We start from the raw sequence: 144,179 nt of genomic DNA, 5'->3' as shown, positions 1-144,179 counted from the left end.
AATCTATAACCTACTAACCCCTCTTTTTATCCTTTGACTGCAGAGTTAATAGGCCATAGTGAGGTGGCGTGGCCTCCCTCTGAGACTGACAGGAGGGACTACACACCGCTCCCCCTGGTAGGTTGAGCCGAACCAATCATGCCCCCTCCCCACACCGGAAGCAGATGGGTGGGACAGGAAACTTAAAAGACAGGCTCAGTTTTGTGAGAGCTGTGGAAGGAAGCAGATGTCTCTCACCTGCGGCTGAGTCCTGTACCCGAGACTGAGCACTACAGTGCCAAAGACCCAGCAGAGTTGCCGGGAATGCCGACCGATGAGGACTCAGAGGAGTTGCTGGGACTACTGCTGGCCATGTACCCCGGAGACCAAGGAACCTCAGGGGCCGGAGGTACACCTAGAAAGGGTAGTAGGAAGTGGCCCAGGGAAACCAGGCAGTAGTCTGGTTGAGTTGTCAAAGTCTTCGTCAGTCTCAGTTTCGGTGGGACCCCCGGTGACCCAGTGGCAGAACCAGGGTTTAAATTCAACTGGAGCTGTCCAGAGTGAAGCTCTGGTAAATATTTTCAAATCCAGGGAGTTTTCATAGCATGTTGGGGGTGGGGACATACAGGGCTATGGGAAATACTCTATGAGAATTTAAGCCCTGGGCAGAACCCTCTGCCACTTTTAGGGCCCTGGACTGGGACCGAGTGAGTAGGGCGGGCCCAGGTCCCTCTATCCCCATGACCAACCCCACCCCTGGAGTGTCTGCCTACCTACCTTAGGCCAAGAGGCCTGTGTTTGCCTGATGTCTGCCTGAGTTAGGAGACTAGGCGAAGAACTATTGATTGCTCTGCCCCACCCACAGTGTCAGAGCCCTTAGACTGTCAATTGCTGTCTGCCCAAGCTGGGAGGCCTTGGATTAAAGCCTGCTCATTGCTCTAGCTCACCCGGAGCTAGACTGTGGATTGTTGCCTTCCTCAGCTAGGAGGCCAGGCCATAGACTGTGTGTGGCTCTGTTGACGGTGAATGGAGTGACCAGAGTCATGACAGTGGGGCCAGCCCTAGGCTAGCCTATCCTGTCATTCTGGGATGAGACCAGCAGGGATTTGCCAGGGTCCTGTGTGCCGTGACCCTTTGGGCTCTCCCTGTGAGAATTTCACAACTACATCTATAAAGACATAAGTGTTTCCCAGCTGTGTCTATTGATAAGTGAGTTCCTACTGAACAGAAAACTATCAAAATAAACTTCCTTTTACATCCTCTAGGCTCTTCCCTTCCTCTGGAGGTGATAGATCAGATCACCTTTCTAACAGCTCCAGATTGCCTTATTTCAATGTGACTAGTTTGGAATGTGAGGATGTGACCGTTCGCTTCCCAGCTTATGGCTGCCTCTGCTGCTTGGCCAGAGATCTTAGCCTAAGAACAAGGCCTCAGACTGTCACAGTAAGAGAAGACCCTTACACTGGCAGACAGTGATTTTGATTCTTTCTTTTATACCTCTATAACTAGCTAAGTGATAAAGAATACACCTAAATTCTTAGAGTATAGGCCTTTACAGACAGGCCTGAATATCTATATCCTAACAGAACTCCACCGGAGGGATCAGCTAATTCCAATGCTGTTGCTAGCCATCCGGGAACTTCCACAGTCTTCAACCAAATAGTTATTATATGTTCACCAGCCTTGGGAATTGCTAGACCTTATGCGAGAGACCTGGCAGCAAACACCATCTCCGTCCCAGGGCCTCTTGCAGTATCGCTTACCTATGCTGGTGACTTGGCAAAAGAAAACCTTCAAGCCACTCAGGGAATTCAGGGGTACACCTACAACAAAGGGGCACCTATTGAAGTCCCAGGGGTTGAGCGGGCACAAGACCACCTACATCTGAAGGCCCCTATGCCAGCCTAAGAGGAGGAGCTACTAAACCCAGGCCTCAAGCAAGTTTGCGGGGCAACAAAGGATAAAACAGAGACAGGAGTGAGGCTCACAGGGTCATAAGCAGGGAGCCAGAGGGGGACACCGAGCACAGAACCCTGGACAACATGCACTGCTCCTCAAAGGTACCTAGGGAGCTAGCAGATGTGGCCCAGAGGAACTCTGCCTGGATGCGTGATCGAAGGGAGTATCAGAAATAGGCCCCACAGTCGCAGAGCACCTTCTCATCCAACACCCTTCTCCTAGTATGATAGATGGCCACCTTGGCCAGCGCCAGAAGGAGGTTGCTGAGGAGATCTCGCCATTTCAAGGAGCCATGGATGGGATGTGCATAAAGTGTAGCCAAAACCTAAGGAGAAGGTTCCGGAGGAGCCAGAAAAGGAGCTGCAACCTCGTGCACTCAAGATATATGTGTGCCAGGATCTTCCTCTGGGCGGGGCAGAGCAATCTCTAGCCCAGCCTCCTGGCTAGGACAGACAGCAGATAGTCTATAAAGGCCTCTGACCCTCTAGGTGGCACTTAGCAATCAGTAGTCCTTCACCTGGTCTCCTCGCTCAGGAAGACAGCAGGCAAACACAGGCCTCTTGGTCTAAGACAGGTAGGTGGCCACCCCAGAGTGGGGTTGGTTGCAGGGAGAAGGGAGACCCGGGCCCATCCTACTCCACCGGGTCCCAGCCCAGAGTCCTAACAGTAACAGAGGGTTCCACCACTGGGTCAGCAGGGGTCCCACTGAAACATGCTGACCTAGACTCTGATACCCAACTGGACTACTATCTGGTTTCCATGGGCTACTTCCTACTACCCCTTCTAACTCTGACCAGTCTTTAGCACTCAGCCCCTTATACAGCCCAGGTGCCCTCCTTTTAATCAATCAGTTAATAAATCTAGATGTACTGGCCCAAGTTCCCTTTTGAGGGGCCAGTCACCCTATGACAACCCTATATAAAACTCTTTCCACAGTAACTTGGATCCCAAAACCTAATTGCAGTTATATGAAACAACTGACAAGAATGGCCACAAATTTCTCCAAAAGCTCAAATTCAAATGGCAGAGAACTTGTAGCTCTGAAATTAGGCAAGCTCCAAATATCCAAAGATAGTTTCATAAACAAAGAGATGACTGCAGCCATTTTTAGCTCTTGTATAAAAGCTGTCTAGTCTGAAGCCAAAAACAGGATATATGAAAGAAAAAGATTCTAGCTTAAATTTTGTAGAAATGCCAAAAATGAGCACTAGGAATTGATGTGGAAATAACATCCTGTACATCTGAAACAAACATTTCAAAAAAGATTTTAACTAGCAAATTGACCAGTTAAACAAAACAATTTGAAAACATTTGGAAAATCTCTGTCTCTCAAGCAGTCATGTATGGTACTAAAAATAAAAAGAGAGAATTGTAAGAGGAAGAAAAGGTGTACCACAGGACTAGAGGGCCATAGGATTCTGTTCATGAACATTCCTATGAAATGATGCTTTTCTATTCTCCATACATAGGGCTGGTCCTGGATAGCAAGAGAGCCTCAGGTTACCTCTACCCAGCAATGCAGGGGGTGGGAGTAACTTAAATGGGCAGACCTCCCAAAGCCGTTCAATCACAGGTACCAAGTGGGCACACACACAAAAAAAGGCGCCCTTTTGAAAAATTGGGCCTTACTCTCAAACTCGTATACATGTGACACATACATGAATTAGAGATGACCTCTATTACATTACTTCTTTCAGTTAGGGCAACTGCCGTTCACTGTACCCACATATCATACACGTACCCGGATTGACAACCCAGTTTGGCACACTCACATTGCCAGCCCAACACTATTCAATTCACTGAGAAACATATGATGTTTCTTCCCAACATCAGTCTAAAATAAAAGGGTTTTCGGTCTTCCTTTGACTGACTTCCTCTGGACATTTCTCACCCCTCACAAAATAAGCCATCAGTGGCAGCTACGTGGACAGTGGAGACTTTTTTGCTCTATCAAAAGGACTTGTATAAAAATATAGGTGTGTACGATTATAAATATGTTCTATATGGTGGGAATGATGTAAATGCATTTAAAGGTTGTAAATGCCGTGGTCTCTTCGACTGGATAACAAATCAAGGTGTATAAAAGATCCTGCATGATGAAGTCACAATACCACTGTGTAAGTTACTTCTTTGCTAGCTGAATTCTTCCTCCTTCTTTCTACTACATTCCAGCCAGTCTTCAGCCAGATGCATCTGTCTCCTCTTGGCATGTTGTACAGGATACAGATACACAGGAAAACATTGTGCACTTTCCGTGGCTCCATCAGAACAGTTCCACAACTAGTGCCCAGTCACCACGTCCTGCCTATCTGTCTGTCGGTCCATCTGTTAATCTGTTTCTGTAGACACTTGTATCTAGCACATTACAGCATTATCTGAGCATCCTACAGAAATATATGGGTCCATGTTATACTTTGGGTGGAATTTTCAAAAGTGCCTATTGGCCAGATTTTCAAAGGCATTTAGGTGCCTAAAGTTGCAGATAGCTTCCTAGTGGGAGTAAGGCATCTAACCTGCTTAGGTGATCTTGAAAATCCCTCGATGTGCCTACGAATGCAGGAAGGCACATATCTGAATCTTAAGGCACCTAAATACCTTGGAAAATCTGGCCCAAAGTGACCTAGAAGCACAAATCCTATTTAAAATCAATGGGACGTGTGCTCCTAAATTACTTAGCTGCTTTTGAAAATTCCCACTCTTTCTCTAATCAATGACAATTGCTTGATTTTCCTGGCTCATCCTAGGTCACCTCTATAAAAATCCCAAGTATCTGCTCTGTTATTACTCATAGTTTTGTGAAGGCCTCCTTATAAATCATTTCGAGGAAACACATATGGTATGCAGTATGGGGGTAATCACTTATAACAGTTATCTAGGCATTAAATACCCAACACATCTGATAAGAAATGAGACTCCCATTGACTTATGTGGACTTTGGAGCAAGTCTAAGAATTAAATAATGCCTTTATCTAATAAGATAATATAGAACACTACATTGTAAAGAAACTGAAGCTACATCCAAGATAGGTACCCTATATTTTAGAAAAAATTTACCACTTCAGGATCTTCAGTGCCACATGCAGAACCAGCATACACTGCATTGCCCAAGTCCATGCATTCCCCTATGTACTATCCTTTCCAGATTTCTGCATCTGCTCATTCAGCTCCACTTTTCTTCCAGAGGGGTTTGGTGTTTTAAGCTCAGGCAACAGCCGAATTCCAAGATGAGCCAATAGCTCTGTAAATGATATGCATCAGGACCCAAAAGGAAATGTAGAATGGTAAGTAGCATTCGTGCTTATAACAGATACACTTTAGTTTAGGAGGAGCTAACACATTAGACCAAACACATTATAAACGCCATTATAAATTATAAACATTAGACCAAACACATTATAAATGCCAGCCTTTCCCGTGTTTCCATTTTGTAAACTCTCAATGCTGATGAAACATGCATCAGTTCCCAGCAGCTTAGGACCACCTGGAGCAAATTAGCATCAGAGTGATTTAACAATTAGATCAGAATTTTTTCAAATAACTAGTGAGATTTGAAACAGAAGATAATCTTGCCAAACCTTTTTAAGTACATGAGTTTCTGAAGAGACACCGTTTTCTGCACTCCAGCATTTCTAGATTTATGAGTACATTGGGTGCAATATATCTCATTCGTTTTGACCAGCAGCTCTGAAAAGTGTCACTAATCATAATGCTATTGTAAGAAGAGCACCTGTTTGTTGCCAAATTGTGTCTGAACTGAATCAAAGGAAGGGGCATACCATTTGCAGGAGGCCATCGGAGTATCCCATCCTAGGGAATTTAGGGCCTGATCCAAACCTTGTGAAACCTTAATTCAACCTCCTTGTGAGTATGCCTTATGATACAATCTTTAATTACATGATTAACAAGCTATGGTCACCTTGATGCAGAAATTATCAGCGAGGTTCTTTGGACTATGTTATGCCGGAGGTCAGACTAGATCATCATAATGGTCACTTCTGTCCTTAAAATCTATTTATCTGTGATCACATATTTTTTTTCCATAGGACCATCACTCTTACCCCCTCTCTCTCCTCCTGGCTCTAGCTCATAGTCCCCTCTACCCCAGTCTATGGCCCCTGTGCTACCACCTTGCAGCTAGCTCTTCCCCACTCACATTTGTTACTGTTCTGCAGTGGTTCATAAAGTATGCCTCATGCCCCCCTAAGGGTCGCAGACAAACATTCAGAGGGGCATGTGGCAGGGCTGGGGCCAGCCCCCATGGGTAGGGAGCGCCATGCTTCCAACCCTGCTCCGCCCCCATGCCTGCTTCGCTTCCAACCCCATGCAGCCCCCAGTCCTGCTCCACCACCATGCCCAGCTCCACCCTCACTCCCTCTCCACCCCCAAACCAGCTCCAAGCCCAGTTGCAGCTTCGCTCCATCCCCAGACCAGCTCTTCCCTCTCTCCCTCTCTGTCCCCACCCAAAGCTCCACTTCGCCCCTTGCCCGACTCTGTCCTCATTCCCTTTCTGCCCCAGACTAGCTCTGCCTCTAGCTCCAGCTCCTCCCCCATCCCCTGTTCTGCCTCCAGCTCCACTTTCAGCCCAAGCTCCTCTGCTGAGGAAGCTTTGGTTGTGCAGTAATGGACGGGGAGCATGGACAGATTCCGTTACTGGTAAGAGAGGGCGTGACTGGAAAAGTTTGAGCACCACTGCCCTTGTGCATTACAGTAAAGCAGCTTCCTCCTTCACCTCCAGGCTGCTTGGGCAGCAGGTCGGAGAACATTAAGTCTACAGGAGAGAGAGTGTCCTAGTTCTCAGTTCCTGTGCTTGGTGCCACAGTGGCCTCTGGCACATGGGAGAAGCAACTGCAGAGAAAAACCCTTTCAGCCCCTGCAGCCCTGGGACAGAGACTGCTCAGTTGGGCTGGAGGATGGCACATGCACAAGCCAGTTGGCACACAGGTGTTGTGAGGCGATGGAGCATGCTCAGTGCAGACAGAACCTCTGGATAATTTAGCTGCCAATGTCATGCTATCTGGAATGGCCCACAACTGTCAACCTCATGGCAGACTGTCAAAAAGCAGCGCAGACATCCCAATCTGGTGGCATGCTCTATAATTAGATTTCACCAACCCAGGAACAAGGGTGAACTCCTGAAGCACTATACCAGCCTTACTATGGACTCACAGACAGTCCCCTTGGGCACTCCAATATAGCTTACCACACAGGCAAAATGGACTACATGATAGTCGATCGCCATATACAAAAGATACAAAGATAACAAAAGAATCAAGTTGCTTCCAGTCCCAAGAGATCAGCCCACTTACCCCAGGTTAATTTGTACATCAAATCTCACATGATAACTAACGCTTGTAGGCAATCCTATAATTAACTAACTAAGGATTTATTAACTAGAAAAAAGAAATGAATGAAATGAGGCATTTTAAAATGTTGCAACCAGTCCAAACACCTTATATCTGTACTTTAATCCGTATCTCAAAGATTTGAATCAAACTTTTAGTTCCTAAAAGCATTACTTTTTTTGTGTAGACAGACTGGCAAAATCTGCAAACTTGGCTCTCAACCCAGACTAAAGGCATATTTTTCTTTTCTTTTTTAGTTGAAAGGAAATATTATTTAATTTAACTAACAATTTTTTCTCCCAGAAAGAAAGTAGATAGGTCACACCAAGGGATGACACTTAATGGTATGATTTGTAATAATTGTTTCTGGAGATTTTGTTTGCTTGCAGTATCTGGACCCCAGGAATGAAGGAGGATTCCTTTGGAACCATAAAATAAAAATCTCACATTTCTGAGATTAGCAAATAGATAATATATATTTCCCCTCATCCTTTAATTACATTTCTGAGCTCTTATTTCTTTCCCTCATGTTTTTTTCTGTTAGACATCATTTCTGATGTCTTAAGCCATTTATGTGCCTGCAACAGTCTACAATTCTTGTTATAAGCACCAACATCCTACGGCTATATTAAAATTTGATGAGGCCTTATCTCATATGGGTTAAAAGATTCAGCATTTCACCTAAAAAAACCCCAACCCTCTATTTAAATTAGTTTAGATCAGTCAGCCGTACAGTTCAGACAGTCTCCCCACAAGCTGTACTTTAGCTTTGAATTTGTTTGCTACTGAAAACCAGATTCCTACTCTGAAAAATGACTATGTAAAAATGAGAGACAAGATGGGCAGAGCGCTATCTTTTATTGCTTCTTGGTGAAAGAGACCAGCTTTCAAACTTACACAGAGCTCTTCTTCAGGTCTGGGAAAGGTACTCGGATTGTCACAGCTAAATATAAGGTAGAACAGATTGTTAAACATAAGGAGATAACATACGTTGCAAAAGACCAGTCAGAGTGAAGTGGGCAGTTAACACTAACCTCTGCAATCCAGGGACAAAGGAGGGTTAGTAGGTTATAGATTGTTGTAATGAGCTGTAACTCCAATGTAAAAATGACATCTTCTTACTTAGGAGAGCAGTTCCTGCTGTGTATTCAGAGTCAGAGCGGTATGTGTTCACTTAGGCCCAGTTTGTGCTTCGCCAGGGCCAAGTGGAATAGAGGGTGTAAGAAGCCTTCCCCTGCCCTGGCACATCCTCCATAAGGGCCAAGTAAAATTACAGTCACTGTGCGCTGGGAAGCACAAGAACTGCTCCATCCCTACTCCAGCGCAGTGAATGGTGTTCCAAAGGCATAGGAAGCAGCTACCCCTTTGCCCCACTCTCCACACTGTCCACACAGGGGGAAGACAATTGTGTTCCACATACAGAGACTGCACACCTAGGAGCTCTGGGAGCCATTCTGCCTTCTTGAGGGATTATGCCTCCTGCTACTCCCTCTGGGGCACTATAGCTCTGCATCCCTTTTTACTATGGGTTCTGTGCAAATGCAAATAAGACTTTACTACTTTTTACTCCTGTTAGCCATGCAGAGCCCATACACCTACAAAAGACTGAGCTGGATTCAGTTTCTTCTTGTGCATCATCAACAGAATTGTTCACTGAATTCTAATTAAATTTAGGGACAGAGGAAGGTAGGGGAAGCCTGAGAGAGAGAGATGGAGAGAAACAGAGTCTGTGAGTAAACCAAGAGAAGCAGGGTGAGGGGAGAGGGCAGCCAGAGGAATGGAGGAAAACCAGGACTGTGTAAAACCAAGAATAAGTTAGAGACTGAGGCTGAACAGGACAGACAGACATGCAGAACACGGTCTCTTTAGTTTAGAGCTGAGTGGTCACGTCAGTCCATCTTTGAGGGCATGTTCCGGAGCATCAATTCCTGCTTGTTCCTGATCATCGGTTCTGGTGGTCTCCTACGACTGATATATGTGGTCCCAGAGATCCGGAACAGTAGAACCAAAGGTCATTCATATCCAGTGAGTCTGGTCTACTGTGCCCCGTTTCAAGCAAGCATCACTAGAGTCGAGTCCATCTCTTCAGGAAATCATAAGAAGCACTTGTGACTCAAAAGACTGACTTGGGCATTTGACAGTACCCAGTGAGATATTTGGGGAAAGAGGAACCTTGAACTAAAATAATAATAATAATAATAACAACAACCTATAAGATAATAGCCTGTGCTTACAGAGATAGATATCTATATTTCTTTATGTAGAGGGTTACCTACTGGGTAAATTATACCACCGATGTGATGGACCATTACTAAGATTCTGTCTACACTACGAACCTTAAAGTGGCACAATGGCTCTTCCAGGGGCATAATTAAACCACACCCAACAAGCGCAGGTAGCTATGTCAGCAGGAGAGCATCTCCCACTGACATAAAAGCACCAGTGTGGACAGCATTGTCAGCAAAACTTATGTTGGTCAGGGGGTGTTTTTTTTCAACACTCCTGACCGACAAAAGTTTTGCCAACAAAAGTACTAGTGTAGACAAAGCCTTAATCTTGGCTGGTAGTTTTGGGACAGGATGACCCTCAGATGTATTTCAAATTATAACACAATAACCTTATTCTGGAGAGGTCTGTTTACAACTACCCCGAGAAGATAAACCAGCTGAAGACTGGAACATAAGCCTGTGGTCATGTTATCCAGAATTTCATTGGTTAAAATTATTACAATTCAAGATGGGTTGGACCATTTGGGTGGGCCCCAAAGTTCTCTGTAACAATTACACTTTCCTGTAAGACTATTGTGAAGCTGAACCATCCATTACATAAGTACCATAGATACTGCAAGTGAAAAAGAATGATAAACAAACAGCAGCAGCTCTTGGGAAATGACGCCAGCTAAATGGATTTTCCCATGGCTCAGAATAAAAGCATAACTAAGGGATTGTTTGGATTAGACAGCCTGCTTGACATTAATGGTTCTTATCACATTTTCAGTCACTCTTTCAGAAAGGCATGGTAGCATCTCACTGAAACGTACAAGATGGTTTTATGTTTATATTTTAAAGTATATGCCTCACAGAACCTTACAGTGCCCCATGCAGACCAACTTAAATGGATATACAAAGCTAAAGTACAATATTTTCTCTCAGAAGAATATCTACTGCAGTACATGATTGTTTCTGTAATTCCTGTTTCCAAAAAAAACTTGCAAATAATTTGTATTGGTTTCAATATGCAGTAAATTATCATAAAAACAAGATGTTTGACAAGTAAAAATCCATTACTTCTGTTACTATACATTTTAAATAGATTTTGAATATTTGAAGGAATTTTTAAACTGCAGTAAATGTTACTCAACATATCTTTTCAGGATTTAATTTTTCTCTTATGACGAATTCACAGAAGTTGTTACTGAGCAATAATTCCTGGGTTTGTATCTCAGTGTATACATTCTAAGCATGCAATAACTGAAGGACATCAATGCTAAAATATGATATTGTTTTGGTCTGTAATTTTGTTGATGTGTTATACAGTGCTACCAAGGGTCTAAGGATCATACCATATGAAATTAAATGCTACTTTAACCTTCATTTGTAATTCTGAAAGTCTAAACTCATTCTTCTTCTTGACTTTTAGAAACACTGGACTGTGATCTCATAATTTACCATAGGCTAAGCACATTGGGTCTGATCAGTAAAAGGCCATGAGGCCTCTATGAAAAACAATGGCACAGCAGGAAATGGAACTGGTGATTCAGTAGATGACATTCTCCCTCTGAGTCAGTGTTGAACCAATGTCCCATCATGGCATTATCTGGCTCAGTGCACCTGGAGACATCAGTGCACGGTGAGATGGGCAGTGATATAGAGGCAGATGAGATGCTCCAGTTCCCCTCCCAGCCTTGGAACAGAGCAAGTTAGAGCACCCTCAAGACTGTTCTAGCTTGCACCTGGCTTCAGTGGCCTCCAAGGAGCTTTTCTGGCAGTCAGGAATCACTGGAGCACAATGAGACGCTGGCCACACCTCCCTCGTTCAGCTGGCGTCTGCAAGTACAATAGAACCATCTATGCCAGCCCTACAATATCTGGGCATTCCCCTAGATCAGTGTTTCTCAAACTATCTGATGTGGCGAACCGGCAATTTTTTTTCCAGTGTGCTAGGGACCGGTACCATATTTGCCAGGGACTGGTACCATATTTGTGCCATATTATTATCATATTCGCATAGGCAGCAGCACATCAGATCAGAAAATCTAACATTCTTCACTGTATTAATTGGAATGGGAGTGTGGCGTACTCCCAGAGATTTTCCCATTTAAATACATTGAAGATGGACTGAAAGGCTGCGCATCTGTGCAGATAAAATGACTATTATTCGTTTACGATCCAAGAAAATGTTATTTGAACATTCGTAGTAATATTAATTTATATCGGAAACAATATAATGAATATAATAAAAGTTGGCAGACATTTTTTAGGGGGCTTATCTGCTCCCACCCGACAACCTGCTGCAGTGTCTTTTTTCTCCACCAGCTCCGCTGATCAGTGCAGATGCCGTCAAATTTCACGGAGCAACACCACCAACAATAATAATTAATCTGCCTCTCCCCAAACCTGCGCTAAACTGTCTTCCAACATCACGGGGCTCCTTTTTTTTTTGGAGTGGGGTGGAGGGGTGAGGAAAGGAGAGGGGGTGGCAGCCAAGCCCAAGAAATTGCCAGAGATTAATGAGTCTTCTCCTTATGAGTGTGTCCATGGGCTCTGTCTGCTCGGGGCTGGGTGGGGGGCAGCGTGAATGGATGGCATAATGTTCAGGAAACACACACATACATTACACATGCTGCAGCTCGGGCAGCGCCTCTCCCGCTCCGAGGCGTAAGGGTGGGGGTCGGGGGGGGCAACCCGGCCAAAGGCAGCGGCCGCGGCAGAGTCACTGGCAGCTGCTGCTGCGGTGGCTGGGGTCGAGCCAGCATGAGCCGGGTCAGCGCGCGTGGCCCACCATTTTGAGTAGCACGGCCCTAAAGTAGGCGAGATTAGGGATCACGGTTAAAACATAACATGCAGTACACAGAAGATTTTATTAAAGCATTAGTAAACCACATGGGGAAATGGCTCCCATTTAATTAGTTTCAGAGATGCACAGATTGGTGTAGAACTTGCTCACAGGGTTTTTGTGGATATATTATGTCTATTCATTGTCTGAATTACATTCTGCAGTGTCAGTCTGGGTCAAATTTATCATTGCTCTTCATGCAATATATCTTGCAGAGCTTGATACACATATATCTGTAGATACTAACTGAAAATTGAATTTAAGAGGATAATTCGGAATTGTTTGGTATTTTACTCAACTACCCTAAGTTATTATTGAGATATTTATTATTTATTGTTCTTTGCAAACATTTATAAGGCTGCCAAACCAGGGTATTTGGACACATTTTAAATGGGAGCCGTTCTCGTTATATTTGGGTAAAGTTTAAATACATCACTACCCACACCCCACTCTCGTCCCCTGCTCCAGCAGGACAATGTATCAAAAGCAATGATTCAAACAAACCTAGGAGGTTTAAGTTTACACTGGACATGCTCAGAAACTTAATATAGTCACTCCCTCATTAACATTACATCATTTCTTTAAGTGTATTCACTCCCACACTAGTAACATAATACCGTTTCTTACATCTTTCAGAGTGCAAAGCATAGCCCTGCTCTTTTCTCAAATATTTCCCTGCAGCGTATGAGGAAGCATGGTTACAGAAAGAATCATGTATCTGTAGAGACAGAAGGGATGATTAGCTTTTTTGGTTCACTTTTCAAACATATGGAGTAATACATAATTGTGTGTTTATTTAATTTTCTACATACTCAGCACAGCTAATATTAACAGCAAGGGGTAGGAATGCAAGCCAAAATAGGGAAAGAACAGCTTAAAGAATATTTAAATAAGTTAGATGTACTCAAGTTGGCAGGACTTGATGAAATTCATCCTAGGGTACAAAAGGATCTAGCTGAAGCAATCTCAGAACCATTTGCAATTATCTTTAAGAACTACTGGAGGAAGAGTAAAGTCCCAGAGGACTGGAGAAGAGCAAACATAGTACCTACCTTTAAAGGGGGGAACAAAGAGGACACCAGGAATTATAGACCAGTCAGCCTAACTCTGATACCTGGAAAGATAACGGAACAAATTATTAATCAATCAGTTTGTAAGCATCTAGAGGATAACAGGGCTACAAGGAATAGACAGCATGTGTAACGCCGACAGACCCTGGTCATTGGCGGGATCGAACCGGACACCTCTGGAGCTTCGCGCATGAGCCTCTACAGCATGAACTAAAAGCTAACTAGCTGTTAGCTAGGGCTGTAGAGCAGACTTACTTAACTCTCTCTAAGGGTATGTCTACACTACCTGCAGGATCAGTGGGCAGCAATCGATCCAGTGGGGATCGATTTATTGCGTCTAGTCTAGACGCGATAAATCGACCCCCGAGATCTCTTCCGTCGACTCCTGTACTCCAGCTCAGCGAGAGGCGCAGGCAGAGTCAACGGGGGAGCGGCAGCGGTCGACTCACCATAGTGAAGACACCGTGGTAAGTCGATCTAAGTACGTCGACTTCAGCTACATCATTCACGTAGTTGAAGTTCTGTAACTTAGATCCAACCCCCCACCCTCCCACCGCAATGTAGACTAGGCATGAGTGGTCTCGGTGCCACTAGATGGGGCAAAACACCACACACACTGGGTTACACATGGATGTGTCAAGAACAAATCATGCCAAACCAACCTAATTTCCTTCTTTGACCGAGTTACTGGCCTAGTGGATGAGGGAAATCTGTAGACATGATATATCTTGATTTTAGTATGGCTTTTTACACAGTCTCTTGTGACAGTCTCATAAGCAAATGTGGGAAATGCAGTCAAGAAGAAATTTCTGTAAGGTGGGTGCACAACTGGTTGAAAATGTAATTATCAGTGGTTCACTGTCAAACTGGGGGGATGTAACTAGTGGCATCCCACAGGGGTCAGTTCTGGGCCTGGCACTATTAGATATTTTCACTAATGACTTGGATGAAGTGGCAAGTATGCTTATAAAATTTGTGGATAACACCAACCTAGGAGAACAGCACTTTGGAGGACAGGATTAAAATTCAGAATAATCTTGACAAGTTGTAGAATCAGTCTGAATGCAACATGATGCAATTCAATAAAAGATAAGTTCAAAGTATTTCACTTAGGAAGGAAAAAACAAATGTACAACTACAGGATGGGGAATAACTAGCTAAGTGGTTTTACTTCTGAAAAGCATCTGTGGTTATAGTGGATCACAAATTGAATGAGAGTCAACAATGTCAGGCAGTTGTGAAAAAGGCTAATATCACTCTGGGGTGTATTAGCAGGAATTTTTCCATGTAAGATATGGGAACTAACTGTCCCATGCTACTTGGCACTAGTAAGGCCTCAGCTGGAGTACTGGGTCCAGTTTTGGGTTCCACCCTTTAGCAAAGATGTGGACAAATTGGAAAGAGTCTAGAAGCGAGCAACAGAATTAAAAAAAAAGTTTAGAAAAACCTGATCTATGAGGAAATGTTTAAAAAAAACCCTGGATATATTTAGTCTTGAGAAAAAAAAGACTGAGGTAGGACCTGATGCCAGGCTTCAAATAGAGCTGTTAGAAAGAAGAGGGTGATCAATTGTTCTTGAGGTCCACTGAAGGTAGAACAAGAAGTAATGGGTTTAATCACAGCAAGGGAGATTTAGGTAAGATATTAGGCAAAACTTTCTAACTATAAGGATAGTTAAGCATTGGACTAGATTTCCAAGGGAGGTTGTGGAATCCCCATCACTGGAGACTGGGTTGGACAAACATCTGACAGGGATGGTTCAGGTTTACGTGCTCCTGCCTCAGTAGAGGGGGCTAGACTTGATTACTTCTTAAGGTCCCCTCGTGATGTCCTGTACCTTTAAATGTTTGAGCACTCTTCCCCTCCCCAGTGAAATGCATCAGTTTCCTGCTGGCTTCAATTGTGAACAATTAACATTTCCACAGCAGGTAGCTGTGCTTAAATGAGCTCCTCTGTGTCTGAATCACCTTCTCTACTGGGTCCAGAGAGAACACCTTCCATCCCTACCTTTCTATGCTTGTATGATTTACACGGAGCTTCACGGAAGTGACTCATGATATAGTGGAATAATGTTCTTATGGTGGAGCACTCAGTTTGGACTTAGGAGAGGTGCGTTCAAAGCCTGACTCCACTATGGAGTTCCTGTGTGAACTTGGGCAAGTCATTTAATCCCTTGGTGACTAATTTCCCCTGTATATCATGGAGATATTAACATATCCCCATCCTCTGTCTTGTATATTCAGACTGTAACTTCTTTGGGAGAGGGATTGTCCTCCTAGGCGTATGTACAGTACCTGGTATACTAGGGATCCAATCTTGACCTCTACGCACTACAATAATAATTATTCTTATATATCTTATAAATAAAACATATAGATGTAGTGACTGATACACATGATGAACAGAGGGGTAAATATTGATTGCACCCACAGGAAATCGCACAGCTAAATCGGACATTAAGAATCTCCTACAGTCATGAAAAGCTAAATTTTCAGCAGGGTTTCACTAAAGTCACCATTGGCAGCCTCCATTTCAAGAAAACGTTTCGCAACCCCCTAATTTTGTTGCTACGTGTGTGTGTGTGCGCGCACGCATGCAAGTGAATCCGAAGCACAAACCCTAAGCATTAAATAGAGAAGTACACTACGTATTTAGCTAATACTTGTGTTTGTAAATTTTGTGGGTGGCAAAAAGTACGGGTTGAAATTGTGGTTACAAAAGAAAGGCCATTAAAACTAGTAGAAAAATTCTAAATTTAAAAATTCTTTAACAAATAAAAGGACTTATCTTTGGGCAAAATTTCACAACTAGCTCTGGAAGCTAATCTTTTGAAAACATAGGCTGAGATATCATATTAGGGTGAAAGTGAGCAAAAAATTACAATAACCCTCTGTGCACAATGCATGAGGGCTTACTGTGGTCATCTAGACTCTATAAATAACTAAATATAAGGAAAGCAAAGGAAACTCTGAGCCCAACTGCGAAGATTATTCATGATGATTTATTCATTTCAGATGTAGCTTCCACATGCACCTACATCAGTCTAACCTGCAAACCTGATGCTTTGTTATCTGTATCAGTTCTGCTCATTAAAACAAGGCTAGTGTGAAAGATGCTTTGAAGATCACAAGGAACAAAAGTCTGCTTATCATGGTGGACTCAGGTGGGCTGCAGAAATGAAAATCTATAGAACTCGTCCAGGTTTCAGTCACTTTGAGGAAAACTAGGACAAAAGTATAACGGCAAAATGGGACTAAGTGCAAATTAATAAAATACAATACTTTCTTTGTCGTTGAAATACCTTAGACTAACAATAAATTCTACACAGCCTAAATAAATTAGAAATTTTGCTCGTTAGATACTCCCATAGACATAGTACCAAACAGAAGTTAAACAAGGCCTCCTAAAAGAGCAATAGCACACAAAAGAAAGTTCATAGGCCTTTGTTAATCTTGCTGACATGCTCTAGGGAAAATGTGAGGTACTGCACTGGTAACCTGTGCTGTTAATTGAAACATTCTAAGCCCTGAAAGCAGGGAAGTTGATATCTGCTATGGACATTGCTCCATTGCGTTGAGTACTGTTACTGCTTTCTGACCGTTTGAAGCATTAGTACAGAAGACTCATATCTTCGGAGGGGAGGGATAGCTCAGTGGTTTGAGCATTGGCCTGCTAAACCCAGGATTGTGAGTTCAATCCTTGAGGGGGCCATTTAGGGATCTGGGGCAAAAATTGGGGATTGGTCCTGCTTTGAGCAGGGGGTTGGACTAGATGACCTCCTGAGGTCCCTTCCAACTCTGATAGTCTATGATTCTGTTTGCAATTATTCCATACAAGATAAATAATGGATATATAATAAAAAATATTCAGTAAGAACCTAGGCTCAATTGCATGTCTATCAACCACATGACTCCTTTGGGAGAGGGAAAAACTGTGTGTAAAATGACAGTTAAGAAAAGAAAAGTATGTTTATCTTCTCTGGACAGAAATTTGATAAAGCAGCCAAAGTGGTTTCATTACACTTAGCTTCAAAGACACACAGTAGCTGGCTGCTTTCAGATTGTTATACTGTTGTACCCCTACTGTGTGAAAAAGTCTAATTTTAAAAGGACATGGTGAAGTATTTGAAGCCCAGCTTGAATATATTTTTCAAGTTGCATAGTTTAAAGGGTTTTTCTGTTCGTCATATTACACTGCAATATTGTTGGTTTTAAGTCCATTGATCCAGCAGGAAACAAGCTGGTCATTTGCAGCAGTAAAATTTCTCCCGACATTACCCCGTACCACAGGCCTTACAAAGCTAGGCTAGGCTCTCTGAAAGCAGACTTTGCTTTTCTCTGAGGCATCTGACTTTGTACTTGTACAGCCCCCTATTAGAGCAGAATCTCAACACCTGAAAAATGGTCATGAATTCTGCCTCACAACACCCCATGTGTGGGAGGAAACTTTTATTGTCTCTGCAGATGGGGAACCAGGGCACAGAGAGAATTCCTGGCATGCCCAAGATCACACAGGAAGTGTGTGGCAGAAGCAGGAATTGAACCTCCCTCTCCTGAGTCCTAATGTAGTGTGTCAGCTGCAAGACCCTCCTTCCCCTGCGTTAGTTACTGGCTACTGCCTACACAGTTGATTCGCTGGAGCAAATCTCTGATCCAACAAGGCACTTAATAAAAATTAAGAAAATTTAAACAAAAACATGTGCATATAGCACCACATGTTCAATAGAGCTCAGGGCCACATTTTCAAGCACTCGGCATTCACCACTGGGGACACCGTCAGCTTCACTATTATATATTATAAAATAGTTTAAATTAAAAATCATCAGTTAAAGCGACATAGCTTTAGATCGAAGCTAATTTACCTTGGACTATAGCAGGTCTTGTGGGGATACCATATAAACGCCCCTGGTTGGCACACTTACAGTTTCAACCATTCTAATCTCATTCTAGTCTCATTTCTTAATTCCCTGAAGCCAAGTGAGGACAAGCAGCAGCCCATATTGTTCGAATGAAGAGTTCTTCAGTTCTCTTTACAACACAGCCAAACTATTCCGGCGTGCTGGTGGAATCCCACTGGAACAAAGTGGCCTCTGCTGCATACTAGAGCTGTATCTGGCCCTTTCATGGGTCTGGATCTTAAATCTTCTACTCCTTCAAGTTCCTGAACCTCACTACTAAAACCGTAAACTTCCTGCCTCCTACAGCTCCTGTCTCCTAAAAGTTTTATCACACCCAAATTCTTAATGCTCAGAATCTTCTGGATGCAGAAGCTTCTGATTTTGATTGATTGCTGAGTTGTTCTCTTTCAAACACCCTTCTTAGTTCATGTTGTGTTTCTTTCAGCCCCCACCTCAGCTTACATAAAAATGCTCCCTTACAGGTATGTTAATTTCTGCTTAAGTAATATAGACTTCTATACTCATAAGAATAAAGACCTTTTAAAAACATTTCAGATGAATGCAAGCACATGAAAACATTCTATCGCAAATACAATAATCATAAATCATCACAAAAGTTATATTGTCCTTAAACCAAAGTTAAACTGCTCAGGACTGCCATCTAGTGACACTAAGGGGTACATTTAACATACAATCAAACTTCCAGAGCTGCCATAATAAGAGTTATAATTATCCTTGTAGACAGCATGGCTACTTAGCTTTGTGTTTGGAATAAAAGCTTGGGGAACGATCCTGTTCTGTGATACACAGCGCTAACCAAATCTTTCATGGTACATGCCTATGCAAGGATGGGGACCTTAAGTGTCTTTTGGGGAATTATTTAAGTTGGTTTTTAAAGTGTATTTACTTCTGCGGCATGGTAAAACTGAAACCTGCAAAAGATAAACAATCATTTCTTATTTTAATGTACAAATGTAAAGCCAAAATATGTTTGGGGCCTTAATACCAGACACATTTGGTATATGACTTTGCTGGAAAATAAAAATTTTAAATACCTTTAAATAATTCTGTAAAGTCATAAGCTGATGGCTTTATATAAACACCAATGTGTTACAGAATAAATGCATCTGTGAAGTAGATATATATAACAGATGTGTCTGTAGGGATGATGAGTATGTCTTTTTTCTGTTATACAACGCTGTGGGATATATAAATAATGCATCTGAATAATAAACTGACAGAAGTAAGGCTGTCAGATTTAGGTTTGCCTCCAATATTGCCTGGCATCATAGGAAAATGAAGTTGTCACTTAGTGCCATCTAAATACTGTAATTTATTGGGTACAGATTTGGGGCCAGATTCTTCAGTGCACTGGATTGGAGTTATTTTTAATTTATACTGGTGTAGCTGAATGGCCAGAATGTGGCTGTTGCTCTGTATATCAATTTGCCTTTCAAGTGATCGACGAGTGTGTGTGTTATGTATGAGAGAAACAGGGGAAAAATCATAGCTAATGTAAATATCTATGTTTGGATACAGTCAATACTAGGTCAAGTCTCTCAGGCCTTACACTAAAAACCCAGAGACTAATGCTGTTCAAGTTCTTTTGTTTTTGTCTTTTCCACAACTCTCCCAAGGAACTTTTTATGCTGGTGAAATTGAATCTTCAAGTCGAGGAAAGGAAAGTAATAAATGTAACTGAAGTTGCCCCTCATGCTTTCCTTTGGGGCTTTCAGACAAAACCAAAAGAATGTGAATTCACAACACTCTCATCTCATTTTTGTGGCCCAGGTTGTCTTCCAACATTACCCTCATGGAGAATCCCCCTCCCCACCGCTATCCAACGATCCCATTTTTCCACACAGAATATATTTGGTGGGGAAGAGAGTCCCCTATAGCACCATTCCCTTTCCCAGGATGTCACAGAGCTAACAGTGTGACGGAGGAATGGGTGGGGCATAAAGTGGAAGGCTGGGGTGGGCAACTGGACTTCAGAAAAGCAGACTTTGACTCCCTCAGGGAACTGATGGGCAGGATCCCCTGGGAGAATAACATAAGGGGGAAAGGAGTCCAGCAGAGCTGGCTGTATTTTAAAGAATCCTTATTGAGGTTACAGGGACAAACCATCCCGATGTGTAGAAAGAATAGTAAATATGGCAGGCGACCAGCTTGGCTTAACAGTGAAATCCTAGCGGATCTTAAACACAAAAAAGAAGCTTACAAGAAGTGGAAGATTGGACAAATGACCAGGGATGAGTATAAAAATATTGCTCGGGCATGCAGGAGTGAAATCAGGAAGGCCAAATCACACCTGGAGTTGCAGCTAGCAAGAGATGTTAAGAGTAACAAGAAGGGTTTCTTCAGGTATGTTAGCAACAAGAAGAAAGTCAAGGAAAGTGTGGGCCCCTTACTGAATGAGGGAGGCAACCTAGTGACAGAGGATGTGGAAAAAGCTAATGTACTCAATGCTTTTTTTGCCTCTGTCTTCATGAACAAGGTCAGCTCCCAGACTACTGCACTGGGCAGCACAGCATGGGGAGGAGGTGACCAGCCCTCTGTGGAGAAAGAAGTGGTTCGGGACTATTTAGAAATGCTGGACGAGCACAAGTCCATGGGGCCAGATGCGCTGCATCCGAGAGTGCTAAAGGAGTTGGCGGATGTGATTGCAGAGCCATTGTCCATTATCTTTGAAAACTCATGGCGATCGGGGGAAGTCCCGGATGACTGGAAAAAGGCTAATGTAGTGCCCATCTTTAAAAAAGGGAAGGAGGAGGATCCTGGGAACTACAGGCCAGTCAGCCTCACCTCAGTCCCTGGAAAAATCATGGAGCAGGTACTCAAGGAATCAATTCTGAAGCACTTAGAGGAGAGGAAAGTGATCAGGAACAGTCAGCATGGATTCACCAAGGGCAAGTCATGCCTGACTAATCTAATTGCCTGCTATGATGAGATAACTGGTTCTGTGGATGAGGGGAAAGCGGTGGACGTGTTGTTCCTGACTTTAGCAAAGCTTTTGACACTGTCTCCCACAGTATTCTTGCCAGCAAGTTAAAGAAGAATGGGCTGGATGAATGGACTATAAGGTGGGTAGAAAGTTGGCTAGATTGTCGGGCTCAACGGGTAGTGATCAATGGCTCCATGTCTAGTTGACAGCCGGTATCAAATGGAGTGCCCCAAGGGTCGGTCCTCGGGCTGGTTTTGTTCAATATCTTCATTAATGATCTGGAGGATGGTGTGGATTGCACCCTCAGCAAGTTTGCAGATGACACTAAACTGGGAGGAGAGGTAGATACGCTGGAGGGTAGGGATAGGATACAGAGGGCCCTAGACAAATTAGAAGATTGGGCCAAAAGAAATCTGATGAGGTTCAACAAGGACAAGTGCAGAGTCCTGCACTTAGGATGGAAGAATCCCATGCACTGCTACAGACTAGGGACCGAATGGCTAGGCAGCAGTTCTGCAGAAAAGGACCTAGGGGTTACAGTGGACAAGAAGCTGGATATGAGTCAACAGTGTGCCGTTGTTGCCAAGAAGGCCAATGGCATTTTGGGATGTATAAGTAGGGGCATTGCCAGCAGATCGAGGAACGTGATCGTTCCCCTCTATTCGACATTGGTGAGGCCTCATCTGGAGTACTGTGTCCAGTTTGGGGCCCCACAGTACAAGAAGGATGTGGAAAAATTGGAAAGAGTCCAGCGGAGGGCAACAGAAATGATTAGGGGACTGGAACACATGACTTATGAGGAGAGGCTGAGGGAACTGGGATTGTTTAGTCTGTGGAAGAGAAGAATGAGGGGGGATTTGATAGCTGCTTTCAACTACCTGAAAGGGGGTTCCAAAGAGGATGGATCTAGACTGTTCTCAGTGGTAGCTGATGACACAACAAAGAGTAATGGTCTCAAGTTGCAGTGGGGGAGGTTTAGGTTGGATATTAGGAAAAACTTTTTCACTAGGAGGGTGTTGAAACACTGGAATGCGTTACCTAGGGAGGTGGTGGAATCTCCTTCCTAGACATTTTTAAGGTCAGGCTTGACAAAGCTCTGGCTGGGATGATTTAGTTGGGGATTGGTCCTGCTTTGAGCAGGGGGTTGGACTGGATGACCTCCTGAGGTCCCTTCCAATCCTGATAGTCTATGATTCTATGATAATAGAACATGCATTCCCAAGGCCCTCAGAAAAGTCAGCAGAGATTCAATGCTGCTTGGGGGTTCATTAACAGATCCACCACAGCCCTCTGCACTGGGGAAACCTTTACAGAGGTGTGTGTGTCCTGCATGGTGGCAGCTGGGGTAAGGACTAGAAGTTCAGTGCCACTGGAACTATGCTCTTAGGGTGCCAAGGAGAGCCACATGGGGTCTTGGAGACAGTGGGGAAAGCCCCTGTAATGTGCAACAGAACCACTGCTCATTTTTTAGAAGGGAGGAGCAGAACCCATCCTCAACCCTCTCCAGAAGAAATGACTCAAGGCAAATTCCATGATGGAATCTTCCCAGAGATTTCTTCTCCCATGCATACTTCCATGTCAGGTTATGACCAGTTCAGTTTGATTAGCCATGAACTCATAGTAAAGTAACTTTCCAAATGCCATTCCTTTCCCTCACATTCCTTCCATCAGAAAGGGACCCAATGAAATCCACCAGCAGCAGCATCACTCTGGTATTAGCCTGTGCTGAACTTTCTCTAGTTCTTCCATTAATGAGTCATTTCTGATACTGCTAAATTTCCAGGTGTATCCTGCCCTTTTGTGGTACTTTGTTTTGTTAATCCTACACAAGTCCTCAATGATACTGTAAAGGTACCAGAAGTTTTAAAACTCTAAGCTATATTTGTGTGCATAGGGGAGATGGATCATTGACCATCCTTGCTGTCATTTGAGAACATTGCTTTGAAAGGCCCTGTAAGATGCAGCAGGCTGTTAGAAATTACATTTTTGTAATTTCCGCCTCCAGACCCAGCATCCCATCATTTCCATCAACAGCTTCAAATTGGGAAATCCAAAATTGTGAGGATAGCCTTTAAAATAAAAATTAAAACCTTCTTTTTGGCATCTGAAAATCCACAGTGTTCCAACTTCCCCCAATCAGAACCTGCTTCTCTTGAACAGCTACATCACTGAAATGTCTCTATCTACGAGTCAGGACAGAGAGTCACCTGAAAAAACTACCAGCATGGACCACAAAACAATGCCAATCTGAGTAAGGTCATACAATCTAGCCCTTCCATGTGGAGTAGGGTGGTACCAACCCTACAACAGTCACAGGACAAAACCATCCTTCTGGTGCTGAGCAGAATGGCTCAAGATGGACAGCAGCAGCACTCGCTGCTGGTAGAGCTGGGAGAGAAATAGTTTTCCCATCCCACAAAACTTTTCAAGATTTCAACAATTTTCCCATTGCACATCAAGACAAAGCCAACACCTTCCAAAGTTCTCCACCAACACACGCGTGCACACACACACACACACACACCCAGAATAGCCAACAACCCATTGGTCATGCACGCCATTAAATATTCATTGGGCCAAAGAGCTAGGATGACTGACTCTATAGCCCAGTGGGTAGCTCACTCATTTAGGATGTAGGAGACCTAGGGTCAAGTTCCTGCTCCAATGAACATTTATTTATACAAAGTGGAATAGCTCCACCAGGGAAGACTGAGAAAGCACCCACTCCATAATAGCCAATAGTCTGGTGGTTAGGGAACTGTGACCCAAAGACCTCTTGGCACCAAAGGGCAAAGCAGGGCAGTGAAAGGGTGACAGGGATCCCCTGGGTCTTGCATCTACATACTAGTTCACCAAAGGATGTCATATAAGGTCTGTACTGGAAGCCTGTGTCACACTGGTCCTCATAATCATTGTGAAATGTACATATAAACATGAGCGAGCAGTTATGAATATATACGACAAATTATGTTCTCTATGTCTGAGAGCTAAGGCAAGTCACCAAAAGGTGATCCACATACTCCTGTCAGGCAGGGGGGATGCTTCTCTCTCTCTGGCTGTTCGTGGACAAATAAAGTACAGTAGAATCTCAGAGTTACAAACACTTCGGGAATGGAGGTTGTTCATTATTCTGAAATGTTCATAACTCTGAACAAAACGTTATGGTTGTTCTTTCAAAAGTTTACAACTGAACATTGACTTACTACAGCTTTGAAACTTTACTATGCAAAAGAAAAATGCTGCTTTTAAGAATCTTCATTTAAATGAAACACTCACAGAAGCAGTTTCCTTACCTTGTCAAATCTTTTTTATAAACTTTCCCTTTTTTTAGTAGTTTACATTTAACACAGTACTGTACTATATTTGCTTTTGTGTGTGTGTGTCCCTGCTGCTTCCTGATTGCATACTTCTGGTTCCAAATGAGGTATGTGGTTGACCAGTCAGTTTGTAATTCTGGTGTTCATAACTCTCTGAGGTTCACAGTAGATGCTTATTTACCAGCAGGCTACTGGCTATTCTGGTCTCTCTCTGTTTTTGACCAGACATTCTATCCTGTGCCTGAGAACTCTTTCCTGACAAAGTTTCGTAAAAACTGGCACATTCCCGCAAAAAGTTTTGATTTTGATAAATCGGCATTTTCCAATGAAAAAATGGTTTGTCAAGAAACTCGCTACCAGCTGTAACTACTGGTCTTCTGTAACAGTGCGCCCTGTGCTCCAACTAGCTTGATGGAAGCTTGCTTACAAACCGGTTGGCTAACTGGCTATGCTCCCTGAGCTGGACAACTGCACTCCTATAATGGCTTCTGACTTCTCAAGGAGTCCAGCTACATGGCAACATTTCACACCTGGTTTTCCAGTAGCCGTGCAGCTGCAGGGTGCTAAGAACAGCACGAGTACTAGTGCAGAGAGGGACCAGGTGTTTTTATCATCATGTCATGGAATTCTGTGCCCTGTCTCCTCTGGCAGGAACACTGTGGCTAGCACTTTCAACCACCATAAGATCTGCCACATTATGCGCCTTCATGGGGATCTTTCATGTAATCTCAATGAACTGTCCACCATCACCACCAATGCCAAACACTGTCATTCAGTAAATATCTCCTCCAATGTTGTTGCAGCTGTGTTGGCCCCAGGATACAAGCATCCTGAAATAAATCTTTCCCAACTCCCCTCTTCTGGCCTTCAAACAAACCCTGAATCTCACTAAGCCCATCATCCAAAGCAAGTTCCCCACAGACCAGGACACTCCAACTCAAAGCAGCACCAGACCCCACCAGAAAAGCAGATGCAAAACCTGTAGACAATCTCCACTGCTACAATGATCAACACCCCCCACGACACACCTTTCAAGATTCATGGTTCTTACACATACCTATCAGACCATGTAGCATACCTCATGCAGCGCATCAAATGCCCCAATAACAACTGTGTGGGTGAAACCAAACAATCACTATATCCTTGAATGAACTCACTCAGAAAAATTATAAAAGACACCATATCATTTGTGGGTAAACATTTTTCACAAAGTGATCACTTCGTATTTGATTGTTCAATACTCGTCCTCAAAGGAAACCAGCACAACACCTTCAAAATACAAGCCAGGAACTTAAATTCATAACTCTTCTAGACACCAAAAACCATGGACTTAACAGGAACACTGGTTTCATTTCTCATTATAACAATTTGTAACTCACCCCACTGCTTGACTCTTAATTGCTTACTTCATTTTAAATGGTTTCCTACAATGTTTCAACTCCTTATGCATAATCATCTAAATTATAATCCTCAGTTGCCCACTTCAGCAAAGTGATTTATGCTTAACAATTTGTTCCAACTTGTATTTAGCTCAGACACGCTGATTTCCTTCCCCAGACCTGTAGAAGAGCTCTGTGCAGCCCAAAGTCTTGTCCCTTCCATCAAAAGAAGTTGGTCCAATAAAAGATATTACCTGACCCACCTTGTCTCTTCATCATAAATGGTAATACAGAAATACGAGAGAGAGGCCATGGCCTATTCTTTGAGTTAATAGCTTTACCCCTGCAATATTTGTTACCCAAATATTTGTCAGGCTCTTTACAATGATTTATAATAGTGACGTGTCTAGCTGACACTGTCCTTGATAGTTTTAAACTATATATTAAATAACTTGTGTAACAGTCACACAGAATATCTCTAACACCCACTCTTTCCTCTTCTTAAATTCATATGTAGATTTAGCCTCTCTCCAGAATTCTTAATACTACAGAATATCCCTTGTGTTTTCCCACAGAGAATACAGATCAGAACTTTCTAACTCTTCATAATTTGTTCTTTTCCCAACTTGAATGTATACAGTGCTTATTAAAGTAAGGACATGAAAGCACTTGCTGGAAGCAGCTGTAATGCAGTTAGACTGTGTGCAAGAATTTCTAGGGACCCCTTTCTATCATGCCTCATTCCAGACCTGCACCTCCTTTGGTATTGTGTGGCCAACTCTTATGATTTTGTCATAAATCTCATTATAATTATTGTTTTCCTTAAAGCCCCAGCTCCTGAAGTCAAGTGGATATGTGATGATTTCAGTCTTCATTCTTAAAGAAAAAGTAAGTTTCTAGCCCTCATGGCTTTGGAGAAAGCTTCATAATGTGACCCCAGTGCACCCTCAAGGCTCAAAAAGCAGAAGGCAAATAAAAATAACACCAAATTTATTATTTTTACATAATCTCATGATTTTAAAGCCAATATCATGATTTTTTTTTGTGAGCTGGACTCATGGTTTTTGAATATGTGGAGTTGGGAAAACTGTTTGGTAGTTATTTCTGGGGCATTTCTGCAGTAGAGAATGACAGTGGTTCTGCGCAATGAACTGCAGAATGGTTTTGATATTCTCTGGGGGTCTAAAATGAAACCTCCAGGGCCATGTTCACATTGAGACTGAGGACCCAATTCATCCTTAAGTTATTCTATTATCAATATTTATTTGTATTACCAAAGGAACTAGGAGCCCTAGTCATGGCCCAAGACTCCATTGTGCTAGGCACTGTACAAACGCAGAACAAATTGACAGTCCCTGCCCCAAGGAATTTACAATCTACGTATAAAACAGGAGACAACAGACTGACAGACTGTGAGCGATGAGAACAAACTGGTGAGTATGATAGGCAGTGGTATCCGTGTACCAACAGCTTAACCGCTGTCAAGTTTGTTCTGCCATCCCAGCAAAGGAGAGTTTTGAGGATGGATTTGAAGGTGAATAATGAGGCAGTTTTGCCGATGTCCAGAGTGAGCATCTCTCAAGCTGTTGGGCAGCATGGGAGAAAGCACAAAGGTACTTGTATGAAATTTAACAAATGATCAGAGGTGAGCACTGACAGCTAAATAACGAATGAGAGATGATAGATAGGGTGGGGATTAACCATCAAGGGCCTTGAAAATGAATGCAAGCAGCTTATGTTTTATTCAATAGACAGCGGGGAGCCCCTGGAGGGTTTCAAAGAGAGAGGTAGCATGATCAAAGTGACGGGTTAGGAAAGTGATCTTTGCAATAGCTTTCTCAATGGACCTGAATGGGGAAAATTGCATTTGTCAAGGCCAGAAAGAAGGATATTTACGATAACATAGATGCAAGAGGATGAGAGCTTGGATAAGAGTTTTAACTGTACGGATAGACAGAATGGGTGTCTCTTAAAGATTTTATGCTGAAAGAATCTGCAAAATGTAGACATAATGAGGATCTAGAGGGAAGTCCAAGTCAAAGATGATGCCCAGGTTACTGATCTGGGGGACAGACAGATGGTGGTGTTGGCCATAGTGATCAAGTCTATTCCTATTCAGAAAAATCCTTAAGAATATGCTTAACCTTAAGTATGTGCTCAAGTCCCACTGAAGTCTGGGATTTAAGCACTTGCCAAAGGTTAATCATGCACTTAAGTGCTTTGCGGAATAAGGATGGATGACTGACTAGTTGGCAATAATTATTCTTTACTTATTCTTTACTTAATAATCTTGTTCCGTTACCCTTTCTCCTAAATTGATGTCACATAAACCCTGAGAACCATGACCATGTACATAAATAATGTCAATATTACCTTTTTCCTCTGATGAACTGCTCCTATTCCACGTGTCCCAAGCTAAAGGAAAATTTTTATTAATACAAGGTTAGAATCCCAAATAATCACTTGAAATAATAAATCACAATACACCTCACTAAAATGTTATAAATGTAGGACCAGTGCCACTAAGGGCATTCCAACTACATCCATTTACAACACCCAGAGATATGGCATGTTTGATATTATAAGGTTTTTGTTAGTTTGTTTTTTCTTCTTTCTTGCAGCCATTTCAGCTTATCAAAAATTCCATTTTTCTTTTTCCCACCTCCCCCCCTACAAAAATAGGTCTTTACTCTTTTTCTTATTTCTCAGTCTGATTTCTTCTTTCTTCTTCTTCTTTTTTTTTTTTTTTTTTGGCTACGTCTCCTGGTTTTATTTTCCTCAGTGCAATTTTGACCTATCAATTTCTCTTACCACTCTAAGTTTTTATTTGGCTCAAGTGCATTTTTATGAGCTTGCTTTCTTCATTTTCACTCCTTTATGCTATTTTGTAAACGTTATATGTTGCATCTTTTTATTGCTCTTTTATTTAGAATTACACTGTTATTCCATATACTTCAGGAGAGTTATTCTGCACTGTGTCCTCTTTATGCATAGCTGATATAACGTTGGGTAGTGCTTAGGGTTTGATTTTATGGAGGCCCATCATTATTTCTAACTCTCAAGTCAAGTATTTCAATGTGTACTTCATTTTTTCAGGTTTCAGAGTGGTAGCCGTGTTAGTCTGTATCAGCAAAAAGAACGAGGAGTTCTTGTGGCACCTTAGAAACTAACAAATTTATTTGAGCATAAATAACTTTCAGGGGGTTGGACTAGATGACCTTCAGGGGTCCCTTCCAACCCTGATATTCTATGAACACTGACCCCTTTTATGGCTCCTTCCATATCAGAATGTCACAGGTTAGGTTGAAAACTAAAGAGAATTTTTAAAAAATAATTCTCAACATTATTGCAAATGTTGACTACTGTACAAACTGATAAAAACCAAAACCGAAAAAAAAAGTGTTATAAAATATTTTAAATTTTTCCCCACAAATCATTTGTTTGAAATTTCAAAATCTGAAAACTTTTGACCACTCAACTCTTTGCAAACAATAATCAATTGGGACTCACAGTACCCCAGGATATAGGTAACCCCAACTATCTGATGGTCTCTGGGGAAATCCAAACATTTTGCACAATGACGGGGACTGACCAACAGGTTTTAAGTCTGATCCCTTAGAGTTGCATTTCCCTGGAGCTCATCCTTCAAATCCTGTTTACTGGCTTCCTTGGTAATATATATTGTGAGACAATTTCTTCAAGGCCACAAATAGCTAGGCTGTGAGAGTCCCCCTAGCTTAGAGTTCAGTGAACAGGATCCTCTGCAGCAATCTAGCAATGCTGGTTGTCTCGGCTGGAGGAGACTGGAGCTGTGCTGTGGAAGGTGTGGAGCACAGTTGAGAGAGGATATATTGGCTTGGGAAGTAAAACAACCACCAAGACGCATAATCAAGCTCTGGTTCACCATGTTGGTATTGTATTAATTCCTTTTTCACGGTAAAGAGAGGTTAGGTAATTTACCCAATATCAAAGTCAAATCCATGACACAGGAATAGAAAATTTGAAAATCTTGAGAACTAGTCTTTAGCTTTAATCCCTAGATGATACTGCAGTATAAGCGAGGTGAGGGTTGGGGAGAGGGTGGTTTGGCAGAGAAGAATCATACGCAAATATGTGGGCAACACCTGAAATTCACACAGGCAGTATCCTCATGAGTCACCATTTCTGTGTGTTATTAAGGCCTGATCCAAAGCCACGGAAGTCAATGGAAAGATCCCAGTTGATTTTAAATGGGCTTTGATCAGGGGCAGATAGCTCTTCCAAATGCCATAGGAGCTACTGTCACATCACACCACTGACTCCCTGACTCCAACCCCTTCCCATCCAACTTCAAATGCAACGCTTCCCCTTTCTTAACATAGAGGGAAATATTTTTCAAAGTGTGCAGCACCCCAAATGTATTTCATTTAAAGAGAACATGTGACTTAAACCATATTATTTTGTGACACTAAGAAGCAGTGTTCTCTGAGAGCACATCTGTATTTTTCTTTAAAAACGTGTCATGTACATTAGCTCTCAGATGCCACAAGTGCCGTGTGATGAGTTACCACAGCAACTGCTGCTTTGGTAACAAATAGCCGGCTGAAAGCTCTTGTCTTTTGTACATGCTCTTTCATCATTTTCACCCTTGGTTTTCCATGTCTGTTATGCATAACCAAAAGGTAGCCACATAGTGTACCATGGAAGGGGAAGGGGAAGGAATTGGTAAGCTTCAGGAAATAGTAAATTGTGCTTAGATCACGTTCTGTGCTCTCTAAGCTTCCCCCCACCCATTTCTGCAATCTACATGGAAAATAAGTCTTTTTCCTGGGAGGGAGTTTGGTGCAGGAGGGGCCTGAGGCAGGGGATTGGGATGCAGGAGGAGGTGTGGGGTCTGGGGCAGGAGAGGGGGTGGAGTTTGGGTGCAGGAGGGGATTCTGAGCTGGGGTAGGGGGTTGGGATGCAGGAGGGGGTGCGAGGTGCAGGCTCCGGCTGGGAGGCGCTTACCACAAATGGCTCCCGGCTGGCGGCGCAGCAGGGGTCAGGCTGCCTGCCTGCCTGCCATAGCCCCACACTGCTCCTGGAAGCGTCTGGCTGCTGGCACGTCTCTGTGTGCCCCTTTTGGGGGAGGGGGACAGCAGGTCTCCATACGCTGCCCGTGCCCACAAGCTGCAGGGATAGTGCTGGGGGCAGGGGCAGTGCACACAGCAGCCTTCCCTGCACTTGCCAGGGGCCACAGAGACGTGCCAGCAGCCAGCTGATTCAAGGAGCAGCGTGGGACTATCCTATTGGGATCCAGGAAGTGGATGCTGCTAAAGGATCCCCCTCCAGCCTAAGAGGGGGATCCACAGGACCTGGAAGGCAAATGAGTACGGGGGACAACTAATGAAATAACAGGGACAGGAGTGCGGTCAAAGGGTCAAACGAAGGGGAACTAGATGGGGGACTATGGCAGGCAGGTAGCCTGCCTGAGCACCCTTTTTAGTGGCCCAGAGATCGTTTCCTGTAATTTATTTTTGCGCCCCCCTCCCCCCCTCTTGAGCGAGGGTCCTGGGCTGCAGTCCTAAACCCCTGCCTTAATCCAGCCCTGGCAGGGGGCTAGAAGAGATGGCTACCTCCCACCCAGACTTCACTGCAAAGATTAAAGGAGCAAAAATGCCATACATTTCTTATTTCTCCTTCAGTATGGTTCTGCTTATTTTCTGTGGCCTGAATTCCTTCTCTGCCCCCACTCCCCAACCATTGCCTGCCTTCCTGGAGCAACTTTAAGACAACCCCACAAAGCTGAGTTGTCAGTTTCAGAAGATTTGAAATGCTGCTTTTGCTGTGTGACAGTCTAGTAAGCTGGAAAATAGCTCTTGTGCATGACCGTTGGAAACGCATTACAAATGAGAAGGGTTTTTGTTGTTTTGTAAAGTGAGCTTTTCCAATGTCACTTGAAATGGGAGCTACTCACCATTTCTCACATAAGACACTAACCAGCGAGCTGGGGCATTTTAGAGTACTTACAACACTATGGACCTGTTTTAGAGCCCACTGGAGTCAATGAAGATTCCCGTTGACTTAAATGAGCTTTGGACCAATCTGTACAAACTCAGGTTTAAACACTGCAGCTTTGCACCCCATGCTGGGCTGCTGCCTCTATATAATTTAGGCCAAGGAGCCCAGCTAAGTTATGGTAACCTCCTTGGGCTGCCTTACGGACTGCAGCACTGCTTGGAATCGCTCCAGCACTGTGTTGTGGCTCTGCTCCAGATATGCTCCTGTGTCAAATCACCTGCCCTAGCCTGCTCCCCCTACACTTGGGCTCCTGAGAGGATCCTCTGAGGTTAGCCTTATGGCTGCCTTCTGCAGTGCCTATGCAGGAAGAATCCTGCCTTGCCAATTCCAGAACACTGAGAGCCCCTTTCTGCTATTCCAGCCCTTTTACCCAGAAGTATCCTCCAGCACCGCAAAGTACACGGATCACAACTATCCTTGCCCCAGAGGATTAGCCTGTGCCTTGTACCTCAGAATCTGAACTATTTTTATTTTGTTTTACTTTGCCATATCAAAAAAGCCTAGCCCCCAAGAGCAAGTCGTTACAGTGAAATATATGCTTGCCCTGGAAGCAAGAGGTTGAGGACTAAGGGCCTCCAGTGGTGCTGAAATGCATACAGCTCACTACAACTCCCTGCCAAAGGTGTACTAGTGAGAGCAGCACTTGTTCTTATGAAATGTTTTTGCAGTGCATTTAACTGACTGAGGCATTAAGAAAATTATATGTACTTTACACAAGCAATTGTTTTTATTGAGCATATGGATACTAAAATGGCAAAAAATATCTCCTTCCTGTGAAATGTAATGTGGTGATTACCGCTTGGATCTTTTAAAAAAAATATTTCTGTTAAATGCAGCTTAATATATACACTGCAGGATCCTAATGCTGTACCGCAGACTTGAGCCTGGCAGTCATTAGACCCCTGCCGTGCAGACTTGACCAATAATCATTTTAAATGCCTTTGTATTGATTGATGCAGAGCATGATGCAGAGCAGAGAGCAGAGTTTTTACGAAAGTTGATATTTAAGAATAGAGGTTCCCTGCAGAAGCTTACCAGTGCTGAAATCAACTGAGGCTAGTATCTGTCAAAGGATTGCACATGTGGGGCCTGATTCAACACTCAGAGACTTATACTGTAGTCTTTAAGGCCAGAAGAGACCATCCTAATCATCTAGACTGACCTGCCCATCGCAGGACATAGAACCTCACCACCCACTCCTGCAATAGGCTCATAACCTGGCTGAGTTACTGAAGCCCTCAAATCTTGATTTAAAGAATTCAGGTAACAGAGAATCCACCATTTACTCAAGTTCAAACCAACTAGTGGCCTGTGCCACACTCTACAGAGAAAAGTGACCCCCCACCCCAGGTCTCTGATTGGGGAAAATTCCTTCTGACCCACACTATGGCATTGTTAGCCCCTGAGCATATGGGCAAGACTCACCGGCTAGACACCTGGAAAAAATTCTCTATAGTATCTCAGAGCCCACCCCATCTAGTGACCCATCTCCAGCCGTTGGAGATATTTGCTAATAGCAGTCACAGATAGGCCATATGATATTGCAGGCAACGTCATCACACCAGCCCCTTCATAAATGTATCAAGCTCAATCTTTAAACAAATGGAGTCTTTCCATGGGCTTCAATGGATGTTGAATCAGGGTGATAAAGAACAATGTAGATTGCCAGTGGAAGTGTGACAGTCTCCTCACGAGAGCTGGCTTTAGGATTTTACACCACCACCCCCATAGCCACAAGAATATTTTTGGCAGCTGCTCTGCCCCACTCATTCTCCTCTGCCTAAGGGTAAGCACATCTACAAGTACTGATTACTATTACTAAGCAACAGACTTCACAGTCCTATGTTGAATTAAGACTTTTGGGTCCCTGGCACAGGTTTGGCAATTGCCAGAAGTTGGCTCTACCTTTAACTAGATCTGTGCTAATGAACCCTTCCATACAGAAGCTGACATTTTATCATAGTCTGTTATTTGAGCTACAGTAAAAAAGGATCTTTCAGAATGAGGCAACGGGGTCTAGAGCGTCAGTTTCCCCACTTCTATAATGGGGATTGCAATACTTTTCCTCTAAGAAGCATTGTGAAGAATAATTAGTCAGTGGACATAATCCTGAAAGCCAGACATACACGGAACTCCCACTGACCGTACAGGGGAGCTCGGTGAGTGTCAATTGCTGCCAATGTCAAAACTCCCACTGACTTAACTGGCGCTGGAACAAAGTCATGGTATTCTTACGGGATCAGGTCCTATGTGTGAACAGTCCTCCATAAATGGTTCGGCTTGGGCTCACAGTGGATTGTACCAATGGGATCTTGGGCACAAGGGCCTCTGGTGGGGGAAAGCCCACTTGGAAGGCATTTGTTGCAGCACGATGTGCTTGCAGTGACTTCTCTGAAGGGAACCACCCATGGACAGAAACAGACTGAGCTCACCTCCCAGACAATATCTCCTGGCAGGGCTCAGAAGGAGCCTGAACTAAAATGTACAGCTATCCTCACCCACGGTGGAGCCCCCAGGGAAGAGCAGCTGTGCAAATGCTGCACGTCATTCTCCAGTGCATGGTCTCCATTACTGGAAGGCTGAGCAATTTAAATCTTTCTGCACCAGCAGGGATGAATTAAATCCCTGAAATGGTCATCATTATTGTATCAAAGACTGAAAATGTATCCATGGAGTGGACATTAGCAAATATGCATAAGACCTCATGACAGTAATTAAAAAAGGTTTCGCACCTCCTTTTCCATCCCCTGCAGACACAGGGTCGAGAAATAAATTCCCGTTTTATACAGTAGGACAAATATTTGTGTAACTGAAATATTCTTATTTTACTCCTTAGAAGAAATAGAAGTTGGTTTATTGGACAAATAATATTTCCCCACATTGACCATAAGGTGGCACTGCCACATAAGCATTTTTTCCTAAAGGCGGCACCATAATATTTCAAAACCATGACGAAACACAGTCACTCACACAGTACAGCATGTTAATATTACACATGCCTGCATTAGATTTACACGGTGTATCTACGTGAATCACTTTCTGCCACACAGTTTTGTCTTGCCTGTTATAGCAGACCCTTTGGCTTAGTTGGAAATTATATTAATTCTTGGCAGGAAGACATTTTCAAAGCTGTAACAACTTCATTGTTTATCGCCAGTTTATTAAGCTGAAGCATACAAGCCTATATAGTGGAATCAATAGACAACAATGTATCATTTTCTATGTAAATAAGAAAGTCTGTTTATCTTGGTAAGAGGCTTTTGTTGCTGTGTTTTTACTTCTTTTTTTCCACCTATCAAAAATACTAAGATTTAATGCCGAGGGTCTTACAGAAAGCACATTTTGCATTCTTCTGCCGTGTTGCTGAGCTTTACTACAGTGGAGACAACATTTGGAAATGGCCCTTCCCTTAGTGACTCTGGGACCAGGGTATCTCCAGCTTTCCTGATTAAGTGAAAACAGTGGGTGAGACACATGTATTCTATGTATTTCAGGTTGTAAAGAGCCACTGACACACTCTGGCAAGCCTTAAAACACACTATACTGAAAATATATACATATTTTAAAGTGAAGTACCATTATGGGGGTGCTGGATGGCTCTGGGCTAGAGCAAACAGCACTACTACTTATGCCTCCCCCACCTGGTTTACCTCTTAGAATCCAACCCCCACCCATAGTGTCCAACAGCTACCATCACTGAATTATTGTCCCGCAGAGGAATAAAGGGTCTTGGGAACTGAACTATCCATCTTCTGACCCACAGAGAGCTTCTTGCCAAGTCAGGCTTCAAGTCCCTGGATAGGCAGCACTGGGAAGCTTGCATGATGCCGCCCATACTATACCTATTCTCTGGCTAAACAGAGGGTTTGGATCTCAAGAACTATCAGCGTGGCATCTTTGAAGACTACTAATTTACCAAACGCTACTCTACTGAGAGAGACACTAGTTTGATATTTTCTTTCCAATCCTGGGAATCAACAGTGATATCTGCACATAAATGGAAAAGTCCCACCTTACCAACCTGCTCCTGCTGTTTTACCCAGTGATGTCATAAACCTGTGTTATGATGCCGCAATTTGTCAAATTGTGATGTCACTTTTAGGTAGCACCTGAAGAGATGGGGCAATAAAAGCAGCCTAGTTAGAAAGAAGGTCACTTCCATTTTCCTAATGACTACAGTAACCTGAGAAATCAGTAATGATAATTGGCATTTGATAAAGTACAGAGTTTGTTGGAGCGCAGCAATACATCTTAAATGCAACCTTAGGACACAAAACCATGTATAAATGCATGATGATAACCTTAAAACATCCTAGCTCTTCTCAGATATTTCTCTTTGTTTTTACATTCAATGAAGGCAAACTTAGACAGAGATCTAGCCTGTGTACATTTAGCAGCACTTCTTTTGAGCACAAGTGAAATCTGATCTTTCCAAATCTTCAATCAATCATTTTTTGGAGTATACTAGTTCCCCCCCCCCCCCGTTTTCCATTTTTGAATCCATAAACTTTGTACCAATTATCAGCTGGCATCCTTCCGATATGTTGCTGTACATGATCTGGTTGTGACCCAATGGTCTCTGGCTGTGGTCCCATTATTGTCCAAACTTGAGTAAGAATCCTCCAACACAAAGTCAGGGTGCTCTGGGCAATAATGTTGGTGAACAGGTGGGATGTGTTCTTCTGTACCATGAGTTAGAACTGAGTAATGTCCCAGCATGGTGCTGGGGGCAAATAAGTCTTAATACAAAAGTGTTGATCGCTAAAGGTTAGACTGTGATTCGGGCTATGCCCCACAGACTGGAACTAGGGCAGGAAGCCTGGAACGCAGCGTTCCCCAAGGACGGACGACGCCCAGCTGGAATACAGAAGGAGGCAGGAAGTGACCCAGGGAAGCTGACTTGAGGCTGACACAAGATACCACAGGGTGAGTGAAGGTAGAACCTGGTGGAGCGGGAGGGCCCGTGTTCCTCTTCCCTCACCAAGAATTGTACCCATTCGGTGGAGTTGCTGCCTGGAAACTGAACCCACTAGGTGGGGTTGCCGCCAAAAACTGTATCCATTAGGCAAAGCTGCTGTTTGTGGACTGCACTCACAAGGCGAGGTTGTCACCAGAGATGAACCACTGGGTGTAACAGCCACCTGGGGCCCTAACTGCCTCCCGCCCACAACCCTTTGCAACCACTGAATTCAATGGGACTATTTATGTGAGCTAGTGCTGCTCAACATGGATGAATGCTGTACAATTCTAGCTCAATGCAATTTGGTCACAGTCATTCCTGATACAAAGTGCTAACAAAAATATCTTTAGCATTTATCACTGGTGAATCTGTACCACCAGTTCACGATCTGTGCTATTGACAACTGAATGGAAACCAGAGAAAACGAACCAGTACAGTGAACTCCCACAGAAAAATGTTTTTGGTAGTTTTCATCCACCTTTCCTGACTACTGATTCTGGTATACAATAGGGCTGACCACATTATTCAATTAAATAATATTTGTTGAAAGTTTAGACCTTATTTCTGTTCACAGAATGTTTGAATCAATTCTGATTTCAGCAAATGTGTCAAATATCATAAGTATTAATTGAATAGTTCTCATGAACAATTTTGAATATAAAATGTTTGTGACCTAAAGAAGAGCTCTGTTTAAGCTGGTCTCTTTCACCAGCAGAAGTTGGTCCAATAGAAGATATTACTTCTCCCAACTTGTCTCTAAACTATTAACATTTGCGCTGTGAGAATGGGTCACCTGAATCCCATGGTATTTTTTCTGCTCTCAGATTGGATGACTGAATCTTTTTAAACAAGAGATTTGCAAATAGTGAATACCCAATGATGAACTTCTGACATGAATTTTCATTTGTGAAATGTTCAGAATTTGTGAACAATTTCCACACTATATGTCAGTCAAGGGAGAGGTGGTAAATAATAAATATGACTGCAGAGACAGCAACGCAGTGAAGTCAGTATAATTATTTGCAAATATGTTTGCGCATCTGTTTTTTATTATTATTATTCAGCCAGCTCTACTATGGACACAGGCACAAGAGCAAAATAACAGTATCCAAAAGTAAGAGCACAATATACTAGTTAGAACTGGTTCTTTGGACTTTGGTGCATCAGCTTTAGTTGATCCAGTTTGGAGTCATTTCAGTGAAGATATCACGTAGTCCTTGAGAGAAACTATACTGAAATAAGTGTCTTTATTTGGCTATAATCCACTCTAATTTTTTTTTAAAATCAACTTTACAGTTCGAATATGCTGGGCCAAATTCCACCTTCAATGAGATTCTGTGGGTGTAACTAAAAAGTGAATATAGCTTGCTGTATTTTAAATAAAAAACATGAAATATTGCACAGCTGAACTTACTCTGAACAGGGAAACAAAGAATGTTGTGCAATTTCATCAGTTTATCTGCACCTATCCTACTAGAATGAAAGGCATTATATTGTCATGCATGATACTGTATGATACCAGTGTATGAATTTAGTGATTAAATTTTAAATGGTTTCAGAAAATCAACATGTTTCTTTATAATGGAATACTACACAATAATTCATGTAGGGCCTGATCCAAATCCCACTGAAATAAAAGACTTCCACTGATATCACTGGACTTAACATGAGACCCATTATTGGTTTCTTGGGAAAATAGGTAGATGAGTGGACTCTACATATGTGCATTTAAATTAATAAAATTAAAAAAATCAAATAGAAACTTGTGTATTTCTGTTATTCTATATTATGCCAAAAAGTGAATAGCTTTTTCTTTAACTTAATACTTTCAAATTACTCATTCTTGCACTGAATATGCAATTCTTCTCTTACTACAAACTGTAGCATATTGGAGGAGTTAATTAGGTTTGGGAATTACTTAAATGCAGTAATATATAAAAACATAACCAAGTGACTTTTCAACGTATCAGATTAGTTAATTAACGTAAGGTAATACCATTAATCTGGGTGATTCTGCACTGTGTTGATGCACTGTAGTTATAAAAAAAGAATTTTGGATTTAATTCAAATAAAGATTTTAATGGCTAATGGATATTTTTTATTACTTTGGAATGAATGAGGGGAGAACATACCTTGAAAGTGATGACATAAGTGTAGTTCTAAGAGACCAATGCTAATTATGTATTGTACTGTTTTAGAGAAGATTAAACTTCAAAACCACAGTCAGACAGTGTAAAAGAACTCCTTCATTCCAAGGCTATTTCCATACTGCTCTGTTGCTGGGGGGGAAAGAAATGGCAAGAGATTGATAAACAGGATGTTTTACATTCTCACGAGGAAAATGTGATCTAGCTTCAGTGAAATATCGTATGCTAATGGAAGAGAACTCTCATCTCATTAGTTTTGCTTCTCCTTGGAATGGATAAAATGTAAATGTGCACGCAAAAATAGACTTTAAAAAATAAAAACTCCTTAAAGCACTGTATTTGTGGAAGTGAATTTACATATTATGTCTTTTTCCATAAAAAAGCATCATCAAAAAGAACCTGCGCCAGTTTTGTATTAAAAGGCCTATAGAAGTCTCTTAGAATCGCCTTTGTTGTTGGTAACATGGGTCCCAGATTTCGGTCTTCAGGACGTCTAGTGTTTGAAGCAGGACTCTTTGTAATTAGAGCTTCTTGTTTCTCACTTATAGGCCCTGCAGTCAACAGAAAATTATTTTAATGTATTTCTTCCCAAAATGTTCATGGTAAAGAATGTAAATGGCCAAATAAATAGGTTTGTCAAGAAAAGATTAATGGAATTTTGGTAGCAGTGGTTATGTTCCAGAATATTGGCTACGGGTTTAGTTTTGTAAAATACATCACAGTTAGAATACATGGAAATACTTTGTTTTCCTTTCATATCAATTAATCATCCATGCAATAAGCAACATAAATCATTTCTAGAGGTAGAGATGTGTTTTCAGAAAACAAATAGGACAGTAAAAATAACCATTGATGTGCATTCTTCGGTAACAATTATTTCATTTTATTTCCTAATTTTTGTTATGTTATGAAGGAGCCATCTGATACCTGTCAGGGTGAACTTCACCCAGTCAAACAGTGCAGCACTTATTTCTGACTGCAGTCCTCTTTAAGGACTTTGGTGGGATAAGTGGTGTTATGACGACTCTCAGTATAGGAGCAAACTTTACCCCTCCTGAGTGGTACTTGTGCACTGCAGGCCTGATTGTGCTAGCACTGATCTCTTTCAATGCAACTTAGATGAGAGGCACAGGGGCCAGACTCCTTATCTGTCCAATCTGCTAAATCTAATTACCTAGACCAATGTTTGGACTCAACCAGGTTAATGTGCAGCCACATCTCCATCCTCCTCCTCCTCCTGTCTTCCCAATATCAGGCATTGTTCTGTCTGCCAATGTTGTTCTGACAATCAGCAACTGATGTCTCAGTCAATGACAGTCAAAACATATTCCCCAAGACACTAGAAATGTTGCCTTTTATAATACTCAGATTCTGGATTTGCTGATTTGGCAACAAAACACATCATACCATTGAAACATTTCACCTGGCTGTCTAGATCACTTGGGCCAGCTCTTGCTCCTGCTGCAGTTCATGACAAAAACTCCCACTGACATTAACAGAAGTAGGATCAGGCCCTACATGCTCAAACACATGAACGAAGTACCAGGTTTCTGATTTTATAACATCGTTATTAATTCTTTGTACACTTTCTTGCACTGTCCTTACTCAGACAAAACTCCCATTGAAAACAATGCACGTTTTGGAACCAATGGTAATTTTGTTTGAGTTAGGACAGCACAATTTGCCCCTCTGTGAACACAGATGCACATCTTGGATGTTGTCTCTCCGTAAGCATTAACAATCCAGAATGTAAGCATGACTTTTGCACTTCACTCAAACCAGCTAGATGATGCCTACCTAAATCCAGAAACTGGAACACAATATGCATGGTGTATTTAACATTGGACGCATGATCCTCTAAGCGGAGAACTAGTATCTGACCCTTGTCAAAAACAGTCAGCCAGTCCAAGAGATACACAACATAAAGGCCAACCTGTAGCCTCACCTATAAAAAACAAAACAAAAAAGTTGAGTTAATTCATTGATTCTATCTTGTATCAAAATTAATGAATATTCATCCCGCTGTTCTCCATGGGAAGGAAAATCTATTTTGGATTTGATCTAGAAGATTTTAAAAATATGATGCCTAGAAAAAATTTAAACCTTGATCATGTAGCTCTTATGCATGAAGCAGTGCTATTGACTTCAGTTGGGCTACTTACATAATTAAATCCTTCAGAGTTGGACCCCTAGATTTGTAAAATTATATCTCAATTCAGTAAGGGCCTGAGCCCAGGTGCTTAGGGCCCTGTCTTGCTAAGTGCTGAGCACTCTGACCCTCAACCATTGAACTGAATAGGTATTCATGGAGATGTTTAAAGCTAAACATATGTACAAGTACACTCACCTTCATCAGGGCCAAAAGGTGCAGATCTGTGCACAATGGTAGCTGAAGGCACTCAGCACCTTTCAGAAATGTCTTACAAACCTTATGATGTATTGGGGTTGCAATTCATTCCTCTTATCTTATCAAACATGCATTCTGTAAGGATACTTTATACTCACAGAATATACCAAAGACAAAATACTTCCATAAAACCTCTTCGGTTTTGATATGATCAAAATATCTGCACCACCCTTCAGCTGTTGGACTATTCCGTAGAATGGCATGAATTACTATGGCACAAGCCTCATTTTTTCAAGCCAGTTAGAATCTGTTATCTTTTGCTTGATGAAGAATGATCACCGGACAGTTGGGCCTGGCAGATTCAACCTCACAAATGTCCAGAAGGAAAAGGTCACCAACCTTATCTTAAAATGAAGATGGCGGAGGACTTGTGTACTATTAAACTATACTCCTGTTAGTCAATATTAGTAATTCCTAGAGAACCAAACTAAAGTTAGGGGCATGGCATAAATACCCAGATAGATTTAGTAGTACACCGGCTAACTGTTCAACAGAAGACTTATACTGTATTATACTGTAGAGGAAAATATGATCCTTCTCTTTTATGTGAAGGGACAAATTTTCAGTCTGACATTAACCTGGTCTCCTTTTTTGCTCAATTTTGCACGAACATTTAAGGGTGCAGTTTAGGCTTCTTAAAACTCCAAGTTCCTGTTTGTACCTGTGTTTGTTTCTTTTTTACCCGTTCAGACACAGAAACAGAAAAGAGGATGTGAAAACCTGCCTTTGATAAAAGAAGCTTGGTACATCTTGGAGTCACAGTCAGCATAGAATTAACAAAAGCAGACAACTATGTCTTGTGCTCTTTTAGTTGACTTGAGTAATTGCAGTTATGACGTAAATACTGCTGAAAGAAGTCAAGTTTTGAATCATTACTACAGCAATGGAGAGATTATTATAATTAATCTATAAAACAACCTACACTTCCTGTTTATTGATGTGATTTGAAAAGAAACACTCTGCTTTCTGAATTGCCAGTAAAGCATAGAAGGAACATTAATCTGATCCAACTATTATCAGATCATTGTTATTAAATTACAATTACAAATCAAGAACATAAATGGAATATTTTGGTTTCTACTTTTATGAGACGATGACAAGTAGAGAAACTAATCTATTCAACCTGACTCAAAATCTATTCAAACTTAAAGAGCCAATTTTCCAAAGCAATCTCTGCATATGCACTTTCAAAACTGCACATCTACATTTTTGGGCACTTAAGTTTTAATACCTGAGTTTTTGCAAGCCGAAAAACTTTTAATTTGCATTAGAGTAGCTGTTTGCACATACAAAACAGTCTTTGGGCACACAGATTTAGAAACTGACATTCAAAAGTTCTCTCAACAAATTCAGTCCTTACTCTTGGTTCAGATGTTATGTGGAATATTTCCTTTCTGAGTAAACAGTTCCCACAGTTTATTAACTCATTGTATTATTATTATTTATTTGTACCATATGTGACAAAGTTCCTCCTCTGCCTTGGTGGGTCCTGCGCTTATTGGTGGATTTGCTCGCCTCAGAGATTCACGGCAGCCCTCAGTTTGGCCACTTTTGCTATGGCTCAAACCTGCCGTCCACTCAGCTGACCTCATCACTGGCCAGCAGGGGAAAAAGGAAGGAGAACAATTTCTGCAGTCTCTGCTGGCCCACCTAGTGGGTCGGAGGACAGGCCAGGGACCTTCCCCTCTGGTGGGACCCACAGTCTAGGGCAACTCCTCCTGTATCCAATAGGGAGTTGGGGGGATTGGGGGAACCTGGGTCCTCCCTCCACTCTGGGGTCCAGCCCAGGGCCCTGTGGATTGCAGCTGTCTACAGTGTTTTTTGTAACAGCTGTGTGACAGCTACAACTCCCTGGGCTACTTCCCCATGGCCTCTTCCCAATACCTTCTTTATCCTCACCACAGTACCTTCCTCCTGATATCTGATAACGCTTGTACTCCTCAGTCCTCCAGCAGTATGCTTTCTCGCTCTCAGCTCCTTGCGCCCTCTTGCGCACGCCTCACTAACTGAAGTGAGGTCCTTTTTAACCCAGGTGCTCTGATTAGCCTGCCTGTCCTAATTGATTCTAGTAGCTTCTTAATTGGTTCCAGGTGTCCTAATTAGCCTGCCTGCCATAATTGGTTCCAGCAACTTCCTGATTATTCTGGAACAGCCCATTATCTTACTCAGGGAAAAGGGACCTGCTTAACCTAGGGCTAATGTATCTACCTTCTATCACACTCCTATAGCTATCTGACCTGACGCTGTCACACACAGTAGTGCCCAGAGGTACAATCATGATCATTACAAACCATTATGCCAGGTACTGAACAAACATACAATAGAAGACAGTTCCTTTCCCAAAAATCTTACAATCTAATAATTATGGTTATCTTAGAAACTGTGACCTGACATTAGTTTTGGGCTGCTTGTGAGTTACAGGGTAACCTATGCAGCAAAATTCCTTAGGTACATATTGTATATAATGCAAAAATTTAGGAAAGTATCCCCACCACCACCATTACATGCCAGAGCTATAAGCTGTAAATAATTTATTTTAACTATTAGCCTCACATATTGCAGTATTACAGGATCAGAGCCACATTATTCTAGGCAATGTACAATCATACAGCAAATAATCTATGTGTATTCCTCATCTTTATTCCTCTTTCTCCCAACAGGATGGTACTGGGGCAAGTAAGAAACCAGTATCAGTTGTGTAATGTAGGTTGGGATACTGTATTTTATAGCATTACTGAGCTTCTACCCAAACAGAAAATTCTGGGATAGAATTAACACTCACTTAATCCAGTAAGAACTTCAAACATAAAGTCCCTTTGTTGCCCAGGATAGTCACCTTCACTTCTTTTTGGACATCTGAAAAAATGGCATGATATACAGGCCTGTGTTTTGCCACTGTTGTTCCAAAACAAAATCCCCTTTTCAGGAAAGTCATTTGCTTTCCCCCTATAAATTATGCAGTGCAACTCAGCATTTTCCAAAGAATCCTCCCTGACTGCAGTCTCTCCAATTTTAGTTTGACACCCCTGGCTCTCCTTCCCTTTCTTTGGTTAATATACTTTCTATTGATGGTAAGTGAAGATAAATTGATGAACGCCCCTTCTCTGTACAGAGGGTTACTTATCAGCAGTGGCAATCGCTATGCTACTTTTTCTTCTGGTCTCTTAGGAGTACTTTTTTTCTGCTGTAGTCACACAGCTACTGATCTAACATCCAAGGTCATAGAAAAAAAATCTAGTCTTTCAATATATAACAAATTACACATATATAGACTTTGCCAGCTATGCCTGAGAGGAAGCTGAAAAGTCCATTCAGGAGCCTAGCTGGCATTCCATGCTTTATTAAGGATACCCATTGGTAGCTTTCTGGAAATATAAATGATCTCAAAAGAATGAACAATGAGTTAATTTTCAGAAGTACCTTCTTCAAGGTGCTGTCTAAGAAGAGGAATAAACTGTGGGACAAATGATGATGGTCTAGGCACCTGGGGGAATACGAGGGGTCTGAGCAAGTGTATTCATGCCACAATGCAACTACATTTGTGCAAGGGAGACAGTTGGCAAGCATTGCATTACAGTGATGCAATTCCCAGAGTGGGCATGTTAGTCAGTCTCTGAGGAGGGAGGAGACTGTTGTAGCCAAAGATTTAAATTTTTTGTTCATTTATTGTGCGATGTTATGATTAACTAATATGTTATGTCATATATAATCATTGTATGCTAAATAGAGTTAAGTTGTAGGATTATAGAAGTACAAGATGGATCAGTAATTAGAAGTGATAATTATGTATTAAGTATCTAAGTATGTAGGGCTGAAACACAAGGCCTACAGGCTGAGACCTGTAAAATGTCATCTTAGCCATACTAGGCCATAGGCTTAAGAAATGCTTGGCATAAGTAAGTGACCAAAGATACTGTGATACTGTGAAAAATTAACAGCAAAATGTTTTGCTTACAAGATACCCAGTAGTCATATTTTTCTAATACATGCCTTAGCTGCAGGGTACACTATGTGCATAAATACTAATGAGGTATAGTCAGAATCTCATTATAAAAAGAGGGTGTCCAGACCAGGAAAACTGAGCTCCCTATGGGAAAACTCCAGCAGGAACCATCTCGCTACTAAATGATCAACTGGCAAGGCAGCCATCAGACCTTAAGAATATCATTAAGGATGTGAGTATAGCTATATTTATAACTTGTGCAGAGGTCTTTATAGAATTTTTATATGCATGAGTAATCATAACTTTAGTTTTAACTTGAATAAAATTTGTAAAACAGACTAGACCTTGTACTTGTAAATGTGGGAGTGGTCCAGATCCTTGGTCTTTATGTGTTCCTAGAGACTAAATCTGAAACAAGTAGCAGAGGTGACTTTCTTTCTGTTGAGTTGAAACTGTAGCCACTAGAGCCGAACCCCTGCTGGTGTAATACCACATTACAAAATTCACTTTAGATTTAAAAAAAAAAAAAAAAAGGCTATTCTGTGTCTCTTTCAACTTCCATTTCTGGATGACCAGAACAGCAACAGTAAGGAACATGGGGCTTGATTCCCATTCCCAGTACTGGAAAGACTCTCACTGACTTCAATGGGTTTTGGCTTGGGCCTATGATACATGATTTCCTCTGAGGTTACTTTAGTAACTGGAGGAAATGATGATGAGATGAAATTTACTGTAATCTGGAGAGAGAGGAGGAGTAAAGTGTCCTTCCACCCAAATCAAGAAAATGGGAGGTATAGGGCTACATCACACACACCTGGTGCTTTACAAATGCATCCCATAGTAAACATGAGATACTGCTATGTATCTCTAGATAGATAGATAGATATTTGCAAAAACCCTTTTTTCACCCTCAAACAAAATATAGAAACAAATCAACACTAAAAATGTGGATTTTGGACCAAGCACACTGAGATTCAGCCCTTTTCTGCTGTGCACAGTTTTAAAAAAGCGTGAGAGAGAGCACATTTAATCTAGCTATCAATAGCCTTTTCCTGGGAAAAAAAAATCCAGCATAAATGATGTATTCTTACTTGCAGTTCGGAAATTGCCTTATCTTTGCCAGAGCTATTTTTTGGATAGGTTTGCAAGTGAAGATTAAACTGTAATCTTTGCTAAATGTGTTCTTCATGCTCCTGCCCACGAGAACCAATGTATTTTTACTGCTGGCGCTCATCAGGGAACAGACTGAAGAGACAGCTAAGCCAGCACATCAGTTTTTACATGTATGAATATATTTTTATGTCACCAACTTAAAAAAAAAAAAAAAAGAGGAAAGTTTGTTGGTAGTCACAAACTGAACCACATCTTGATTATAATTATAATTATTATTAATAGTTTGCTAAGGATCCTGGTATTTTAATAATCCAGACAAAATGTTCTATTGTTAAGCAAGGAATCAAAATGTTACTGGAAATACATACAGGCATGGCATTGTTAAGAGTGTTGTTGTAGACACAGGCTCTCAGTGAGTAATCCAGCATGCAATTTTCAAACAGCTGCAGGGAATCTGCCACTTTTTCATGAAAGTCTTCTGCGGATTTATTCGCACTTGCAAAGTACAGATAATCCGAGTACAATCTGTGAATGAAATACATGTGTAAATGATGAATGAAATTCAAGAAAATCAATTTATATTATTGAAAATAAGATAGCAATGTTACTTGAGACAAGAGGGCCTGAATGTAACATTTACCCTTTAGTAGCTTATCCAAAACCTGCTGAAGTTGATTTCAGCGGGCTTCAGCTCAGACCTTAAGGGTCCAATCCTGTGAGTTGCTAAGCATCCTCCACTCTTATTAAAGTCAGCATCTAACAGGATTAGGCCCTAAGTAGTTAGGAGCCAATCCTTTTCTGAAGAGAAACTCTTGAAATATATCTTTGTTTATTTTGTATTAATTATTGTTATTCTGTATTGCAGTAATGCCTAGAAGCCCCAACTAAAAAGGGTCCTATTGTGCTAAGCTCTGAATGAACCCATAGTAAGAGACAGACCCTGCCTCAAAACAGCTTACTGTCTAAACAGATAAAATGGACAAAGAGTGGGAGAAGAAACCGAGGCAAAGAAAAGTAGAGTGACTTTTCCAAGACAGCCCGTAGGAGAGCTGGAAATAGAAACCAGGTTTCCTGAGTCCTAGTCCACACTGCCTCTCTGTATGCTTGGTATGCAACGTGATGAGGAGCTGTATCATGGCACAATCTGTGGTCTCACTCCTGCTGTCTCTATTCAGGCAAAGTTCCCATTTAGTTCAATAGGAGTTTTGCCTGAGTAAGAACTACAGCACCTACGGTCCACATATATACACAATACCAATATTAAAAGCAACCATGCTGCAATACCTTGCTCTGCAGCTATTTACTAGCCATCTCGGCCATACAAATTTGAATTACGGTGCAAATGGCAGGGTGCACTGTGATTTCAAATATGAAATATTTGTGCAAATCATTTCAAACATTTATAGTTGCTTAAATATTACAAGACAAAGATGACTTAAATTCTGGTTCATTTGGATGGACATAAAAGTGTAAAATGAAATATTTATTTTATTTGTTTTTAATCCCTGGGACTCTGATTAGAATCTCTAGATGTCAACATCATTTTAAAACCGAACGTAAGGGAAATGCCGGGATGTGACAAACAAAAGATAGTTTATCACCCTTTGAATGAGATACATATGTCATTTTCACCTGTTTGGGGCTCATGAGATATATCCAGAGTCCTGAAAATTCTGCACCACTTCAGAGCCAATCTCTGCAGCAAGGGTGAGAGTACAGAAGTATTAGGAGCCCAAAGAATCCATTCTTGGACACAGAATTCGAGAGATCCTGAATACACTTCACTCTCCGTAAGAGCATAAGTTTATGTAAATCATGATCTAAATGTAAAAGTGGATTTTATTTCACAGCTATAATGCCGGAGGAACACTGAATCCACTTCCATCTTCGATGCCCTTCCCATTTTTATTAAACCAAAAATATCAGGCTGGCCAGAGATTTCCACAGAAGCTTTAAAATACTACTTTTTATTTAGAGAGGTTAGGCCCTGTTTCAGCAAAGCACTCCGTACACGAGGACTCCCACTGGAGTCAAGCATGTGCTTCAGTGCTTTGGTGGATCAGGGCATTTATCACAGTATGAGTTTATGAACTCCTAACTCATCTAAAAAATGAAAAGACAGAAAGAAAGAACAAATGAAAGGGTGAGAGTAAGTAGAGGAGAGAGAGGTTGGAGGAATAAAAGGATAGCATTTCATATAGACAGACTCTTAATTTCTGAACTTTTAGATTTGTTTTTAATTTCATTTTTACATATTCAAAAAACAGTACTGAAAACTTGAGAAAAATTGAGAAACTGATGATGAGACACTAAGGGCTCTGTGCAACCTTTTCTCAAACCAGTGAACATGGACTCATGCAAGTAGCCCTATTGACTTCAAAGAGTATGTCTACACTACAGCTGGAAGCGTGCCTCCCAGCCCAAGTAGATGGACTTGCATTTGGTCTGCTTGAGCTAGAGTGCTAAAAATAGCAGTGTGGACATTGCATGGGCAGCAGCTCAGGCTAGCCACCCAAATCCAAGCCCACCCAACACCCTGGATCTGAGCTCTGGTGGCTAGCCCAAGCCACTGCCCATCCCACAATGTCTACATTGCTATTTTTAGTATGCTAGCTGGAGCAGAGCTAGTGCAGGTCTGTCTATCCGGGCTGGGAGGCTCTCTCCTAGCTGCATTGTAGACATACATACCCAGTGCTCGCCTAAATAAGACTTCACCAATATGAATAAGGCTTGCACAATCAGATCCTTAGCTGGCAATGTCAGGAGGAAGGACATGATTTGTATTTACTTCAAAATGCAAAAGATAATCTGTAGCTGTCTGTCACCAGAGACCCAATTAAGAGCCCTGTCCAGTATGGTTTCCAATTTTTGGCCACTCCCCAGCCCAGCAATTCTGTTAGCAGATTGAAGAGAATTTCCATAGAGAAATATAGATCTTGTTTGGAAAATTTAACTGGTAGGCAGTCAGAGCCTTCTGTTATTACATTTCTGCTCCTTGGCAAAATTTCAAGTGTGCATCGATTCCTCTAGATTTATCTGCAGAAGTGATATGGGATTGGGCCTACATTAGTTGCATCTTTCTGTTTATGTACTGAAACAAAACTGGTTCACCTGTGTTGTTGAAGTTAACAGTTTTTAGCAATATTCTACTACAACAGGAGAGAGGATTAGAATTCAAAATGATCTTAATAAGTTGTATAATTAATCTGAAAACACTAATATGAAATTCAATAATGACAAGTGTAAAGTTCTGCACTTAGGAAGGAAAAATCAAATATACAAATACAACATGTAGTATGACTAGTTAGGCAGCGGTACTGCAGAAAAGGGGCTTTTAGTGGATTACAAATTAAATGAGAGTCAACAGTGTGATGCTGCTGGAAAAAAGGCAAATGTCACTCTGGGTTGTATTAACAGGTGTGCTATATTTAAGCCATGGGAAGTAATTATTCCACTCTACTCGGCACTAGTGAGGCGTTAGCTGGAGAGTCCAGTTTTGGGTACCATACTTTCAGAAAGATGTGGACAACTGGAGACACTCCAGAGGAGAGCAAAAATAAAAAAAAAATATAAGTAAACATAGGGAAAATGTGAAAGAATTAGGCTTGCTTAGTCTAGAGAAGAGAAGACTGAGAATGGATGTAACATCTTCAAATATGTAAAAGGTTGTTATAAAGAGGACAGAGATTAATCATTGTCCATGTCCACAGAAGGTAGGACAAGAAGTAATCAGTTTAGTTTGCAGCAAGGGAGATTTAAGTTAGATATTAGGAAAAACTTTCAAACCATAAGAATAGTTAACCACTGGACCAGGTTACCTAGGGAGGTTGTGGAATCCTTCTTGGAGCTTTTCACAAACAGGTTAGACACACATCTGTCAGGAATGATCTAGGTACACTTAACTCTGCCTTGACACAGAGGGATAGACTAGATGGCTTCATTAGGTGTCTTCTCGCCCTGCGTTTCTGACTGTGCACAGTCATAGACACATTTCAATGCTCTGTTTAAGGACTGCTTGTAAAATTTCTCATGGCCACCAATGGATTTAATCCTGTCCTGTTATTTTTGCTTATAGGAAATACTGATACTTTTTAAGTATCAAGCGCCTCAGCTTCTCTACTTCAAAATTATTCTTCTCTTTAAGGAGAAGGCCATAGAGTTTAAAGTAAGCAATAATTGTAACTGTATGATTCTCAAGCACATCACTCCAATCCAGTTGCAGAAACACCAGTTCTCTTAAGGAATGTGTTGACAAGATTCCATGATGAGAAGTGAAGGGAACAGGCTTCTGGCAGGAAAATCCTACTATCCATCCAGAAATTTCAATTCCCCCTCCTAGCACCTGAGGGAGAGAACCAAGGCTCTGCATATTTCCCATCCATCTGCAAAGGTGAGGAGTTGAGCAGCCAAATGTTGGAGATGGATTCTAGGAAAGCCATGAAGATGTAGGAGGGTGGGGGATCTTACTCTCTTACAGGCCTCCATGCAGTCCTGTAGGGTCAGGCCACAACCTGCCCCTAAATAAACTGATTAGTGTAATCTGATTAAAAAAGAGTGTGGTAACTGTCAGAGTAGAAGGCACCAGCTTTTAGTGTTTGGCTGATGAAGGCAGGCAGGGAAATGTATGCCCCTTTAAGCCCCTACTCACTGACAAGAAACAGCCACTAAGTATTTGGCTGCCCGGATTATTTTGCTGCCTTAGGCATCTGTCTGTTCTGGTGTATATGGAAGATCAGGCTGCAGAGTAGAGGATATGAGAAAAAGATGGGGGAGAAGCTGAGGGACAGAAACAGCAGAGTTTAGTTATATGTGGCAGGCATTAAGCACGCAGCAGTATCTTTTCCTGGAAGTGCATAGTAATACATGTGCATGGAAAGACTGCTGTTTGGTAATGGCACGTTAACAAAAACCCTAAATGAGGATCAGGCTGGAAGAATCTCTCTCCAGGAGAATAGGATCAGGCTGACAGTTCTTGCCATCCAGGGTACAGGAGAACTGGCGCTTGCAGGAGGAATGGAGCCAGCAAGAATCATTTTGAAGATGAGCCATAACTGCAGTTTGTTTAAAAGGTTTAATTTTTCTGATTATTTGTTCTAATCATCTAAAATAATGTTTTTTAAATTGAAGAGCTGCTGACACCTTATGGAAAGCATTTCTCTCTCTACTCAACCGCCTACATTTTCTATATTTTTTTCCATCTGTTTTTCAATTCTAGGGACAGCTGCATGAAAATAAAATCTTTGTTGATTAGGATTTCAGCTGCTCCTGGTACTTATTGCTCACTTGAAGTCATTATACTCAATCATAAGGTCACACAAGTAAATAACATGGCCATGACTGTTATGGCACCCACAAAGGATTATGAAACAAGTCAACCCTGATATAAGCACGTGCGACTCCAACTGAAACCAGTGGGACAATTTCTGATCTCAATTGCACTGGGAATCTACACAACTGATGTCACTGGGAACTTTCCCATTGAATTCATTGGAAGCAGAATCAGGCCCTAAATGCAGAATGACTGTATTGAGCCAGACAGAATAAGGGGCTCATGCGGTGTACTGGCTGTCCAAGGCCCATATGAGCCTTGCAGCAGCTGAAGACAAGCCTGGCCACACCCCTTCCCATAATCCTGACTGCACCAACACATTCCAGAATGCCCTCTGTACCAGCAGTCTCTTAATGTAATTGACAGCAGAATCTGGACCAATGAGAGTTGCAGCCTTTTATGACAGGGCTAAACTTGCTCCTATGATTTCAGATGAGGCACAAGCAAAAAGGGCAAATGAAATCCTAAACAGACAGAATCTACTTCCCTGTAAATACCAAGTTAGTGAAATGGAACCCACTTTTTGTCTCACCCATATTACAACTGGCAAAGTGAAACACCCATATTACAGAGGATGGTAAAGTAATGAGAAAATTCTGGATAAGTAACATGAGGGAGGTACTTCAACCAGCTCTCTTGCATAAAATTACCATGTCTTAAACCCTAAGGTCAGGAGGAGCATTTAACAGTTGGGAAATGCTCTTCCTGTCCTCTGTGTCAGGAAACGCTGGCATGGCTCTTTACAGCTGACAAACAGGGAGGGACCACTCTGGCAGTTCCTGTTTTGCAAAGTCATGATGTCAGGAAATCTAGTCAAGGAGAAACCACAGCAGATGACCTGCCACCTAATACCATGCAACCTGACTGGATACGTAAGCATCATGATATGATGCTCCTGGGTTAAACATTTCAGTGCCAACTCCCACTCTCCTCCACCAGTGCAAATGGAAGGGATGTGCCCTGCTTTATTACGAAACATGTTCAGAAAGCCTGCCTGGGATGACTTCTTATTAAATATTTATATGTTGATTGATGTAAATCAAAGCAATTTAGATAACTGATTTTAATCATGATTTCAGATCAGCAAGCAGGAAACCTTGATTTAAGTCATGCTTTGCATTTGTATTTTAGTTATTTTTCTGAAGAGTTTGATTCTTATTGGTTGATACCAATAAACCATATTGATTGGCAATTAAATATAGCCTTCACACTAATTTTGGTGCTTCATTTGGCTCACAAGAAGGATACACTACACTACACACACACACTTATTTAAGTAGTTATATCACTTATTTATTAAAATTCCTAAATTTTATATTTTTAATTTGTTATAAAATGGTGAATGATGCATTCTTTATTTATTAAAAGGCAATTAATTTTTACTTGAGATTTGTGTCAAGTTATATTTTGATGGAAATTCAATTAAATATGCACAACACTAGCATTTTAAGGTCTTTTTATTGAATAAAACTACTGTAAAAGTGCTGGATAAATAAAGAAAAAAATTATCTAGAAGCTTATCAAAACATGTTTTGCATTTAAAACTAACTGATTTATTATACAAAAGCAAGTATTATTGGTAGTTAGTGAATTGAATGGATTGTTCTGATTAATATGTCCTTCAAGATGTTAGGATTAGTAGATCTCATCCTCTCCAATTAATTTTTATTCATATGCTGGGAAAGGGAAGCAAGCATTTCTGCTTTTTCAACTCCCAATTGGTTTCTTAACTTTTAGTGAACTAGTCACTGAACTCAGCTTGTTGAATAAACTGAAATAAAGAAAATATTCTCTCTGCAGTTGCTGTTGTGAAAAGTCAGTTTTTCATTTCAACTAACTTTGTTTCTAGGTACTTATATAGTGGCTTCCACCAGTTCAATAGTTTGACTTTCTTTAAAATTTGGCAGCACACATGTGTTGCTTAATATTTTTTGTATTTAATTTAAATAACTTGAATAGATTATAATAAGTTTAGGCCTTAGCTTAGGTTGTCAATTTCCAATTGAATTTTAATTAAATTGTATTATGTTAGCACCCAAACGTCCCAATGGGGACCCATTGTGCTGGGCGCTACACAAACATACAAGAGACAATTCCTGCCCTGAAGGGCTAGTCTTCACCCATCACCTCCTTCCTCGAGATGTAGTTTAGTGCATGGTTTCTAGCACAGTACTGATAAAATAATTATCAAAATTTACAGGACAGGAGAGAAGATGGGTTTCTCTTCCCTCTGTTGATGAACTGGAATTTCACTGCTGACGTTTATCTCGGACTTAGTTAAAAATGGAATAAAACTCTGTAAGAGTGATAATGGGATCTCACCTTGTAATCACTCAATAACATTTAGCTAGTTCATGTAGATACAGGAACTGATTAAGACATAGGCACTATGGGTATGTCTACACTGCAATTAAACAGGCACGGCTGGCCCATATCACCCGACTCAGGCTCATGTTTAATTGTGGTGTAGACATTCAGGCTCAGGCCCCCAATTAAACAGCTCCTTAGCCCAAGCCACACGAGACCATCAGCTTACATAGGCCAGCCATAGGTATTTAACTGCAGTGTAGACATATCCTATGGGGCCAATCCAATGCCAACCGAAGTCAATGGCAGTCTTCCCACTGGGTGTTGGATCAGACCTCAGAGGCACAAGCCTAGTGTCTCAGCTCAAGAGTTATGTGAGGACATCAACTGATGATCTGACTTTATATTTCTAAAAGCCTGAAAACGTGACCCAAGCGATATCAGTGCCTGAGTCCGTAGACAGCCTTTAACTATAGTTCTGCTCTCAAATGGGAGAGCTGCCCCATGCATTTTAATGGGTTATTAATTCAGCATACTGCTGTTCTGGGGGCCTCTGACAACACTCACTCACAGGGATAGTATGCGTGGGTAGCCCTTGCTGCCATCACCCTATAATGTTTTTTCTGGGGTGGTAGCCTGCCCAAACAAACATGTTTGTGGACCCTACCAGCGTAGTAGATGCCTTTTCCATGGGTGAGCCATGGCAGTGTGGCAGGGCACACTGAAACCCATGAAGCGTGTGTCTAGCGCTGGAATTATTTGGTGCAGCCCTGTTTTGGATAGCCTCGTTACAATTATGTGCTTCCCCTCACCCCCATTTTTGTGGTCCTCAATATATTGCTTTTATCTTTGAAACCGTGTATCTGGCCAGATGTGTCTAGCTCAGTAGTAAAGGAGAACTAACGTCAAAAGTTCTCCAGTGCTATAAAAAATTGGAGGAAGTACACCACCGTAGATTCTTGCCACTTGTGTGTGGCATTAGAGACTACCTAGAGAGGCATGGCCCACAACCCACAAGCTACAGCATACATGGGAAACTTTGGCCCAAACTGTGTGGTCCTTATAACATCAGTGAAGACTATCTACTCTTCCACTAACCTCTCAGGTCCCCTCACCGCTTTCCTGTGCAAGGTAGGGACCTTTTACCGAAGACCTCGTCCTTGAAGGATGGTGAAGCCCTACCCTGCAGGTGGTTGAACTGCCCTGAAAATATATATTTGACAAAATGTGTTGTTGCCATGAAGGGACTGTGGATCATGCTGCACAGCTTCACTCTGCTCCTCAGGGCCTCTGTTCTTTGCCTTTGCTACCCTCTGCACCACAGTGCAAACGAGAGCACAGTACAAATCCCTCTCTACTGACAGCCTGCTAGGGCACAGCTGCCCATGGAAGAGCTAAAACATAAATGGAAAAAAACGCTGTTTGTGTCTAATACACAGGAAAAATAGTTCAAGAACAGTTTATCTTTGTAAAAGTTCAACCCCATACCACTGCCAAAGTCAGCAAGTCCAAGGATGACCTGTTAAGTAAGTGTTAGCTGTGGAAGTTAAATATGCCCCAGACATTTTAGCTTAGTACTTTACCAAGTCTTTCCAAGATTTTAACAAACAAACAAAAAAACCTTGTATAAAGAAAAGGAGGACTTGTGGCACCTTAGAGACTAACCAACTTATTTGAGCATAAGCTTTCATGAGCTACAGCTCACTTCATCGAATGCATTCAGTGGAAAATACAGTGGGGAGATTTATATACACACAGAACATGAAACAATGGGTGTTACCATACACACTGTAATGAGAGTGATCAGGTAAGGTGAGCTATTACCAGCAGGAGAGTGCGGGGTGGGGGGAGGAGAGGAGGGAAGAAAATAACAGAACGCCACTAGCCATCACCTTCAGCCCCCAACTAAAACCTCTCCAACGCATCATCAAGGATCTACAACCTATCCTGATGGATGACCCATCACTCTCACAGATCTTGGGAGACAGGCCAGTCCTTGCTTACAGATAGCCCCTCAACCTGAAGCAAATACTCACCAGCAACCACACACCACACAACAGAACCACTAACCCAGGAACCTAACCTTGCAACAAAGCCCGTAGCCAACTGTGTGTCCACATATCTATTCAGGGGACACCATCATAGGGCCTAATCACATCAGCCACACTATCAGAGGCTCGTTCACCTGCACATCTACCTGCACATCTGTGATATATGCCATCATGTGCCAGAAATGCCCCTCTGCCATGTACATTGGCCAAACTGGACAGTCTCTACGTAAAAGAATAAATGGACACAAATCAGATGTCAAGAATTATAACATTCATAAACCAGTCAGAGAACACTTCAATCTCTTTGGTCACTCGATTACAGACCTAAAAGTGGCAATTCTTCAACAAAAAACCTTCAGAAACAGACTCCAACGAGAGACTGCTGAATTGGAATTAATTTGCAAACTGGATACAATTAACTTAGGCTTGAATAAAGACTGGGAGTGGATGGGTCATTAAACAAAGTAAAACTATTTCCCCATGTTTATTCCCCCCAACTCTCCTGCTGTTCCTCAGACATTCTTGTCAACTGCTGGAAATGGCCCACCTTGATCATCACTACAAAAGGTTCCCCCCGCTCCCCCACGGCTCTCCTGCTGGTAATAGCTCATCTTACCTGATCACTCTCGTTACAGTGTGTACGGTAACACCCATTGTTTCATGTTCTCTGTGTATATAAATCTCCCCACTGTATTTTCCACTGAATGCATCCAATGAAGTAAGCTGTAGCTCATGAAAGCATATGCTCAAATAAATTGGTTAGTCTCTAAGCCCTGGTCTACACTAGGATTTTAGGTCGAATTTAGCAGCGTTAAATCGATGTAAACCTGCACCCGTCCACACGATGAAGCCCTTTATTTCGACTTAAAGGGCTCTTAAAATCGATTTCCTTACTCCACCCCTGACAAGTGGATTAGCGCTTAAATTGGCCTTGCCGGGTCAAATTTGGGGTAGTGTGGACACAATTCAACGGTATTGGCCTCCGGGAGCTATCCCAGAGTGCTCCATTGTGACCGCTCTGGACAGCACTCTCAACTCAGATGCACTGGCCAGGTAGATAGGAAAAGAACCGCGAACTTTTGAATCTCATTTTCTGTTTGGCCAGCATGGCAAGCTGCAGGTGACCATGCAGAGCTCATCAGCAGAGGTGACCATGATGGAGTCCCAGAATCGCAAAAGAGCTCCAGCATGGACTGAACGGGAGGTATGGGATCTGATCGCTGTATGGGGACAGGAATCCGTGCTATCAGAACTCCGTTCCAGTTTTCGAAATGCCAAAACCTTTGTCAAAATCTCCCAGGGCATGAAGGACAGAGGCCATAACAGGGACCCGAAGCAGTGCTGCGTGAAACTTAAGGAGCTGAGGCAAGCCTACCAGAAAACCAGAGAGGCGAACGGCCGCTCCGGGTCAGAGCCCCAAACATGCTGCTTCTATGATGAGCTGCATGCCATTTTAGGGGGTTCAGCCACCACTACCCCAGCCATGTTGTTTGACTCCTTCAATGGAGATGGAGGCAACACGGAAGCAGGTTTTGGGGACGAAGAAGATGATGATGAGGAGGAGGTTGTAGCTAGCTCAAAGCAAGCAAGCGGAGAAACCGGTTTTCCTGACAGCCAGGAACTGTTTCTCACCCTGGACCTGGAGCCAGTACCCCCCAAACCCACCCAAGGCTGCCTCCTGGACCCGGCAGGCGGAGAAGGGACCTCCGGTGAGCATACCTTTTAAAATACTATACATGGTTTAAAAGCAAGCATGTGAAAGGATTAATTTGCCCTGACATTCGCGGCTCTCCTGGATGTACTCCCAAAGCCTTTGCAAAAGGTTTCTGGGGAGGGTAGCCTTATTGCGTCCTCCATGGTAGGACACTTTACCACTCCAGGCCAGTAACACGTACTCGGAAATCATTGTACAACAAAGCATTGCAGTGTATGTTTGCTGGCATTCAAACAGCATCCGTTCTTTATCTCTGTGTTATCCTCAGGAGAGTGAGATATCATTCATGGTCACCTGGTTGAAATAGGGTGCTTTTCTTCAGGGGACATTCAGAGGTGCTCGTTCCTGCTGGGCTGTTTGCCTGTGGCTGAACAGAAATGTTCCCCGCTGTTAGCCACGGGGAGGGGGGAGGGTTGAGGGGGTAGCCACGTGGTGGGGGGAGGCAAAATGCAACCTTGTAACGAAAGCACATGTGCTATGTATGTAATGTTAACAGCAAGGTTTACCCTGAAAGAGTGTAGCCACTGTTTTATAAAATGTGTCTTTTTAAATACCGCTGTCCCTTTTTTTTCTCCACCAGCTGCATGTGTTTCAATGATCACAGGATCTTCTCCTTCCCAGAGGCTAGTGAAGATTAGAAAGAAAAAAAAGCGCACTTGTGATGAAATGTTCTCTGAGCCCATGCTGTCCTCCCACACTGACAGAGCACAGACGAATGCGTGGAGGCAAATAATGTCAGAGTGGAGGAAAGCACAAAATGACCGGGAGGAGAGGTGGTGGGCTGAAGAGAGGGCTGAAGCTCAAATGTGGCGGCAGCATGATGAGAGGAGGCAGGATTCAATGCTGAGGCTGCTGGAGGATCAAACCAGTATGGTCCAGTGTATGGTTGAGCTGCAGGAAAGGCAGCAGGAGCACAGACCGCCACTACAGCCCCTGTGTAACCAACCGCCCTCCTCCCCAAGTTCCATAGCCTCCTCACCCAGACGCCCAAGAATGTGGTGGGGGGGCCTCCGGCCAACCAGCCACTCCACCACAGAGGATTGCCCAAAAAACAGAAGGCTGGCATTCAATAAATTTTAAAGTTGTAAACTTTTAAAGTGCTGTGTGGCATTTTCCTTCCCTCCTCCACCACCCCTCCTGGGCTACCTTGGCAGTCATCCCCCTATTTGTGTGATGAATGAATAAAGAATGCATGAATGTGAAGCAACAATGACTTTATTGCCTCTGCAAGCGGTGATCGAAGGGAGGAGGGGAGGGTGGTTAGCTTACAGGGAAATAGAGTGAACCAAGGGGTGGGGGGTTTCATCAAGGAGAAACAAACAGAACTTTCACGCCATAGCCTGGCCAGTCATGAAACTGGTTTTCAAAGCTTCTCTGATGCGTACCGCGCCCTCCTGTGCTCTTCTAACTGCCCTGGTGTCTGGCTGTGTGTAACCAGTGGCCAGGCGATTTGCCTCAACCTCTCACCCCGCCATAAACGTCTCCCCCTTACTCTCTCAGATATTGTGGAGCACACAGCAAGCAGTAATAACAGTGGGAATATTGGTTTCGCTGAGGTCTAAGCGAGTCAGTAAACTGTGCCGGCGCGCCTTTAAACGTCCAAATGCACATTCTACCACCATTTTGCACTTCCTCAGCCTGTAGTTGAACAGCTCCTGACTACTGTCCAGGCTACCTGTGTACGGCTTCATGAGCCATGGCATTAAGGGGTAGGCTGGGTCCCCAAGGACAACTATAGGCATTTCAACATCCCCAACAGTTATTTTCTGGTCTGGGAATAAAGTCCTGTCTTGTAGCTTTTGAAACAGACCAGAGTTCCTGAAGATGTGAGCGTCATGTACTTTCCCCGGCCATCCCACGTTGATGTTGGTGAAACGTCCCTTGTGATCCACCAGAGCTTGCAGCACTATTGAAAAGTACCCCTTGCGGTTTATGTACTCGCCGGCTTGGTGCTCCGGTGCCAAGATAGGGATATGGGTTCCGTCTATGGCCCCACCACATTTAGGGAATCCCATTGCAGCAAAGCCATCCACTATGACCTGCACATTTCCCAGGGTCACTACCCTTGATATCAGCAGATCTTTGATTGCGTGGGCTACTTGCATCACAGCAGCCCCCCCAGTAGATTTGCCCACTCCAAATTGATTCCCAACTGACCGGTAGCTGTCTGGCATTGCAAGCTTCCACAGGACTATCGCCACTCGCTTCTCAACTGTGAGGGCTGCTCTCATCTTGGTATTTGTGCGCTTCAGGGCAGGGGAAAGCAAGTCACAAAGTTCCATGAAAGTGCCCTTACGCATGCGAAAGTTTCGCAGCCACTGGGAATCGTCCCAGACCTGCAACACTATGCGGTCCCACCAGTCTGTGCTTGTTTCCTGAGCCCAGAATCGGCATTCCACAGCATGAACCTGCCCCATTAGCACCATGATGCATGCATTGGCAGCGCCCATGCTTTCAGAGAAATCTGTGTCCATGTCCTGATCACTCATGTGACCGCGCTGACGTCGCCTCCTCGCCCGGTATCGCTCTGCCAGGTTCTGGTGCTGCATATACTGCTGGGTAATGCGTGTGGTGTTTAACGTGCTCCTAATTGCCAAAGTGAGCTGAGCGGCCTCCATGCTTGCCTTGGTATGGCGTCCGCACAGACAAAAGGCGCGGAACGATTGTCTGCCGTTGCTCTGACGGAGGGACGGGCGACTGACGACATGGCTTACAGGGTTGGCTTACAGGGAATTAAAATCAACAAGGGGGTGGCTTTACATCAAGGAGTATTTCAGGCAGGACTTCACGGAGGGTTCCAATAAGAAATGGTGCACCTAAGTTATTGTTCTTATTGGAACAAGGAGGTTAGTTTGGCCTCTGATTGATACATGGCTAGATTTACCTCGCTGCACCTTCTCTGTGAGTGACTGCAGTGTGACCTAGAGGAAGGAGTCCCCTAGACGGGGGAGGGAGGGAAGCAAATGAGTACAAAACAAAGCTGGTCTATTTCTTGTTTTGATCCACTCCATCTATCTTTTACATCTTTGGCTGGCAGCAGACGGTGCAGAAGGACTGCAAGCCATCCACATCTCATGGCTGCTCGGCAGAAGATGGTACAATAGGACTGCTAGCCATCCTCATCTCTTGCCTGCCCGGCAGAAGATGGTACAATAGGACTGCTAGCAATCCGTATCGCCTGCCTGCTCACCATAAGATGGTTCAATAGGACTGACTGCAGGACTAAAGAGAATGACCTGGTCAAGTCATTTCTAATGTAGTCCCTGCACCCATGTCTGCCCAGGCACTCCTGGCCGACGTGACCAGGAGCACCTCGGACATGACGATGACGGCTACCAGTCCTATTGTACCGCATGCTGCCACAAGGCAATGGGTTGCTGCTGCTGTGTAGCAATGCAGTACCACGTCTGCCAGCACCCAGGAGACATACGGTGATGGTTACCTGAGCGGGCTCCATGCTTGCCAGGGTATGGCGTCTGCACAGGTAACTCAAGAAAAAAAGGCGCGAAACAATTGTCTGCTGCTGCTTTCACGGAGGGAGGGAGGGAACAGGGGCCTGACGATATGTACCCAGAACCACCCGCGACAATGTTTTAGCCCCATCAGGCATTGGGATCTCAACCCAGAATTCCAATGGGCAGTGAAGACTGCGGGAACTGTGGGATAGCTACCCACAGTGCAACACTCCGGAAGTCGGCGCTTGCCTCGGTACTGTGGAAGCGAGTTAATGCACTTAGAGCATTTTCTGTGGGGACACACACACTCAAATATATAAAACCGATTTCTACAAAACAGACTTCTATAAATTCGATCTAGTTTCGTAGTGTAGACATACCCTAAGGTGCCACAAGTCCTCCTTTTCTTTTTGCGGATACAGACTAACTCGGCTGCTACTCTGAAACCTTGTATAATTTGCTTATTTGTGGGCCATTACCAATCTTCCTTTTAAATATTCTGCCCCTTTGGAGATGTAAACCCTACTACCCATTGTTCCTAATCTGAATTGAAGCACTACCCAGTGCCAGTTATTTTTTTTCAAATGTTATTAAAATTGAAAATTTCAGAACACTTGGAATGAAGCCATAAATATTTACAAAATCTAAAGTTAATTATAAATCAATAAAGCTACAGGGATTTTACAAGTATTAACACTTATACCAGAAAAGAACTAGACCTCGGGCATATAAACAGTATAAGTACACTTATTACAGCTTAAAAAAAAAAAAACAACTCTTGTTTCTAGTGAGAAAGAATTCCACGCATTGCTTTATTGCTAACCTTTCAACAGGATCCCTTAGCATGACGATAAGTTTGGCATGGGGCTGGAAAGCATGGATGAAATCCTGGATTAAAAATGGAGGTTCTCCATCAGTACTGTTGTCATAGAAGAAAACCCAGGCATTGTTATCCCACATTGTAGAAGCACTGGCCTCTCCTAGAAATGAAAAGTATTTACAATGAGTATCTTTGACTAATTTTTTTTCTTTACATTGGCACAAAAGATATAGATCCTGATCCTCAGCTGGTGTAAATCAGTCTGGCTTCATTGACTTTGATGGCCTTATGCTGATTTACACTGGCTGAAGATCTGGCCCATCTTTCTGCAGAATCAGGAAGCTCTTACTGTTTAAATGTAGTTATAGTTAAAGACATTTATATAATTACACAAATTATCACTTTCATTATGCCAATATATTTAACTTTAAAAGGGTGTGATCAATTATATAATGCACAAAATTTGTACTCTAGTGGTACTATAACTATTTCCTACTGTCCAGACAGGAAGAACTTATATCCCATCAAGATTTTCAATTCCACCTTATCTTGAAGATACTTTCTAAGAGTTACTTTTAACACTTCCCTAATTGCAGGGAAGTAAGCCCTAAGTGAATGACATCATTTGTAACTGGCCAGCCAGATAAAAATGTAAAGAACCAGACCAGACCAATCAGTGTTGCTTAGCCCATGAACTGAGGATCCGAGAGATCCACAGGCAATGTGGGAATAAAAGCATCAGTCAGCTTTGCTGTGTTACAGTGTATTGAATCTTTCCTTCTCCTCGGTTATTATTGGAGCTTTATTGTACACCATAAGAGATACTGTACACCATAAGAGATACTGTACAATAGCATCATGTCCCATAGTCTCAAGTACAGATATGCACTTAAAAGGAAGACAAAATAAACTGATTTCACAATGAATAATAAAATACAGTTAAAGACCAGATTCTGATGTCTTTAGGTCAAGAAAAAACCTTACTCTGAAAGCAGTGTTATTTATTTTAATAGGACTACTCCTGGAGTAGGCTGCTACTCAGTAACTACTCAGCTGAGTAAAGGATATCAGAATCTAGCCAATAGTGCCACATACTACATCTATCTTTTAAAACTGTACTGTCTCCTTCTGCTGAGTAACACTAAAATTTATGAGACAAAATTTGATTCAACAAAATGTACGCTTTAGCCTTTTTCAAGCTCTCTCTTTTTGCCAGTGTGGGAGGCACTAATTTCTGTTAATGAGTTTTTGAACCAAAAGGGATGAGGAAAAAAAACACCTTGTAATTGATAGTTCTGTGATTTAATCATGTATAAGTACATATATGCAAATATATTCTTATTGTAAGGAATTTTCCTTTTCTCTTTCTTTGCCTCCTCTTCTTCTTTGCATTTGAATCCTCATTTTGGAAAAATCCAATCAAGTTTTTAAATTTAAAATAAAAATTTGCCAAAGCCTTTATACTAAATAAGCATTTATCACTTTCTTTAGGCTCCACTTTTACTTAATGTACTTCCCTAAAAGAGCCTGGAAGTCATTAGAGACCAGAATTATTTACTGATATTCTCATTCCCATTGTTTTGACAGAAGATGCTGGGGCTCTACAGTCCAAGACTGGAAGTCCAGAAGATCTTTGATTTCTCATTCCAAATCAATTATAAACACTATTACATGACCTTGAGCAGATTATCTGACATGTTAGTTCAGTAGCGGTCAGTTCAGCTCAAAAGCTGGATAAAGTGGAACCGCAAAAGACTAAATGCAGCATTGGAGCAAAATCCCCCCACCAAACCAGGAGTGAGAGTCTGTATTTGTATTAGCAGTGTAACAAACAAGGTCCAGTGCTGTAAATATGTGTGAAGGCATATGTGGAATATAAATCTTGCATGGACTGAATAAGAGCAGTGCATTTAGATATAGGAGTACTCTGACAATCCAGATTGGCACAGCTTCACTGAAGTCTATGAATTACACCGATTTTAAAACAGAGAATTTCCCCCACAGCTCCAGCCAATTTAAGAGCTCTGTTAGGCCCCAGATGCATTGGAACTAATGTTGTCCTACTGTGTGGGAAGAGGGTAGGAAGTGAGGAATCCAGACAGACAGTGGGCTCCATCCATCCTATTGCACAGAGGTGTTTGGGGGGCCAAGCAGCTGTCCAGGGCACGGGTGCAGGCACAAGCATGAGTCCATATATTCATGAATCTACCCACCAAGGAAGCAGTGGGCAGCAGCTACAGAGGCTACAGTATCTGTGCCAGAAAGCCTCTGAAAATAATCAGCAGCCTTTCATCCATCTAGCCAGCCAGCTATCCCACAGACATAAGCGTGGTGTCTGAACAATTAAAATATTCCTTCTCGCCTTCACTCATTTGGAACTCTTCTGTACAACAACCCACATAGGACCAGAATCTGCTGTCCTTACCTACAAGAATAAGAATAGTGGAGTCTAGTCCTTACTTTGCATGTGGATTTGGCCCACATGTTTACTTTTGTATACTTGCTCTCAGTTTACTCATTCAGGGGAGTGAACTTTAAGCTAAAGATGCTGGTTTTTGTGCTGTTAATTCAGTATAGCTTGTGTTCGGAACCAAAACAGGATGACTGTGAGGAGCTAAAAGGAAAAAGAAATTAATTCCTACTCATTTGACAGTGTCTCTTTACACCGAATACAGATCTAATATCTGTAAAGAGAGTACCCTATTCAACACATGTTGAATTAATCACTGTTATATCCACTGCATTTATATATCAAATTATCATAGCACAATCAAATATATACTAATTTTTCCTATGGACTTAAAGCACATACTGTATGATTAAACTGCCTACTTTCATTAAAGAATAAATTTACACTGTCCTTATCTTGAGATTAATGGAATAAAATCATGTCATATTTTCATAAAACATTCTTGTGAATTTATCAGATTAATGATTGTAAATAAAAAAGTCCTGCTTAGAATGCCTGAAGCTAGAATAGCAGTGTACTTTATAGGTCTTCTAAAGATCTACTGTTTTATTTGAGAAAATATATTACCCAATAAAGGTATGACTCAAAGATGGTTAGAATTTGAAAATACTGTTACACGACAAAGTTAAAGGAATGTTTATAGTTTTAATTAAATTTCCCTTTTTAATAATCTGAAGTTTAACAATGCAGCATTCTAAGGAAACCGGATTTTCATGCATCATGTAGACTGTCTCTAGACTAGACTGTTTTTTACTGAGGTCATAAAAAACTGATTTAATGAGCATAATAATTCAGAGCTTTTCCTGCAAACTTAATAAGGGCCAAAGTAACCTTAGCGATAAGGGAAACTGAGAATACAGAAAAAACATGAACTTTAGAAAAAGTTGTAACAAGAGGTAAAAGTACTTAAAAATGTACTCTGCCAATTTAAATAAGTGAACTGAATTTATCTAAGTGTTCAATACTGTGAAAGTATTGTAGACTGTAATATAAAAAGCAAGACTATCTGCAGATGTCCCTGATGGCAGAACTTCATAGGACCCAATACTGCAGTCTTGCCAGGCACAGCACATCCATTTAGGTAAATGCAAGCAACCTGCCTCCAGAGGAAAACAAATAATGCACCTATCTGTAGATGGGGGCCTTAACTGACATGAATGACCCTCTGCTATGATTAACTTACCCCGGACACAAGACACTTTGATTAAGCTGATTTTACCATCACTATAAATGTTACAACTAATATTGTACCATTGACGTATTTTCATAAGTAGTATTTGCAGTACCAATGATGATGTGGTTCATCTTGCTGTGCCCTGTTGTTACATCACTCTGTAACACACCCTGAATCTGATGTGCAGCCAAGTCAAACAGATCAAGGTAATCTTCCACTGGGTAGCGATCGTGAAATCCATCCCTCAGACGAATTATTCCTAAAAACAAAACCCTAATGAGTAAAAAAAGAAGCTAGAAAATGAAACTCAAAAGCCAGATCCACAGTTGGAGTAAATCAGCAAAACTCCATTGACATCAATAAATCTACAGCATTTCACACCAGCAGAGAATTAAGCCAAGGAGCATAACATTAAGATAAAAAGCCAATTATGAAGTAGTTGTGATTCAAGATACTACAATACTAAGATATAAATTCATTCTGAGAGGAAATATTTTGAAGTGCTATGTTTTATAGACCCTGAATGAATAGCTTGAACTTTCTTCTAAGTTTAGCTTTTGAAATGAACATAGAGGGCCAGATTCTGCTCATTTACACCAGGGTAACTGGAGTCACTTGACTTTGGATTTACACTGGTGTGCCTGAGAGAAAAATCTGGCCCTGAATCTGTCAATTACACCCACATTTAACAAATCAGAAAATCAGCAGATTAACAACATGGACTGTCTTCCAAATTTGAAGCAAACAGCACCTTTCTGCAATTCTTGGCTTCGACAACAATTTTGCCTAAGGGTGAATGGATTTCACAGACACTTTCAAACAAGATGGGAAGGGGAATTAAAAAATCTGGAGGAGATGTTTTGTTTATTAATTCTTTTCACCTACCAATCTAATTAACAATAATAGTAAATTGAACTGGTAACAAGATTATTTCAAGGTATAATTCCTATTTTATTCTTTTGGGGTGGATCCAATTCCTATGAAAGCCAATAGCAAAACACTCCAATCCCTATGCTTTTTCCTCTATATTCACCTTGCAGTATCACCAGCCCTCATTCTTCATCTCCAGCATCACCGGCCCCTCTTAGATATCCTCTGCTCCTTTTCCCTTTTTTGTGCCTGCTCTCTCCACTTGTTGCTGATCCTCTTCCCATTTCCCCATTCCCTCTTGTGTGTTCCCCCCAGTCTCTGCATTCCTGCTTCTTATTCTAGAGATTAGTAAGGCCCAGCTCTAAGAAGCTGCCCTTGCCTTACTTTGATTTACCCATCCTGGCTCTTCAATTGCAAATTACGCCAATTTAGATCTTTGGGAGTCTAAGTGCTAGGGAGTTTGTTAATGTAAGGAAATCTAATGTTACACTTTACCTCTGAATTTGGACATCTCTCCCATATGCACCATCATGGCAGACACAATCAGCCGAGATGCTTTGGCTGACAAGCTCTATGTTTAAACATCTGGAGATTAGAAGCAGGGTATTCTCTGTGGAAGGTTCTAGGATCTGAAATTCACTCCCTCCATTGATCTGATAGAACTTGAGCCTATTAACCATCAGGTCATGATATATGGCTTATCATTTATTTCCAGGCTTTTGCCAGAAGGGCTGACTGTGAAGAATGAATTTGATTTTAATAGATTTTTAAGAATAGGCGAGAATGCATTATGATCATCTACTCTGACTTTCTGCTTTGTACAGCCCATAGAATTTCACCCAGTGATTCCTAAAGTAGAAGGAATTGTTTCTTTCCTATTATGTCTAATTTGGTGGGGGAAAATCTATTTGATTGTACTTGTGCTATACTGTGTGATTCCTAAATTATGACTGTGCACTCAAAATATCTGGTGGGCACATTTTAGAAATCTAAATATAATAATAAATTAAATACATTATTTATGGTAACAGACAAGGAAAAACTAATGTTGAAAAGGAGATATCTATCTATCCTTTCCTTCATTCATTTTGTTTCCCCGTGTGTATGTGTGTGAACACACACAAATATAAAATGTGTGTGTAAACAGATATAGATACCTCCTTTTCCATGTGTGCGGGGTCAAGATCTATATGTCTAGCCAGAGAAATGCAGAGTGCCTCCAATCTCCATTCAGCCAAATACTGAAATCCTAACTCAGGTTTTACTCAGTTTTCACTCAAGGATATTTATATAAATAAACCATTTGTGGTACATATATGAACATTACACAAAATATGACAGATGTTATTAGAAGTGAATCAGGAAAGTTGGGCTTTTCTAAAGTCTAGTCTACCCTACAGAGTTAGGTCAATGCAAGACAGCTTACATTGACCTAACTATGGAAGTGTCTACACTTAATTTCACTCCTGCTGACGTAACTGCCCTGCTATGCCGACTTAACTCCACCTCCATGAGTGGTGTACAGTCAAGGTCAATATAGTTAGGGCAACGCAGTGTCAGCGTAGACACTGCATTGCTTATGTTGATTGTTACTAGCTTTCAGGAGCTATCCCACAATGCCCGACACTGACAGTACAATTGATACAAGTGCTCCCAGGGAGGATGTGCACCGCTGACATCAGGAGCAAACTGCAGACATGCACAAGCAATGTGATTACTGTGGTGACTGTATGCCAACATATGTTAAGTCAACTTAATTTTGTAGCGTAGGCATGGCCTAAGTCTGAGCCAACTTTCTACCGAGCTGCTGTTCCAGAAATGAAACACTGTTGTGTTTTCACTAAGGGCTACTTTTCAAGGGAGTTTAAAGAAGAAAACAAATAAAATCTAAAAAGGGCACGTAACAATTTCCCTGTGCAGGATATAAAATCCCAGCAAAATAAAAAGATAAAACACGTTAGCATATGCTAATGCAAAAAGTATATGCTTTTAAACCAAACTAAGGAATACAATCATAAAAATGTACAACTTGAAAGGACCTTGACATGTCATTTGGTCCTGTCCCCTGCATTGAAGCAGGACAAAGTACTACCCTGACAGGTGTTTGTCTAACCCTTTTCTTAAAAACCTCCAACGATAGAGACTCTCCAGCCTTCCTAAGTAATTTATTCCTGTGCTGAACTACCCTTACATTTAGGAAGTTTTTCCTAATGTCTAACCTAAATCTCCGTTGCTGCAATTTAAGCCCATCGCTTCTTGTCCTGTCCTCAGTGGTTATAAAGAACAATTTATCACCCTCCTCTTTATAACAATTTTTACATACTTGAAGATTTATGTCCCCCCTCAGTCTTCTCTTCCATAGACTAAACAAACTCAGTTTCTCCCTTGTAGGTCACTTTTTTTCATAGATATTAAAGTCAGAAGGGACCATTATGATCATCTAGTCCGACCTCCTGCACAACGCAGGCCATAGAATCTCACCCACCCACTCCTGCAAAAAACCTCTCACCTATGTCTGAGCTACTGAAGTCCGCAAATCATGGTTTAAAGACTTCAAGGAGCAGAGAATCCTCAAGCAAGTGACCCGTGCCCCATGCTACAGAGGAAGGTGAAAAACCTTCAGGGCCTCTTCCAATCTCCCCTGGAGGAAAATTCCTTCCCAAACCCAAATATGGCGATCAGCTAAACCCTGAGCATATGGGCAAGATTCACCACCCAAATACCCAGGAAAGAATTTTCTGTAGTAACTCAGATCCCACCCCATATAAAATCCCACCACAGGCCATTGGGCCTATTTACCATTAATATTTAAAGATCAATTAATTGCCAAAATCATGTTATCCCATCATACCATCTCCTCCATAAACTTATTGAGTTTAAACTTGAAGCCAGATAGGTCTTTTGCCCCCACTGCTTCCCTTGGAAGGCTGTTCCAGAACTTTACTCCTCTGATGGTTAGAAACCTTTGTCTAATTTCAAGTCTAAACTTCCCAATGGCCAGTTTATATCCATTTGTTCTTGTGTCCACATTGGTACTGAGCTTAAATAATTCCTCTCCCTCTCCGGTATTTATCCCTCTGATATATTTATAGAGAGCAATCATATCTCCCTTCAACCTTCTTTTAGTTAGGCTAAACAAGCCAAGCTCCTTGAGTCTCCTTTCATAAGACAGGTTTTCCATTCCTCGGATCATCCTCGTAGCCCCTCTCTGTATCTGTTCCAATTTGAATTCATCCTTCTTAAATATGGGAGACCAGAACTGCACACAGTATTCCAGGTGAGGTCTCACCAGTACCTTGTATAACGGGACTAAAACCTCCTTATTTCTACTGGAAATACCTCGCCTGATGCATCCCAAGACCGCATTAGCTTTTCTCACGGCCATATCACATTGGCAGCTCATAGTCATCCTCTGGTCAACCAATACTCCAAGGTCCTTCTCCTCCTCCGTTACTTCTAATTGATGCGTCCCCGGCTTATAACTAAAAATTCTTGTTATTAATCCCTAAATGCATGACTGTACACTTCTCACTATTAAATTTCATCCTATTACTATTACTCCAGTTTACAAGGTCATCCAAATCTTCCTGTATGATATCCCGGTCTCTCTCTAAATTGGCAATACCTCCCAGCTTTATATCATCCACCAACTTTATTAGCACACTCCCACTTTTTGTGCTGAGGTCAGTAATAAAAAGATTAAATAAGATTGGTCCCAAAACCGATCCCTGAGGAACTCCACCGGTAACCTCCCTCCAGCCTGACAGTAGGACCCGCTGTAGTCTCCCTGTTAACAAATTCCTTATCCACCTTTCAATTTTCATATTGATCCCCATCTTTTCCAATTTAACTAATAATTCCCCATGTGGAACAGTATCAAACGCCTTACTGAAATCTAGGTAAATTAGATCCACTGTGTTTTCTAGGCTTTTAATCATTTTTGTTGCTCTCTTCTAGGTTTTCTTCAATTTAGCTACATCTTTCCTGAAGTGTGGTGCTCAAAACTGGACACAATACACCAGCTGATGTCTTGTCAGTCCTGAGTATAGGGGGGAGAATTACTCCTCATGTCTTGCATGCAACACTCCTGCTAATACATCCCTGAACGATATTCGCTTTTTTTTACAACACTTTAACATTGTTGATTCATATTTAGTTCGTGATCCACTATAACCCCCTGACCCATTTCTGCAGTCCTTCTTCCTAGGCAGTCATTTCCCATTTGGTATTTGTGCAGTTGATATTCCTTCCTAAGTGGAGTAGTTCGCATTTGTCCTTATTGAATTTCATCATTAAATTCAGACCATGTCTCCAGTTTGTCAAAACCATATTGCATACTAATCCTGTCCTCTAAAGCACTTACAACCCCTTCTAGCTTAATATCAATTACAAATGTTATGAGTGTACTCTCTATGCCATTATCCACATCATTGATGAAGAAAATGAATAGAACCAGACCCAGGGCAGATCTCTGTGAGATCCCACTCAATATGGCCTTCCAGCTTGATTGTGAACAATTGATAACTATTCTCTGAATATGGTTTTCCAGTCAGTTGTGCATGCACCTTATAGTAGGTTCATCTTGGCTATATTTCTCTAGTTTGTTTATGAGAAGGTTATGTGAGACAGTACCAAAAGCCTTACTAAAGTCAAGATATAACACATCTACCGCTTCCCCCCGCATCCACAAGTCTTGTTACCCTGTCAAAGAAGGATATTAGGTTGGTTTTACATAATTTGTTCTTGACAAATTCATATTAACTGTTGCTTATTACCTTATTTTCTTCTAGGTGCTTGCAAACTGATTGTTTTATTTGCTCGATGATCTTTCTGGGTACTGAAATTAAGCTGACTAGTCTATAATTTCCTGGATTGTCCTTATTTCCCCCTTTTTAGATGCGTACTATATTTGCCCTTTTCCAGTTCTTTGGTATTTCTCCCGTCCTCCTCGGATATACTCCTCTATCATTTTATCAAAAGTTAATGGGGGACTTACTCATAATTTGAAGAAGGGACTACTCTTTGAAGAGTTATGCTTCCATTTCAGTAGCTGCACTTCTTTTGAAATGTTAGAATACATGTTTACTCACCAAATCGCTTTCTTGTCCACCAGTGTGGTTCTTTAATTGCTGAGAATCTAACGTCTGGGTGTAACCTGAGCCTATCATAAAGATCAGTTGTTCCACATTTTGGCTGGCCTATTATGTAGAAATGAGGAAGACAGCGCAGCCGATAGTGCTTATCCTTATAATGATACAAGTGGTTCCAAAATACTTTTCTGAGGTAATCAAATATGGTCCGAAAACGCTTTGAATACAGTGCATATGAGTTTGTTGTGTAAGGATCTGTGGTAGTATTGCCTCTATATTCTTCATACCAACAAGGATTCTTGCTATTTGGAAGGAATTTATTAGGAATTACTGAAAACATCTGCAACATAAAGAACAGTAATTTCAGTCAAGGCAGCAGCAAAGTTTATAATCACACTTTCTTATTTAACACAATTAGTGAACACAATGCAACCACTATTATCATAATCTTTCTATTATTTTTTTTTTTTTTTTTTGGCAATTGCACAGTAGAGATAAACCTCTCCTGCTGACCGAACTGGAGCCAGATCCTGCACAGCTGCATGAGGTGGAGAGAGGGTGCAGAGCTAGATGGAGAAAGGAGAATATTCATACACTCACTGGTTTTAAGGCCAGAAGAGACAACTATGATCATCTAGTTTGACTTCCTGCATAACATAAGCCATAGAATTTCACTCAGTAATTCCTACAGTGGAGGAATACTTCCTCCTGAATCCATAAGTGAATGTGATAAATCCCAGTAATTTACGGTCAAAGTACTGCACTTAATCAAGAGTCATACAATGCCTCTCACAGCTCCCCTGGAGAATATGCATCCCCGAACCACCCCAATGGCTGCTGGCACTTTTAGAGTCCAGCCCAATTCCTGTCGAAGACAATGGAAAGGCTCCCAGTGACATCAGTGGGGATTGGCTTAGGTCCTAAAGAAACAACTGAGTCCAGAAATGTTTGAGAATAAAACTGAACAGATTTTCCATTGTACTGTATCACTTAATACCAGAAGTTTTGTTTTTGTTTTGTTCTGTTTTTTTTGGGGGGGGAGGGTCGCTGGGGGCATTAATGAAGGAAAGATTGAGGACAAAATCAATGTAGTAAAAAACCGTCTTCTGCTGTTAGCTCTATCAGGTCTAACCAGAGGCACTGTATGATTCTTTCTTAAGTGCTGTACTTTGATGACAAATTGAGTGCTTCCAGCCTCCATTCAGCCAAATCCTGAAATCCTAACTCAAGTTTTACTCAGCCTTCACTCAGGGATAAATCCCATTTCTGATTTTACTGAAAGACTTCCCAATTTAGCCCATTGACTCCAATGGGAGCTGAGATGCTCGGCCTTCTCAGGATCAGGCCTTATCTTTATGCTGCGAGCTCAGCTAAACTCTGTGGAGCCTGCTGGACTCTGCAGTGCTACTTAATTTATGGAATCCTTAAAATAAGCTTGCAAAGAATAATCATTAGGAACACTGATTTAGCCAAAGATAAAATACTCAGATCAAATTAACTTCCAGTTTTTAATTCTGAAATACAAGATTTGCATGAGTGATTGGAATACCAATTACTAGATTTCTGGGAAGGTACACTAGCATTCAGTTATTAAGGGAGGCTGTTTTTTATTTTATCAGTTAAATGTTTTGGCACATCTGACTAACTCCTCTGAATTATTTTGAATAAAACGACAAGGAATAAGTTCAATGTAATTATACTACTCTTGCAAGATTGTCAGACTTCTTGTCTCAGATGTTCAGATCATTTATATAATCCATCTCTTTTGCCTGTGGCTCAAATACAAATAATACATACATGCATGCATGCATGCATACACACACACACACACACACACAGAAATGTGCATGGAATAACAGCAAATTATTGACTAAGGTGAAGATGCAAATTTACAAGACTTGTGTGCGGTCATCCCTGCTTTATGGTTCAGTAACGTGGACTACACATGCTAGGCACATAGGGAAATTGAATAGTTTCCACATGAGATGCCTGCACAAGGTCCCAAAAATAAAGTGTGAGGACAAAATACCAAACACACATGCTGGAGCATGCAGACTGACACACTTAGAAACCACTATCCAGAAGAAGAGGTTGCAAATGCTTGGTCATGTCAGGAGAATGGGAGAAGACTGTATCCTCAAGAATATTTTGTACGCTGAGATTCGAGCCAGCTCTAGAAAGTGGGGTCACCCTTTATGTGTTACAACGATGTGTGCAAAAATGACATGAAGTTGTTCAGCATCAATGTAGAAAGCTCGGAGGAGCGCACAGAATCCCAGTGCAGAATGTCTGGCACTGGATACAGCTCAACATGAAGCAGCTTTGATCTAGAGGATGGAAGCAAAGCAAGAAAGAAGAAAGCAGCGTGCTGTAATCTTGGACTACAACTCAGACAACACATGGAACTGTGAAATTTGTAACAAGCTGTGTTGCTCTCGTTTTGGGCTTGTCAGCCATAAGCGGATTCATCAGGCACTTGATTAGACCGCTTATGCATATACCATGGTCCAGTGATTTGACAGTTGCATATTATAAATATACAGATGTATCTATCTATCTATCTGTAGAGACAAGTCTGCAGCAGTTGGTGTTCCAGATCCTCAGCTGGCATAAACTGGCATATCGACTTCAATTGAGCTATACTGTTTTACCTCATCTGAGGATCCAGCCCAGAATACTTGAAACAAACAAACAAAAAAACATACATCAGTTTCAGGGGGAGTTTAGTTTATACTTACATGCAGTTCTTGTTTCTTCAGGTCTTCTAAATCTGGACGTTGTCTGTTTATAAACTCAATCTTTGAAGTAATAGTGTCAATAATTAATTTAATGCTTGGATAATCCTTTACATATGAAATATTAATTTTAGAAGGCTGGTAATGGTCTTTCATTTCATTAAGGCTTTCATTGTCCATTAAGTTTGGATTGCCAGTAAAAGCTCCATAATGGAATGGCGAAGGTATTAGCAATAGGCCATGTTTGGCTCCAGTCAGTATGTATGATGCCATCACTAAAGTCATTATTATCAATCCAAATATCAAGCTGCATAGCTTCCCTTTCCTCAAGCAAAAAAATCCATTCCAGCTTTCATTATGATCAGTCCTTACTTCCAAAACTGCAAGCAAGTTCATCTGCTTACTATCCACATACAAAGGAATTATATTTTCTTGTTTGCACACAGGACACTTCTGGTTATTATGATTAGACCCACGGCATCTGAAACAGTGTTTGTGCAAGTCATTTGGTAATAACTGTATGCAACAATTAATGCAATGCCTCATATTAGTACCGTTAAACTGCTTATTAATGAGCCATGAATAGCCAGAAAATATTTCTGATGCATACAAATTATTTTCTGAAAACTTGAAATAATTTAATTCCTTGCATTATTATGATGTAGTAATTCAAAAAGCCAGGTTCAAACCAAAACACCTAAAATATGCTGAAATTAATACACTGCCTCAGTCACAAATGAAAAAAATACAAATAAAGGTACTGTGGACATGTTTCATAAAGATTTGGCTCCTTAAGGGAAATCTAGTAAAATAAAAAGCAACCACAAGTCTTGCTCAAGTTTTTCCCATTGAACAAAATGAGATGGAAGAAACTTCACTATATAGTGTGAAAGTACACAAAAAATAAAAAGACCTCATTGTCCTCTGATGTATTTAGGAGTAAGCAATATATGTAGCCCAGACAGAAGGTGCCTTGGAAAGTCCCATATGCTCTCAAAAAAGGTAGGTTCCAAAATGGAGTGCTGCTTCTGAAAGTTTCATCTACATAAAGGTAGCTTCAAAGATCTGTGTTGCATAACCTAAAATAAAACAAAACAAAAAATATATATGGATATATGCCAATGGATAAGCCATTACATTAATCAGCTGCAATACAAGTACGATCTATAACTTGCAAACAAATTCTTAGTTAATTTAGCAACCTTAATTGAAATGTATCTTCTACTTAAAGACAAAAAAAGTATAGTTACAAAACTTAAACACACTGAAAATTTGGAAACTCAGCTAAAAGTTTCCAATAAACTATCACTCTCTTTAACCCGTAATTAGACTCAGATTGAGAGCCCTTTGCTCACTCTCTTGATCTGTTACTCGTGTTCAAGTTGCACCACTGTCTTCAATAATTGCTCACCACTGTAACTAAACAGTTTATAATCTGGCCCTTTCTTTGGAGACCTCTTCAATTGAATACATGAAGGCCCTTAGGCATCACAAACTAAAGTGTTAGGGCACCTAAAGTACCTAGAAAATCATAGGAACAACACTGTGATCCACAAACCTAGGCTCCCTATACGATGAATGGGAAGAGACAGGTGCCTTAGAATATGATTCACAAAAGAGAGCATGGTAGACGGCTCCTTACCTAAACCAGCCAATGGGAGATGCTGATGTGCTAAGGCCCACCCCTTTCTCAGAGATAAGCACCTAAATCCAGGCTGCAGGGAGGTGCCTACCTCTAATAGCTATCCACGAATGGGAACCCTTCTCCTAGCTTAGGTGCCTATATCATTTCTTGTAGGAACCAGTTAGGTGCCTGACTCACTCCATGTGAAACAGCCAGAGCCACAGACAGTAGGGGTTTTTCATAGAGTCATAGATTCCAAGGCCAGAAGGGACCACTGTGGTCATCAACGCTAACCTCTTGTATAACACACGCCATAGAATTTCCCCCAAAATAATTCCTACAGCATATCATTTAGAAAAACGTTCAATCTTGATTTACAAGATGTCAGTGACAGAGAATCCACATGACTCTTGGTAAATTGTTCCAATGGTTATTCTCACTGGTAAAAAAGTATGCCTTATTTCCAGTCTGAATTTGGCTAGCTTCAACTTTCCACCATTGGAACATACTATACCTTTCTCTGCCAGAATGAAGAGCCCCTTATCAAATATTTGTTTCCCAGGTAGGAACCTATAAGGTTAATCCAATTACACCTTAACCTTCTCTTTTATCCATCCATATTTATCCATCAATTGCCCAAAAGTCCTACAATGATTAACTGCAAATTCCTTTATGTACGATATGTATCCCCTGCATTTTTATTTCTCATGACATGAAGATTTCCCATTAACTCTAAATATAAAACCACTGTATAATGGCAAATATTTTGAATCAAAGATGAAAACTCCCAATACATTTATCATCCAAATACAACTGTGTAAGTCTATATGTCCCTTCATATAATATTGGCACTCCATTCACCTGAGGCTCTCCAAATGTTAATGAACAATGAAGCTTTACAACATTCCTCTGAGGTAGGAAAGTATTATATCCATTTTAGAGATGGGTAAACAAAAGCTTATTTATTTGGTAAAATAAACAGACTGAGTTCCTTGAGTTTAACAGTATACGGCAAATTTTCTAAACCTTTTTATCTTCCTGTGGTTTTCCTTTGAACCCTGTCCAATTTATCAACGTCCTTTTCTAATTGTAAACACCAGACCTGGAACAGTATTCCAGCGGGATTTACATCAGGGCCATCATGTCAGTGGTGATGACCTAATAACTTTTAGCCCAGTGGTTAGAGCACTCACCTGGGAAGTGGGAACCCCAGGTTTAATTCCCCCTTGCCTGGCAGAGGGGAGAAAAGATTTGAACATGGGTCTCCCACCTCTCAGCAGAAGGCTCTGGTGTCTGAGACTCCAGGATATTCTCATGGGGCTTCCCTCAGTCTGTCCTTTTGAATCTGCTTGACTGTACAATAATACTTAAACAGTCACTGGGCGACACACACAAATAAAATGACTCTGTAGCCCAGTGGTTAGGGCAGGGGTGGCCAACCTGAGCTTGAGAAGGAGCCAGAATTTACCAATGTGCATTGCCAAAGAGCTACAGTAACATATCAACAGCCCCCCGTCAGCTTCCCCCCCCCCCAGCACCGCTGATCAGCACCTAACCCGCCATCCCTGCGCCTCCCGCCTGCTGCGATCAGCAGTTTTGTGGTATACAGGAGGCTCAGGGAGGGGGAGGAGCAATGGCATGGCAGACTCAGGGGAAGGGGCAGGGACCTTTGGGGAAGGAGAAAGAGCTGCATGTGGCTCCAGAGCCACAGGTTGGCCACCCCTGGGGTAGGGCATCTACCTGGGGGGCAGGAAACCCTGGGTCAAGTCCCTCTGTTCCAATCACTCTTCATTTATCCACTGTGGAACAGCTTCAAGAGGACCATAATGAGGGACTTAGGCACCCAAAAAACAGAACTTATTTGCCTAAATCTGGGTTTAGGCACTAAGTAGCATCCTAGATTCCACCCCTTCTACTCAGTGTTCAAGAGTCTAATATGTGAATACCCAACCCTCTTCCTGTTCATGGAAACTGCCTCTATTATATTCCCAGATCAGAGACAGCATCAAACAAAAAGCAAAACACACACAATTTGCACAAGCCCCTTTGCTGCTCAATCCTTTCACAGGGCACCCACTGCAACCAGAGCTGTCGCCTTTGACCTCCTCAGCAGGCTGTCAATCCTTAAAGGAACAGAGCAGAGGTAAATCTAACCCTGATATTCCCTTATGAGTGCTACAAATCCATTTAACCAGAGGGGAGGGGTAATAGAAGCAGTGGCTCAAAAGGTTGGAAAGGGGTGTTTCTGACAGTTTCTTTCAACACTGCAGGGCCTTTTAAAGACAGAGTGGAGTGTCCAGTTGAGTGATGGTTGTGGATGTGCTGGCAGTCAAGAGCAAGAACTCAAGATAGCAGCTCTGGTAGTTGGACTGGGTAGCTCTGGGATGTTGTGGGGGGCTACAGATGACCCATGATGTACAGAAAAGTCATTGAGAAACTTACCATTAGCAGTCAGTTTACATTTTGGAAAGGCAGTTTTGCAATGAAATGGTTAGGAATGTTGTGTTTCTTCAATAAAAATATATATTAGCAGTGTCATTTGAGAGCTAAGGCCCCAGCAAAAGCACTTAAGCATGTGCATATCTTTAAGTATGGGAGTAGTCCCACTGAAGTCATAGTAGACGGAGTTCCTTTGATCAGGGTAAAGGCTGGATACAGTATCTCATGCAAAGACTTCCAAGCACTGAAGTCTTCAATGGCATTACTCACAAGCTTAAGTTTACAGGTGCTTAAGTGTTTATATAGATTGGGGCCTAAATCATTGCCATTTAAATACTTCACCACACAGGTGCTCATGTAAAATCAGAGAGCAAAGTCATTAATAACTTCTTTATTTAAAAGCAGTTTTGTTTGAAATTACCCTACTACAGGAAGAATTCAGAGCAGAGAAATCAGAAGTGATAAATCCAAGCATTAGCTTCCCAAAAAGAGTTACATTCTTTTAACTAAGGCCAGAAACTTATTTTTTTAGTATCTTAACTCAAAATCAGATATGCTGATTTGCTTCAAAGCTTTTATTTTATTTATTCATTTAGTTATTATCTTCTTTTAAGTTTCCACATATTCAGGAAAAAAAATTAATTTGATTTGTTTTGTTTTCGACAAAGCTAGGAGGGCAGGGTGTCCAACACAGAGCTTTTGGGGTAACAAACAAAATATACTAGCCTCTGGTATATTTAACATCTAATAATCCTTTGGTTTGGGCAAAGTAAGCCAGAAAAGCTTTTAAAATAATTTTGGGGAAAAAAAAACAACACTACAGTGAATGTAAAGTGAGAGGGATAGCAAAATGATGAAGGAAGCCAAGGAGGAAAACAGCTGGGATGCATTGTTATCAATGGGTAATATTTAATTTTGTTTTTAATATACCAGTAAACTGTGTAAACGTCTCTGTTGAGGGGGATCTTATTGAAGTCTCTCCCTTTCTCACAGTCTTCAGAAAAAAAAAGATAATAAGAATCAAATACCCATAAGTTAGAACTTGGTACAAAGCCTACTGAAGACATTGGAAAGACTCCCATTGATTTCATTGGGCTTTGGGTCAGGACACTATGCAGTGGAGATGTGGACACTGAAAGAGTTACCACTCTGTAGCATGAAACAATACCAAAATTACAGTTCTGATTAAATGTATTTTGACATACAGCATGAAGCCAATTACGGCTTCACCACTCCTTAAAGAGCTGAAGATTAAAAGCTACTTAAATACTCAGTTTCCCTGCTAAGTGATACCATGACAAGAATGTGCACAACCTGAGTATATACAGTACTCCAAAGTAATCCAATGCTGGGCAAGAACAAAGATGCCTAATTCCAGAGGGTGAATATGCTTGGTCTGACCTAAGTGTTCTATGAAGCTGAATACAAAGTAACAATTGAAGACCTAATACCTCTTTACAAATCTCTGCTATTGAAGTATTTCTCCCTTGAGCCACTGTCACCATTGTCAGACAGGGGAATAACGTGACTCACTTAAATAAAAAAACTGCACACTTAAGTAGGCAAAATGTGATTGATGAAGGAGAAATACTTGAAACTGTGACAGTGCTTAAAAAGCATATTTCCTATACAGGAGTCTCAAAAAGAATTACACATCAAGAGCCAAATGGCCTAAATAGGGAGCAGTGAGGTCCATCCTGTCCCATAGCGAGCTTTGGGGGAAGGGGTTGTCCTCATTTAGGAGGGTACAACCTGCTCCCCCACATGTGGCTGGCTTGGCCCACATGCTTTTATGGAGTGAGGTAGGCACATGATCCTTTCTCCTTGCTTACCATCAGGTTCTGTAGGCTTCCAAGAGCACATCAAGGGCGTGCTCATTTTTTTTTCCTCCACTTTCCCTGTGCCATCCACACAATGGCCTGCCACAAACTGAGCTTCAACAAGGTTGCCATTTAGAGCAGCGATTTAACTGGATTTTACAAAACATCAATTGTCCCCGATAGCTAGTCCCTGAACTCAGAAAGGGATAACAGCCTCTGTTCTCCTCCAAAGTTCCATAACTGTGTTTTCTCTAGTCCTCTGTCTCACAGGACTAGAAAGAACAGTACAGTATTAACAGATTACATTTACCACCTAAGCAAAGAGAGTAGCTTGGGAAACTGCAGTTCTCAATACACACACACACACACACACACACACACACACACACACAATAATTCAGCTAAGCAAGTTAGATAAGGAGGAAGGGGCATATGAGATGGAAGTATTGAATGCCTTATGGTCCCGAAATACAAGCCAAAACATCGTTATCTTGGTCCCTGTTTTCTATTTCCTTCTTCTTCGCACACATGAAAGGAGATGGCATTTACTCCACATTGCTCTAGCACTTTCTAAGCCACATTGCATCGCCAATCATCATGCACCCTTCATACATAGTTTTTATTTCAAAATCAGACAGTTATGTTCCAAAATAGGAGCTGCAAGGAGAAAATGGAAACTAGAGGCTGAACCACAACGGTGGGTTGTGTTGGAGATGAGATAACTTCCACAGAAATAAAAAAGCATTCTATTTTCTAGTCTCTGCGAGGGCAGCCTCAATATTAACGTGAGCAACAGAAGGATCATTAGCAAACCATTTATAAAAAATTGTCATTGAGAAACCCTGCAGGTTAGATAATTGAAAGTCCCTTCCGTGCAAGATCAATAAAGGGCATCCAGTTTCCCCATAATAATCATAGGAAATTATTGCAGATAAAAGCTGAGATAGCAGAGAAGAGAGAGCGTGAAGAGTTCAAGAGAACATTAACTTTAATCCGGCGGGGGGAGAGAGAGACACACACACACTAGGTAATTAAATGATGGTTTTAATGCAATTAATCTATGGCCTTGACTAAGACAGAGAACCTTCTGCCAGCTTTTATGGTATCCCTAAAGGCTCAATACCATCTTCTGACTATTAAATGAAAATACATTTTTCAAGGAGCCTTAATCAAAATATGAAATAAAATAGATGTTTGGTTATTCATATTTAAGAAAAAATGATTCAATAATATCAGCGTGGCATAGAAAATGTACTAAAGAATCGCTGTAATAAAAAGCAACATGTCATCTGCAAATAGGTCCAATTTACAAACAATGTCCCCAATACAGACATGCCTTGGTGAGCTCTGACTTCAACTACTGTGATGGTCTCCCTGCTTCCCAACTTGCCACGGTCCATCAATCCAAAACGCTGTTGCTATGATCATCTTGCTTGCCTGCAGCTGCTATCACTATCCTTCTCCTAACCCTTTATTAGTTTCTTTTACTACCAAGATCTCATCCTCATTTTAAAGGCCCCGTACAACTTTTTCTGCTTGACTTCCAAACATCTTTGTTCTCTCTTCTTCCTTCATTCTATCCCAGATTCCAGCCTAATTCATCCTTTTGTTTCCTTTTCTCACTATTGCCTTCCTCCATGCTAACCATTATGACTAGTTTCAGAGTAACAGCCATGTTAGTCTGTATTCGCAAAAAGAAAAGGAGTACTTGTGGCACCTTAGAGACTAACCAATTTATTTGAGCATAAGCTTTCGTGAGCTACAGCTCACTTCATTGAAAGCTTATGCTCAAATAAATTGGCTAGTCTCTAAGGTGCCACAAGTACTCCTTTTCTCATTATGACTAGGAATCACTTCCTCTGCTGACACATCAAGGAACCACCACTTCTTTCAAATCCCACCATAATACAATTTTCCCACAAAGCTTATTACTGTTAATCCACCAAGGAAAGAAGGGTCACAAAAAAAATTGCTATATTTTAAATCTATATAAATATATATGTACACACATTTATAAAGTGCACATTTTGCACTACTTTAAGATAAACCTACCTTCTGATCATCTAATGTATTATTTCTTATTACTGATGTGTCATAACGTACGAGTCCTGGCACTTAAAAATAACAGGTCCCTACCTTGAGGAATATGAAATCTAACTAAAATATTCCACAGCAAGGAATGACAATACACAAAGGGTGGAGAAAAGGGTGAGAGAGGACATGGGTGAAAGAGCCTGAGATATACTTGCTTTCAAGTATGTTTCTTGAAAAATCTATTTTTGTTTCTGATTTTAAAAACCTGTATATATTTATCTTAAACAATACATATTGAAACTCAAAGCAGTGTCCAGAATGAAGTCTAAGGTGAAGGTCAGTGATGAAACTAAGTTCTGAAGAGGGTTATGTCAACACTGCAATGAAAGACCCATGGCAGTGAGTCTCAGAGACTGGGTCAACTAACTTGGACTTGTGGGGTTCCACCTGCGGGGCTAAAAACAGCAGTGAAGATGTTTGGGCTCAGGCTAGAGCCCAGGCTCTGAAATGCAGTGAGGGAGGTGGGTCTCAGAGCCTAGCATCCAGCCCGAGACTGAACATCTAGACTGCTGTTTTTAGCTCTGCAGCCGCAGGCCCAAATCAATTGATCTGGACTATAAGACTCGCTTCCACCTGTTTTTTATTGCAGCATAGACATACACTCTGATGCTGCATGTTACACAGGGTTAGGAGGTGGTGTTTCAGGCATAGGAGCAACATACGAAAACAATAATTAACAGGCGCTTTAAAACCCCAAACCCCATAATATAAGAACTAGGGGCCACCAAATGAAATTAATGGGCAGCAGGTTTAAAACAAATAAAAGGAGGAGTTCTTCACACAGCACACAGTCAACTTCTGGAACTCCTTGCCTGAGGAGGTTGTGAAGGCTAGGACTATAACAGGGTTTAAAAGAGAACTAGATAAATTCATGGAGGTTAAGTCCATTAATGGCTATTAGCCAGGATGGGTAAGAATGGTGTCCCTAGCCTCTGTTTGTCAGAGGGTGGAGACGGATGGCAGGAGAGAGATCACTTCACCATTACCTGTTAGGTTCACTCCCTCTGGGGCACCTGGCATTGGCCATTGTCAGCAGACAGGATACTGGGCTAGATGGACCTTTGGTCTGACCCAGTAATGTGATTAAATGGCTCCATGTCTAGTTGGCAGCCGGTGTCAAGTGGAGTGCCCCAGGGGTCGGTCTTGGGGCTGGTTTTGTTCAATATCTTCATAAATGATCTGGAGGATGGTGTGGATTGCACTCTCAGCAAATTTGCGGACGATACTAAACTGGGAGGAGTGGTAGATACGCTGGAGGGGAGGGATAGGATACAGAAGCACCTAGACAAATTGGAGGATTGGGCCAAAAGAAATCTGATGAGGTTCAATAAGGATAAGTGCAGGGTCCTGCACTTAGGACGGAAGAATCCAATGCACCGCTACAGACTAGGGACCGAATGGCTAGGCAGCAGTTCTGCGGAAAAGGACCTAGGGGTGACAGTGGACGAGAAGCTGGATATGAGTCAGCAGTGTGCCCTTGTTGCCAAGAAGGCCAATGGCATTTTGGGATGTATAAGTAGGGGCATAGCGAGCAGATCGAGGGACGTGATCGTCCCCCTCTATTCGACATTGGTGAGGCCTCATCTGGAGTACTGTGTCCAGTTTTGGGCCCCACACTACAAGAAGGATGTGGATAAATTGGAGAGAGTCCAGCGAAGGGCAACAAAAATGATTAGGGGTCTAGAACACATGACTTATGAGGAGAGGCTGAGGGAGCTGGGATTGTTTAGCCTGCAGAAGAGAAGAATGAGGGGGGATTTGATAGCTGCTTTCAACTACCTGAAAGGGGGTTCCAAAGAGGATGGCTCTAGACTGTTCTCAATGGTAGCAGATGACAGAACGAGGAGTAATGGCCTCAAGTTGCAGTGGGGGAGGTTTAGATTGGATATTAGGAAAAACTTTTTCACTAAGAGGGTGGTGAAACACTGGAATGCGTTGCCTAGGGAGGTGGTGGAATCTCCTTCCTTGGAAGTTTTTAAGGTCAGGCTTGACAAAGCCCTGGCTGGGATGATTTAACTGGGAATTGGTCCTGCTTCGAGCAGGGGGTTGGACTAGATGACCTTCAGGGGTCCCTTCCAACCCTGATATTCTATGATTCTATGATTCAGTATGGCCGTTCTTATGTACAAAACCAATAATTAACAGGGGCTTTAAAACCCCAAACTCAGAATGATATTACAGATGAAAACATGCACCTTGGGATGAATAAATGATCACAATAATACTAAATTGTGACTGAAGGGACAGCAGTGGTGTCCTGGGGTGTGGGGGGGAAAATAGGCTTGATCTCATCTAACTAGAGTGATTAACTTATCTAGGTGTAGTCTGCACTTGGATGGTTGACTAGAGAATGAAAAAGTGGAGTTATTACAGGGTCTTCTGCTCCGGTCATTAAATGTAATAAACTAATACTGCTACTAATGATACAACTACTGTACTATTTATAAGCATCATTGTCTTCTATTGTAGCAATAGCTATTTTTGCTGTTTAAAAAAATCCCTTAATCAGGGTGCAGAGCAACTACTACAGAACAGAAGTAATCTCTCTCATATTACAAATAAATAACCCAAATTCATAGCAACGTTGGCACTGCAGCAATCCAGGCAAGTACCAATTGCAGCCATATCACCATAGCCAGGAAGATAGTAACTAATGCAGGATCTGAAGTGAGATGTGATTAAATACTTTTATAAGCTCCCCAAAGGAATTCTACAACTTCCAAATATGTCTCCCAGTTAACAGCAGTTGTGTATGGGTAGCTCCTGCATCCAATCTAAGTAAGCAGGTGAGAGGTCCAACTGGCCCAATACCCACAGGCTGGAAGAGAGGTATATGTTTTTCCAAAAATTCCAGAATTAAAATGGCCAGAGAACAAAATACAAGGCAGGTTGGCCTGCTGCTCTTAATACCTTTGGAATTTGCTGTGATTCATTAGTGATGCCTTGCAGAGATCCAGTAAAATCTCCTCAAGATCTCGTTTAAAAAAAGAAACATAGGGATAAGAAAACTTAGGGTATTCATTCGCATTAAAACAAACATTTATACAATATCATGAATTTAAATGCTACTTCGAAAATATATATCCTACAACCCCTTATGCAAGTGTTTAACGTTACTGACATGAGTGGCTTCACTGACCAACAGAATTCTTCAGGTAAATAAAGTTAAACACATACAGAAGCATTTGAGAGATCAGATCCTTAGTGAAAGACATGTTTCCTGCCCAAAGGAACTTACAGTCTCAATCAAACAAATCAAAGATAAGACAAAGCATAACCATTTATGGAAGACACCATGAGGAGATATGAGTAAAGGGAAAAAAAAAAGAGGAAAAAGCATTCCTGGAAGAAATTAGAGTTTTAATCCCTGTTCCAAACAGTGGTGTGGGTATGATTGTGATGGAAGGCTGAATGACTAGAAAGACCAAATCAGAGACTCAGCAGTATCATAGTATTATATATGATATATATACAAAATATACAAAATCAAGAAGTGTACTTTTGTAAACGCATAACAAAAATCCACAAAACAAAGAAATATCCAAAAGAAAAACGGAAAGCCTTGACAGAAGCAGATTACAAAAAAAAAAATCAAAGCAAGAGATGACCAAGGCACAGAGAGTTTTATCAGCAGAGAAAAGAGAGAAGGAGAGAGATGGTCAAAGGATTACACTAGGATTGTGACCCCAGGCTACGGGAAGGATAGTGGAGTAATCAACAGTTATAGAGAAGGGAGGCAAAGGGGAGGGTTCGGGACAAAAGAAGTTCAATTTTGGCACGACTAAGTTTCAGATAGTGATGGGGCATCTGAGAGAAGATCTCGGAGAGTGAGTTTAGTAGATGCGAGACTGGGCAGAAGAGGAGAAGTCAAGGGTAAGCAAGGCAGATTTGGGAATCTTTAGTGATAGAATACAGGAGATTGAAGCAGATGGGGTCCCCAAGCATGAATGGAGAGAAAGAGAAGAGGAGGGACCCTGAGGGACACTAAAACATAAGAAGAAAAGGAGTACATGCGGCACCTTAGAGACTAACCAATTTATCTGAGCATAAGCTTTCGTGAGCTACAGCTCACTTCATCGGATGCATACTGTGGAAAGTGTAGAATATCTTTTTATACACACAAAGCATGGAGAGGGAGGAAGAAGAGCCACCAAAGGATACACTGATGGAATGATCAAAACTGGGATACAAATAACTATGTGGCATACAGCATGTCTCTTCCCTATACAATATCCATACTAGAGTTAACTCCTCTGATTTCAGGAATCCTATATGTTAATGCAGTGTCAAGTGAATAGCTCTAATCTAGTCCCAGAACACTCTTCTTTAGCTCTTTTCCTTATATTCTCAGAAAGACCCCATGGCGTGCATTGCCTAAAGAGAAAGTTAATCAGATGTTATTTTCCAGTCCTTTGTTAAGAGATTTAGAGACTTGTCTTTTGATGCCATTAACTGAACAGATTTATCTGAGCCACCATTATCTGACCACTAAAGTCCTATATGAGAGGTATTTGACTGATATTAATTCTCATTCTTTTTTAAAAAGAGCTGTCAAAACTATACTATCCAATGCAGGGTTTGTGGGTCTTAGAGAAAGTACAGAAGGCTTCCAAATCCTATGGAATTAATGTCCCTATGTTAATAAAATGGACTAGAATTTATTGAACTCTTTTCAGGTGGAGAAACTTTTTACGCAACTCGGATATAAATATTATGAACTGGAGGAGAAATAGTGCTAACTGCCTCTTTGATGGCTGAGGAAAATGCTTTAATAGGAAGTTGAAATATGCCCCCCCAAAAAAAACTATGCTAATACAACTGTAAGGTTGAGATTTAATCAAACAAGTAATGAAATTGAGAGTTGAAGGAGGTTCCGTCAGCAACCATAACTGCCAATCTGTGCATATGCATTACAAAAGGGCTTTTTATTACATGATCAATTTGAAGATCCACCACTGGGCAACATAAAAGACTACTCAGCAAACAGAATAAAAATAAACTGATTTTTTTGTAACTGTTAGATGCCTTTTATATTATTACACATTTGTCATGTTCATGTAATGAAATACCCATCTGTAGTGCACACATAAAAGGGTGGAGGTAATTCCTAAATATAATTATCTCCTCTTTCCTTGCCAAACAAGGATCTCAAATTTAATTAAGTTCATACCACAGTCTTTCACTACCCCATACAGAAAAAAAGTAGTCAAAACAAATGTTACAACTAATCTAGCAGCTTCATGTTATACAATAAGCCTTGGACTGTTTTCCTGATGTGACTTCATTATGTCTTCCTGCTACATATGGATGCCTTCCTTCAATATGTATCTTATATTCTGAGATCTAACATTTAGCACTTCCAGTACACAGCCCTGATCACAGATATACTTTCAGCTTTTACGTTTGCTATATTTCAGGAATGAAAGTAGGATATGACTTGAAGAAGGATGTGAATTTTAACCAGAAGAAAGACCATGAAACATTTGAGTTAGAAATAAACAATTTTGTGTATTTTTTTGTTTTTAAGTTCCCAGTTCTAAAACTTCAGCCAGAATATTACTTGATTTACGTAAGGAGCAATTTATTTGGCTATTCTTGAATAACAGCATGTAATTTCCCGCTGTTGAAATGAATGGTACATTATTTATGGCCATCCCCATACAGCGTTTGACAATTGTATATAAACGTATACCAGTCTTAACCTAGTTCACCAGTCTTTGAGATTCAGTATCAAACTTTTGCAGTCCCCTTGGCCAGCAAGCGGTCCTCTTCATAAAATAAAGGAGGAGCTGAGACTCTAGACTGTAGGAAGCATGGATTGGGTATAAGGAATGATGCAGAGGAGCAGAAAGGGGAAAAAAAGAACTATTTTAAAGACACAACCCAATCTCACAGAAGTCTACGGGAATTGCTCCACTGATTTTGGTGGAAGGATCATGCTCCTGAAAACATCTGTTGGTAATGGGACAGTTTTCTCCAATTTCCCTTTCTACACTGCTTTCGCTGGCCTGTCATCCAGGGATGAATTGGGCAGAACAGGCAGCAGATACCAGAGAGACAAATGTGACAGGTAGTACTTATCTAAGGCAAGAAGCTAACAATGTATGGCAGATCTGCTGTGCCTAAGAACTTTGAGAGGAACATAGTAATGATCCTGGAACATCAACCAGCTTCTGCTCCAGAGCTATTTAATGTAACAAAAACTGGCCAAATCAGCAACATAAAACAAGTGAAATCATCTATAATTCCCATTTTTTTGTATTTTGGTATCTAGAAAGAAGATATTACCAGTTTCTATTTTTTAAAATTAAAAAATCACAATAGCTCAAAGAATTCCCCCCCCCATTTTTCTCCTCTTCCATAAATGTAAAAGAAGCAGACTACAATAAATATATGGCTAATACAAATTGCTTTCATATGCTAATAACTAAATCACTCATCTATGTAATGGCAGGAGATAAAACAGATGGAGTAGTTCCCATTTTTCAAAACATGATAATATATTTCTTTTATTTTTCAGTTCACTGGTCTTAATATTTGATGTGTTATCTTTCATATAATTCTGTAAAATACAGATGTAACTGAAATTTATAAGACTTGCATTAGTCTTCTTTCCTGAACCCCACATTGTATACTGACTTCATTATTCTTAAGTAATTTCAACCTCCCTTAGTATCACATGGAAGCAGCATGCTTTTAACCTATTTTAAACATATTTAAAACATACCAAATTTATAGCTGGCCAAATCATCAACTGGCATAAATTAGGATCGCTCTTTTGATGTCAATGGAGCTACCTCACTTGACACCTCAGTGTCAGTCTAAATGACGATCTGGCCCCAAGACCTTTTAATAAGAAGAATCTCTTTTTGTGCATTTTAGGGCCATACACTCACCTGCCATGGAGAAGAGAACACACAAATATAAAATAAGCTAAAATCTAAATATGAAAGATAGAATTGAAGATGTCACATAACACTCCACTTACAAACACCATGTAGCAGATCTTGTTTAAAATCCAGCCCCAACTCTGTGGCCAGAGATCCCATCAGCAGTGGAAACAATCTGGTGCTGCTGTGTAAGGGAGTGGCCTGGATCTGGATTGAGAATATACAGGGAGTGGGCAACCCAACTGCAGTGGGTTCCTGCTACAGAGTTAGGGGCTTCACAGGATTACTCCAGCCACAGAACTTAAGTAGTCTCCATGGAATGGTTGAGAAAGGGCTCTGTGGACTTGGGAAAATGATGCCTTGTCCTTTCTCCCAAGATGCTGGGCTTCTGCATTAGGTTGAGGACTTGGCATTTGATGTTGTTATTACAAGTGTTTGAAAAATGCGCTCTTTTCCAAGGAAAATTTTGATTTTTTTTTTCAGGAAAAAAATGAAAATTGAAAAATTTCCATATGGAAATACTGCCATGGTGCCTCATGCTCCCATTCTCCTCTAAAAGACAGGCTCTCTCACCAGACTATCTCCCATGATGCGCCATGGTCTCTGATTAAGGGGAGGTGAGATATCCCTGGCCATGGGTACGTTTTTAGAAGATGCAGTCCAGCTGGGGGGTGTACTGCCCATGGAGGAGAATGGGGACATGAGGAAACCAAACTACACCTCCATGAGGCACCATGCCAAGTATATGAACAGAAATATTTAGGTTTTCAGGCTTTTGGTTTTTTGATGAAAAAAATCAAAATTTTCAACAGAAAGTTGATAGTTCCATGAAAAACTTCCTTGAGTCAAAAAACTCTTTTGATGGACAATTTTTGACCAGACCCAGTTTTATTTTATTCCACAGCTGCATTTTCTAGGCATGATAGGCCTGGTCCAACTGTCACTGAAACCAACAGAAAGATTCCGACTGACATCAGTGGGAAATAGATTAGGCTCCTAACACCTTCGCCATACTTAGCCATCAGTATATCTTGTGTGAGATGAAACATTCCTGTTTCAGTCTGCTCAGTAGTTTCTATGGGAACAAATGGCCTCTAATATAATAAACCTAATGCCCTTCTTCAGGCCTAAAATAGGTTATTTTATCAATAGTTTTATAATTGTTTTGAGTGATCTGGACAAATGTTTTCAATACCTGCTTGCTTTCCATGACAAATCAGGAAGATATATGCAATTCTCAACTGGGGCTAGTGTTAACATTTGTTTTGCTGAAGTCTTAAAAGTAAAGCAAACTTAACATACTCCACTACAGCAACTCAAAAATGCACCTCTTTTTTATTAATATGTCACCCTCAAGATACTGTGAATTCAATGTTGTAAGTAGTTTATTAAAAAGCTGTGGGTAGCCTTAAGCGAAAAAGCTATCTACAGCTATAGAAGGATAAACTCTCTATTAATGTGAAGGCAAAAAAGGAAATAAGTTGTTTTCCTTAATTGAGACCTTTATAACATTATCAGTCCTTTAAAAGAGTTAAATTTCAGTATCCAGGCAGAACATCAATAATAATATAATTCCACCTCCCACCCACTACACTGCATTTCCAATTTACTGGATGCAACCTGGTTCAGGTTAGCAGCAACTTGCCTTGTCGTTGTCTGGTGATAATTCAACGGCATTTTTAAAATGAGTTGATGAACTCAGTTTTGCCGATAAGTGTAGTAAAAGACAAGTGTTAATAAAAAAAAACGGAACACCATCATCACTGACCCTTCCTAGCTAGTGATTTCAGCAGAAAGGGAAAGGACTGAATGGGAGTGGACACTGAATTATGTTTTCTCTAAAACAGGTTGAGTCATTTTGGCAAGTCAGTGTGGGGAAATTTACACTACTGCTGCACATGCTGTACCTGCTCAGTGAATAAACATATAAGCAATTAAAAAATCACCTTAAAGAGGAAAAATGTGGAGGGGGGGGAACAGAGGAGAACTAATTCTCCTTCTGCTGGATGATGAACATATTTGGCTTCTCACGTTAACCTTCTGATGATAAACTTTGCCTGAACTCACAGCTATTTACTTCTGAGTAAACAACTAATCTGCTCCTCTCCCAGCCACAAAAAACTAAATGACATAAGAAATTGTTGATCTCTGCAACTTCACCACAAAAACTTCTTGTAATGGTTTTGAGAGCCCACATGACTCATTATGAAGGTCAGCAACCTTCTGCAAAAAGCTTACTTCCTTACCTGCTAAAAATGGTCAATCCACGGGGAAAAAAAATACTGTTAAAAAAAAATGCTTGTCAAATGATTTCCTTAAGGGAAGCACTAACATATTCCTTTTGTCAAAAGCTAGAACATTTGGCAACAGTCAAAAGATTATATACACAGCTTGCATAACAGTTGTTCAACTCTTATCTTGCCATACCTGTTTAAGGCCCCAATCTTGAAGTCTTTAGTAAAGCCGGAAAACTCCTACTGAAGTCAGTAGTTTTGACAGTAATAATGACTTCAGAATTGTTCCCTAACACTTAAAATTTGCCCTAACAGATTGAATCTAAACATGTTCCAATTCCTACTCACCAGCATACTTATATAAAAAGTGCACACACTGAGCCATATCCTCATTTTGTGTAAACCAGCAAGCTCCACTGAAGTAAATGGATCTACAGCAACTTAAACCAGCTGAGGACTGGGCCCAGACTTTTTGCATTTATTTCTTGAAAGAAGCTTGACAATTTTTGAGCCTGGTTCTCTTTTCACTTACACTGGATTTTAGAGCTGGTCAAAATCCGTGCGGAAGGAACCCCACAATTATATTCTGTTCTGAAATTTCCCATAAAAAAATTAGTTACAGAGGGCATTCACAAGAAAAATTATTTTTTTAATACAAAACCCTATTTTTAAGTGTGAAATATTTTTGGTCAAAAAACTTTGCCCAGCTCTAGAGGTTTTACACCTGTGCTTCTCCAGTTTACTCCAGTGTATAAGTAGACTGTCCATTTCTATATTTTATTTTCAGAATAAAATTATTTCTAGTCAGAAAATACAGTAGAAATCTTGTGTACTGATGGGAATCAGGCCAATGGCTTCTCTGGTATTGACACTGAAGATAGGCTAAGAAAGATTTTAAGGCTTGCCTGGGAGTAAGACTCCCATGATGCTTTGCAATTAGATGAAGAAGTCTAACCAAGAATGGAATTTTACTGAACAGTAATCCTTAACCTACTTTGACAGCTGTTTTAAGACATATATTTTTATCATGTGCTAACCGCAAGATGTATAACCAATGAAATTATCCAAAAAGGACAAACACTGACTAACCATCAGGTGCTAAGACAGATGGAAAGTTGAGATGGGACAGGGAACCTTGGAAATAACAAATATGTATCAGAAAGAGGAAATCAATATGGATCAGAATGATACATAACAAGGGTAACAAGAGCACAACAGCCCCTAAATTACAGGGGAACTAAAATCAGCAGCAGACTGGATGCAAGCTGTCAGAAACTACAGGGAAGGTCTTCCACAGCTGTTGGCAATTATATGCTTCTCTGAGTATGTGCTGTCTTTGCTAACTGTTTGATTAATAAATCCAATCAACGTATCGGTGTTCTATTATTAAACTAAGCCGAACCGGAGAGAACACTCTCACTAAATGAATAATCACAGTTAAAATTCCTATCAATTCTTGATTTACAAATGATTGATAATTGATTGATTGATTAGCCACACAGGTAAACACTGTGCTACATTAGAACCAGTTCCTTAAACTACCATTAGCATTTGGACTACATTGTTATTGATCTGTATTTGGGGTAGACAGATTGTGTATCTGGCTAACAATAAAAAAAGACCAACACAAGGGCCTTTCCCAAAACTGAATGCCATTTAATATTCACATCAAAGATTTTAGTAGGAGCAACAGAGCCTTGGGCAAGGGCTCTGCCCTGGAGTGAATTGGACCCATAGAATATTTCCAAAGAACGGGAGGAAGAAAAAAAAAAAAAGGCATTATTGACAGTTACCTGGCCCATGATACTATATATTTCAGATGATGAGAATGCTTTGACATATGTCAGAGCCCATTGCCAAGCTAGTATACCTGAGTCCTTCACCTCAAAAACACAGGGTGAAATTCTGTTCCCACTCACACCTGAGGTGTAACAGAGCAGAATTTGGCCTATAACACCTCATCCTTTCAAACACTTTTAAAAAAACATTGTGGCCCCTGATGTGTAACATCTCTAGCCATTCATATTTTAATATAATTTAGTTTCTATGTGTATCACATATATTTTCACTCCAGAAACACTGACTCAGATTTATACTGAATAAGAAACAAATTGCACTTTAGTAAAATTTCATCTTTACATAAATTACTCCAGCACAAGTTTCCACAGAAGGAAACGCACAAAAATGGCCACACTTAGTACAAAGTTTCCAAAATTGATGTGTGGTCAAGTTTAATATAGCTTTTCCATTCTGATAGCTACTCTTAGCAAACCTCCCTATATTGTCCTTGAGGTCATACCACAAAACTAGAGATGGTCTAAAGGAGGCATTCCATTTGGATCACATTCTTTTCTCAAAACAGCAACTTGGAAACATATCTAAAACCACAGGTATTCAGAATAAAACTAGAAATCAAAGCAGTGTAGGATGCCTCCATTTGACTACTGCTGAAACAGTTCCATACCACAATTCCTCATTAGCAGGAATTAGGGATTGGGTCAATCAAGAAATGTCACAAATGCTACAAAATACCACTGTTTATAGTAATTAAGTTTCATCCATAATCAACAGAAAGCATATAGTATTCACTTGATGATCCAGAATGACAGCCAGCTTTCCAGTTACAGTAAAGGGACCACCTAAAAAGAAATTATACTCACATCAATTTGCACATTCACTGACATATTACCACTGAGGAATTTTCAAGTTGCATTTGCCATATTTATTTTTCTTTGGTTATATTACTAAAGGAAAAGAATCAGCTTTTCCCATGATAAGGACAAAAGGAGTCTCCAAAATGCAAGGCCAGTTGGAGCTAACAGTGTGACAAGTCCAACCCCACAGCAATTTATTTTAATTAATTTTAAAAGGATCTAACAATCAATATGCTTTTCTAAAGAATAAATCACACTATCATCCCATGTTAAAAGGAATAAAATAAAGGAGAGATTTAAAGTCCCAGTAAACATGAAAACAGATTCTGTTATGGAGCTCTTCCACTCAGGACATTTTTACCACCACAGTCTATGGGGTTTGGGGGTTGGCAGGCAGGAAAGACTATTGTGTCTAAATACAGCTCCCCTATCATAGAATCATAGAATATCAGGGTTGGAAGGGATCTCAGGAGGTCATCTAGTCCAACCCCCTGCTCAAAAGCAGGCCCAATCCCCAATTAAATCATCCCAGCCAGGGCTTTGTCAAGCCTGACCTTAAAAACTTCTAAGGAAGGAGATTCCACCACCTCCCTAGGCAATGCATTCCAGTGTTTCACCACCCTCCTAGTGAAAAAGTTTTTCCTAATATCCAACCTAAACCTCCCCCACTGCAACTTGAGACCATTACTCCTTGTCCTGTCCTCTTCTACCACTGAGAATAGTCTAGAACCATCCTCTCTGGAACCACCTCTCAGGTAGTTGAAAGCAGCTATCAAATCCCCCCTCATTCTTCTCTTCTGTAGACTAAACAATCCCAGTTCCCTCAGCCTCTCCTCATAACTCATGTGTTCCAGACCCCTAATCATTTTTGTTGCCCTTCGCTGGACTCTTTCCAATTTATCCACATCCTTCTTGTAGTGTGGGGCCCAAAACTGGACACAGTACTCCAGATGAGGCCTCACCAATGTCGAATAGAGGGGGACGATCACGTCCCTCGATCTGCTCGCTATGCCCCTACTTATACATCCCAAAATGCCATTGGCCTTCTTGGCAACAAGGGCACACTGCTGACTCATATCCAGCTTCTCGTCCACTGTCACCCCTAGGTCCTTTTCCGCAGAACTGCTGCCTAGCCATTCGGTCCCTAGTCTGTAGCTGTGCATTGGGTTCTTCCGTCCTAAGTGCAGGACCCTGCACTTATCCTTATTGAACCTCATCAGATTTCTTTTGGCCCAATCCTCCAATTTGTCTAGGTCCCTCTGTATCCTATCCCTGCCCTCCAGCGTATCTACCACTCCTCCCAGTTTAGTATCATCCGCAAATTTGCTGAGAGTGCAATCCACACCATCCTCCAGATCATTTATGAAGATATTGAACAAAACCGGCCCCAGGACCGATGTCCTGCAGTCATGCTATAGTCAAAAATAAATAATGAGTACTTCTCTTGAGAAAACTCCAAAGGCAAAGAATTGGTCTAGTATTAACAGACTTCCCCTATCAAACACAGACTGTTTTTCATCATACATTTCTTTCTGACAGCTGAATGTCCCACTTTATTTTCAAGCTTCCAAGTCTCCTTCCTCATCTGAGTTTCTGGACAGATATTGCTTGTAATCATCTAAAGTAGCTCTTCTGCAGCACCTATTTCAAAAGAAGGGAAGGGTGTATTTCCCCATATTCAGATAAAGGAATGGGAACAAATGTATCTTCCTTCCCACCAAACTAAGTTTTAAATGGGGGAGGGGGGGAGAGATACATTTGTTCCCATTCCTTTATCTGAATATAGGGAATTACACCGTCCCTGTTTGTTCTGTATGACTGGGTTGCTTGGGTCTGCAGAAAAATAACATGCCAATCAACATTAATGTCCTTTATAGTTGTAGCTGACTGCAGCATTCAATACCTGCTGTGGGAATCTGGAAAGGATATAGCAACTGTGTCCCCCCTCCCCACGCGCCACACCAGGTTGCTGCTGGGAAGTTCTACTCATGTTCCTAAATGTTCTTTTTAAGACACATGAAGACTTCTTGAATAATTAGAGCCTAATTTTCAGAAGTTCCGAGCACCCAAAACTCCAACTGAAGTCAATGGAACACCAGGTGCTCAATATCTCTCAATACCAGTTGGCACCTCTTCCTCTGCAAAAGGAACTGAGAATTTAACTTTGCTTTCAAATGTATACATGCAGTTCTCATTTGAGACAGATGTAGTACTGGGCGCATATTTAACTGGTTGGGGCCAGATTGTGAGCCCCTTACCTACACTGGCAAGCCATTACTCATAGGAATAGTACTAGTGACCAATAACAGGCTCACAACCTGGTCTTTGGTTACTTCAGTAATAAGCATGATAGAAAGAGCTCTCGGAGGAGAATTTGATCTTAGTCTTTTTTTTTTGTATATATAAAAAGATCAAGAGAATGCAAACTACAACTGTGTCCTGATGCCCTAATTCCCTGGTGATGAGCATGCTGCAATAGCCTAGACAGGCTTCTTGTTCATCCCTTGAGTGAATGTTGCAGAGGCTAAACACAATCTGGCCCTACAATGTTTAGAGATATATATAAAAAGTCTAGAAACAAAAGAAAAGATGCCATTTTCCCTGTCATTACTACTCTTGAGATGAATGAACATATTTTCCTACTTCTTTTTAGGAGTTTACTATAAGGTCCATCCTTCCTCTCAATTCACAGCAGATCTGAAAACACAACTGGTCGACCCTTAACTTTTCAATGCCAAAATGTTATAGAAAACAAAGGCTTCTTAATTACAGAGGTACATGAGCATAGATCATGATGCAATGTAATCTTCTATGATCTACTAAACTGCACTTCAACTCAAGAGTATGATTAATGTAGCAAGGGTAATAAAAACTGCATATTCTCATCTCTATCAAATTAACTTTTTGAATTGGAAACAGGAGATTAATTATAATTCTTCTTAAGTGGCACTTTGCTGCTGTAGCCTAATTTTCAACTGATATTCTTGTATCTGCCTGCATCAATCAAGAGTTATTCAAACAGACGTGTTCAGATTTCTTGGATCTGTTCAACTAAACTAGATCTACATCCAATCCAACATACTGTATTTGTAATATTTTGACTGGATATAAGGTTATTAAAACTCACATTCCAGGAACTTGTTTTGCAAGCAAAAAATCACATGAATTCAATGCCAGGAAAGCTTTTAAAATCTCAGTGTGAAAAACAAGGGAGAAACAGGAAAATACTGAAGAATTTACAACCTGGGTGCTATGTTGGAATAAGGATTTCTGCATCTGGCCTTTAAAGAAATAAGGACCTGAACCAGTGAATGTTGAAATTAATGGAAGGACTCACCTTGACTTCAGTGGGTCCCAAGTGCTTAATTCACTAATACAGCTATAATTTCCACTACACTCTGTCTCCCTTCTTTGCTAATGGCAGAAAAATTACCTTCATCCAGTCCTTCAGCCAATTTCCAGTTATCCACACATCATTACAAATTGTCCAAATAAGATCACTACTGCACTTTTTAACAATTCTGCAGGCACATTATCTATCCCTGGTGCTTCCTCAGGCTTCATTTTCATAATAGCATACATCACTTCCTCTCACAGGATCGATGGCTCCGGCTCCCATGCTCTCTTTTCTGTCATCCTCCATTATGAGTGGCTCTGGTAAGGCATACAGATTGGCACAATAATTTCAACACCTGAGTTTAATATCATCAGTGAGAATTCTGCCATCATGATCTCTTATTATGTCTGATCACAGGGAAAACCTTTCAGTAAGAAGTTTTACCACTGGGAACGTACCTTTTGGATTATGACTCTACTTTAAAATTCTCAGATTCCATACTTTTTCGCTTCATATTTGTTCATTTCGCCTCTGACTCGGTGTGCTCACTTTCTTATATTCTCTCCTATGTTCTTCCATCTCCAAGTCATTCTCTTTCACTCTGTCACTTTTTTGCCAGTTCAAACACCTTCTCAGTTAACCACGATGCAGTCCAATGCTAACTTTTCAGAAAGTGTGCTTTGGTGGTTTCAACAACAACAGTTTTGATTTTATTCCACAATTTGCAATCACATGTCAGCAAAGTTCTGCTCTCCATAATTCAGGATCTCAAGAAATGATGGGTACAGACAGAACTATCACTGCAACAAACTGGTTTCAAAGAGGCTGAGGCATGCATGACCAAATAATGAATATCCATCACATCACTGAAGAATGCGGAGAGTACAATCACCCATTGATCATGGGCTTTATTGACTATTCAAAAGCATTTGATATTGTCCAATATGACCATCTTGGGAGGATACCGGCAGACATGAAGATTCCAAAGCATCTCACTGAACTCATGACAAGTCTCTACCACCAATAACAGACCACAGTAAGAACAGTAGTTGGAGACAGCGAGTGGTTTTCCACTGGTCAGGGTGTGAGACAAAAGCGTACTTTGTCCCCAAGCCTCTCTAACGTGTATGCAGAATTTATTGAGAGACAAGCCTTGCAAGGTTTTGACAAAGTGGAAGGAGTTGGGATTTCCATGGTGGACACCTCTTAACTGACCTCAGACAGGCTGATAACATGACATTCTTTATTACAACTACCAACAGAATGCAACATATATTGGAATATGTAAAAACAGTTAGTGAGGAACATGGACTATTCCTGACCGTGATGAAAACAAAATGCATGCATGTTGACATGACTACTAAAACAGAATGCAAGAAGACATCACGATTAATGGACAAACTTAGAGGCAGTGGGTTAATTTAACTATCTGGGATCATATATATCCAAACAAGGAGGCTGTTCCAAAGACGTCAGAAGAAGACTAGGAATGGCTCATTCAGCTATGGCCTCCCTTAAGGAAGTGTGAAAAAAGTGATATCTGGAAATGTACAAAGGTGTAACTGGTGAAAAGCCTAATTTTTTCCATTCATGGATGTGAATCCTGGAAAGGAAATGCTGCTGACAAAAAAAACCTTAAGTTTTTGAAATGTGGTGCTGGTGAAGACTCTTGCATATCTCCTGGATGGACAAAAAGGTGAATGCTTATTATTGGACAGAAGCAGACCCTGATGATGGAAATCGACACAAACTTATGTACTTTAGTCACATTAGGACTAGAGATGGAAATAATCTAGAGATAGTCATAATGGAAGGAATGGTGGTGTGTCGTTGTAGGTGTGGCTAGTAAGGAGATGGATGGATGGTGTGCAGCAGGTCACTGATAGATCATCTGCTGAGTGCTCAAAATTAGCAACAGATTATGAGGGCTTCTAAAAATTCTGCTGCAATATCACTGATATTTAGACATAAATAACTGGATTTACCTACTTAATTTCCATTAAAAACTGCCCTTGATACATTGCACAATATTATAGACTAACATTCTGCCCTTAGTTCCATCTATGCAAAACCACTGAAGCCATAGGAAGCTGTCATAGGTGGAACACAGGAGAGTTTGGCCCACTATATTAATAAGCAATGTAAAGTGAAAATGTTAAAGAGTTTTAAAAAAGGTTTATCTTTAGCACTATAGTTTAGAATCAAAGTGCGATAATTTCATGGCATGAATAATCTTGGATTGTCTATTTCTCACCCAAATCATTGTAAGAATATTGCATTGGCACTACTGTGGTAGCACCTTGTTACTGAAACTGGCAACGGTTAAATGTCAGGAGCAGTAGCTTCTTTAATAATATATATTTACAGGGGAGAGAACACCCTGTACCTTTTTGTCCGTGCTTCATTAACTGGGTAATGGAAAGAGTACAGGAATACACCCATGAAGAAGCCAGGTTAAACATGGCTCTAAGTCACGTGTCCACAAGACTACTTCAGTTACGTCTGCCATAGATACAAGATGGAAGTTAAGCCAATTATGCAGTGATAGTAAGGTTTAATGAGCATGCTAGTAAAACAGAACAAAACTCTCACGGACTGACATCCTGTCTGCAGGATTAAAGATTTAGGCTGAATTACTGTTTACCAAAGATGTGTAACAGTAAGGAGGAATAAAGTATGTTGACCTCAGAAAGGTACAGGAATCATTCTGCTGGGACAGGAGAGCATGGTTTACGGCAGCTGACTAGCAAGGAGTCACTCCTCGATATTGTACCAAGAAAGAGTAGTGTTTATCCCCCCACACACTCCCCACACACACACTTTATTGCACGCTGAGTATAGGCTGAAGTAGGCAGTGACACACCGCCTGAACTCAAGGTGAAACTGTCACATTTCACTCCCTTTGGCTGCAATATGTAAGGGAAAAAGAACAATGGCAGGTCCCCTAGTCTAGCTCTACCATGAGTGTCAGATTACCATTCAGCCCTGCTATTTCAGCAATTAGAAGGTGAAGGTGTCCTTAATCTTAAAAATTGAAGTCAGTAAATGTTCCTAGTTTGTGCTAGACAAAAATCATTCCATTACTCTTCATTACAAGTGACATCAACTCCTCTTCGATATTAATTCACTTCTGTTCTACCGAGATATGAAAATGCAGCATAACATAGCTGAGATAGTAGAAAATGTTAACACTAAATCAGCCACTTTAAAAAGGGATTTATCTCTCTCTTCTTGATTACCAATATAGGGCCATTGCTTGGAAAAATTTTGTCCTAAAGGTATTTGCACAGCCCGTGCCAAGCGTTTCTAGCTTGGCATATTGCAAAATGGTGGACATTTAAAAAAAAAAAATCACATTATTTTGATTACCATGTTGTTCTTTTTCCACTTTAAGGCTTACATGATTTTTGCCAGCTGCTATCTCAAGAAAATTTAGACCTGGAAACCAGTTCTTTACACCATCTGAAAACTAATGCTTTATGCCAGTTTTCAATGGCATAAAGCATTAATCGCTAACTGTAGATGTTTTTGAGTTATCAGCTGCTAACTTAAGGATTCTTTAGATGGATGAATACCATTATGAGTAAAAGGAATAAATGGAATGTGAATAACATAACATCGTCATTGTCTCTTTATTCTGTGCTTTGGTAAAACATGTTTTTGCATACAACCACATGCTTCACTGAAATAATGCAACAAAATGCTATCTACTAGAATCCATTTAACAATACTTTCCACTCTGCAATAAATCAGTGTTCTTGGTGTAGGGGGCTGTTTTAAGATAGATTCTTAATATTGGTATAATGTAGTTGTGACCAGAATCCCAGGGGAGCCAGCTGAGGTCACGCAATTAGGGTGAACTGCAAAGAATGGGGCAGCCAATCCCCAAAGCTGGTGGATATTCCAATACTTAGATTTACCAAACCAACTTCTATTATACCTCACTGGTTACTCCAAAGTCAACAATACAGTTTCCATTAAAGTAACCCAGCTGCAGGCCTCCACCTAGACACCCAAGTCAAAATTATGAGGATTACTGAAAATCTTATTCACCACATAAAAAAGGTTCTACCAATCCCAAAGGATCAGACACATTACTTCCCAGGTTAATGAATATTCCGGAACTTTCCCAAATACACACTTACAGCCAATTCTTATTAACTAAACTAAAATTTATTAAAAAAGAAAAAGAGAGAGAACTGGTTAAAAGATCAGTGTACATACAATCTTGAAACTCATTTTCAAAGCAGAGATGGAAAGCTTTGTAGATGCAAAGAGTTCTTTCAGAAATAGTTCATAGGTTATAGCCCAATGTTTGTATTCAGGGCGGTCCAGTCACAACTGGGATCTCAGTCCTTATGGTTTAGGCTTCCCCTGCATGAAGCCTCAAGCAGATCCGAGACACACAGGATGAGGACCCAAGCCATTTTTTATACAATTTCAGGCCTTCTTTGACAGGTTGGAGTCCCTTGGCGAACAACAGACACTCATTTCCTAAGCATCACCAGTAATTATTCACACAGATCATCATAAGTCAATTGCCAGTTTTTCTACCATTCGCAGGTGATTTGCTATACATTTCAAAGAGAGATGAATACAGCAATATCCTATATTTACGGTTCATTTAAATGTTAAGATGTTCTGTTGACCTCTGAATTAACAGAATACAGCATAGACAGGGACTGTCTGATTACACTGTTGACCTCTACCTATATTTTTTTTATATATACATATATATATGTAAACACACAAAAAAACAAAACATTATCTCCCCTTATGTTTTTAAGGGTTGAATTTGAGTGATTTATCCTGCAGGATGCTTCTGGTCATCATCACAGTAGTATTTGTGTGACAATTCTAAATCCCCATGTATTTTAACAGCTGCCTACCTGATCATTACACTACAAGAAAAGGGATTTTCTCCACATCCTGAATTGATTTCTCTTAATAAATCTGTTTGCCTAAACCCCACAACGAAATTAGATTTATCTTTATGAGTCAAATATGGAATCTTCTCTAAAAGACATGCGTTAAAAATGGGTGGAAAAAATGTATCTAGACTATACATGACTACTGTGTAAGTATTTTTTTCATGAATAGGGCACTTCATCTACTGCTGAGTGGGTGAAAAGAAACATACACAGCTGCATCCTGAAAAGACAAACTATTAGAGTCTGTCATTAAAGTTTCTTGTAAATTCAAACAAAAATTAGTCTACCAAAACTAATCACTGATAGCAAATGACAACTGTGGTTTTGCTTTAATAATTTAAAAAAAAAGTGTTCCATGCTTAGCAATAACTTTTACAAATTTTCAACTTATGTTTTTAAAATATTAACACAAGGTATAAAAATCCATCTAATTAAAGCACTAAAGGATTACACACTCGTTCCATAGATAGATGGCTGATTAGTAAATTACAGTCCAGGGACAGGACAAAAGCAAGGTCTAAATATTCGTAAGAAAACACAGTAGGGAAGCCCCTGTTTTGGAATGTAAAAGTAATGTGGCATCACTGGATGAAACCCAAACTTCCCGCAAATAACTTCTGGCTACAACCAGAAGCAAACCTTTCCTATGAAATATGTGGCTTCCGAAGTCCTAGACAACGTGTTTCTATTCCAGCAGGAATATGACATTCATTTCCAGCGTCTCCTTCCCCATTCAACAACTACACACCAACGAATCTAAGGCTTGAACTCTATCCCTTTTCTCTTATTCTTTCACCCATTCCTTAACAAGTGTTAATAATTTTATTGACCACTTTATAAGATACTACTCCTCTCCATTGTCTCCATATGGACAAGCTTAGTTTGTGTCACAATTAGTATTTCTCTATGTGGCTTACGCAAGAACCGTCACTCACACTTGATACAGTACTTACGACACGTTCGTAATTCATAAAAACAAAATCAGAGTTTAAAAACTAATCACTACCTACATCATCCCCTTCCACCAACACACACATGCACTATAACATACAACTCACCCTTTCTCCAGCCTGTCAGCATTTAGGAGTCTCCAATATAGGACTTAAATCACTATGGATATGTCTACACTGTAGCTGGGAGCAAGCCGCCCAGGCCAGGTAGACAGACTCGTGCTAGCAGGGCTCAAGCAGTGTGCTAAAAATAGCAGTGAGACCATTGTGGCTCGGGCTGCAGCTTGGGTTCTCGAGCCCACTCAACCCCTGAGACTTAAGAGCCCGAGCTGAAGCCCAAGCCGCAGCATCCACACTGCTATTTTTAGTGCAATATCAAACCTTGCTAGCATGACTCTGTCTACCCGGACTGCTCCCAGCTGCAATGTAGACATACCCTACGAGACCTGGTCTATCAACCTATAACTTGGTCAGGGGACCCAGTTACAACACAGCAAAACGTTGTAGCAGACATGGGCCCTAACCAGGCCCCAGTAAATAGGTTAAAACTCAGAGAAACACAGGACAGTCCACACCACAGCTGTGTGACAAACTAAGACACTTGACTTTAATTGTATTTTTAGTACAGATCCTATCCTCAATCCTATCCTCAATATAAATGTGTGTGTGTTTAGTTTCAAACTCCTAACTTTGCACGTGGAAAGAATACAACCAATGATATCTGAACACAAATTATGATGTACATAACGTGCACTTTACATCAAACAAGTAAGATAAAAACCTCACATCTTTCCCCACCAAAAATTCACATGGAAAGAAACCAGGAAAAAACACCAATTTTGCATAGTCATTAATGAGTCAAGAAGAATTTGGCATGCACTCTCTCACTCTCTCTGCTGAAAAGGCAACATTTGCTATAGCACAACAGACAGTGTTAATTTGTAGTCATGAGCCAAACCAAAGCAAGTACCTCAATAGATTATTATTTTTATTTTTCAACAGAGGTGTTAACCACTTAATTCTTCTCGTATTAGAAATATAGACTGGCTCAAATTAAACCCAATCTAAATTGTAAATTATAAAGGGCTCAAGGGTGCTTTTAAGGCCCAGTCTTGCATTGAGGGGGTGGAGAATGGCACGTACCCTCCACCCCCACCAAAAAGCAGAATGTTTTCTGAAGCACCATAGGGTGAAAAGGAGCATGCCTGATGCTATGCTTCTTCAGGGCATTCTGTCTACTCCTCCAACCTGCTAGCTGGTGAGCAGTAGGGAATGGGGCTGTGTCCCTGCCGGCGCCCTATTCCCTTTGGGTGTGTCTTGTGTCTCAGGGGACACATGGAGGAAGAAGTCATGGTGGGAAGTCACTGCAATTTTTCCCCAGTATCCCACAGAAGCACAGGACACAAATCTTTCTGCCCTCTAAAAAACGCCACATGCTCTGCAGAGCAGCAGGACACACTCTGGCCCAAAGTGAGCAGAGGAAATGGAATGATCTCAGGTGCTTATTCTTATATAACAGTTAACTGATCATCAGCTCTGTACAAACATATTGAGACATAGTCTCTTCCCCCCAGAAGTTGCAACTGAAATCAGACAGACACATATAATACGGAGTGTTTTCGTTCGACTAACAGAGAGATCACTTGCTGAAATGTTTCTCACGGGGAAATGTGTTTTAAGGAAATGGAAAGAAAAAAAGATGATCATATTGTGAGCAGTCAAACATTTACATTTGATTAAATGACCCAAATTCTATCAATTACTGTTGGCAGCTAGCCTCTCTCAGAAACACAGGTAAAAGCTTGTCTGTTGGTAAGTATTCAGAAGCTGGCTGTTCTGTTGAAAAGGATTCCAATTACTAACAAATATAGGATCAATTTACCCATTTAAGGGCATCTCGTTCCCAGACATCCCTAAATTTAGTTGTTACATTTTCTTGTGAGATTTTGCTTCAACAGCAAAACACCAAAATATATGGAATGGGTTCAGTTTGTTGTAGCCACCCATGATTTCAGTCTCCACCCTACGGCATCAGCATGAGCAATATTCAAGGCCCACTGTCAACACAGTTTTATGAAAATCATCATGGACTCTCAAAGATGCAAGGAACTTCGCCTCGGAGAACATAGTTTCACTTCTGATCAACTCCCTCAGCATTCACTGAAGGAGACATGGGACCCTTTCATGAAATATTCCATAGAGGAGAAACCAACAAAACAACCCCAAAATTTCAGTCCCTGATGCCAGAGTAATTGAGTTAGAACATTTGACCTAAAAGGCTCTATAGAGACCTAAATAAAAATCTCCAGAAAAATTCCAAGCAAATACCACCCAAGGTTCTATGAACCCAAACTTTAGTATTGTAAAAGTGTTTAATCCAAGAACCATCTTTGTTTAAAGGAATTCCTAAGTATTGGAAGTTAGCCCTCATTTTAGAGTACGGTCCCATTAAATATTTTGTGACCCATCAGAAATTTGCCTGTGTTGGTGGCAACATGGTGAGAGGGAATGGACTGGGTAGAGGTGGGAGGGTGTCTTTGGGAATATAGCTTGCTTTGCCACTTGCTGGAAGGCACTATGCATGTAGGTTTTCTTGTAATTATTTATTCTATTAAAGTAGCATCTAGAGACCCCAAACGAGGTCAGGGCCCCATTAAGCATTTCTCAGATGCCCCCAGAGGCTTTTCTTGCGACCACAGACTCCTGGTCTGTGATGTGGGGGAGGGCAGAAGCAGCAGCACCTCCCCATCCCTGTTGCTCCTGGATGCACCACTTTGGTGTTGGTTTCTGGGGCCACCAGCAGGGGTTAGGCCCTGCCTCCCTCTGGAGACATGTGGGGCACAACGCTGGAGGAACAGGCAGCCAGTGAGTTCCTCACCTTCCCAGGGGTGGGGGGGCTCAGGTTTTGGGCTTTAGCTCTGGTGTGGTGGCAGTCTCTGGCTGCTGGGCTTTGGGTTCCAGCCCCAGGGTCTGGCCATATGGCTTCGACCTCTGATCCTGGGCCCCAGTTGTGGGGCTTCAAGCTCCGGATCCCTCATGGCTCCCCCAGCCACCCACCCATCCCCACTGCCCCTGGTGCCCGCTGCCTCCCCAACATCTCTCATCCAGGGCTTAATTTGTCCCCAGACTTTCCAGGGCTGAGTAAGTCTGCTGTGAAAAGTGATACTTATGTGTTTGTTAATATCACTTTTCAAAACAGACTTATTAGCTAGAAATAAATAAACTACAATGATTTGTACGGCTATATGTGCATCTTTATTTGTTTTTCCTAAAGCTAATTAAGTATTTTAGGAAAAAGCGTGAGAGCAGGCCACAGGCACCGACTCCATGGGTGCTCCGGGGCTGGAGCACCCACGGGGAAAAATTGGTGGGTGCACTCCCCGCCCTGCCCCATCCTGCCCCAGCTCACCTCCACCTCTTCCCCGAGCTCATCGCATCCCCACTTCTACTCCTAACTCCCAGCGCTTGCCGCCGTGAAACAACTGTTTCACGGCGGCAAGCGCTGGGAGGAAGAGGGGAGGAGGGGGAACACGGCGCACTCAGGGAAGAGGTGGGGCCCGGGATTTGGGGAAGGAGTCCAGTGGGGCGGGGGGGGCCGAGTTGGGGAAGGGGTTGGAATGGGGGCGGGGAAGGGGCAGGAGGCAGCGGAGCAGGGGTGGGGCCGGGGGCAGGTCGAGCACCAAACGGCCCCGGGAAAAGTTGGCACCTGTGAGAGCAGCCACCAGCAAGAGTTGGTGGCTGCACTCCAAGGCCACCAAATAATGTGTCCTAAGAACCTTTAGGGGTTGCACATATACATAGTAAGAGACTCTCCCAGCCCTGAAGACCTTATATTTTAAATTGATGACACAAAGTGTGAGGGAAAGGAAATGTTATTATCCCTATTGTACAGATGGGGAACTAAGATACAGAGAGATTAAGTGAATTGCCAAAGGTCACAGAAAGCCTGAGGCAGAGCAAGGAAACTGAAGCCAGGTCTCTTGTATTTCAGTTCAATGTCTTAATAGCAAGCTTATTCTTCTCTTTTGAAAATGTATATGGCAGTCAGCTAAAGATGACAAAACCAGCTATAAATAAAATATCTGTTTTTTCACGCAGACAATGCTATAAAAAATGAAAATGATATAAGTAAGGTATATGAAAGTTGACAAGTACTAATAAAAGAGTCCAGATAGTTAGTCACATTGCAATTCTAGAGATGTTAGAAATGTGTTATTTTGGTAAGTGCCTCACAAGAGTAGAGAGGTTTGAAAAATGAATGCCATGTTGATTTGTTTCATAAGCAATACCACAATGATGTATGTGCCAACGTTTTTATGTGATATGAAGAGCACCCTTACAGTCACAGAAATATCTCTTCCCGCATCATGATAAAAACTCAACTTATTTTTATGCTTTTTTCTTTCCTTCTCAGGAATGCTCTTGTCCCTTTGATTGCGTATTTTACTGCACAACACAATGACTTTCATAGCAGCCTTACTTAACTGTTAGTTTCAACAGAGGGTCAACCTGGAATACCTTCAAAGCTAGTGGTTGTTGAGCCAATTATAGTCCCAAGTACCTCTGGCATGCTTCTGCATAAAACTGATCCTTGTAGCCCTTGAGAAACTTTAAAACAAAAAACAAAACAAACTAACTTTTCCTGCAACTTTACGTAAACCAATTTCTCAGGGCTGTAAGGAACATTTTCTAAAAAAAACACAAAAAAAAAACAGACGCATTTGGGTAGATGAGGAGCTTAAGATAACAAACAACTTGTAAAGTAGCTCAGTCTGAGGCCAAATGGAGTTGACAGTGTCACTTTTACCAAGCTTATTGAAGCTCTTAGGGATAGCAGCCACTGCTGCAGGGATGTTGATGTCTCCACAAACATGCTCCGTTTACCTGCAGAAGCAAGGAGGTAGTTCTTTTCCTCTCCTATTTTCTCTAAATAGATATAAATAATTTAAAAAAATATATATGTTTGCACAAACACCACAGCAAACTACTATCAATCCCTCTGTGATGCAAATTATGATCTAGACAGAGAGCAAAGAAAATCTGTATTGGACAAAGTCACTTAGACCTCTACTCTATACTGTACTCTATTAAAAAAAAAAAAAATTCCGCAGCTTTGTCCATGGAGCTTCAATAGACCTTCTCAGACTCAGATCCAATGGAGCTTCATATGGATCCTAATGCAAGAGCCAATATTTTTGGCACTGTCCCCTTGGGACATCCCCAGCTTTTGGAAATCTCCTCTTTCTACTAATTCATCTCTTCCCACATGCCTTTAAAAGGAGAGCTGCATCTGATTCTTCTGTCACTTACACCAGTTTTCTACCACTGTAGCTCCAGTGCAGCAGTTCTTTATTTACTCTGCTGTAACTGAGATCAGAATCAAGCTCATGGCTGACTTTATAAGACTGACCCAACTGGACATGTTGAGAGAGAAAAAAGGAATCAGGATATAGAAAAGAGCTCTCGGATGCTGTTACAGGAAAGCCTTGCAGTAGATCAAATGGAAACATACTATTTCTGTCTTATATTTGGAGGGGGTATACCAAAAAGAGGTATTTTCAGGCTCCAGACTGTGACAGCCACAAACTGCTTCATCATTTCTTAATAGAGAGGGACCTGGAATGAGGTTAAGCTGCTGAAATTTTGCAAAGCGGGGGTTAGTAATGTGACTACAGTATAAGATTAATCCATAAAAAGAGGTTCAGGAGAGCTGGCAGTTTCTCAAGGAGACAATATTAAAGGCACAACAGCAAACCGTCCAGATGCAAAGGAAAGATGGGAAGAATAGTAAGAGGCCAATGTCTCCATTAGGAGTTCTTTAATAACCTGAAAATCAAAAAGGAATCCTGCAAAAAGTGGAAACATGGACAAATTGCTAAGGAGGAGCACAAAAGAATGGCACAAGAATGTAGGAACAAAATCAGAAAGGCTAAGGCACAAAATGAGTTAAACCTAGCAAGGTATATAAAAGGCAATAAGTTGAGATTCTTTAAATACCTTAGGAGCAAGAGAAAGGAAAATCATAGGTTTCCTACTTAGTGGGGAAGGAGAGCCAATAACTTGATGACTTCAAGGTGGCTGGGGTATTTAATATCTATTTTGTGTGACTGTTCATTAAAAAAGGCCAATGGTAATCAGATACTCAACACAACTAATATTAACAAAAAGAGGGAAGAAACGCAAGCCAAAATAGGCAAAGAACAAATTAAAGCATATTCAGATAAATTAGATGTATTCAAGTCAGCAGGGCCTGATAAAATTCATCCTAGTGCACTCAAGGAACTAGCTGAAGCAATCTATTAGCAAGTGTCTTCAAGAACTTATGCTACAGGAGAGGTCCAAGAGGGCTGGAGATGGGTAAATATTTAAAAAGGGGAACAAAGAGGACCCTGGGAATTACAGGCCAATTAGTCTACCTGTAATACCTGGAAAGAGACTGGAACAAACGACTAAACAATCAATTTATAACCACCTCAAGGATAATAAGGACTAGCCAGCATGCATCTGTCAATAACAAACGTTGCCAAATCAAATTAATTTCCTTCTTCCATAGGGTTACTGACTTTGTAGAGGTAGAGAGGAGAAAGCAGTAGACATGATATATCTCAATTTTAGTAAGACTTTTGACACAGTCCCACATGACATTCTCCTAAGCAAACTAGTGAAATGCAGACTAGATGAATTTACTATAAGATGGGTGCATAACTGGTTGAAAGACTGTAAAAGTGTTATCAATGGTTCACTGTCTAACTAGAAAGATGTACCTAGTGGGGTCCTGTAGGAGTTAGTCCTGAATACAGTACTATTCAGTATTTTCATTAATAACTTGGATAATGGACTGAAGGCTGTTGCTTATACATTTTGCAGCTGACACTAAACTGGAAGGGATTCCAAGCACTCTGCAATACAGTATTAGAATTCAAAAGGACCTTGACAAACTGGAGAATTGGTCTGAATTTAACAAAATGAAATTCAATAAAGACAAATGCAAAGTACTACAACTTTGAAGGGAAAATCAAATGCATTACTACAAAATGGGGAATAAGCTAGGTGGTGGTACTGATGAAAAGGATCTGTCGATTATAGTGGATCACAAATGGAATATGGGTCAACAATATGATGCAGCTGCAAAATGCTAATTCTGGGATATATTAAACAGGAGCATTGTATGTAAGACACAACAGGCAATTGTCCTGCTCTACTCAGCCCTGGTAAGGCCTCAGCTGGAGTACTGTGTCCAGTTCTGGAAGCCACATGTTAGGAAAGATATGGACAAGCTGCAGAGAATCCAGAGGAGAGAAACAAAAATTATATAAAGTTTAGTAAACCTGACCTATGAGGAAAGGTTAAAAAATGGGCATTTAGTCTTGAGAAAAGACAACTGAGGAGGAACCTGATAACAGTCTTCAAATCTGGTAAGAGCTGTTATAAAGAGGACAGCAATCAATTGTTCTTCATGTCCACTTAAGGTCAGACAAGTGGTCATGGGCTTAATCTGCCACAAGGGAGATTTAAGTTAGATATTAGGAAAACCTTTCTAACTATAAGGGTAGTTAAACTCTGAAATGATTTCCAAGGGAGGTTATGGAATCCCCATCACTGGAGGTTTTTAAGAACAGGCTGGAAAAATGCCTGTCAGGGATGGTCCTGCCTTAGCATAGGGGGTTGGACTTGATAACTTCTCAAGATCTCTTCCAGCCCTACATGTCTATGATTCTATAAGCCTAGCTAAGTACACAGTTCTTTCCAAAATAAATCATATGCTGATAATATTTCTTTATTACGTGTCAGTATTATAAACGAGACTGATACTCAAACTCACAAAGAAATAAATCCATCAATTTTTATCTATATACACACACAATGTTTGGTTTTGAAGTTATATTTAGTTTAGTTTTCTTCCGATATTTGCATATAGTACATATACACGTTAGTTGGTCTACTGGAGCTAGTCTTCTGCACGAGAGCAAAGAACTCTTCTCAGTATCATCTAGTTTGGCACCCTTTCCCTGATTTCTATTTAAGATTTATCATATAACTGAGGGCAGGACTGTCTCCTCAGTAAAAGCAGTTGGAGGAAGTTCAGAAGGAGAAAAAATCAGCAAGGTCCTCCTTGAAGAGCTTCTCCTACATTATTCACCCTGAACCACAGATCTGGCCCCCAAACTCTGGGCTCCGCAGAGGAGGAATTTTGCCTTCATCCCAGATCTGGGATCCCAGCACTCTCCAGCAGCTCAGCTTCAATGTAGCCATCAACTGGGAAATTACCTCTTGGATCTCCAACATGAAGATACTGCATGGAACCATACTACCTTCCTGCCTAAACTCTGTGAGACAACTACAGGCCCATCCATTTTCAGTCAGGTACCTGCCTCCTCCTCCCATGTGGAGATGGCTCTCCCTATCCATACCTTCCATGCAGATGGCAGGAGATCCATGATCTAGTTCATTCAATGTGTGAACCATGGACGTTTTATCAAGCCATGAGTGATTGTGTTGTGAAGACTGGTGGTTCATGGGACTGTCAATGGGGCATAGAAATCTACAACATTAATCTAGCCCAGATCAGTAGTGAATAATACTTGTGTTCCGATGGGACAGACATCCCCATTTTTGTTTTATTTAGTTATTTTTCATTGATGGTGGGGTACATGGCACTTGAAACTAGCACATATTTGTATATTTTAAAAATCAAGATAAATAAATACAAACATCACCACCACCACCACAGCACTAAGCAATGCCCTTACAGGAAGTCAAATCTCAGAAGCCAAGGACTGAATAAGTCCTAAGAACTAAACTCCTGATACTTAGAGGTGCTGACTTTGGCTCAGGGCTGAAGCATAAATGTGCAGTTTGCTCAGCCATTGCCCATGACTGGGCTCCAACTCTGACAGTATAGCACCTTTGGTAAGCAGCAACAAAAAATATATATATCATCAGTACTTAAAACACAGAGCCAGACTGATCCCCTCACTTCCCTTAGTGAGATGTCACACATAGGACCAGTCTAAATGATTTAATTAACACTATTTATGTGAGTAACTGCTTACCAATATCAGTAAGGGGTTAAGAGTTTGTGCAAGTGACTGTTTTCCCACATTTCAGCTGCTTTTACAGTAATCATTCTTTTACTCTCTGAAGAATTAAAAATTGTGGATGAATGGCCATTAATTCAGAAGTGACCCTTCACTTCTCTACAGACACTATTTTTTTTTAGTCTTGCTTTCACTTGCTGTCAATATACTTGCTTTGTGTTATTTACCCAGTCCCGTGTTAGTTTTTGTCTTATCTTGTTTCTTTTAACTTTCCTGGGGATGTATGCATATTTAAAATGCTATATTTATCTCTAATTCTTGGACATTTCATATGGTAAAGTTACGCAGGGCATAAAAAGTCCTTTTATCCTTGTGAAAATTCAATGAGCCAATTATTTTTTAAAAATGAATGAATTTTAGAATGAATGTTATTGTCATTTAAGATTCTTAAAACATTCATCTCTCTTATCTATGAGAACTAAGTGGTGTACACTCTAGTATGAATGCAAAACTCTTAACCCCCATTTTCCCTACTCTTTGGTAAAACTATCTTCCACTGTGAACAGATCTCTTAGAAAGATCCATGATAAATTAAAGAGATGTTCAAAAAGTAAAATAGATTAGCAGCATCCTGATCTAGATTTCTTGGTAAACTGGGTGCAAGCAAACAATGTGTGTTTTAATATGACTAAACGTAAATGTAAGCATCTGGGAACAAAGAAGGTAAGTCATACTTACAGGATGGTGGACTCTATCCTGGAAAGCAGTGACTCTGAGAAAGATTTGGGGGTCAGGGTTGATAATCTGCAGAACACGAGCTCCCACTGTGAAACTGTTGCCAAAAGAGCTAATACAATCCTGGTGTGCATAAACAAGGGTATCTTCAGTAAGAGTAGACAGGTTATTTTACCTCTGTATTTGGTACTGGTGAACCGATACTGGAATACTGTGTCCATTTCTGGTGCCCACGATTCAAGAAGGATGTTGATAAATTGGAGAGGGTTCAGAAAAGAGCCACAAGAATGATTAAAGGATTAGAAAACATCCTTATAGTGATAGATTCAATCTATTTAGCTTAACAAAAGAGAAGGCTATGGGGGACTTGATTACAGTCTATCAGTATCTGTATGGGGAACAAATATTTAATAACAGGCTCTTCAGTCTAGCAGAGAAAGGTATAACATGAGCCAACGGCAGGAAATAAGGCATGCATTTTTAACGGTGAGTATAATTAACTATTGGAACAATTTACCAATGGTCATGGTGGAGTCTCCATCACTGAATTTTTAAATCAAGATTTGTTGTGTTTTCTAAAAGATATGCTTGAAGAATTATTTTGGGAAAGTTCTATGGCCTGTGTTATACAGGAGGTCAAATAAGATAATCACAACGGTCCCTTCTGTCCCTAGAATCTATGACTATATGGAATCAGAGTCCAGCTTAAGGAGGAAATTTTCCCCCCCACACACAAAAACTACTCCAAATTATAGACTAACGAATTGCCACACAGATTGAGTTTCAATTTTGTGTCCTTTGTTTACCTGGGGCACAAACTGCATGGAATTCTATACAGCATACAGAGACATCAAGTGGATGAATAATATACTGCTAATAAACAAGTAGTTTCAAACCTAAACTTCAGACTACCTTTTTCTCTGGTTATTTTTAATTTGTTGCTTCTTAATAGAGACTTGTATATTTATATTTATCTTATTGTTAGGTACTATGATCCATGAGAATGGTGCCATCTAAAGCATACAATAGATATGGGAGTGACATATGCATATCAGGGGGAAAATATGCGTCAGGTACACTTTCAAAGCATTACACAGGTTTAGCCAGGCAACTCCGATGAAAGTCAATGAGAGCAATGCAGCTAAAATTTCTGCATAGAAAATTTTGAAAATTTACCCCTAAATCATGCTTAAGGAATTTAATATCAATTCAGTGTTCTCAGAACATTATTTCTTTTCAGAGAACCCTCGTGCACAGATAAGAGTTATTCTTTTCATTCCGAGGTTAGGAGCACTGCGATCACCAGTGTGAATATTTAAACATGTTAAACAAGATCTTTGCTGTCTTCTTTTACTACTTCAACTGTGACTGCCTCTGGTCAGTCAAAGTCTTATTTTCCCAAACATGCACGTCAAACATAAGACAATTAGCACTCAGCACCTATTATGGGATCAGGCTGAAATAAAATCCCTTGGAAAGCAAGATCTGTACAGGATAATTAAGACTACACATATGGCCCAACCAAAACTAGAAGTACAAAACTTACAACACTGCAATTTCAAGGTTCATAATCATGGCTTCATCAGTAATAAGTATTTGGGTACACAGAATTTAATTCTATAAATATCATCCTTGTGGAAGGAAATGGAATATAAACACACTTGCTGCATTTAACCACACGAAAGTTCAAGGATATTCCTACTAAATAAAGAGGATGGCAAGCTACCTCTAAACAATGCAATGTTCTTATGAGGATGTGCTGGGAGAGACTTCATTTTAAGCTTGAAAAGGGGGAAGAAAGGTCACTTACATAGAAAGTCATGTTGCCAACAGGACAAAGCTAGGAATGTTGCCATGACTAGTTCTGAATACTGCTACTTAACAAAGAAGACTCTCAGAGCTACCACCAAGACCATGAAATAAAACAATATTTTTAGCAAAAAATTGAGACTTGGGAATTTCACACTTTGTTTTTAGGGCCTGACCCTCCTTAAAAATGCACAGCTCCCTCAGGATGCTCAACACCCTCAGCATCAAGGTGAACAAAAGATACTAAGTGCCTCCATGGTCTGCACTCCTTCTGCTAGGCAATTACTGATTTATTATTTCAAAAGAAAATATTACTTCATTCGTTTTCACACATTAACTACCATCCTGGTTACTAGTATCTTCTATAGAACACTTCCTGGATGATCTAAAGAGGAATGGGCAGCCCTCATTCCAGGCTCAGTAACTCATCAAGAGCTAAAACATTTCAAGTTTACCTCATTCTGAGAGTGAAATCCTGACCCCACTCAAGTCAATGGCAAAACTCACATAAACTTTAATCAGGCGAGGATTTCACCCTGAATGTTATCTGGAACACATCCCCCATACACAATACCTAACTTTAAATCCTATATTGTATCATTAAACACAACATTGCAATTAATAGTGCAATGGGAAATGTAAGCATTTTTTAAATGAAAGAAACAAAAGGTCATCAAAATAGTAACTTTTTAATTATTTCTATTATTTGAAAAAAAATAAATTTGGAGAATTTCTTGATTCAATAATACGAAGGTCTTTAAAAATGAACAAACAGAAATTGTCATCAAGTTTCCATTTATTCAGGTTTCCATTTATTCTCTAGCTGTGAAATAGCTTTTTAATAAAAAGAATCAAATTAATCTGGCAAAATATCTAAAGGGGTGTGGGATACCTACATGAGCACTTGTATTTCTACAGTACGTTCTTAAATGTTTTTGTCATTTATTAAGCAATGTGCCATGGCTGAAGAAGAGCCTAAAAGGCTCGATAACTTACTATATTCACTTAAAGGGTACCATTAAAAAAACTATTAAAAGCCAGCAGAAGCTTTTTACACATTTCATTGTATAATTCCAGAACAACTTATTGTAACATTTAAAAAAGTACATATTATCAGCAAGAACACTCTGAAGTGCTAAAACTGTGTCTAGCAATCATCAATGAGTGACTTTGAAAAAATATTTCAATCATAAAATGACCTTAATCTGATTTAACAAAACTAAATAGCAGTGACATTAAGTTAAAAGCTACTCATTACTGAGATCTAGCAGCATAAAAGTACTAGACAGTTACAGTAGACTGTTTCTTAGGTTTTTACTACCTTACCTGGAAAAGGATATGCCTTATTCATATATATCCTACAATACTGCTTAAACCACTCCTTTGTAGGCTGGCAAGGTGAGTCAGAGTATCACGGGTCCTTTACGTCCTAGGTCAGCAGATGTGGGTATTCCACAAGTGTACAGAATGGAGGGCTGAATGCCACTGCTGGTACTTGACCTAGGTGGCTATATAAAAATCTAAGACATAGATGTGACATCCCCGAGGGTGTGACCTGAACCACTGAACTACTGTCATATTAATTCTCCAGACCAGGGTGTCTCTTATACTGCTCTCCTAGTGAAAAGCAGCCTCTCCAGGACCGGCTCACACAGTCATTAGCACACAACCAGAAAAGTTACATGAATGCTCTCCCTGCCACTCATGAACTACGCACAGAGAAACCCCAGTCAGTTCTCTAGTTCCAGACTTGCATCCCGAGAAATATGCATCTCACACTGCCCAGTTCACTCACTATGTAGCCTAAGCTCATATAAAGTTCATCACTCCATTAAAGGGTAATGAATATGGAACAGCCTTTGTTAATCTGAGTAAAGATTCCCCAGACACTTCAATCAAGAACATATTGGTTAAGATAAAACATTAAAACAAGTTTATTAATGAGAGAAAGATAAATTTTAAGCGATTCTAAGTGATAACGACACACAGGTCAGAATTGGTTATGAAAAAATAAATACACAAGCTATTTCCTAAACTTTATCAAGGTTAATAGTTCTAAAAGCAAAACAGGCTGTCTCACCATAAGCAGCAATACATTTCACAGACTGTCTCTTTCCATCCTGGGACCACCCATCCCACAGTTCAATGATGGTTCCTTTTGTCTTCCAAATGCTCTTGTCACCGCGTGTAGAAATGGGGGAGGAGAGGTGATGGGGAACCCACTGTCTCTTATTTTATAGGCTCCTCCTCTCAGTGAGTAATACCTCCTCTTGCCCTCGCCACCGCCCCCTAACCACCCCGGCCAGGGTGCAGACAATCAGTCTGTGGTGTACATGAGATTTGAAGCATCTTTCAAGTGTCTTCTGCTCTTCTCCAAAAAACAGGAAACTACTCTCTCGCAGATATGCTCATATTCGGTGCCTAACAATACTGAGCAACCTAATTATATGCCACCGAAAGAAAGGACAGATACTGTCCCATTTTCACCAGTGCAAATTCAGAGTAACTCTAGCAACTTCAGTTGAGCTAAACCTGATTTACTGAGGTGCAATAGAGATCCAAACTTGACTTAAAGATGCCAATATATATCTATTTCTCAGACGAAATATTCTCAATTTTTGCTGCTATACTTGGTAAGGTTCAAAGTCTTCTCTGCAAAGAACATAATGTGATGGGTTCAATCACAGAAACCCCCTTAGGACTGTCCCCTGATGTGTGATGTGTTGAGACTCCTTCTGAACCACTTTCTCTGCCAGTTTGGGCCTTCAGAACCCTGCCTCGTTGAGCCATACACACCAGTCTGCTCCAACACAGACCCAGCATCTGAACCACGCACCCCAAAGCTGCAGACGTAACTGAAAACAGCTTAAGAAGTGCTCCTGTCTCCAGCACCCAGACACACAGCTTCCAAAGGGATTCAAACCCCAAATGAATCCATTTTACTCTGTATAAAAGCTTATACAGGATAAACTCAAATTGTCCACCCTCTATAACACTGACAAATATGCACATCTGTTTGCTCCTCCAGGTATTAATTACTTACTCTGGGTTAATTAATAAGCAAATGTGATTTTATTAAGTATTAAAAGTAGGATTTAAGTGGTTCCAAGTAATAACAGACAGAACAAAGTAAGTTAAAAAGCAAAATAAAATGAAACACGCACATCTAAGCCTAATATATTAAGAAACTGATTACAGATAAAATCTCACCCTAAGAGATGTTCCAATAAGCATCTTTCACAGACTGGACTCCTTCCTACTCTGGGCCCAATCCTTTCCCCGGTACAGTTCTTGTTAGCACCAGCTCAGGTGGTAACTAGGGGATTTCTCATGACTGGAACCTCCTTTGTTCTGTTCCACCCCATTATATAGCTTTGGCACAAGACAGGAATCTTTTGTCTCTCTGAGTCCCCACCCCTCCTTCTAAATGGAAAAGCAACAGGTTTAAGATGGATTCCAGAACCAGGTGACATGGTCACATGTCCTGTGAGACCCCAAGCCTTCGTTCTTCCTGGCCTGACTCACAGGAAGGCTTGCAAGTAAACAGAGCCATTTACAACCAATTGTCCTAGTTGACGGGAGCCATCAAGACTCCAAACCACCATTAATGGCCCACACTTTGCATAATTACAATAGGACCTCAGAATTATATTTCATATTTCTAGTTTCAGATACAAGAATGATACATTTATTCAAATAGGATGACCACACTCAGTAGATTATAAGCTTTGTAATGATACCTTACAAGAGACCTTTTGCATGAAGCATATTCCAGTTACATTATATTCACACTCATTAGCATATTTTCATAAAATCATATGGAGTGCAACATTACACCCTCCTCCTGAACTTATTGCCAGAGACTTGGACACTGTCCATGGTGAAGGCAGTATACCTAAAATTCCTCTTTGAGCTCCCCTCTGGGTCAGACACTCCTGTGTCTCCCAAAAGGGAAGATGACCCTGATCCAGCTACCAGCTATGACAGACCATTCACTGGCCAGAAAAATTGCCCTCTTTCACTCAAGTTGGGCTTGCTTCCAACTACAGAGTCCTTGGGGTCTGTTCCCACCGCAGCAGTCACCAGGACCCCAACTTCCACTCTGTGCACCTCTTCCACTCCAATACAGCCAGTTCATGCTTCTGGGTCTCAATTTGTGCTGGTCTCTGGGCCTCAATTTCTTCGTCTTTTAAATCCAGGGTTTGCTTGTGGGCAGCCTTTTCTTTTTCCAGGGCAGCCTTTTGTGCTTCAATTTGAGCCTGTTTCTGGGCCTCAAATTCTTTGTCTTTTAAGTCCAGGGCTTGCTGGCTCTCTCTCTCTTTCCTTCTTAGAAATTTGTAACCTGTGCAGTTCTAGCTTCTTCCGAGCTTAACCTATTTTGCTGATTTTCCTGCCTCAATTTCCCTTACCCGAAATAAGCAAACAGAAAATAACAAACCAGTAACCACTTTGTCTGTTCTCCAGCCACCACACTCAAAACTCACTTAAAACCACTACCAGTGTCTCAAAGCAATCAGTTGTGCACAGACCCTGCTTGACTACACCCCTGTGATGGGTTTGGTCACACAAGTATTTAAAATAGTCTGGTAGTGTGCAAGTGAATGTTTTCCCTTTCTAATAATGGGACTCATTTAGTTTAGATACACCTTCTCACATCTAATTTCTTGTTTAAACTATTTTGAAGCTGGTATAAATAGCTTTGCAAAGAAATTCTAATACTAAATGTCAAAAGTGATTGTGGTTTCATCTTGATTTATTCTTCTATATTCCCCAGGCAAATTAATCCTCAATCTGAGGTACTTAACTGTTTTATAGCATTATTATTTATAAAATTTCTCACTTTTTTTTTTTTTTTTTTTAACTTCAGGAAAGGCTCCAATGAGACACTCAGAACCCGGACCAGTAATACTCAACCTTGAATAGCTGCTTTGATATGGAAGAGAGTTGCAAAAAAAAAAAAAAAAAATCACACCGTAATTGTGAAGTGATGATCCTTGTATTACAATGTTGTTTTTTCCCAGTGAAGTTGAGTCATTCTGACTGATCTTTATATATGCAATAAATAGAAAGCCATGACACAACGATCATCATGTAATCTCAGGCAATCACTCTGATTTATTGGCTTTCTAGAGCCCCAATACCAAATCAGGGTCTGCTGGCATAGATCCATGCTCCTGTGCAGAGTCCAATTGACATCAACGATGCAGGGATCCAGCTGCTGATCCCAATGCACAAAGAGAAGGTTACTCACCCTGTGCAGTAACTGAGGTTCTTTAAGATAGTTGTCCCTGTGGGTTCTCCACTTTAGGTGAACCTAAATCCCTGCACCTGTGATCGGAGAATTTCAGTAGGAGTGCCTGTTTTGGTCGCACATGCGCTGTCCCTATCTTGTGCCACATCGGTCGGCTACATAGCGCTGTGCGAACAAACCCCGCTCAGTTCCTTTTCTACCACAGAGTCACTAGCAAAAAATGCCTCTGAAGTAGAGGGGAGGAAGGTGGGTAGTGGAGCACCCACAGAGACAACCATCCCAAAGAACCTCAGTTACTGCACAGGGTGAGTAACCTTCCCTGGGGGTGCTCCACTTCAGGTGACTGTAGAACAGTGCCCTTCGTTGGAAGGAAGGGGCTTCAGAGTTGAATTTGTGAAGGATGATAAGACAGTAAAGTCCAAGCAGAGCATCTGATGTCAAGTCCTGCTCTATTGCATAATACTCTGTGAACATATGGGCTGATGCCCAGGTTGCTCCTTTACAGATATCCATGATGGGTACATTGTTAAGATAGGCTATCGACATAGAAAATGACCTGGTGGGGCTGTAGATGCTCTTGGTGATAGCAAAGGTCAATGTATACAGACCATGAAAAGCAATCTTGGATGAAGCTGATGTTTGTAAAATGTCCCACAGCTTGTGTTGAAACTCTGAAACTTCTTCTAATGGTATTTCTAATGAGTTTGCATCCTCTAAATTCCTCTTGGAATTGTTTTAAATCATCACCCATCATGGTTGGTGGGGGCGTGATGGCTTCGTCCAGAGACGAGGAGGAGAAATTGTAGGTGGGGTAACCTCCTGATCAGAAGTTTCCTCCAGCTCTTTGAATGCCTCTTCCAGGAGGTCAGAGGGTCCAGGTATTGAGGGTGATGAAGAATGTCTCAAACTATCCCTGTGGGTAAGTGGAGGCTTAGAATACTGCTGTCGCTACGCCACCCACAGATCCCAGTAGGGCCACTGGGGCTGAAATGGCATTGGTAGTGGTATCCATGGATGTCTATACCACCCATGGGTTTTGGCCCTGGGTTGTTATCCAGGTTGTTCAGGTGGACCCAGTCTGGTGGCTGTCTGGATGGGCAAGGAGTGACGTGATGAGTAGATCTCCCCATCCTCACTGGAGAAAGGAGGAGCTGATCTGGATGGTGGTGTAACTTAGTGTGGTACCAAGCATGCTGCAGTAACATTGGTACTGAGGAAGGGAGATTCTGGTGCTGAAGAGACCAGGAGGTCTTTGTGTTTCAGTACCAAGAGCATCGGTATCTAGGAGAGCATTGTTGGCGGTGCCGATGGAATTACAGCAATTGTCAGTACCAATGATTGAGCGCTATGCACTATCAAGGCAGAAGGTGGGGACATAGACTGTAGCGCTGCTCAGTGCTACATGTTTGAGCAGCTCCGGGGGAACCAAGGAATGGAGCATAAGTTGCCCTTTGCTGCTTCTCTCTGAGCCTGCCCGCTTGGGTCTTTGGCTGTCACGGTACCCATGGTACTGGAGGGTCCTGCCACCCCAGAGGTAGTCGGCCTCAGTGAGGTCGGTACCGAGAGTATCTGACAGGTTGGGGATAGTCTCTTTTTAGCTGATTCCCATAAAGAAGAGGTCATAGCCTGTTTTTTGGCCACCTTTTTGCAGGAGTGATCTTTCCTCTGTGAGGGTGATGGGGAATGTCTGTCAGATGACATTACTGGAGACTATTGTCCAGAAGGGGTCCACAATCCTGGACTGGAAGCCAGGTGCAGGACTTCTCCATCAAGAGAAGTTTTAGCTTAAGATCCCTTGCTCTTCTGGTGCGGATTTTAAGATTATGGCAATGAGAGCACTTTTGCGGAATGTGTCTCTCACTGAGACAGTGGACAAACTGAATGTGTCATCAGGGACCGGGATTGATTCCTGTCAAGTTAAGCAGTGTTTAAAACCCAGGGATCCAGGCATGCCACTTAGAATAAAGTTTCTCCCAAGGGAGGGTATCTATACTCTGCTAAAGAATATAATAAGAAATGATACTTAGTCTGATAAAAAAAAATTCTTCTAAATAAAGAAAAATAAATGAGGGAGAGAAGGGTAACTAAGCTAACTAACTAACTGGCTTCTAAAATTACTAACTCCAAATCTACATTTTAAGATAAAGGCAAACTTGGAGGCACTGCTGATTGCTCCATCTCAAGCCAAGGGCAGCAGACAAGGAACTGGGGCGGGGGAGTGGTCACACTGTGATACATAGCCGCCAGAGGTAGCGCGAGATGGGGACAGCACATGTTCGACCCAAACAGGCACTCCTACTGAAATTCTCTGATCGCAGGTGCAGGGATGCAGATTCACCTAAAGTGGAGCACCCACAGGGACACTTCTTGAAGAATAGGGCCTATTACTCCTCTAGTTTAACAAATTGGTATCCATCCAAGAAACTGCATGATTAGTAGTTCCAAAAACTCTCTCATACCTCAGCCAGCAAGCCAGACTTGATTACTTTTGGGATGAGCAGTCAAGTCGTCTATAGTCCTACAAATATAAGTCACTATTGGCATGAGGGGATTTGACCTGAGGGGCTCTCCCGGAAAATCTGTGAGGAATATCTACCAAATTCCTTAAACAGTTGACACTCCTTGGGGAAATGCTATCTAAAGTATAAATCAGTTGAATGAAAAGCTTACAAAAGTAGAACTTGATTAGATATTAGAATCAAAGAAGTCAGAGATGGATAATATCCTTAGATCATTCATTTTATATTCATGCAAAAGTGCGTTCCTCATAGGACATTTTCTAGTATTTTGTCCAGTCTACTTTAAGAATTCCGAAGGAATGAAGCTTCCACCAGTTCCTTTGGGAAGCTACTCCAAAGCCAAGCACATTTCACCATCTGGCATATTTTCCTAATATTCAACCTAAATTGTTCCTCTTTTAATTTAATCCCATTTCTAGAACTATCTATACTGTACCACACAAAATAGAGACTCCTCTTCTGCTTGGGATGATTTAGATAGTGTTGGTCCTGCTTTGAGCAGGGGATTGAACTAGATGACCTCCTGAGGTCTCTTCCAACCCTAGTATTCTGTGATTCTATAATTGGTGTTAACACCTTCAAGAACAGATATTTGTAAATCATTGTCATGCCCTGCTTAAGTCACTGATGAGTTTAATATTAAATATAAAATCAACTTTCCTCACACACTAATTCAAATTTTCTAGAACCCAAACAATTTGTTGCTTTCCCTGAACTCCCTCCAGTTTGGTGCAAAAATTAAACACAATATTCCTGGTCCAATCAACCACAGCTATGTTGAGACAGACTATTCCTACTTGCTCCATGAAAGAGATATGCAGCATACAATGGCATTCGTTTTTTTTTCTGAACCCATATCACATTACACCTCATGTTTAATTTGCTGTCCAATATCTCTCCTAGCTCCTTCAGTATTCCCCCATCTCTTCCTTCTCCTAGATTAATGCATTTCAAATAATTCTCCTGTTGTTTTAAGTTTCTTGCTATTTTTCCCCCAGATGTCTTATAGAAACTTGCATTTTTCAAAGGCAAATCTTATTTTGGTACTTTCTACTCATGTTTCTTATCTCTATATTTCTGTGTATTATTTCTTTGATCTCACAGCTCCTTCCTCTTTGGGATAGACTGGGTCATCACAGTTGTCCAAATTTAACCAAAAGGATTTTAATTAGACTACATGCACTCTGTAGACTCTGGTAAGGGACCATATCTATGTATTTGTACAGTACAAGCATAATGGGATGCTGATCAAATACATGTAATAAGTAACCATATTGATGAGGCCTTCTGCAATCTTATTAGCTTTGTTAAGCAGTAATCTTGGCATAAGGTTAAGTTATATTTAAAATGACTATTTTCTACAAGATGAAGATGGAAGTCTTTGTTAAATGTATATTTCTTCATACTGAAAAGTATGAATAGAGTAAAAAAAATCTCAGTTTTAATGAGTTTCTGTTAAAAACATATGTTGCAGACTCTGTATATCACAGAGAAACAGTATAGTTAAAATGCAGACAATGTACAACAAAATAGAAATATTTATAAAATTAAGTATGTGAATTATAAATCCAAAGGCTTGTAAATTAGCTTATAAAAGACACTCTGTATATACTGCACACTGTCAAATATAAGAGAACCTCTATCATCCAGTAACTGCAAATGCGGTGTGGTTTCAAATCATTGGGCCCCATTCTGCAATTCTTAGTCAGCCAAAACTCCAGTTGGAATCATCATAATGGTGTTATTTTGAAGTAAACAGGAGTTCTGCTTAACTAAAGCTACAGAGTTGGGCCCATAATGCAGTAACTGAGATTTGAGGGACATTAGCTTTTATATTTCAGCTTGCTTTTGACCCACCTGCATCTGTCTAATTTTGCACATTTTGGCCCCTGAGCAGTTACAGTCAATGAATTCTTGATCAACTGCGGAACATTATTGCTGACCATCTTCATTAACACTGACCACCACAAAAACGAACAGCAATTTTTTATTTATTTATTTATTTTTTTAAGTACATCAGAAGCAGGAAGCCTGCCAAACAATCAGTGAATGATCTGGAAAGGTGGGGAAAAGCTGTGAGGTTGCAAAGTTTGCAGTTGATAAAGTTACTCCAGCTAGTTAAGTCCAAAGCAGACTACAAAGAGTTACCGAGGGATCTCACAAAACTGGGTGACTGGGCAACAAAATGGCAGATGAAATTCACTGTTGATAAGTGCAAAGTAATGCACATTGGAAAACATAATCCCAACTATACGTACAAAATGATGGGGTCTAAATTAATTCTTACCACTCAAGAAAAAAATCTTGAAGTCATCATAGATCGTTCTCTACAACATCTACTCAAATGTGCAGCAGCAGTCAAAAAAGCTGACAATGTTAGGAACCAGTAGGAAAAGTACAGACAATACGGCAAAAAATATCATAATGCTACCACCTAAATCCATGATATGCCTACACTTTGAATACTCTGAAGTTCTGGTCACCCCATCTCCAAAATATATATTAGCAATGGAAAAGGTATAGAGAAGGACAACAACAATTGTGTGCAAGTGTGTGGAACAGCTTCCTTTGGAGGAGAGACTAAAAAGACTGACTGTTCATCTCTTAGAAAAGACATGACGGGGGCGGGGGGGAGGATATGATAGACATCTATAAAATCATGGCTGGGGTGGAGAAAGTGAATAGGGAAATATTATTTCCCCCTTCATATAACACAAGAGCCAGGGGTCACCCAATGAAATCAATAGGCAGCAGGTTTAAAACAAACAAAAGGAAGTACTATTTCACACAATGCACGGTCAACCTGTAGAACTCATTGCCAGGGGATGCTGTGAAGGCCAAAAGTATAACTTGGTTCAAAAAAGAATTAGATAAATTCATGGAGGATAGGTCCATCAAAGGCTCTTAGCGAAGACGGTCATGGACACACCCCCATTCTCTGGATGTCCTTACACCTCTGACTGCCACAGGCTGGGACTGGAGGACGTGAGATGGATCGCTCAATAATTGCCATGTTCCATTCATTCCCTCTGAAACATCTGGCATTGGCCACTGTTGAAAAACAGGACAATGGGCTAGATGGACCATTGGTCTGACCCAATATGACTGTTCTTATGTTGTTTCACAGACACAATCTACTTGGGATTTACATCAATTTCACACAACAACTTCTGGCAGACACACTGACTATGTATGAGAAACACTGGGTGGGAGGCCCAATAATGTTGTGTTTGTTTTTATTAACATTCACACTACCATTTTAATTAATGTTCACAATCATATTTTGGATTCCTGGCCTCTGGCCAGAGTGGAATGAGCACAACTACACTGTTTCTCTCCTTATCAGCAACCATTATTACTTGGCATCTTAATTCTGTTTGTTCTTGCTAAGAATCATGTGCTAGAAGTTCTCTATTTTATGATCATTATCTAAACTATCATGAAGGATGGTATGGTCCTTAAAGCCAGCATTTATAAGCAGTGTTCAGAGGCTAGAAACTAGGCATAATATAAATGAATATTCCATGCAAAAGCCACATTAACCCTTTGCCCCTAAAGTGCCATTCATTGCCTACAATGGCTATGTAAGCAAAGACTTGCAGTGCTCTCATTGCACTCAAGTTCCCAGATAGCCTGCCTCTCCTGTTCATTATGTAAAAATCAGATCAAGCAACCAGTCCAAAATCATGATCACATTTTCAGTTATTTGGTCAAAACACACAAGTGAAATGGTCATAAGGACAAATAACTAGCATGGCTGTAAAACATACCCTTAATTAAATAGAAACATTACGTTCTACCATACATACACTAGACTGAATTAACAATCTGTACATAACTGTGCAATACTGATAAATGTTCAATCTTATGGACACATCAATGGAATCTCTAGACTTCAGGTTGCATGGAGATTTGCACTTTAAAGCACTATTAAAATCTCTCAGTTTCACACTTTAATTGTTGAATTTAATTTCCAATTTTGCTACAATAACCCTTCAGACGACAATGGAATTTTAGTTTTTATTTAGTAAAACATTCAATTTAGTATATTTTTTGTAAAATAAACTAAATTTGGACAGAATACATTTTTTAATGCTCCCGATTGAAAATGTCTTCATTTTCCCCCATATTTCATTAGGCTCCTCTAGCTAAATAATCAGAGTCCCCATCAAGGAACATGATAGGACTCCAAGTCATTCGTCAGCTGTTCAGGATGAGGGGAAAATAGGTGGACTATGTGCGTGGTGGAGGGAGGCACTGAAGGCTGAGAAGGGGAACTGATGAGTGCAATATAAATGGGAGACAAACCCTCAGCTGATGTACTTTGTTGTATCTATGACAAATTACACCAAAGAATCTGCCCTGGAGTGTTGAATCACTTAACTGCATATTTCCTTGAAGTTCTGATCCATAGGCTATAAAGTCTAGTAACCTTAATGTTAATGAAGATTCTTGTCTGAGAATGTAATGGCACATATTTTAGGTCTGGTTCTTTTCTGCTGAGTTGATGTATCTGTACAGAAGGAGTTAAACATGTGGCTGTTCTAACTTCCTAAATCAATATATCATTAAGGCAAGTACAGTTCATTGGTGTTAGTTTAAATCTAAAGAAAGCACATCGGACATTATTAAAGCGAACAATGGAATTGCAATGAAAACCTAAATACATTGCTAAGTACAAGATCTACAACTTTGTTTTTTATCTGATTCATACACAAATGTGAGGAAGCACTTAATAATGCATGGTTTGTTTAAGAATTAATAGGCTATATTGACACCTGTTTAGCAGAGAAATTTTGTAAGATCTGCAGTTATTTTTTAAATTTTTGTGTATTATTTTTTCTTCAATGTGGAAGGGCTAACACTCCATCCACTTATCAACCTGGTCTTAAATATAAATAAATCCTTAGAGAAATGTATGAGTGTTGTTAGGAACATCGATCATCATTGGAAAAAAACCCTGCACATGTAATTTTGCTGCAAATGTAACTTTCAAAAACAGAGGCACATTTTCCCCCAGTTTCTGCCATATGCTGCCTAGTGGCACCAGTATTAAAAAAAAAAAATCCCCCATATTTTACAGTATTTACAATCATTTAAAGGACACTTTGTGGTTATTGTGGGGTGGAGATTAAATGACACGTCAATTGATTTTGAAACTGTCTACGTACGTCAAACTGATTGGTTTCACAACTGGTTTTGAACTCTAAATAATATAAAGTTACATTTTTGTTGAGAAACAAAATCTGCAAGGTAGACAGAAAATGCATCTCCAGCTTTAATTACGCTTCAGACGTTACTTTTACTTAGTGTTCCACATTTTCAGTTTCCTTTTATCAATCCACTCAGTATTTTTGGGATACTTATTTTTGTTACACACTAAATCTTTATGTGATTGTTGTGTCCTGCAGCTCTGAAGCAGTTCCACGGTGTAAAACACAGAACACATACTAAGTGGAGGTCGGAAAACTAAACAACGTTAATATCGTGCTATGATTGGCTCACAAGGAGACGCTGCCCGCCTATCTCTTTGTGTCCGTTTAGTTTGAATTTAAACAATCAATCCTCCACAGATAAAGATATGTAATGTCCCCTATCCACCCAGTTGCTTCCTTTACTGCCAATCTTCTAATGGGTTTGGATGGATGGGCATGGGTTCTTCTGGATCCCCACACAGCCAGTCCTGTCCTTTCTGTGGCTGGGTCCAGATTACTCCCAAAATGGCTTCTCCCCCCTCCAGGGCTCCCAGGGGCAGGCTTCTCACTCCCTATTGATCTGGCTAGCTCTTCTTCCTGGGCTTTCCCTTGTCAATGATGTGACTCTGCCCCTTCATCTGAGCTGGCACGCCCGCAATCCTTCCCCAAACCAACAGAGGCCCCCGTTGTTCTACATAATGTCTCTCCTCTCTTCCTCTGGGTTGCCTAGCAGACTGAGTCTGCCCTTGGCTCCCCCTTGCTACCTGGGATTGTGTGCCTCTCCCTGAGCTATCAGCACGCAGAGCCCTAGGAACGTAGGTAAGCTCGTTGGGGTTACAGATAGATACAGTAAAACGGTAAATATGCAAATCTTTCAAGAAAATCAGTGGTTAGAAATTTCCAAGAAAAGTAAAGATGGGAGTGATGCATTGTGCTACAAATACTGCAGCATTGAGGTCAGTGATCGCACTGACAGAATAAAGGAGCATATTGAAAGCAAGCAACACAAGTAGCTTAAGGAAGAAAGTGGGCTTCAGCATAAACAGACAATATAAGGAGCTTTCACCAGAGCTTTAATGAAAGAGAGGACATAGCACAACTGTGTCAATGAATTTGTGTGTGTTCTTTGTTTTACCAGGTAACCACTGTTAATAGTAGAGGGGTCTATTGGTGACTTAGTGCATCAATAATGTCCAGCATCAAAAACCCTTCCTAATGAGACTTACCAGTGAGGTTGTATCTGAAAGAAAAAGAAAATGTTTTAGTATCTAAGCTGATGGAAATATGGTGTCTAGTCTGATTTTTTGATGAGTCTCCTGATGCTTTGGACCGTCCGATTCTTGGCCTTTTGCTTTCTTTTTTTTATTTCAAAGTGAATAAACCTACTTTGTTTTGTGCTGATATGACAGTCATCCCCTCTGCTGACAGACATTTTCTCAACACAGCAATAACTGACATGTTTGAGATGTACCAACTAACTTGGGAAAATGTGGCCATAACTAACACAGATTCTGCTTCCTACAAGGCTAAGTTTTCCCAGGAGATTACACTCAATCAGAAACCGGCACTGCTAAGTATTACCTGTCCTGCTCATCTAATTAACTTTGCACTGTCAGCAGCTACTGCTACAGAAGAAATGAAAGACGTGAAATCTTTATAATTGGATTTGGGGCCGTTTTCAAGCATGCAAACAAGTCGAAGGCTTTGTTTAACACAGAGCGAGATGAGTGCAGATTACCTACCCCTGTTGTGCCACACCTGTGGATGAGCTTGTACTTCACTGACTGTCATGTAAATAACACGTGGACTATGCTAATGTGTCTCCTAGATCATCCTGAGTTTGTTGGTTCTAAAGCACAAACTCTGAAGGGACTGGCAAATCCAAAATAACTGCCAGATACTCAGCACCAAGGTAATGTTAATTGCTGAAAACCTGGAATCATTATGTGACATGCAGAAAACACTGGCGTTTTCTCTAACTACTGCCCACATGTTTGCCAATACAGATGTTTACCGGATCTTGACAACCAAAATCTCAACTGAACTGAGCACAAAAACTGAAGGAGAAACACACGGTGAGAAAACTCAGCTGTTTCTGGAAATCTTTCCCACTCTGGAACATGCAAAAACCAAAAAAGCATTCAAAACCTTCAAACACAACACTCAGTGAGAAATGGGAAATGACGGTGGCCCATAATCTGAATTCCCCAAGTGTTTGGTGCCAAAAATATATTTTAGAATGCCCAGGTGTTGCACTTCTTCCTCAGGGTGAAATCTACAGCAGACTATGGTCTTTACGCCACTGTGTTTCAACCATTTGCCACTAAAGAAGAAATTTCAAATCTGAAAGGGGAGTTTACTACATACATGAACTTGCCTAATCCTGACAATGCAAAACTGGATGTGCTGGTTTTTTGGAACAGTCATCAAGACACACTTCTCAGCTTCAGCAAAGCAGCACATCAAGCTTTGAGTGTACCCCCTGGATCTGTTGAGGCAGAGTGCATATTTTCAAAGTTGGACTACCTCCAAGCAGCAAGAGGCTCAACATGAGTGAGGATACTTTGAAGAAAATTATGCGTGCGTATGCAAACCAGGATTTCTGGAAAAACAACTAGCTCTGAGAGAGACAAAATATACCTTTGTACATTAAAAAAAAAAGTTTCAATTATACAGTAATAAAATGTGTATATTACAAAAGTTTTTTTGTTTTTCTTTTCCCCAACCCCAATTCCCCCCCCCCTTTTTTTTTTTTAATTTGAACCTGATTTCATCCCAGTTTTAATGTTTGGAAAGAAAACACTGAAAAAAATCCCAATTTTTTTTTTTTACAAATAAAAACTGAAAACATGAAACAGTACTTTTATTTTAAAATTACCAGCCTGTCTCTAGCAAACAAATTAAGATCTGAGCAGTTTCCAATTTCTATCTGGACAGTAATTTTAGGAAAACCTAATGTCAAAAATGAACAGGTAAGAAAAGCAACTGTCAAATTTTGCTGCACTAAACTATTTAAGCAAATTGCCTATATTGATTAAATGAACTGAAAAAAGTATCAATAATATATGATGCATATATACAGTACTGGACTATGCATCTATAACGAGAGTCTTGTTAGTACTTGTGGTAGACTGTCTAGTCCAGTCCTTGTATTTAGCCACATGAAATAACTGAAATATCAACATTCTGCTTTTATCTCCTCCTTTGTACACTTTCCAACCATTGTAGTTTTAGCTTAGTAAAGATAATTAAGTCCATTATAGCATCTTCGGTTATACCAGCAGAATTATACGTATTTTGTAATGCAAATTTCAACTGGTTAGCCACATTCCTCTTATAAACCCTCATGTAAAACATTTTTCATTTGTAACTGGATTTTCTATCACAATTCTTGAATCATAAAATCAGTTTGTGGTTGACTTCAGAATATGGCACTGGACTCGATGTTGACTGGATTTACAAACTCAAGTATGTTGTTCTGGATCCCCAAGGTTCCAGTATCATCAAAAAACTGGTAGTGTTCACTGACCTTTCATACAAGTTGTTCCTTCTTCTCAGCATTTAAATTCATTTTCTTTTTCTTGGCATGTGAAGAGCTAATTGACTACTCTGACTCAATGCCCAGGAGTGTGAAGTGGCACCAGCAGCAGAGAATACGAAAGGAGCTCTCATGGCATCAGAGGTGACACCATTTGCATCACTAACATGAACAGAACATTTAAAAAGAAAAGGAGTACTTGTGGCACCTTAGAGACTAACCAATTTATTTGAGCATAAGCTTTCGTGAGCTACAGCTCACTTCATCGGATGCATACTGTGGAAACTGCAGAAGACATTATATACAGAGACCATGAAACAATACCTCCTCCCACCCCACTCTCCTGCTGGTAATAGCTTATCTAAAGTGATCACTCTCCTTACAATGTGTATGATAATCAAGTTGGGCCACTTCCAGCACAAACTACCCCCCCCCAGACGTTCTGGTTAAACTTGGATTTATGCTGGAAATGGCCCACCTTGATTATCATACACACTGTAAGGAGAGTGGTCAGTTTGGATAAGCTATTACCAGCAGGAGAGTGAGTTTGTGGGGGCGGGGGGTGAGAAAACCTGGATTTGTGCTGGAAATGGCCCACCTTGATTTTCATGCACATTGTAGGGAGAGTGGTCACTTTGGATAAGCTATTACCAGCAGGAGAGTGAGTTTGTGTGTGTGGTTTTTTGGGGGGGGGGGGGGTGAGAAAACCTGGATTTCTGTTGGAAATGGCCCACCTGGATTATCATACACATTGTAAAGAGAGTGGTCACTTTGGATGGGCTATTACCAGCAGGAGAGTGAGTTTGTGTGGGGGTGGGGGGGCGGAGGGTGAGAAAACCTGGATTTGTGCTGGAAATGGCCCAACTTGATTATCATACACATTGTAAGGAGAGTGATCACTTTAGATAAGCTATTACCAGCAGGAGAGTGGGGTGGGAGGAGGTATTGTTTCATGGTCTCTGTGTATATAATGTCTTCTGCAGTTTCCACAGTATGCATCCGATGAAGTGAGCTGTAGCTCACAAAAGCTTATGCTCAAATAAATTGGTTAGTCTCTAAGGTGCCACAAGTATTCCTTTTCTTTTTGCGAATACAGACTAACACGGCTGTTACTCTGAAACAGAACATTTAAAGACAGTTATACCACAGTACAGAGTGAAAAATACCAATTTTTACGATTACTGGTTTAAGGAGAATGTCCCCTTTTTGGCAAAAATCAAAAGTAGTGTATTGTCAGCATTAAGCCAAGTACTATTCGATTAGACAGTTGTTGACACAAATGAGTAAACGAGAGCATTTTTCAGCTACCCCTTCAAAATATTTACTCTTCATGAGTAATTCCAATGAATACAGGGCTTTGAATTTCAGCCTCTAACCTGTTCTTTTGATTACTCTATTTTATAAGTAGATGATCATTTTCTGGACACAAAACAAAAGGTGTATGTTGGAGCTGCATCAGATGATAAAGATCTTCCATGGCTAATCATTCCAACTGATTCTATTTTAATTCCACATTTACAAGCAAACTAAAGCAGTGTCTCCAAATCAAGGGTTACAGAATGAAATCTATATCTGAAGGTTTCATAACTATGTAGACAGTACCATGCTAAAATACTGTCCTATTAACCTACAATTCAAACTGTGATCCCTGCAGAGCAAGGCTGTAGTATTATGATAAAACAAGGAGTACAGCAAAAGGAAGATCACATGTGACATCTCCAAAGTTCAGACTGATTCATAGCTTAAAAGAGTCAACCACAAGCGGTCACTAAACCTTGACTACATTCTCAATAAATGCATACTATGAAGCTATTTTTAATTGTCAACAGCTGCCCTTAAGAAACATCTTTCAGCATCTAAAAATATGCATAACTGAATGACAATAGCCATCCACAACTTTATTCAAGGTACGCACACACTGAGTTAACTGAAGGAAAACGCTCCAGATAAAAGCTGTTTTACAAATGTCTTCTCTGACAAATCACCATAAAACTACTGTAATTAGCCAACTGGCAGTTCTTAGGCAGACAGGCATCAACCCAATAGGCAGCCCAGCACAATGACAGCAAAAATTGCATTATTGAAATACAGTAATTATGCATTTCTTCCAAGGCCTCGCTACAGCCGGCTAACATTTTCACATTTTAAAAAAGTCAAGTACCCCCGATCTGTTTACAGAATGGAAATGCTGAATAGCTCAGCATCCAGGCTAAATCCCTGAGCATGCATATTAAGAAATGACTAACCAAGAATGTACATAAAGAAGAGTAGATTACACACCTTAGCATGTTACCTAGTATTTGCCCAGAGGGGGTTTAACGCTTGTCTGTTAAGGCCTCAGAGGTAGTCCCTGCTCAATCAAGGATGCTGGTCCTGCTGTCTTTGATGCAAAGATATTCTGGGCAGTTACAGTCATATTTCACTTTACAATGTGGGGGAGGGGAAAAAAGTTAAAGCATCTTGCCATCACCAGCAGTTGCTACTGAATATTGTCAGCAAGAACCACCAGCACATGACAAAAATCTCTTTTTCTCCTTCTGTATGGAGAGTGTGACCAACACAAAGAGCATCAAACCCAACAAGAATGGATACTTACAGACCTCTCTCAAAGCAAATAAAACACAAACTCTTTCTAGCAAGAAATCTGATCACACAAATCTACATACCTGCACACAGAAACCCAACTCCCCTACAAGTACCCCATAACCCTCTGTTATAGACACAGCCCATCCTCCCTAATTTCTGTATATCGACATCCCAACACACATTCGCATACACACCCCTGTACGAGCACTCTCTCAACCCCCTATGCATACACACCTTTAACCCCACCCCCAGCAGATCTTATTACATACTTTACTACAATACATAAAGTAATAGCTAAGCTGATCTTAATGTAAAGGTTGAACTATCACAGTATCAGCAAGTCATTTCCGTAACAAAGCAAAAAATCGCTACCTCACAGCTGTGTGTGGTTGCACGTCCTTCGGGCAGTAAACAGGAAACGCAGACCTCTAAATAGCGAATGCAGTAATGAAACAGATATGAAGAAACGTGTGGATGGTTAGGTTAAATGCCTGCTTTACACACCTCATTGTGTATGTTCCACGGGTACAATGCCCGCTCTGCGCTCCTCAGAGTGAGTGTGTGTGTGTGTGTGTTGTGCAGGTACAATGCCCGCTCTGCGCTCCTCAGAGAGTGTGTGTGTGTGTGTGTGTTGTGCAGGTACAATGCCCGCTCTGCGCTCCTCAGAGAGAGTGTGTGTGTGTGTGTGTGTTGTGCAGGTACAATGCCCGCTCTGCGCTCCTCAGAGAGTGTGTGTGTGTGTTGTGCAGGTACAATGCCCGCTCTGCGCTCCTCAGAGAGTGTGTGTGTGTGTGTGTGTGTGTTGTGCAGGTACAATGCCCGCTCTGCGCTCCTCAGAGAGTGTGTGTGTGTGTGTGTGTGTGTGTGTGTGTTGTGCAGGTACAATGCCCGCTCTGCGCTCCTCAGAGAGAGTGTGTGTGTGTGTGTGTGTTGTGCAGGTACAATGCCCGCTCTGCGCTCCTCAGAGAGTGTGTGTGTGTGTTGTGCAGGTACAATGCCCGCTCTGCGCTCCTCAGAGAGTGAGTGTGTGTGTGTGTGTGTGTGTGTGTTGTGCAGGTACAATGCCCGCTCTGCGCTCCTCAGAGAGAGTGTGTGTGTGTGTGTGTGTGTGTGTGTTGTGCAGGTACAATGCCCGCTCTGCGCTCCTCAGAGAGTGTGTGTGTGTGTGTGTGTGTGTGTGTGTGTGTGTGTGTGTGTGTGTTGTGCAGGTACAATGCCCGCTCTGCGCTCCTCAGAGAGTGTGTGTGTGTGTTGTGCAGGTACAATGCCCGCTCTGCGCTCCTCAGAGAGTGTGTGTGTGTGTGTGTGTTGTGCAGGTACAATGCCCGCTCTGCGCTCCTCAGAGAGTGTGTGTGTGTGTTGTGCAGGTACAATGCCCGCTCTGCGCTCCTCAGAGAGTGTGTGTGTGTGTGTGTGTTGTGCAGGTACAATGCCCGCTCTGCGCTCCTCAGAGAGTGTGTGTGTGTGTGTGTGTTGTGCAGGTACAATGCCCGCTCTGCGCTCCTCAGAGAGTGTGTGTGTGTGTGTGTGTGTGTGCGCGCTGTGCAGGTAGGCTGCTGGGTCTGCACTCAGTGTGTCTTGTGCAGGTAGTACGATGCCTGCTCTAGCACGCCGGCTACGAGGGCAGCGGCAGCCCTTCTGCAGAAGTTCCCGGCGCCTCTCCTCTCAACGCGGGGCGCCTCCCGTGATCAAAACTCGGGGCGCTCCTCTGCTGGTCGCTAAGAAATGCAAGTCGGGTCCCTGCCTCCCCCCTGCCCCGCCCGCAAGCCCTGAGGCAGCAACTTCTCCAAGCGGAGCCGGCCAGAGACCGGAGCCGCTGCCGCCGCATCCCTCCTGCCGCCCGCTGCACCCTCCCGAGCTCCCCGGGCTGCAGCCGCTCGCCCGCCCGCCGGCTCCTTCCCACCCCACCCCGCTCCGGCCGGCAGAGCGTGGCACTCACCGCTTCCCCGCCTCTCGCCGGTCTCCTCGCCACACTTGCCCCCGGGGGCGGGGGGGGGGGGGGCGAGCCTGCCCGGCTCCGCTCGGTTTCCAGCCCCGCAGCCGCGAGGCGGGCAGTGCGGTGGGTCCGCCTGGTCTGCAGAGCCAGCCCGCTCCGGCCGGCCAGACGCCGCCGCCGCCCGCCAGTCCCCAGCAGCGGCGGCTACGAGCCCAGCCGGCACTGAGGAGCCAGGCAGCGGCGGCCACGTGAAGCGGCGGCGGCAGGCCGGGGCTTGCCAAGCGTGCGGCCGCCGCGGGGAGCGGGCGTTACCCCGCCGCGCCCCTTCCCCCGGCCTGGGCTAGGGCAGGGGGCGGAAGTCTGGCTCGTTTGTTGGCGCTTGGAGAGGAGCTGCGAAGCCCCGGCCGAGCGCTGTGCAGCCCACGCGAGACTCCCTCGCCCTGGCCCGGGTATAGCGCCCTGCGTGTGCCGCGCCAGGGGACTCCCACGCCCAGCCAGACGAGCAGCCCGCCTGCAGGCAGCGGCCCGCTACAGAGCCAAGGCAGAAAGCCGCTGCTGAGGGGCTGCTCCAACCACTGCAGCTGCTGGCCCTTCCACTGGACCTCCTCTCCCCCAGCACGCACCCCACGCCCAACAGACTCTGCTTCCCTACCTGCCCCGTCCCAGCCATTTGCACTGAGCTCTTCAGTGGGACAGACTGAGCAAGGTTAGGAGAAGAATGATCTGGACCCAGCTCCTTGCCCATCCTTTTCCAGTAGAGGAAGGCTTCAGCCCTACTGCGCAGCCTGCGAAGACAACCTGGCTGCAGCTGCCCCCTCGGCTCCCATCACTGTGCTTGTTCAGGTTGGGCTGGGAAGGCCCCAGTTCCATTGCATAGGCCCAGGTGCGCTGGGGAGGACCAGAAGCCTAGCTGCTGCCACCCACTTTAAGTCCTGGGGAGACAAAAGGCAGTATCTGGAGCTCATCCAAACAGTCCTCTTCCTCTCCAAGGTTAGAAAGGTCCCAACCTCACTGCTTGGTCTAGGGACCTGAGGGGTAACACGGCTTTCATTGTCAGCTCAGCTTTCATTGCTAGTATCTCAGAAACAGGCCCATCACATAGTCCAGGGAAAGGATAGGCCATGAAGGACCTTCAAACAAGCAGCAACATCAGCTCCTGGGGAGGGCTCTATTACCCTTGTGAACAGATGGGCCTTGCCCAGAAAATGTGGCTGCTTTGGGTGCAGGTTAAAACCAACATCTTAAATTTTAACTGGAAGCCAGAAAGTTGCCAGAGCAATTGATGGAGCACAGGTGTGATATGCTCCTGAGAAGAGGCTCCACTCCCCCAGCAAGCAGCCACATTTTGCAATTGCTTCCAAATGGACAAAGGAGATGCTGTTGTCATCATGAATAGGTCGGAATATGAACAAGAGGCTGCTCGGCAGCTCTCCAACACCACTTTCTACAAGCCATTACCCTCTGATCCCACTGAGAGTTACCAAAAGAAACTACAGCATTTGCTCAAGAAACTCCCTGAAAAAGCACAAGATCAAATCTGCACAGACACACCCCTGGAACCCCGACCTGGGATATTCTGTCTACTACCCAAGATCCATAAACCTGGAAATCCTGGGCACCCCATCATCTCAGGCATTGGCACCCTGACAGCAGGATTGTCTGGCTATGTAGACTCCCTCCTCAGGCCCTACGCTACCAGCACTCCCAGCTACCTTCGAGACACCACTGACTTCCTGAGGAAACTACAATCCATCGGTGATCTTCCTGATAACACCATTCTGGCCACTATGGAAGTAGAAGCCCTCTACACCAACATTCCACACAAAGATGGACTACAAGCCGTCAGGAACAGGATCCCCGATAATGTCATGGCTAACCTGGTGGCTGAACTTTGTGACTTTGTCCTTACCCATAACTATTTTACATTTGGGGACAATGTATACCTTCAGATCAGCGGCACTGCTATGGGTACCCACATGGCCCCACAGTATGCCAACATTTTTATGGCTGATTTAGAACAACGCTTCCTCAGCTCTCGTCCCCTAACGCCCCTACTCTACTTGCGCTATATTGATGACATCTTCATCATCTGGACCCATGGAAAAGAAGCCCTTGAGGAATTCCACCATGATTTCAACAATTTCCATCCCACCATCAACCTCAGCCTGGTCCAGTCCACACAAGAGATCCACTTCCTGGACACTACGGTGCTAATAAACGATGGTCACATAAACACCACCCTATACCGGAAACCTACTGACCGCTATTCCTACATGCCTCCAGCTTTCACCCTGACCACACCACACGATCCATCGTCTACAGCCAAGCTCTGCGATACAACTGCATTTGCTCCAACCCCTCGGACAGAGACAAACACCTACAAGATCTCTATCAAGCATTCTTACAACTACAATACCCACCTGCGGAAGTGAAGAAACAGATTGATAGAGCCAGAAGAGTTCCCAGAAGTCACCTACTACAGGACAGGCCTAACAAAGAAAATAACAGAACGCCACTAGCCATCACCTTCAGCCCCCAACTAAAACCCCTCCAATGCATTATTAAGGATCTACAACCTATCCTGAAGGATGACCCAACACTCTCACAAATCTTGGGAGACAGGCCAGTTCTTGCCTACAGACAGCCCCCAACCTGAAGCAAATACTCACCAGCAACCACATACCACACAACAGAACCACTAACCCAGGAACCTGTCCTTGCAACAAAGCCTGTTGCCAACTGTGCCCACATATCTATTCAGGGGACACTATCACAGGGCCTAATAACATCAGCCACACTATCAGAGGCTCGTTCACCTGCACATCCACCAATGTGATATATGCCATCATGTGCCAGCAATGCCCCTCTGCCATGTACATTGGTCAAACTGGACAGTCTCTACATAAAAGAATAAATGGACAAATCAGATGTCAAGAATTATAACATTCATAAACCAGTCGGAGAACACTTCAATCTCTCTGGTCACGCGATTACAGACATGAAAGTTGCGATATTACAACAAAAAAACTTCAAATCCAGACTCCAGCGAGAAACTGTTGAATTGGAATTCATTTGCAAATTGGGTACAATTAACTTAGGCTTGAATAGAGACTGGGAGTGGCTAAGTCATTATGCAAGGTAACTTATTTCCCCGTGTTTTTTCCTACCCCCCCACCCCGACATTCTTGTTAAACCCTGGATTTGTGCTGGAAATGGCCCACCTTGATTATCATACACATTGTAAGGAGAGTGATCACTTTAGATAAGCTATTACCAGCAGGAAAGTGGGGTGGGGGGAGGTATTTTTTCATGCTTTGTGTGTATAAAAAGATCTTCTACACTTTCCACAGTATGCATCTGATGAAGTGAGCTATAGCTCACGAAAGCTTATGCTCAAATAAATTGGTTAGTCTCTAAGGTGCCACAAGTACTCCTTTTCTTTTTGCGAATACAGACTAACACGGCTGTTACTCTGAAACCTGTCAAATGGAGTTACTTGTAGACTCACACCAAAGGGAACATTGCAATGGGTTAATGTTGAGGTCACAAAGGCACAGATGCCAGTAGCGAGAGCTGTGTCCAAACTCAAAGGCTGTACCCCTCCTGTCAAGTATAAATGCGGGGGAAGGCGGAAAGCTACTTTGGCCATCACTTCTCCTTAGTCATCCAAATGTAGTTGTTAGTCCAACTAGGCACTTAGATTATCTACTGGTCAGTAATGGCAGGCAGACACCTCCATCATCGGCTCCAGTATAATCTTTCACAACTTTATTCTCCCAACCCACCAACAGCACCTCTTCTTTATCATTTTGCTCTTTTCAGTGTCCATCAAACCTTAGCTCAGTTGCTCTTGCTAGTCCATCAAGATGAAGACGCAAAGCTATGTGTCATCCGAATACAGAAAATAACTAAACTTCTGCAGCTTAATCTCCCTGCATATTCCTGAAGGCATCAAACCACAAACAGATAGATATAGCACAGTGTCAGAAGATGGAGACAACTCAAATGACAAAAAGCTGTTTGTGCATCTAACAAGAGATAATTCTATCCCTTCTGGCAAATCTTTCCTAAAAAGGAAATTCCCGTGTTCTTATATCCGATCATTTGTAATATCTTAGAGAAAGCATCTTTGCAATTATGTCCTTTCAAGGGAAGAAAGTCATTATTTCCCTCATTCTTGAATAGATGAATGACCATTAAAATCTTTTAAGATGTGTTTAGGTTCAGAGGATGGACTTTACTCCTTTCCTAAATCCTGTTGTTACAGGATGGTGCCCCAAAAACTTACTTTCACTTGGAACGTGACCAGCTGAAAAAGCAAAACTAAACATTAAGACACCTGCAGTATGATGCTTACATTGTAGAGGGAAAATACGAACTGCATGATAGGATTCATAGCAGCCTAAATGAGAGCTGAATGCCTTCAGCAGTACCAGTCCAATCAGGTAGATTTGCATGCAGTCCTAGGATTGGGGCCCCAGAAAAAGGTTTAGCAGCCAATTTAAATTCTGCCCAATGTGGGGAAGAGGGAGATGTCTGACCAGCTTCTGGAGAGATCACAGATTTATCCATTAAGGCCCACCACATAGAAGGATTTGGGCTGTGTAGATGCAGCCCAATCTCAGCCATCACTAATGTAGTAAAAAAACAATTATTCTCAAAGCATGGTGATTAGAACATTCAAACTCAGATTGGAGCACTCATCTTTTGGTTCATGTGCATTTTTCTCTTCTACTGTGGGCTACATGCTGGGCCAATCTGATCGGAGCAGCAAAAGAAAAGGAAGTTATGCCCATACTTCTGTCATTTATAAGGGAAAGAAATTTCATAGGGAGTAGACCAGAGATTGACAGACTGCCATGAGGATGGGATGGTTATATTGTACCCAATTAATATATATATGCTGCTGGTGTATATACCAGCAGCAAAATAAATGTTGAGAAAACATTTTGCTATTCTGCTGAGCAATAAAGGCAAGAATAGCTCTCAGTCCAAAGCCTCCTGCCTTGATTAACAAATCACAATGGAGGAGAGGCTTGTTACTGGATTATTCACGCAATGTAACCAGGCACATTGTCTGGGTTGTAGACAGTAGAGTTTCCTTTAAAAAGCATTAATCACCAAAAGTTGTGGTGTTGCTGTGAGTTGTATGTGCTTTGCAGAGGCTGCATGTTACCAGAATGGGAACTGTAGCCCTTTGCATTTCGTTCCCAATAGTGATGTGCTCAGTGATTAGCTTTAATGTGCATGTTCAATATTCTATAATGTTAGAGTTAACATTTCATTTACTTGTAGCTAAGTGCAAAGCTGGTGAATACTACATCCTAGGGATATCTAAATTTCTGGGGGTTTCTTTTGAAGTGAAATCATTTTTGGTATAATAAAATGCAAAGCAGAATGTTTCTATTATTATGATGATGACGGAATCATCACTGGGAGCCAAGCAATTTAAGTATTTCCAATGCGTGATTATTCACCCACAAAACTAAGTTTAACTCTAAAGGGCTGATTTAAACCCATAGCTGCCTACAAATTCAGTTTTAAGGCCATTCCTGTGCACATATGGCTCTGGGTGTATCAGACAGTCTCATTCCATGTCAGATGTAAATTTCTCCTAACCCTAAGATTAAAAAAAGGTTTAAACAACAGATTCCAGTTCACCACAACTGATTTTAAGACATCTCCCTGGGTAAAACACCTGGGTAGATACATGATACAGCCTGTAATTTTAAAAAGTTACATATTCTGTGTTCCTATTCTGGGTTAAATATGACCTGCTTATGCCTCAAGGACTCTGGACATCATTCTGCTTAGCAAGAATTTTGCATAATCATATTTTCAGACTTTTTTCTGTCTTTTTTTATTGGTGTTTTAATATCTAAGACATTGCCATAAAAACAGGATTCATCTGCTCACATGGCTTACTCCCCACGAAAGTCATAGGGGCAGATCCTCACCTAGTATAAATTAGCATAGTTCCACTGACTTCAGATTTACACCAACTGAGGATCTGTCCTGTAATCGATGTAGGGGCCTGATTCTGTTCCCACTGAAGTCAACAGGAGTTGGATAAGTTCCTAGGTTCTAATAGTACTAGCAAATAGGTACTCCATAATGGTAGTCTTATCACTCCACAAATGTGAATGAATTTATGTTTGCAATATTGCAGTGAGGTAGAGGAGAAAAAAATATAAACCTTCTGTGACATAATAAATCACCTCTGTAGCAATTAATTGTGATGTCACAGAACATTATGGCTTCAGAAGGGAAATAAACAGCAGGAGCAAATGAGTTCTTTAAAACCAAGATCCTGTTCTCGCACAAATGAATCATTATTAAAAGAAGGAAGGGAGGAGAGATTTATACTGAGTATCAGTATAACCGTCTCTAAATAGATTGATTTTCATAAGACATCAGCTGGTGGCCCCCCTCTCTGTAAATATAATGCATCACTAGTTCCCACATGCACCTTCCCCAGCACACAAAGATGAAGTCACTTTTCAAACAAGTTTGTTCATATTGCTTGGCTCTGGGCAGGTTTATCTGCTGGGAAAAGATAATGGAAAACTCTTTACTGATGTTGATGAAAAGAAGGCATGTAACTGGCAGCATCAGTGTGTGGGTTCTAAGGGGTGTTTTATACACATGTACTTCCCATTGATATTAATTGGACTTAAGTGTGCACATCTGGAGAAGAAAATAGACCCCTTAACTTGGCAATCAGCAGTACAGAGTCTTGATAGCCAGATTTGTCAATTTTAAAATTAAGGTCAGTGTTTGTGCACAGCTGTAATGGGATTCTGATTTTGGGGGTGGGAGTGAAGGTCTGTTGTTCTGTTTGCCTATTATATTGTTAGGGTCTCTAAGTTATTCCCACACACAGATAGAAATTTGGGAGTTTCTGCCTTGTCATTTTTTTCAGAAGATGGAGATTCAGAGAGAAAAAAGTTCAATCTCTCAAAGCTGCACTACTCAGGAGATCCACTGAAGGTCTGGTCCATCCATGCTGTACCTTATGCTTCTTTCTACATCACATCCCAGTCTCACCTGCCTCAATGGTAGCATTGGCCACTGTCTCACAAAACCTTACTCATGGGATTTTGCTATAAGATAAGAGGACCAGCATAAATTAATGCAGATAAAGGCAACACTCACTTACACCTACACTTCCGGTGTGTGTAGAGAGGAGGGGACATAATACCTCCAAAGCATGTGAGTCCTCTGGCCTGTCCCCACCCCACAACACACAAAGCCCATTGTCTTTGGAGCACCTCTGCAGATGGAGGAAAATGTGGGGGAAGGGGTATGTTGTCAATGAGGCTGCACTTTCCCTCCCGAGAGTCCTTGAGTAGTATCTACCTGAACAAGCATCTCACAGCTCATGGAAGCAAAGAGATAACTGGGGGGGAAATAAAGTTACTACTAAATGCATCCGATGAAGTGAGCTGTAGCTCACAAAAGCTTATGCTCAAATTTGTTAGTCTCTAAGGTGCCACAAGTACTCCTTTTCTTTTTACTAAACAGTAGTTCCTTCCAACAGGTGGAGATCTCTGAATGGGGAATGGGAGTTTTCATGTGGTGGATCCAAAAAATGCAATGTGCTGTAAATTACGCTCCTGAGATTCCCACAACACCACTGATCTATAGCCCCCCGAGCAGAAGTTGTGCATGCCCCTGGTGTCCAGCAAAGCTCAGCTTTATGGGGGCACTAACTGCTGCTGCACGTAGTGTCTCTTCTGGGCAAGCAGGGTGAGGAACACCAGCAGCCCAATAACCACAGAGGATACTCCAGCCCTTAGTCTGAGTTATCAAGCTGGGCTCTGAGGAAGGATATAGTGCTGTGGGAAGTTAAAGGAAATGATATTCTCCTTAATAGTCTGTTCTCCCCTTAGTACTATTGCGTGTGTCTCATTTAAACTAATAGGAGAGAAGTATGCTGCTGAGGATAAGCTGTTGATTTTGTTATTACCATGGTGACAAGCACACTGACAGATAGACCACTCACTTTAATTCTGGGGAACAGGAAGATGATC

At 41.4% G+C, this 144,179-nt stretch overlaps 1 protein-coding gene across 2 annotated transcripts; it reads right to left on the bottom strand.

Annotated features, from left to right (window-relative positions):
- Positions 1–37,972: 37,972 nt before the first annotated feature.
- On the bottom strand, positions 37,973–136,381 carry CHST15 (carbohydrate sulfotransferase 15). 2 transcript variants are annotated; one of them, XM_077822968.1, is made up of 9 exons: positions 136,150–136,381; positions 134,583–134,638; positions 74,570–75,645; positions 71,832–72,171; positions 65,984–66,130; positions 62,231–62,387; positions 46,920–47,076; positions 40,886–41,033; positions 37,973–39,639 (listed from the first exon to the last, which is right to left on the bottom strand). In XM_077822968.1, exons 3-9 carry the CDS (start codon positions 75,110–75,112, stop codon positions 39,449–39,451), a joined length of 1,683 nt encoding a protein of 560 aa, XP_077679094.1. In that variant the 5' UTR covers positions 75,113–75,645; positions 134,583–134,638; positions 136,150–136,381; the 3' UTR covers positions 37,973–39,448. The 2 variants fall into 2 exon arrangements, with proteins under 2 accessions (XP_077679094.1, XP_077679093.1); XM_077822967.1 differs by lacking the exon at positions 134,583–134,638.
- Between the last annotated feature and the right edge of the window lie 7,798 nt (positions 136,382–144,179).

Source organism: Eretmochelys imbricata, chromosome 7 (genome assembly GCF_965152235.1).
Source record: "Eretmochelys imbricata isolate rEreImb1 chromosome 7, rEreImb1.hap1, whole genome shotgun sequence".
NCBI lineage: Eukaryota > Metazoa > Chordata > Testudines > Cheloniidae > Eretmochelys > Eretmochelys imbricata.
This window is presented reverse-complemented; position numbering and strand designations above follow the sequence as displayed.

Bases quoted from the DNA above. Each gene is read 5' to 3' on its own strand.
- CHST15 (XM_077822968.1), bottom strand. From the start codon at position 75,112: ATGAGGCATTGCATTAATTGTTGCATACAGTTATTACCAAATGACTTG. The intron at 72,172-74,569 runs GTAAGTATAAAC...TTTATGTTGCAG, and splicing joins TGAAGAAACAAGAACTGCAT to ATGTTTTCAGTAATTCCTAA. The intron at 66,131-71,831 runs GTGAGTAAACAT...TTTTGTTTTTAG, and splicing joins GTGGACAAGAAAGCGATTTG to GAATAATTCGTCTGAGGGAT.